Source organism: Prionailurus viverrinus, chromosome B3 (assembly GCF_022837055.1).
Source record: "Prionailurus viverrinus isolate Anna chromosome B3, UM_Priviv_1.0, whole genome shotgun sequence".
Lineage (NCBI taxonomy): Eukaryota > Metazoa > Chordata > Mammalia > Carnivora > Felidae > Prionailurus > Prionailurus viverrinus.
Genome location: NC_062566.1, coordinates 117,632,178 through 117,735,020, shown reverse-complemented (window position 1 = coordinate 117,735,020; position 102,843 = coordinate 117,632,178). Strand labels below are relative to the sequence as shown.

At 50.2% G+C, this 102,843-nt stretch overlaps 1 protein-coding gene across 8 annotated transcripts; it reads right to left on the bottom strand.

Annotated features, from left to right (window-relative positions):
• Window positions 1-3,038: 3,038 nt before the first annotated feature.
• TMEM63C (transmembrane protein 63C) lies at window positions 3,039-74,075 on the bottom strand. Of its 8 annotated transcripts, none has more exons than XM_047860954.1 (26): window positions 73,949-74,075; window positions 53,706-53,849; window positions 40,961-41,023; window positions 36,693-36,854; window positions 36,076-36,155; window positions 35,578-35,659; window positions 30,813-30,850; window positions 26,446-26,588; window positions 25,012-25,060; window positions 22,930-23,038; window positions 20,329-20,402; window positions 19,626-19,706; window positions 19,390-19,513; window positions 18,515-18,648; window positions 16,960-17,082; window positions 16,424-16,577; window positions 15,120-15,226; window positions 14,064-14,150; window positions 13,433-13,498; window positions 11,339-11,501; window positions 10,991-11,096; window positions 10,418-10,585; window positions 8,293-8,402; window positions 7,297-7,404; window positions 6,822-6,890; window positions 3,039-3,996 (listed from the first exon to the last, which is right to left on the bottom strand). In XM_047860954.1, the coding sequence occupies exons 4-26, from the start codon at window positions 36,840-36,842 to the stop codon at window positions 3,796-3,798; spliced, it is 2,526 nt and encodes an 841-aa protein (XP_047716910.1). In that variant the 5' UTR covers window positions 36,843-36,854; window positions 40,961-41,023; window positions 53,706-53,849; window positions 73,949-74,075; the 3' UTR covers window positions 3,039-3,795. The 8 variants fall into 8 exon arrangements, with proteins under 8 accessions (XP_047716910.1, XP_047716911.1, XP_047716914.1 ...); XM_047860955.1 differs by lacking the exon at window positions 73,949-74,075 and adding an exon at window positions 68,693-68,756; XM_047860957.1 differs by lacking the exon at window positions 3,039-3,996 and adding an exon at window positions 6,414-6,649.
• Between the last annotated feature and the right edge of the window lie 28,768 nt (window positions 74,076-102,843).

The following is a 102,843-nucleotide window of genomic DNA, read 5'->3' as shown; positions in this document are numbered from 1 at the left end:
GCTCTCATCTGACTTGATTTGGAAAAGAATTGCTTTGGGGTGAGAGGGGTCAAGGGGGTGGACCCTGGCCCTATGCCCAGGCTCATGCCAGTGGGGCACTTCGAACCCATGCCCGTCAATGGACTACGAAAGCTTGAGGAGAGGGTCTAGCGATGGGGGCTGGGGAGCAGCCTGAGATTGTCCTGCGTATTCACAGGGAGCAGTGAGGGAGGAAGCCTCCCCTGCAGCCCCACTCGGTCTGCTGAGTCTGCTCTACTCACTAGTAAGGCAGAGTAGTGTCCCCTACCCCTATTTTCTGGTGATGTGACCAGCCTAGGGTCACGGCTGGAGGAAAGGCCAGAACTTTGGTCTCCCGGGCCAGGACACACTCCCCAGAGCAGGGACATTTTCCCCAACTTACTGCGGGTCCAACATAGCAAGCATAACTAGCCTTTGCTACAGGGTGTTTCTTATCCTGTTCGGGCCTGACCTGGCAGCCGCACATACCTCCCCGAGGCCAGCCTCTCCTCCACTTCCCCCTGCCCTTGTGCTGCGGGCTGAGACCAGCACGGGCCTGAGCCTTGTCTGCCACTTTTTCTGGTGGCCTCCTCCTGAAATCTTCATCTTTTCAAGCCCAGCAGCAAGTCCGGCCAGTGACCCACTGAGGGGCCCAGCACTCACCCTGGGGCTTCTGCTGCCCAGGAGAAGCCTGTTCCAACAGCCGCATGGTAGCTTGAGGACCAGGAAGTTCTCTGCTACTGCCCGGGGGGCTCTGAGAGCACTCACAGCAGAATGAGTGAGGCAGAGCCACTTCCTGTCTCTCCAGCAGACCAGGAGGCACTTGCCAGGCCTTCCCTGTGAGGACAGGGGCCTGGGAAGGCTTCAGGGGCTAAAGCCATGAAGGTACGGTGCTCCAGCCTGGCAGCCATAAGGAGGTTCATCCCTTAGCATCTCCGGCTCTTTCAGGACGGGGGACACCCTGCTGGGCCAGTCCAATGCAGAGGTACAGGCCAGCAGAGGTTGGGAGAACTTGTTTATTCAAGGCACAATCATAGCATTAATAACGAGAAGTTTCGGCATTCTGGCACATTCCTTTAGTGGTGGTGGCCAAGGGAAGTCCACACCGCGCACCGGGGTCCCCAGAGGATGCAATGCTGCTGATAGGCACTTTGCTTCCAGAAGCATCTGAGGAAGAGGCAGGCAGGCATGGAGCTACTCTAGGCCCAGTGGGGCATTTCTTAGAGGCTCTAGGCAATCCTGGGTTCCCTCGGAGGCAGCCCCCTCTAGAAAGAATCAAGTCTGAGAGGTGGTGCTTGGGTGGAAGGATGGAGAAGGGCAGCTGGGAAGTGGGCTGTGGGGTGGGGTGAGATAGTGATGGGTGGAGGCCAAGGGTGGGCCGAGAGGGCAGGCCAGAGGGGAGGTGCCTGGAGAGGGCCTGGATGTGATGCGTAGGCCCTAAGGAGCCAGAGCACGCCCATCCCACCCTCACAGTGACTGTGGAGGCTGAGCGGCTGTGTGTGTGTCAGGGTGGGGCCGAGGGTGCTGGCCAGTTGCCCTGGGTCTCCAGGAAGTGTCGAGAAGTGAATGGATTCTGGAACTTCCCCAACATTTGCACCACCTTCTCTCAGAACCAGCTGCACTTGGCCCAAATGCAGAGGGGGGAACCCCCAGTCATGCTGCCATATAATTTGCTGGGACCCTTCCATATGCAGCATCCATACACTGCCAGGTGGGCAGGGGGAAGACAGAAGAGGGACAGTGGCAGAAGCGGCAGGAATAACCCAGCAGGGGCTGCAGGGTTGGGGGGCAGGCGCCCAGCAAGCAGTGCCCGGTGAACGTGAGCCTGCAGGCCAGCTTCTGGCAGGAAAGCCACACGCACACCAAATACACCTTCTGGGGACCAGAGGGCCTGGAGCTGGCCACCTCCCATGGCATGGGCAGATCTCCCTGTTGGGAAAGGCCCCTTCTCCTTGTTGGCTGGTGAAATGCTAGGAGGGGACCCTGAGGGGCCTGGGTTCAGGAGGGACTGGCTGGGTATAATTTCTTCCTTATTCCTAGCCGGACAAGGAGTGGGAGAGACTGCCGACTCCCCGGCTGACCCAAGCTCTCTGGAAAGATCCTTCATGCCAAGTCTGGGCCAAGCCCCGGGGGTATGGCAATGTTTGTCTCTTGAGCGCTATTTCTTCTCTGGTGAAGCCTGGAGCTTCTACAGCTGAGATGTGGGCACAGGCGGAAGAGGGACAAGACCGAGGTGGTCTGAGTTCAGGGCCGCCCGTGTGCCTGGGAGGTGGTGGGAAATGCCCGGGGGAGGCGAGCTTGGGGCCTCCTTTTGGCAGGTTGGCCACATGGACCCAGATCTTTGCAGGAGGGAACTCAGGGGAGTTCCAGACCACGTAGACCCCGCTCAGCTTAGCTCCTTTTGGTCCCTGAGGCCTCAGCTGGCCCCTGTCTGTATCCTAACATGCTGCACTGCCTGGTGGTCCTGATGGGGGCCTGTCCCCAGAGGCAGAGGTCTGTACCCCCGACTGTGGCAAAGGGGACGGGTGTCACCAGCATTGTTCCTACTCAGGATTTGGTTCCTCCAGGTCTCGGGTGGTGGCAGCTCTGGGAAGGAGGCCTCCACCAGATAAGGGCTTCTCTATGGAGGACACAGCCCCACTCCCACGCCATCCCCAGCAGGGTATGGGCAGTGTCTGGGCCAGGACCATATCGGAGGCCATTTGAGTGGTCTTCAGTCCAGCATGCAGGTGGCCCCAAGAGAGGAAGGGTCCTACTCAGAGGCCAGGGAATGGCCGTCGCCTTCCGTTTGAAGCATGGACTTCTCACCCCAAGCTGCTGCCCACCTTGGTTATGCTGGGGGCTCAGGCACTCAGTTTGGTATGAGGCAGGAGCAGCTCTCAGTGGCCACATCCTTGACCTTGAGGGTCCTCTCATTAGGCCTGGGGCTTGGGGAAGCTGTATCTGGTTTCCCATAACCCAGTATTTTGGGACAGCACCCCTCTCCATGAATTCTGCCTCTGCCCCTCCCACCTTATAGTAACCAGCCAAGGTTGCCTTCATCAAAATGCACACAGGTCCCGTTTAATGAGCCCCGAGTGATCGTGTCCCAGCTGCCCTTGGGAGAATAGAAAGGATAAGGGTCTCCACCCTGCTGCTCCTGGGGATGTCTGCTGAGGGGCAGAGGAATAGGACAGGTCTCCACTGCCTCCCCTCAGGTCTATGGTCTCAGCTGCCACATGCCCCAGGTGCGTGCAGAAACTTCTCTTTACAGATCCCCACGCTGGGGATGTCGTTGATGAGGCTTAGCACAAATACCTGGGCTTCCTCAGACCACAGGGGAGGGACTGGAGTAGGGGTGGGGGATGGCGTAGGAGCAGCGGTGGAAGCTCCTTGGCAGGGCAGCTGGTGAAAGCGTGGAGAGGACCCTGAAGAGTCTTCGGTGGGTTTTCTTCTGCCTCCTCCCTTATGCACACCTTCTCCATTTCGACCTCAGCAAGGTCCCTTAGCCTGTAGTCTCTGTGCCCAGGGCTTTGGCGGCTGTTCCCAAGACGTGGCGCTGCCTGTATCCTCCATCCCATCCCGGGGGCCCTCGGCACTGCCCTCTGCACTGCCCGGCACCTTCCATTCTAGCTGGTCAGCAGGTTTGGGTCTCCATGTGGCCAACACCCAGGGCGCGGGTGTCTGTTGGGGCCTTCCCAGAGTCTGCGGGAGGTAGTGGGGAGGTCCGGGTGGCCCTCCTGCCTCCCCACTACTCGCCGGGCCCTCCCCTGGCCGCTGCTCCCTCTGGAGTCGCCAGGTGGAGGCCTCCGGTCCTGGTCAGTGGTACTGGCTCTGGCCCTCTAGTTCCAGCCCGTCCTGGAACTGAGCGGAACCCAGCTCCCTCGCAAAGCCCCTCACACTGCTCTCCTCTTCTCCCTCCTCAGGCTGTCTGTTCATGGTGCCGTAGGTATGCCGAGCAGGGGAGGAGGCAGGGGACAGGTTCATCTCCGGCTCCTGCAGCACAGTAGCCACGTACAGCTGCTTGGGACAGAGAGGGGAGAAAGAGCTAAGGTCACATCTGGGGCCATGCCCTGGGCACGCCATTGCCCTCAAGCCCTACCCCCAGAGCTTCTGCCTCTCTGGACCCACGAGCCAGAGCCACGAGCCACGGATCCTTTCTTCTACCCCAGCAGCCCGGGGCCTGGCCATCCCCACCTGCTGAGGGGCCCTTAACCATTTAATGAGCAATTATAACTCGGAGGGTGAGTTAGTGCAGGCCTCCTAGCTCCCAGTCTACTGCTCCTCCAGTGCAGCCCCATTCATTGTTGGTTCCAGGTCAGGCTGACCCTGGAGAGAGAGGATGTGAGGCTCCCCTCTGCTGGGGTCTGGAGAGACCCCACGCCTGGGCTAGCGCACTTTCCAATACAGCTTACGAGGCATGTCCATACCCGCCGTGGCACGGATCACCGGCTGGCCCGGGAATCAGGATTTGGAACAGATTGCTACCTGAGGTCTTACAAACTGTGTCTGTGACACCCAGGAATGGACCCAGAAATGCACAGGAGGGCAGCAGAATAGAAAAACAGGAAGTACTAGGGACAGAGCTGTTTGTCATCCTTCGAAGTGGCTTTTAAACCAACTCCTTATTTTGAAAACAGGTAATTATGGGACAGAATTAAACCTTTCCTGTGTATTCATTTCAGTGAAACCAAAGTGCCCTGATGGATTGTTCCGTAGGAAGAATCTAGATACTTGTATAATGCCAAAGCAAACCCCCTGTAAACCTTTTGGTCATAAGGGGTAAGATGGTAACTGAACAATGGAAGAGGCCAGCTGTGATCCTCCTAACCTGGGAGTAACCAGTGTCATAAGTGGGAATAAATGGGATGTTACACGTCTCCCGGTGTGGTGCACGGCACCACCTAGAATGTGTTTTAGCCCCTAAGGCTGAATTTGAACCTGTCCAGCCTTTGGATCTAACTAGTTTTCAGGAAATACAGGAGACCGTAAAACCCGTTATAAGACATCAGGAAGAAATACCCAGAAATATCCAGAAGGTGGGATATTCTGCAGGATAACCGGCTTGGAGTCTCTGACAAGTCACAAGAAAGAGCCTGGGCTAAAATACGAGAGACATGCACAGGCACCAGATTAATCTAGCACAGAGATCGGATTGGATCTTGATTTGGACATGTTGTAAAAGATATTTCTGGAACACGGGACAACTTGAATATGGACTGGGTCTTGGAAGACACAGAAATGTATATATATGGAAAGATGGAGCTTGTTAACTAAAAATGCAGATTATAAAAGAGTATGTACAGTATTATTTCAGTTTAGCAAAATTTATACATATACTCGGAAGAATATTTGCTAAATTATCAGCAGTCATCTCTGGGTGGTGGGAATATGAACTTTTTATTTTCTTATTTTTGCTTATCTGTTTTTTGCCCATAATTACCTGCAATGTTCATATGCTACTTGCTTATCATGAAAGATTAAAAATCAATTCCAGTAATGTTTTTTAAAGCCCAGGCTTTAGAGTGCGACTGACCTGGTTCAAACTTTGTTCTGTGACTTCCTTGCTCAGGAATTCCCTGGCGTCTAAATTAAATGATCTTTTGAGCCTCAGTCTCCCCATTTATAAAATGAGGATGAAAACACCTACTATGTGGGTGTATCATAAAGATTAGGAGCGTTAACAGCGAAGTGTCAGGTTCCTAAGAAGACTTCAATAACCGATTGCTAACAATATTCCAGAGGGCTCATCTTGGGAGGACCCCCGAGGGGAGATGCTATGCGAAGCAACTTCCCGTCGCCTCCCAGAGGAAATGTGCCCCTCTGTGCAGGAGTTTTTCCCAGTGTGAGACAGACCTGCAGTTCTGTGCACGGGGGGGTGGGCACGTCCACCACTGTTGTGTCTGTGCACTTTTCCCCAACTCTGCCACGACTAAAGAGTCTCCTCTCCCACTGGGCCCTGACACCCACTCTACACTTCCACCAGGCCCAAAACTCTTCAGGTGCTCAAACGCTCCAGATTCTCTCTTCTGGGCCTTTGCACAGGCTGCTCCTCTTCCTCAAATGCCCTTCCCCCACAACCTATTCCACCTAGCAACCCCTTCTCCCATTCCCGGAGTTGGATTAGATGTTCCCTCCTCCGGGAAGCCTTCCCTGAGTGCCCAGGCTCAGGCTGGCTGGTGCCCTTCTTCAGTGCTCCTCCAAGGCACCCCGGCATCGGGGCATGGGACAACCCGGTACCCAGCTCAGTGCGTGCATCGGTGGCCCCACATCTACACCTGTGGCAGGGACATGGGTGAGTGCTCAGGCCCCTCCAGGCTGAGCCACGACGTGGGAGCCAAGGCCCAGCCAGCCAGAGCCCTGCATTCTGAGTCGGCCTTATCTCTTCACAGGCTGATGGGCTCACTCATGTGGCGCCACCCCTGCCTTACCATTCAGCGCGGGCCTCCAATAGCTCCCTGCAGCTCTGCGCAGCTCTGCCTGGCATCTGTGCCCTTGGAGGCAGCCTTCGGTCCTGAGGCCGAGCCCCAGCACGTCCCTGCGTCTACACGACTGAGCTCGCTGTGGCTGGGTTCGCCCTGACCTTTCTCTTCCTCTCTGAGATCCTTTCAGGGTTTGTCTTGCTTCTTCTATCTTCCCAGCTCTTCAGCCAGGGCCATGGCAGCAGTTTGACCTGGGCCAAGTCCTGCTGTGTCAGGGGAGGGCGCCCAGGGGCCCCCCGTCTCCTCCCCAACATCCGGGGAGGGCACTAAATGCCAGTGGCCCCCGCCCCTGCTGCTGGAGTAGCCCACTCCTACAGGTACCCTCCTCCTGACCTGTCCCCCGGGGTGAAGGCACTGACTCACAAGGGAGGTGGGTGTGGAGGTGCTGCTGCTTGGCTCCATGTCAAACACGGTCTCCATCTCCTCCTCGGGCTGCAGCAGTGGGGAGAGATGTGGAGGGTCACACAGTGGGGGTGTCTGTCCTCTGCCCGCTCCCTCCCCGAATCTGCGCCTGGGCCTCTTGCTCCCCCGGAATGCAACTTATCTTCTGTTTTCCATGACCTATGGCCCAGCTGGTAGGGCTGAAGCCCAGGGGGACAGAAAGAGGACCGGGATGCTGGGTGACCCTTCCAGAATATTCCATTCCCAAGGAACATAATGGGTGGGGGGGAGTAAGGAGAGTTGGCATTGGGGTTCAAAGATGAGCCTGCTTTGACTCTAGTAAAAGCCTTGGCTTCAACGGTCTCTTCTTTCCTCCTGGGGTTTCCCCCTCGATCTTGCGACCAGTCTGAGATCACGGTCTAGGTCCTCTGCCACCTTCCTTCCCTAGAGTGGACACCTGGGCAACCAGATCACATGGCATCGTTGTATCGGGAAGACAGGGCCAGAGGCATCGTCCACTCTGGTTCCTCACTGGCATGGCACTGGAGCCGGGGGTTGGAGGAGGCTGGGTAGAGAGGGTGGTGGGGGTCTGAGTTCAGGGCCCCCAGGTATAAGGTCACTATAGGCAAAAGGATCCTCTTCCAAGAGGCTTGTTCCTCTAACTCAGCAGGATACCAGAACTTTAAATCAGCTTACTTTCTTCTCTTTATATAACTTCATTTTAAAAGGACACAATTTACTATTATGAACAGAAAACCTGAGTTAGTTGAAAATAAGCATAAATATAAGTAAATGTGAGCCAATAGAAAAACGGGTAACCATGAAAAATAACAAATGTTTTGGTCCCTGGAAATCATTCTAGCACACTGTACTGACACGCCGCTCTGGGCACAGACCCTTGTTGGCAGGGTGCTCAGCGGGCAGGGATTGGCTCCCATCTCTAATGATGAGGCTGACCCCACTGGCAATGAGCCAAAGGAGTCACGGGCTCCCAGAGAGCCAGGCCTCAACTTCAACAGCCTGGGGCTCCTCAAAGTGTGCTGACTATTCCCCTTCCCTCTCCATCGTCCTTCTCCATGCCCCACGCTCTTGTCCTTCCCCCCCATCCTCTCTCTCTCAAGCCTCCATCCTTGGAGTGGCACTCACAGCTCAGTGGCTTGACAGGCTCACATTGTAGGCGGGATGTGCCAGCAGCCCGCTGTTTGGAGGGGGCGGCAGAAGGGAGAGGAGGAGAGGACGGTTGTCTTTTAAAACTCCGCAGAGTTTGGGGGGGGCCCGGCACCGGGGCTGGCTCACAGGCACACACCCATGCACGCTGAGCTTGCACACCCCATCATCGGAAAGGCAAGGACCTTTGTCTCCGTGGTGCTGTGGGTGCCCAGGTCAGGAGTAGCCCAGAGCCGTGTCTCCAGAGGCCGGGGAGAATGAAGAGAGGAAAGCGAGGGCAACTCACCTCATAGTAAGATACCGTCCGGAGCTTCCCCAGAAGAGTGCTAAGGCAGGCAACTACCATGGAAATAATGAGCGTGGAAAGGGAGAAGAAGGTGATGTTGTGGAGCGAACCTGCCAAGGAGAAGACAAGGCCATGGGGCTCCGTGCTTGAGGACGGGAGCTGTGGGCAGGAGTCTGCCAGCCGAGGTCCTGGGTCACTAGGGGCCACCCCAGCGCCTCTATGGGGGCAGAGAGGCCCCTGCCCCAATTTTCCTCCTAGCAACTGGAGTCAATGAGCCTGACCCATGAGACCATCTCTCGGTGCCATCTGACCAGTTTAGAATTTGGCATCTTATGGATTCCATGAAAAAAATTTAATTGCCTTAAGTATCTACTCAAGTGTCCATTAAACACGTCCTTCTCGACCCATCAGCTCACCTCCCACATCACAGTCCCTGGGCAGTATCTCTGCGTTACTCGCTCATGCCACTGCCCACAAATACAACCTCTGACCCACGCCTGTCTTTGTGAGCTCCTGGCGTGCTCAGTTATCTCTGCTAACGGCACAGAAGAGCAATCCAGAATTTAAGTCGCTGACATTTTGCTTAGGGATATTTGGTAACTTTTTTTTTTTTTTTTTTTTAACCAGTTTTCTACAGAAGTGAAGATTAAAAATCAGTCTTTACAGTCAGAGGCTAACACGTAGTGATGCTTATCATCGTGTTTCTATAACAGCAAAAGTGGCAAAGAGCTTCGGTATCCAACAATGGAGAGCTGACTGAAACGGGTAGAATTTAATGCAGCTGCTCAAAGTCACGTGCTCCAACAGTATTGCAGTAACGCAGGAAATTGTTCAGAACAGTATGCTGAGCGATGAAAGAACGTTATAAAACAGAAATCACAATTTTGCAAAGTAAGACTAAACCAGGAAACTCCCTCCTGTTCTGCCCTCTCCCCCAAAATATGCCCAGAGAATGAGGTCTGAGAGCAGCAGACGTCAGGCCCTGGATGAGATTATGGGTCATTCCAATTTTGATAATGTAATCTTTTACAGTTAGGGGAAAAATTATTTAAAAACTGAAGTCCGCTGGGCGGTGGGGAAAGGCTGGGGGATAAGACACTGGGAATGGACAACAAATGGATAATTCACACAAATTTAATTGCCATAAGTATCCGCTCAAGTGCCCATTAAACATGTCCTTCTCGACCCGTCAGCTCAAAATCAGGAACCTGTGATTTCCATTTTATAACGTTCGGGTCCTGTATCCTGAGAGCTGTTTCCAGCTGCCACCTCGACAGGAAGTAAGAAAATACGGACTTTGCCTTCTCTGCTCCACTGAGAGGATTAAGGTCCGGTGTCTCTGAGGACAGGCCAGTGTAGGGAGAAGGCAGGAAATGGTCTGGTGGTGGAGAGGATGGGGATGTCAGTGTGAGCTTCCCGTCTCAGGGGACAGGACAGCAGCTTTGTGGAGCCAAGAGCAGGGGAAAAGCTGGTCATTGGGGCACACCCCAAATCCTCCTCCAGCTTTTCGGCAATCTGTAAGACCACGCATCTTCCAGGATCCCAGTGGGGATGCCACAGGAATTGAGCCTGAGAGCTAATATTTTATCCTGCCAGCCTTGAGTTAGAATGAACGAATCTGAGTGGTGCCTGGGTGGCTCAATCAGTTAAGCATCTGATTTCAGCTCAGGTCATGATCTCGTGGTTTGTGAGTTCAAGCCCCGCGTCGGGCTCTGTGCTGACAGCTCGAAGCCTGGAGCCTGCCTCGGATTCTGTGTCTCCCTCTCTCTCTGCCCCTCCCCTGCTCACGCTCTCTCTCTCTCTCTTTCTCAAAAATAAATAAACATTAAAAAAAAAAAAAGAATAATGAAGGAATGTGAAGTTTCTTGCTCTGGTGGTCATAAACCCAAACGCATACTATTTGGTCCGTGTCAGTCCCAGCCCTCCTCTTAGCCTCAAAGGTCTGCTGGGACTCTGGTACAAGCCCCTTAAGCCTAGAGAAGCCACCTGGGTGGCTGTAACCCGTGAGCAAGCCTTGCTCCTCCCGGGCCTTTTCTGCTTTAACAGAGCAGAGGTGTTGTTGAGGGCTTTCTGCAGCAGTGGGGAGCAGGAGGCGGCGGGACTGCCCGGCAGGCCTGGTACCTACCTAATCTCAGAATGGAGAAGAACAGCATCCAGAACAGACCCAGGAGTGGCGCGAAAATGGCCTGGTAGACAGCAGCCATGTGGATCTGCTCGTTGAGTTTGGTGGGCGCGTAGGAGTAGTACATGTTATAGCGGTCCGTGATGTGCTTCATGCACAGGTACAGCAGGCCTGCGGGGCAGGAAGACCGAGGCACATTCAGTGGTGATTCCTCAGCCGGGGCCCTGTGCTGTCCCAAGGCTCCCCAGCCCTGGGAAGCCAGATTCAGGTCTGGCAGGGCAGTGAGGGCCAAGGACGGGGCATCGGAGTTCTGTGGTGCCAACCCCTGGGACCATCGGCTTCCCTTGGGCCCCCAGAGCCTATTCTGCCAGTCTGGCGAAGGGTCATTCACTCGAGAAACATCCCACATTTGCAGCTACCCAACCTCCCCTGATCTGGCCCAGGCCCCTCCTCGTTCTGCTGACAGTCTGTCCCAGGTCTCCTCATGCTCCAGAAGGTGGCCTGACCTTTCGGGGCTCAGCTCCTCCGCCCAATACGAGAGTGGGCAGCCCTGGAGGTGTCCGAGGGAAGACTCACCAAAAGGGACAATGATGGGGCAGGTGATGCTGTATGCTACGACCACGCTGAAGACGTTCATCATCCACGCGTACTCTCGCCCGTACTGGAAGTCCATGGCGTGGCTCTAGGGCAGAAGGCAGGGGTCACCTGAGGTGGCTCGGTCCCCTCGGCTCGGCTGCTTCTGTGGCTTCTTGTCTATCCCGTGGGAGCCGGAAGGCAGCTCGGGCCTGGAGGCAGGCTCCCTTGCAGCCCCAGGACACCTCGCCTCTCACCTCGAGTCCCTCATGCTTCCAGCAGGCCCCCTTTCCTGACACCCTCCCAAAGGAAACTCTGAAGGCTGTGCTCAGGGAAGGGCCCGGCCCCCACCTTTCTGATGTGGACTCTCTCTGGCTCCGACCTGGAGAAGAAGAGGCGGGTGCTGTACAGGAAGAGTGACCCCAGGCGCAACAGCTCCATGCCTGTGCCAAGCAAAGCTGCCGTGATCACATAGTTGACGAAGAAGGCGCCATTGTCTGGCAGGAACACACACCTGGGAGAGTGGGGGACAGCACAGAAGCCAGAGGGAGAGGGAAAGGGCAGGGATGTCGGAAGAGAGGTAGAGGGTAGGGGTGGGGATGGGGATTATAAGCTTCATGTACACATGTGCCCCGGGCCCAATTTAAGTGAATGCGGGGCCTTCTGAGCAGGGATGAGGTTGGTGTACAAGTATGGATGTGTTGGGAAATACATGCAACTGGGAAATACATGCAAAACAAAATCAAAATCTAAAGCAGGGGTGCTTGACCGAGGTCCACAGACCCCAGAGAGTCCATGAGTAGAAATTTAGAGGTCTGTGACCTTGAAGAGTGAAAAGAATTACGTCTTTATTGTCACTAACCTCTAACTGCAGTGTAGCATTTCTTCCCATTAAGAGAACGTGGGCAACAAATCACAGCAACGTCAGCTATGGCTGTGACTCTGTCAGTAGTTGACATCAGATATTTTCATATCACGTTGCCGTTGCTAGTGATATATGACAATACTATTTGCACTCACCATCACTTCAAAATAAGGGTAGTTATTAAACAGGCTGCTGAATGACACATGCTAACTTTACGGGATCGACATTTTCCTGTCTGCAGCTGCGTACTTGGCATGGCTGGCCAGCTTCAGCTGGGAGTCATTCAGCCACCTGAATGAATGGTCGCATTGCCTGTTCTCACGTTGGTGACTCAGGCATCTCTGTGGCTGTCCAGTCGCCCCATCTACACAATTCTGTCCACTTGTTTGAAAAGAGAAATCTGTGAGCTCCCTGGGTATATTTCAGAACTCCTTCAAAAACTATTCTTTCTTGATGGCCTCAAAGTTGAGCCATAGAGCTACTCTCTCACACATAAACTGTATTGAAGATATTGACCTCACCAAAGATGAATATTCATCTCAGGAAAAAAAAAAAGTCCAACTTATCACAATTATAGTTTAACTGTAGAAACCTTACAGAATTCTGGTCCTTGCCCTATAAAGCAGGCTGTGAAAGCTTGCGTGTCATTTGCAACATGACATCTTTGAAAATTGGGATTTTCAATATTTTTAACCTGAAAACAACACAAAACAAAATCGAAATTGGCCGGATGTCCAACCTGACCCACATGTTGCTTTGTCAAAGATCCCATCACCTCACCCCAACCTAATGTTCTTCTGCTAGCTAACGGTGTCACACTAATGCCTTTAAAATAATAAAATATGGGGGCGCCTGGGTGGCTCAGTCGGTTAAGCATCCGACTCTTGATTTTGGCTCAGGTCATGGTCTCTCACACTCCGTGAGATCGAGCCCTGCGTCGGGCTCTGTGCTGACAGTGCAGAGTCTGCTTGGGATTCTCTCTCTCCCCATCTCTCAAAATAAATAAGTTAAATTAACAAAAACTAAAACAATAAAATGTAATTTCAGCTTGCTTGTGTTTAAAATCCACTGTCCTGTTAGGAAATGTGTGCATAAAGATTTTATGACAAATTTGACTTTTAAAATATTTTGATAACACCATTTCAGTATAATTGGTTTTCTTTGTGATCCAGGTATTCTGTGCATCTACAGGCATCTATTCAGAGACTATGTAAAACTGGAAAAATCTGAATAAGCTCCGTGGATTGTATCAATGTCAGTTTCCTGGCTGTGATACCGTATTATGGTTATGCAAAGTGTTACCAGAGGGGGAAACTGGATAAAGGGTACACAGGACATTGTGGGGGCCATTTCCTGTAAATCTACAATTATTTCCAAAACTTCATTCAGAGAAGGGATCCCAGGGCTTTACCAGATTGCCAAATAGGTCCATGGCCCGGGCTCTCTTAATGACAGCCTGTGTATGCATTCATCTCTACCCATGTGAGCAAATAAAGGACACACATATCTCCCTAGTATGGACCCATGGAAGCCCCAGCATACACTGGGAGTACACCTGTAGCATGCACTCTAGTACTCACTGGAACCGGATGGATGCCTGCTCCAGATAGTAGATGTCAAAGAGCCAGCGGAAAAAGACATTCAAACTAGAAACAAGAACAAGGTAGGTCCTTTAGTCAATGAATCTACGTGCTGAGGCTTGGGGTTCAGTTCCTCTTGGCCTGGCTTCCCTCCTGCTGTCCTCCCTTTCTCAATCCCTAGAGAGACTCTTGCATTCTAATATTCCAGCTGGACAGCCCATACTGCCTCTCTGCCTTTTTCGTGCTGGGCCACCCCTACCCCTAACCCTTTGGCCTCTCATCTCAAGGCCACTTCTAGCAAACTTTCACCAGGTATTTCTCCCACAGTGCTCTCTCCCTCTTCCAAATTTCTACTGCAGGTTGGCTGTGTTTTTTCCACTTTGGGCTCTCAGCTGACAGCCATGGCTCGTCTCCCCAGCTGGATGATAAGCTCTTTGAAGGCAGAGTTGACAGCTGACACCTTAGAGTTCACATGATACCTGGCTCATGCTAGGCTCATGACAGGCACCAGACTGTCCTTTGAGGAATGGATTTGCCGCAAGCACAGGTAGGCCTACAGTATCTGAAACAGGAGGTTCCAACTCTAGGGTGAGCCTGTCTGAGAGAGGAGGGATAATTGGAGGTGAGGTACCTGGTCAGTCCCATAGAGGGCAGAATAACCACCATGAACACCAGAAAGATGTAGCACTTGTTCACTATGATCAGATTCTGACTTGATCTGAAGGGAACAAAGAAATACGAGATAAGAACCAGGGACCTAAGTACAGAATGACGGGAAAGACAGAGGCAGCTGCCTGGGCTAGAAAATTGGTTGAACAGTGCATCCAATACCATCCCCACAGAGCGCTGAGAGCTATGCTGCAGCAGGGAAGAGTAGCATAATCAACTAGTGATGTCTGCCTTGGGCACGGGACGGGGAGGAGGGGCACACATGTGCTGTGTGCTCGACACCTTTGTTAGAGGGACATTACCAATGATAATCAGGATCCCTGCAGTTTTAATAATCAACATAAGCCACGTTCTTGGCCAGATAAAAGACCAGTAAGGGTTTCTGTCAGGACAAACCCCCTGGCTTACTGCCTGGTAGGATGGTAGGAGCTTCTGGTGCAGGAAATAACTTTTGAGACCCACACAGCCTTCTGGCAAAAGCCCAGGATGTGGTACATACTTTCTACCCCACCAGCTACCACCACAGAACTATTAGGGCCAAATAGCTCCTATTGTTTAAAATGCTGGTGCTGCACGGCCTGGGCCACAGGTGTCTACAGTCAGATTGAGTTCATGGGCTTCTCTGCAACTGCCTTCCTGACCTTCTTCAGATGAGTCCTGCTCTTTCCTCCTCCCCCGGTGCCTTCTGTCTGGGGTTCCTAGCACTGTATCTCTGCCTACAGCTCCATCGCCTCAGTGCATGGCTGGAGGCTGTGGGAGCAGCCCAAGAAGGGCTTGGTTTGGGCCTCACATGCTTGATATGGTGGTCCTATCTCAGGGTCCTTGAGCCCAGAGGCCCAGAGACAACTCAGACCCCTCTTTCAAAAAAAAGTTAGTCTTTTGGGATGGTTCTGGGTATCAAATCCACCCCTATGTCAATTCCACTCCTTAGGCCAGATGGCTGGTGGGGGAGTGGGCAGGGGAAGGGGCCGGGGCTGAGCAAACAGCAGGGCTGGGAGAGGAGGCCCCCCCATCTCACCTGGTCCAGTGGGCCTCTAGGAAGGCAGAGAAGTAGACCATCAGAGGCATTATCACTGTAAATGCCCAGAGCAACAGGGAGGGGAAGAACTGGGTTATGACTGGGCTCTGTAGGGTAGAGCGGAGGAGGGCAGAGACACATCAGTGCAAGAAGCGCCCCTTCCCCTTCTGGGCCACCCCTGCTTCTCCCACACCTCTGGCCTCGTCTTCCCCAGCTTAGTCCCAGAGCAGGCTTGGTTTCCCTGAGGCTGCGCAGCGGACCTGGCCTTCTTCGTCAGCCTTCCTGGCCAGGGGTCTGCCTGGCTGGTGGCGGGCAGAGGCTGACACCCCAAGGTCAAGTTCTGTCTTCAAGGGGCACAGGTGTTCTAGGCTGAGGTCCCTAGAGGGATGGCCTGGGGTTTTCCTGGTGACTCCGCCCGAGGGCCAGAGCCAGCTGCTGTCACTGATATGGCAGAGCTCACAGAGAAGACACTACTTTCCCTGTGATGTCGTGTGAAAGGAGGTATAGAAGTGGGTAAGGTGTGAAGGAAGAATCCCTAGGGTGGTGCTTTGTGGGCCTTCTGTGAGCTTGACAACAGAGAGCAGGAGCAAGCAGCAGCAGGCGTGTGGCCTGTGTGTGCACGTGTTGCTGGAGTAGGGATGGGGATTACATGCAAGTGGAGGCCTTCTAGGCCTGTTATAATGGCCTTGAGGCTATAGGATTTGGAGACAGGCCAGTCCAGTTTCTCTGATGTCCCATGTCAGTATGAAGCATCCTCTAACTTCAGGGGTGGCCCCTCCAGGGCCTACCGCCCCCAGCCTGGAGTGGGTGTGCCTGGCATGAGGGAAATGGAAGTCCTGCTTCTCTTGGATGGCTGCATGGGAGCTGACCTCACACTTCCCCACCCTCAACCCTACCCTTCAAACCAGGGACCCCAGCTCGAGAGAAAGTGGGGAGTGCAGAGCAGTCACACTTGCCACACCCTTGCACCTGTTGTGCCTCCAGCTAGTCTTGGGTGGCCCAATCTAAAGACTGGACCGCCCATCCCCTGCCCAACTCCCCACCCCAGAACCTGCCTGCAGCACCCCCCCCCCCTTTCCTTCCTTGCCAGCTCCAGTCCCCAAGATAGGCAACGACCTGTGCATTCGTCCCCTTTAGAACAAAGGAAACTCTACACCACCATCTACACAGCCATGGCCACCTCCACAATGGTGGTGGTGCAAGGGCTCTGGAGCCGCGTTCCAGGGGCCCCCCATCCCGTCCTCGCCTGGGTTCTTCCCTCATCTCCCTGGGGCCCCCATGCCTGGCCTGGGCAGAGGTGGCACCTGCAGGTTCTCAATGGGGCGGGTGACGTTGTACATGTCGATGGTGTTGATGATGATGGCAGGCGTGGTGAGGAAGAAGAAGAGGAAGAAGAGGAGGGTGTTGATTACGATAAAGCGGGCCCACCAATGGAAGCGGCGGACGGACAGGTGTTTCCTGGGGAGGGATGGAGGAGGGAGATGCACTTAGGACCTCGGGTCCCAGACATTAGACAGGCCCCACGTGCGGTTTCTTGCACACCAGCTGTAGACCCAGACTGCCCTGGTCTAATTCAGCCCCCTGGGCCCAGACCTGCTTGCAACAGGCCTGGATCCTCCCCTCAGTCACACCTTTTGTAAAGGCACCTGTGGTGGGCTGGGTTTGGGTGGGGGCAGAGGCCGTGGTGCTCAGGAGAGGACAGGGCCCTGCCAGCCCAGTGGGAGCCATACGTGGGTAACAGAGTAGGAGAACGGGTCCCGATTCCCTTCCCACCCCTTCTTCAATCTCAGCGAAGCTCAAAGGAACGGGGGAGAGGAGAGCAGTGGAGGGGGGCGCTTACCAAATAATGTCTTTAGGGTGTGGGGCAAGGGCAACCCTCCAGCGGTAGGATTTGACGGTGGTGGACACCGAGGACTGCTGGGGGGACACGCCACACTGGATGTACTTGTAATCTTCCTGGATGCTGCAGAGACGGTGGGGGGCAGGGATGGGCAGGAGAGAGAAGTCTGGGTGTGAGGACAACAGACTTAGGAGAGGTCTCATGCCAGGGTCCTAGAGAGATGGACCCCACTTCCTAGGGACTCTTGAAGCCTCAGATATGCCTCTCAGGACATTAGAGGTGGGCAGTTCCTAAAGCCTAGTCCCTGGAGAAAAGGGGCACAGAGGGAGGGACCACCCCGGAAGGGAGGGGACCACATGGTTCTCAGTTAATGTCCTTCCCCCTTAATAGCAGTGACAGCACAAAGACACGCTCTTTGAGGTTGGTGCCAGAGGTACTAATTTCAGCCTCATCTTAGTATTAATAGCTACCACGTGAGTTCTTTCTGTATGCCTGACACTGAGCTAATGGTTGATGAATATAGCCCCAATTGCACGGCTTGCTAAATTGAGGTGCCTGAGACACAACCAAAGAGGGGCAGATGCTGGCCCTGGGTCTTTGGTTTTCTAATTCACATCTCTGCTGTAATTAAACCTCAGATCCTCTCTAACGAATGACAGTGTGTCGGAAAAGAAACAGTGTTGTCTCACGTTGGTATATTGTTTGATATACCATATATACTAAATAGAACACATATCCCTTCGTATCCCTCTGGGAGGTGGACAGGGAAGATATAAGGAACCAAATTTGACAGATAAGAAATTGGAGAGTATAAGCGACTTGCAAAATTGCACACAATTGTATCTGACTAAATTCTAGGCTGTTCCACGGCTCCTTTGTAGGGTATGGGTGAGTGAAGACCAAGTGTTATGTACAACCAGGCTCCCTAAGAGAAAGGAGGGCCCCCACAATCCTCAAGGCACTGATTCTGGGGTTCCCATCTATTTGACCCTGTCCTTAGGATCCTTCCAGAACATTCCAGAGTGCATCTAACCCACTCCCTATCAAGGTAGAGCTGCCAGAGGCTGGGGCAGAGGAGGGAGGAGGCTGTAAGGCTATGAATTAGGGGAGACCTGCAGCAGGAGAGGAGAAAGAGCAAGCAGAGAGTCTCTACTCTGACTCTTTCACCTGTGGTGAGGACAGGGGTAATATGTAATGGGGGAAAAATGGATTCACTCTTGTCAAGGCCTGGAAGAGGAACCAAGATGTCTACTCTTAACACCTCCATGCTGAAGCAAAGACCTAGGGAATGGGGAGCCCAGGGCCTGGGTATCTCTGGAGACAAGCTGAGCCTGGCAGCTGTGGGGAAATGGATGCAGACATGCTCTGGAAAGCAAGATGGCGGCTGCCTGCGGAGAACACAGCGGGCTGGAGGGGCGGTCAGAACATGGCAAACTAGAGGGAGGTTCTCTCTCTTTCCCCCCTTGGCTGGAATGAGGTGAAAGAGGATGGTTTCACAGAAGCAGAAGCCCACTTGCAGGGCTGGGCACAGCAAGCTGCTGGCCCTGGCACTCACTGCTTTGTCATCCTGGAGTCCTGGAAGGTGACAAAGATCAGGTCCAGACGCTTCAGCCGAACGCGGTTGAACTCAGCGTTGAACTCATCAGTCAGCTGCTCCTCCAGCTCACTGTAATATTGTTCTGCATCTACCTGGGGTGAGATTTGGCCCTCAGAGCTGGGGAAGTCAGAGCTCCAGGAAGACCTCACCTGGGCATTGGCCCCTTTCCACTTGAGTGGTGGGCCTGAGGCCTTAGTACTGTTCCCAACCCCCTTCAAAGCCTGGCAAAGAGCTCAGGATCCCATTGGGCTCCAAGATCCCAACTTAAGAACAGGGAGAGGCTGTGACTCTGAAATTAGCTCCTTGCTCTTAGATCTGGGGAAGGTAAGGCACACCTGGGGGTTAGGGGGTGCTTTTGGACTTGGGCTGGACTCTAAAGGAGCGTTAGAATGTGTCTGCGGCATTTTTGGAGAAGAGGGATGATTCTTTTTCTGGACTGGCTAGAGTTCGGTCCTACCCTGTGGCCTCCTCCTAGCCACGGTGGTTGGGTAAGAAGATGGAGCCCAGTGCCTTCAAATGTTTCAGTCCTAGCCCTTTGAGAGCCTAAGGCCTGGAACCCTACAGCAGTCTACTGTGTTCTCTCTGGTCCTCCCATCCAAGACTAGAAGTGGGCATGAGCAAGCCTCCCTGGATCACCCAAGAAAGGCTTCAGCTCCTCTACATTCTCAACAGGGAGGCAGGAGGGAGGAGGAGGGAAAAGAAGGGAGGAGCTGGGTGCCACAGCACCAGAGCAGATCTGAATGGGGCCCAAGGGTCCAGAGCCCTGGACAGAGCTGGAGACCCAGTGCCCCAGCCCCTCCTCTGCTGTGTCCCCTGATGCCCGGGCCAGGTACCTCTTTGAAGCAGGTCCAGCACTTGCAGAAGCACAGGTGGGAGCAGGGGTGGATCTTGATCATCACCTTCCCATTCTTCTTGGCCTTGGCAGTGTAGTAGAGCCGCCCCCGCATCGCATGGCGCCTGTTGGCCGGTGGGCAGTGGGAGGAGGGATCTTGTGGCTGGGGACCAGCAGAGCCACATCCTCCCCTTGTACCCCCACCCCAGATCCAGACAGACCCCGCTGCAGACTCACCTCTGATCATCCAAATCGATCAGGGTCCTGACGTCATAGCAGAAGTGGACTCTGGTCACCACGCATCCTGGATAGGCCTCACTGTAGCCACAGACATGGATGCTGAACTAGCCTGTGGTGCTGGGGATATGCCATCCTCCCCACACTTCCGCCCCCCAGAACTATAGCCCACAGGGCTGAGTGGCTCAGCTGTCTGTGGTCCCTGGTTCTTGGATGGGAGACCCCATTACTCGTTCCTAAGGTCAAATTTCAGAGTTGATCCCTTGTCATCTAAGATTTGCCACATCCTTCCCATATGGTCCAGAATAGAGCCAGGTGGGCGCAGACCTAGAAATTGCTGCCCACGAGAAATAATTATCTCCTGGGGCTAGGACCTTGGGTCACGAAAGATGCTCCAAGATGACCTACTCTAGATAACTGGTCCAGGAGCTTGCCAGGCATTTGGTTGGAGCAGCAAGGGAAGGGAAATTTACACCCACCACGCACATGCCATGCGGGAAATCCCTTGACTTCAGAAAGCCTGCTCTGGCCACAGGGCCTCCCCCTTTCTGGAAAGCTAATCCTGAGCCAAGCCCAGGATGAGCTATCACCTGGGGTGTCTCTCTCGCTCCACCATCCTGTGCCAGCTTACTACCCACGTGAAGAATCAGGCAAGGTTACCAGGAAGAGGCAATCCACGCTTCAGTCCATTTGACCGACTTACTGAAAATGCTTAATGATGATTTCTGGGTCTTGGATGTCCGTGGGGACATAGGTGATCATTAGTGTCCTGGTGACCTAAGTGGGGAAGGCAAATGGAGAGAGAAGAGTGTGTTTACACAGGACTCCTGGATGTCTGGGTCTTTGGTGGCCCAGAACTGTCTGGAACAGGCTTGCTACTCAACCAGGCTGTCCTCTTGCTGGGGAAGCTCAGTGCCAGCTTCCCTGGCCTGTGTCCCTGAGGTCAGCAGGCTGTGGGCTGCGGGAAGCTGCAGGCAGGCAGGCCACGCCTCTGTTATTCTCTGTGATCCTGATCCAGAATAACTGCCAACGAAAGCTGAGGTCAAGGGAGAAAGAGGCAGAAGCTGTCAACAGGGAGGGCCGGGGAGGGAGCCTGGAGCTCTGGGACTGGCAGGGGCTGCTCCCGCTCCGGCTGATGGCACAGCCTCACCCTGCCATCACTCTGGCCTCCCTGCACCTCTGCTGTGCCACGGGATGTCACGAGAAGTCAGTGGGGCCGTCTCCAACATTACACTGGGCAGGGGGTCAGGAGGTGAGCTAGACTCTGGGGAGGTGATGGGGAAGCCCTTCAAATGTCTTCCTGACCCATCCCCTCAGGGTGACAGTGAGCTGCAAGAGACAGGAGTCTCAGCAGATGCTTCTGGTGACGAAAAGGAAAGCTGATGTAGCTGAGTCCACACTGCTCAGGGGTGCCCAAGCCACTAGGCCTGCAGGCCAAAGCATTCAGAGTAACCTTTCAGGGGTATGTGGATTTGCGATCTGGGGTGGGGTAGAGCACATCAGTCCTTCAAGATGGATGGCGTCAAGGGAACTGGTCCTACTCTACCAGAGCCAAGGGTGTTAGTCTTCATGGTTCCCCTTCCCTGCCACAGTCTGGATGGCCCGCACACCCTTTCCCTTGCTGGGCTGGTGCAGGTGCAGGTGCGGGTGCGGGTGAGGGTGAGGGTGAGGGTGCTGGTGCAGGCGAGGGTGGGGGTGTGGGTGAGGGTGGAGGTGAGGATGCGCGTGAGGGTTGTGGTGCGGGTGCAGGCGAGGGTGGGTGTGCTGGTGTGGGTGAGGGTGCGGGTGAGGGTGAGGGTGCGGGTGAGGGTTGTGGTGTGGGTGTGGGTGCGGGTGAGGGTGAGGGTGTGGTTGAGGGTGTGAGTGCAGGTGAGGGTTGTGGTGTGGGTGCGGGTGCGGGTGCGGGTGTGGGTGAGGGTGAGGGTGTGGGCGAGGGTGGAGGTGAGGGTGTGCGTGAGGGTTGTGGTGCGGGTGCAGGTGAGGGTGGGTGTGCTGGTGTGGGTGAGGGTCGGGGTGTGGGTGAGGGTGGGGGTGCTGGTACAGGCGAGGGTGGGGGTGTGGGCGAGGATGGGGGTGAGGGTTGAGGCGAGGGTGGGGGTGGGACTGCGGGTGAGGGTGTGGGTGAGGGTTGGGGTACAGGTGGCGGTGGGGTGCGGGTGAGGGAAAGGGTGCGGGTGAGGGGTAGTATGCAGGTGGGGGTGCGGGTGGGGGTGTGGGCGAGGATGGGGGTGAGGGTTGGGGCGAGGGTGGAGGTGAGGGTGAGGGTTGGGTGTGGGTGAGGGCGAGGGTGGGGGTGGGGCTGCGGGTAAGGGTGTGGGTGAGGGTTGGGGTGCGGGTGGCGGTGGGGGTGTGGGTGAGGGTGAGTGTGCAGGTGGGGGTGCCGGTGAGGGTGAGGGTGAGGGTGCGGGTTGGGTGCGGCTCAGGCGGGCAGCACTGAGGGCCCACCTGCCGCCCTTGGGCCTCATGTCTACACCCTCAGGGCAGCTGTGCACTTCAAGCGCCTGGACTGCCAGTAGCAGGAGCAGGTGTGAAGCGTCAGGGCCCCAGTGCAGGCTCCACTGCTGATGGATGGGGAGTTGGCGGGAAGGTGCCCGACGGCCCCCACCCCACTCAGGCTGGGAAAACTCGGGGGGGGGGCATGTTCTGCCTGATCCCCAGGCTGCCCAAAGTGCCCGTTCCTCAACGGCTGCCTCTTATCTGCATCTTCTTCTCCCTCTGACTCCCCCCCACCCAGCCCAGTGGTTTTTCCTAGAATCACCTTCAAAACAGGCGAGTGCTGTGCTATTCCTTATCGCAGTGCCTGCTTGGGAGGTGGGGTGGGGTGACCCAAACCAGGACAGGGAGGAGACTGGGCCAGGACCTGGGGTCTCTGACCTCAGAGGCTGTGGAAGGGCAAGGAACTTGGGCATTCCCCAGCAGGGGGCACTGAACACTGAGGATGGGAGCCCCCCTGCTGGCCCCGGGGTTCGTTAATCCTTTAGTCTGTGGATGGTGGGGGTCCAGGGGTCTTTGGAGAGGGGCCAGGCAGCGGGGTGTAGCGGGAGGAGGCACCTGGGACAGCTGTTTGCCAACTGGCTTGGGAGAGTTTCAGTGGTTTACCACCCAGGACAGCTGTGCTAGGGGCCAGGTGCTGATTCACCGGGCTAAGAGCAGGAGGCTTGTGCCGCTCAGGTGAGACTGCCCCCTACAGGTGTGCAGAACGTGCCCGTGTGGGGTGCCTCTGCAGGCTGGCAGTGGGACGGTCCAGCTGGGGAGGGCTCTGGCTGGCAGGGAGTAGTTCCGGGAGTCCATTTCGCTTACTCACCTTATGGCTCTTCTTGGGCACAAACCCTAAACAGTGATGGGTCATGAAGACGAAGTTAATGACGAAATAGAGGAAGGAGAAGCAGCTATGCAGCCACAGGACCTTACTCCTGCCAAGAACAAGACACAGGAGGGGTGAGACCATCCTCTCCCACCCCATCCGGTTCTCCCCTGGGCCACCCTCTGGTGCATCCAGACACTGGGGCACCTTGGAAGGGGACGGCCATGGTAAGAAGCAGGTGCCCCATGTGGGCTGCTAAAGGCTAACGTTTGTTGAGTGCTTCCTATATGGCAGACCCAGGCTGGGACTAGATGCTTTATGTACATTTCTCACTAGACCCTAACACCATACGAGGGTGGTACTGTGACTATCTTCATTTGATCAGAGTGGCGGGTGGCCTGCCCGAGGTCACTCCTAGCCGGGGCAGCCCTGGCAGTTGAGCCTGGGCAGAGGAAGCGCTTCGACTCCTCACCGCTGTGCTGTGCTGCTGGCGGCCGCAGCTCAGGCTCCCATGGCTGCCCAGCAGCCCACGCGGAGGGGTCATCTGACCTCTGTGGCGAGGGACAGGGGGTCACACTCGCGTCCAGAGGGAGGAGGGCCCGGCGGGTTTGCTCTGCCTCTATGGGGTAGGAAGGGCGGTGGCACACGGGCTTTGGGCTCAGATGATGCTGTCCCGGGGCATCTGGCCAAGCTGACTGTTCAGAAATAGGGCCCACCTTATTTGGTGCGGTCTGAGGAGAGAAAAGCTGTGTCGCTTCAAAATATCTCCTCGCCACTCATCCCAGTGCCTGACATTTCACATAACATCCCCCTCCAGCTAGGTGCTTCAATCTTCCTTTCCTGAGAGCCGGCAAGTTTATACGGTCTCTAAAGAACATTCCTGCTTTCTGCCAATACGGATTTATGGATTTTGAAGGGTCTTTCCTGCCCTATTAAAATTAACATCCTGGGGGCGCCTGGGTGGCTCAGTCCGCTAAGCTTCCGACTTCGGCTCAGGTCATGATCTCGTGCCCTGAGAGTTCGAGCTCCGTGTTGGGCCCTGTGCTGACAGCTCAGAGCCTGGAGCCCGCTTCGGATTCTGTGTCTCCCTGTCTCTCTGCCCCTCCCACTCATGCTCTGTCTGTCTCAAAAATAAACCAACATTAAAAAAATTTTTTTAATAAAAATAAAAATTGACATCTTGTTGGGAAGGTGTAGGCACCGCACCCCCACCGTGGCTGGCCGGGGAGAAGGCGGTGAATTCTGCTCTGGTGTCGGCAGCACCGGGGGAGGAGATGGCTGGAAGGGGTGCTAAGAGGATGCCACAGCCCCATTCTGCTGATTTGGGAGTTTGATGGATTGCAGGGTGCGGGGGCAGAGGGGCCGGGGTGGGGCAGGAGCGTGTGAACCCCCTCCCACACCTGCTGCTTCAGCTTTGTCAGGAAGTCAGCCACACCTGGCCGAGACACCCTGGGGGCCTGTTTTCTCAGCAAGGACCGGCAGGGCCACATCTGGCTCAGTACAAGTTGATCTGATCAGGTTGGCTGCTGTTGAAATCCACAAATCACGTCCAACAGTTCTTTCTCCACCACAGACTAGACTAGTAATAAAGCTCAGGGTGGCGGTGCAGTGCCCCAGACCCAGGGTCAGCTAATGGCACAGGTGGGGCATAAACTCAGGTCATGTGGTTCCTCAGTCCCCCTGCTGTGGGAATCAGGTCTACACTTTATTCGGTTGTATGAGGGTTAACTTGCTCTATTTTGTGAGCAGGAAATAATACCTCACGCCTCTGCTTGCTGCAGGGTCTTTGCCACTTGGGGGCTGGACACATTAAACAAACAGGACCATCTTTCCAAGTCTTCAGGAGTGGCCAGTTTGGGTAGTTCTACCTACTACAGATGTGGGGACACTGAGGCAGCAGGAGTCCTGCCCCCCTAAGAGAATGCAACTTCTGGCATCCTACTCAGTGCATGGGTCCCAAGGAAACCAGGCCTTTCTTAGCAGCAGAGCAGTGCCCGTGTTTTTGACCCACAAGTTGGACCTTCTCTCCCCACCAATAACCCTGAGCCAGTAGAATGGGAGGTAAGACGATCAGGTACCTACTCTATGGAGACATTGACAATGGTGGTCCGACCGAAGTGACTATTCCAATCTGAAAGAGAAGAAAGTGACTGATCTCAAAGCTGGTTCCCTGATTGAGTGAGTGTGGGAGCTGCTTGCGTTCGAGGTTCCCAAATGAATGCCTGGGGTCTAGAGATGCTTGCCCACATCCTCCCCTCCCCTCTTGTTCCCCAGAACTTGCCCCCACCTCCCCACAAAACCAGAAGAGGCCTCTTCTTCTTCCCGAGACTGCTGGTTGGGGCTCTACAGCCCGGTCTTGACGAGGCATCCCCAGTGCCCAACTGGATCAAGCAGACACCAGTAAATGCTTATTGAAGGAGCCCAGGGCCCCAGCACGAGTGGAGGGAAGAAATCAGTAACACTGTTACCCCTGGCAACAATCACAAGAATGTCACATTGCCTCCTTTCGACAGAGTAAAGCCTTCTGGCAAAATGTATTAGTTTGTCAGTTTGGACATCTCTGGGTATTATGAAATGTGTCCAGAAATCTTGCGTTGATATACTAGACATATCTATGTTACATGTAATATAACGTATCATTGCCAACACACAAGCTCTTAGGAAGGGAATCTGGAAAGACAGAAGTTACTGTGGCAGTGGTATCTCATGGCACATTGTGTGCTAGCTTGAATTAACTGAGGTCTGCCTCTGGCTGAGGAGAAACAGACGCCTGAGGAATCAGGGTACCACTGGCTGCCACATGGGCACTTAAGGTGCTAAGCTACACCACTTAGTTGTACAGCCTTCGGCTCCGTCCATCTTCACATTTCTAAGTGAAATACTGGCTGTTATTCACCGGACACTCACTACGTGCCAGGCTCTGGCATCGTCTCCCGATCCCCATGACAGCTGAGGATCTGAGGCCTGGGGGGATTGATGTGCTTAATATAATAAGTCATTTGCTAGATCGAGCAAAGGTATTTTCTGGGAAGCAGACGCGGGTCAAGTCTACACCCACAATGTCATTCTGTCAAAAGGACCCTCTTATAACGAGTGTGGCTAGACTTCCTATCAGACCAATTTTACACTTCCAGTGCTATGTCTGTCACAGAGCGGATGGGGAGAGATCAAGTTCAGGGATCTTTGCAGTAGGTCACATGCCATAAAAAGGCCTCTGCAAAGACCTGGCAAGATGTAGGGTGGGGCTGCAGGTAAACATTCAGCTCCAGACTGAATTACTACTGTGTGTCTGCCATGGGCCAGGTCCTGAGCCACACTTGTGATGAAGGACGCCCCAGGTCCAGTCTCCACATGGGAGGACAGAAGTTTGGGTTGTCCTAAGGTCACATAACTAGTTTCGAGATGTGGACTTAAATTTTAGATTTCTAGACTACCAAGACCCAAGCTCTGCCACGCCTACCAGGCCGCCCGTTAGGTCGAGTGGCCCAGGCGCAGGGCGCGCTGAGCTCCGCCTACCCAGAACGGTTCCAGTGTAGTTGATGGGCAAGATGATGCCCAAGGAGGGGATGCAGAGGATAAGCACAAAGATGATGAGATGATACTGGAACATGATGTAGATGCGGGCATCGTCTCCACACTTGCTAATTAGATCCTCGTTCCTGGAAGAGACACACAGACAAGGACACGCCTCAGGAGCCAGCGTGGCCACAGCTTAAGTCGGAGGGAGGTAGAGAAAAGGAAGAGAAGATTATCAACCTACCCCCAAGTTTTCTTTTCTTTTCTTTCTTTTCTTTTTTTTTTTTTTTTTTAGAAATATCACCCTTCATCTCAAAGCCTGTTATGCCTCAAATGTATTTCACTGAATTTCACAGGCGTATCGAAGGCAGAAGTTATGTTACAGACACTCGGGAATCCAGAAGCACTTTTGAAATCAAGCATTCATTCTATCTTTTATTGCTTCTTCATACATTTTGAGTGCTTGCCATGGTGCGTGCACCAGACAAACCACCAGCGAGATCAAGATGCATCCTATTTTTTAAAAAGTTGTTTCTTTTAATGTGTCAGTTAAAAAGGAATTCTTAAAACCACAAAGAGATATCACTCCATACTGCCAGATTGACCAAAGCTAGAAAGTCAGACAATACCAAGTCTTGGCAAGGGTATGGGGGCACTGGGAGCTCTCCCACACTCATGGGTACGACTCCGGCAGAGCCACTTTGGAAAGCAGTTGGTATTATCTAAGGAAATTGAATGTATGCACAGCCTATGACCTAGTAACTCCAGGTCTAGTATTAACACATGCACATATCAAGAGACATGTATAAGAATCTCATAGATGCCTTGTTTATAACAGCCTCAAACAACCTAAATGTCTACCGAAGGTGGAAATGGACACAAGAATTGTGAGATAATGTATGTATATACATGATATATATATATATGTACATATATATATGTATATATATAATGATATATATATATATATATATAAAACACTGTATGTATAACGAAATACTATACAGAGATAAAAATGAATGACCATAGCTGAACCTCACAAACACAATGTTGAGTGAAAGATCCAGAGACAAACAGTACATATTGTATGTTTTGTATACAAAGTTCAAAAATAGGCAATATAGAACTATGGAGTTAGAAGTCAGGATACTCTCCCTTTGGAGAGGAGGAAGTGATGGAGTGTTGGCAATGTTCCAGTTCTTGATCTGCTTTGCTGTAATTGAGCTGGACATTTATTTTTTGTGGACTTTTCCATGTGTGTGTTATACTTCAATAAAAAATTTAAAAGTATGGGGTGCCTGGATGGCTTAGTCGGTTAAGTGTCTGACTCTTGATTTCAGTTCAAGTCATGATTCCAAGGTTGTGGGATTTAGCCACACATGGGACCCTGCACTGAACATAGAGCTTGCTTAAGATTCTGTCTCCTTCTCCCTCTGCCCCTCTCTCCTGCTCATGCTCTCTCTCTCTCAAGAAAAAGAAAGAAAGAAAGAAAGAAAGAAAGAAAGAAAGAAAGAAAAGAAAAGAAAAGAAAAAAAGAAATAAAGAAAGAAAGAAAAGTGAAATTTTATTATAGAAATTTTTGGGGGTGCCTTGGGTGGCTCAGTTGGTTGGGCTTGCAACTTTGGCTCAGGTCAAGATCTCACAGTTTGTGAGTTCGAGCCCCACATCAGGCTGTTCTGACAGCTCAGAGCCTGGAGACTTCTTCAAATTCTGGGTCTCCCTCTCTCTCTCTGCTCCTCCCCCACTTGCACTCTGTATCTCTCTCAAAAATAAATAAACATTAAAATAATTAAAAAAAAAAAAGAAATCTTGGGAAATACAAAGGAGAAGAAAATCATTCATGCAGAATCTCATCCAACCCAAGATAATGACTATTAAGCATCTTGGTTAATCTCCTTTAGTTTTTTGTTGTGCTTGTTTAACTTAGTGACTATAGCATAAACAGCATTTGATGTATTGCCCAGAATTCTAAGCATGGCAGTCAAGATCCCAGCTGATCATTCCAGCCCAACCATTTAGCCTCTCTCTTGCCATGTATCCTTGCTTCTAGCCACACTAGACGGACCATTGCTGGATGCTCCCTGCCCATCTCTGCCCCAAACCTTCACTCATGTAGTCCTTTATTTGTGATGGGTCCTGCACTTGGCATAGAGTGGAAATTCTCCCCATCCTTCAAGGCCTAGCTCAAAGCTTGCTTCTCCTGAACGCCCTGGCTGGAATTAATTTCTTGTCCCCCAAATACCCCCTGCACAGCAATGATAACTTTCCCATTATGAATTATATACAGTGAGTCGTTAACCTTTGCCTCTCCAACTAGATTCTGTGGGCTTTGTACACTGGGACTCTGGCTTCCTTGTCCCTGATCAGTAAATGTATTAAGCTGCCGTCTAGACACTGTTCTCAAAGGGTACGGGATGCATAATACAATGCCCAGCCTTCCTCCTTCCTTGGATGATGAGTTCCCCATGGAGGAACCTTTGGGTGGAGTAGGGTGGGGGGGGTGGGGAGGATTCTCACCCGGAAACACACACTACTGTGCACACTGACCTCCCACTGACCCGCAGGTCTGGGTATGCACACATGAATAGCTGTATACACGGATTTGCACCAACATAGTGATGTGCCTCTTTTATTTCATATTCACATGTGCACCACAGAGATGCGTAGTGCATGAAGTTTTAAGTTTTACACGTACGCTACTCTCTTGCAACACTTCCCCCTGCCCCCATATATACCCGCTGATGGGTCAGCAGACAACAGAAAACCCAGAAAGTCAGCTGCCCAAGTCCGAGGGTGTGGTCAGCTCAGGCCGGCCTATGTACCCCAGGTTTCCCTCCCTCTTCCCCATGTAAAGAGCTGGCTAATGTGCCATTCTGCCCCGGCCCATCCTTCACCAACTTGCTAAGCCCAGGAACCCACAGCCAGCTCGTATGGCTTCCCAGGGTAACCAGCTCCAAGTGTTCAGACACGTTATTGATTATTTAAACATGTTTTAAATCGGCAAATGCTTGCGGAAAGGAAAAAAGTAAATTCCCTTGAAACTGTGGACAAGGGTTGCCTCTCTGCAGGAGGCCTGGAGGTGGCTTCCAGGTCTCTCTTAATGAAAATATATTTAATGTGAGCTTGTGCATGTTCTAAAACTTACCCAAGCAAAACCAGAGAAGGTGCCAAGAAATAAAATGTTTCCCCTCCACTCCCCCTACATGTGGCTAAGATCCCTGAACCACACACACAAACTAGCTGTATCACTTCTGGATACTAGGAACTCTGATGGATGATGAAGACAGCCTGGGAGGCAAGGCCACGGGGACTCCCCCATCAGTGGGGTTGGAGCTCAAACACCAGAGGCCAGTGGTCCTAAGTCCAGCTCAGGATTCCCAAGGCCCAGTCAGGGTGCCTCGTGCCCCCTTCAGCAGGTCTGGAGGAAGAGGGGTGCCCTGAGGTGGCCCAAGGGGGTGGGATGGGGTCTTGGAAAAATGTGTGAATGCTCCCAGCCAGGGCCTGACTGGTGGGCGTGGAGGCACACGCAAGAGGAAGTTCTATGAACCTTTGCCAAAAAAGCAAATTAGCAGGCCCATTCAGGCCCCTTGCTGCAGGTGGCCTTTGAGGGGCAGTGAGACTGTACCCTAAGGCAGGCATCACCAGGCAAGAAAGGACCCTGGAGGAGGGTTTTGAAAGGTGGACAGGGCAGGACAGATGGGGGATATTTAGGGAGCACCCAGGAATGTACAGGGCTCTGAGGTGGAGGCAGAGCCGTGTGCACAGGCATGAGTGTGTGTGCACACACATACACACAGTGGGGACAGAGAGTTCTGGTAAGCGCTCAGCTGAAGCCGGGCAGAGTCAGGAGGGTGCAGTCAAAATCATGAGGCATGGGGTAATTAGGAGAAAACAGGTGACTTGGGGTCTTTCTCCTTGCCAAGTGGGGTCTGGCCCTAAAGAGATCCAGAAGGCAAGCAGACAAGGGGCTGTCCCTCTGTAATCAGTGCTGAGGCAAGAGGAAGTATGCCCTTCTGCCTGGTATTTTCTTTTCCATTTCAATACGATGAATGGTGTTCACAGAAAGAAAGCAAATAGCTATGCAAGAAGAATTTCTTTTTCCTAGTGTGGGATCCATAAAAGCATTTTTATAAGCATGAGAAAATGGTCCTTTCCTGAGGGCTGTGGGCTGTGCCCAGGTCCCATTTCACCCACTGTGACCCAGAAATCGTCCCCTGCCTGGGCAGGGCTGAGGCAGTCAGTGGGGAGTGGGGAAGAGGGTCCAGAACGCAGGCCGGGGCCCAGACCTGCAGGGCAGCACGCCCCACCCCCATCACCACCCAAATATAGCAGCTGCTATCACAAGCTCGGAAAGTTCAGGCACTTACTTCATGGTGATGGTGTTGAAGAACCAGGAATAGAAGCCCTGGGGAAAAAGGAGAGAACATGTGAGAAAATCCAGGCCCAGGCCTGCCCTCCTCAGCTGTGGGAACCTGGGAAACATGAGGCAGCGTCAGCAAGGGGCCTCCTTCCAGGCAAGAGATGGCAGCGAGAAGGGCATGGGTCCTGGAAGGAAGTGGGCTCCATCTGGAATCAGTGGTGACTGTCCAGGGAGAGGTCTCCCCAGAAGTGAGCTATGAGTTCACATTCCTGCCATGTGGCATCCTGTTACAGGAAATGGGGGCTTAGTGGGTCTTGGACCGGAGGGAGAGAAGGGACCGTTTGTAGAGTGGACGTTGGCTGGTTTCTGTCTGTCCCTCATCGCTTCTGCCTGGGAAATGCCCCCCCGCCCCCATTGCATGTGGCCCGGCGGGCTGTCCGTCAAGCAGGGGTCCGCCACCAGTGGTCAGCTGATCAACAGGAACATGATGCAAGTGGGGCCGATCAAAATTCTCTTAAAAGGATTGAGAGGGGCGTTGGGAGAGAGGGTCTCTCTCCGTCTGAGCTCCTGCACCTTGGTGAACACCATGGAGCCTGCAGTGGCTTGGTGTCATCTTCGATGCTACAGGCAGGAGCTTGTCTGAGGAAAAAAAAAAAAAAAAAAGCCTGGAGAGAGGATCCTGGTAGCATCACAGGACTTGGATCAAGTTGTACCCAAAGAAGCCACTTCTCTCTGGATTTCCCCACACTCTAGCCACGTGTTACCTTTTTTTTTTTTTTTTTAAACACTAGTTTAAGATGGGTTTCTTCTCCTACATCTGAGAGTCCTACTGGGGCGCCTGGGTGGCTCAGTCGGTTAAGCGTCCGACTTCGGCTCAGGTCATGATCTCACGGTTTGTGGGTTCGAGCCCCGCGTCAGGCTCTGTGCTGACTGCTCAGAGCCTGGAGCCTGCTTTGGATTCTGTGTCTCCGTCTCTTTGCCCCTCCCCGACTTGTTCTCTCTCTCTCAAAAATAAATAAACAAACTTGAAGAGTCCTGTTGATTATGCCTTTCTCTCAAGGTCTTGCTCTCTGGGGTTTCTGGGTGGTGGGGAAAGGCAGCCTCAGCCGTGGAGGTGATGAGGGGCCTAGAAAGGAAGTCTGCTTGGGGAGAGTGTGCATGATGATGGGCTGGGGCCCATGGCCCTAAAAGTGGCCAGATCTGATAGCTGGTTAAGTTGCCCTGGTGCGTGATTCCTTCCAGGATACTCTAGGGTTTAGGAAAATGTTGGAAAAGGTTTAACTCTTGATTGACCCCATTTGATCACAAGTACATGAGTGAAACAGGCAGCCTGCCTGGCTGACATTCCCCTGCGCCGCGCTGGTTGGGGAAGGGTATTTCCCAAAAGGAAGTGATAGGAAAACAGAAGGAAGTTCCTTGCTCCATTCAGTATAAGACCCACCAAGTACCCTTCTCTGTATGGTGTTGCCTGATGGTCAGACATCCACCTTAGGGGGGACCGTGTCCTCAGTTATGTCTTGAGGAACTAAAATACAGATGCCCAGTATGGGTCACAGCAATGAAGGGGACTAGCATGCTGGTGGCATTGATTGTGAAAGTCCCCAGGGAAGTCGTGAGTTGCTAAACAGGAGTTGGGCTGAGAGTCTGAACTCCACTCTCCGCATCGGAGAGTTTTTCGCACCACCACCTATGGGCAAACAGGGGTGTGTTTTATTTAGTGGGTGAGGAGGTTTGTTGTGCACAGCGAGGGACACACCTTTCTGGGAGTCACTTCCACCCCTTCCATGGCAGGTGCAAAGGTGTATACCCCACATGGCACGTACAAGTCCTGGAATTCACACAGGACAGGACTGTCCTTGAGAGGGCAGAGGTCGTGAGAAGAAGTGTGGCCTATGTGCCTGTAGAAACTGCACAGACGTAGATGCGTGAGCGAGCATGTGTGCAGTATCTCTCTTCTCTCACGGACGACAGGCCCACGCATGCGGATGTGCTCCCCTGGGTTTACACCGCAGCTAGGGAAGGCACAAACCATTCACAAGACAGAGCACCTGAACAGCAGGCCTGAGAAGCAGATGCCGCCTCTCCTCCTGTCCCATCCCTGCAGGAAATGGCCACAAGGTCCTAGGAACCAGCTCAGCTGACAAGACTGAGTGACAGTGGTCAGTTCATCGCACCTCGCTTGGTGGCCCCAAGCTCCTCACTCCCACCACATGGGGTAATGACCCGTTTGCTTTACCCTCGCCACTCGGCCTGGCTGAGGCCCCAGCCTCCTGGCCGGGGCATCCACGGGCCACCTCACCAGACTCTCTCCCTGCCCATCTCATTTCTACCTCTGCAGTTTGACCACCTCACTGCTGCTGTAATGATTCCTCAGATATTTTTAAATAAATGATCTTTTTGCCATTGTACAACAACAACAAAAAACCCCAACCAAAGCAATGCTTCCGAAAATAAACCTGAGAGTCAACCTTGTAAGGTAGGCGTGACTGTCCCTGTTCTATAGAGGAATTCTAATGGACAAATTTGTCTGAGGCTCTCCACACAGCTTGGGGCAGATCCTGGCAGATAAGGGGACCAGGTCTCTTGGAGGGATGATAATGGAAGGAATATGGTTTTACTCACTCACTGCCTCCAACAAACACAAATCAGATGCCAATTACATGGCAGGTTGGCCTGGCTGGGGGTGGGAACAGTGGTGGGCAAGCCCAGGTCAGCACCTGCTCTTGCTGGGGGAGCAGAGACCCTGGACCGATCTGGTAGATGAGGGACTGTTACGGACTGAGTTAAGAGCTCTGAAGAAAAGCAATGCGTGTAAAACCAAAGATCTGGACCCACAAGGCAGGGATGGGGCTCCTGGGGAAGTGGCGTTTGGGCTGAAATCTGAACAAAGGGTGAGTGTGTTAACCTGAGGGGGGGGGGCACCGGGGAGGGGGGAGGGGGAAGGACAGGCCAAAGGCCCTGTGGAGGGAAGGAGGTGGCACTTTTAAGGATCTAAAAGGTGGCCACTGTGGCCAGGGATGGGGGAGTTGGGAGGCAAGGACAGATGAAGTGGAAAATGGGTGGGGCAGGACACAGGCGTGGACATATTGGTTAGAGGCCACCCTGCCTCATCCAACAAGAGGCTGATGGGGGCCTGGCCTGGGGGGTGGTGGGAGAGGTGGAGAGAAACAAGACTGGGAGGGTGACAGCAATACAACTTGGTAATGAACTGGCTGTACCTGGGGGCCTGGGCCAGACCCAGGGAGTGCACCTGGGTGGGTGGTGGGCAGAGTCTGAAACCAGGGATCTAGGAACAGGTGGGTGGAGGGATGTCGTGGCATGTTTTGGACATGCTGAACTCCAAACGCCTTTACAATCTCCACGTGGAGATATTTTGAAAATCATTGGATAAATGTGTCTGGAGCCCAGAGAGAGGGTTAGCTGGAGACAGAAATTTAGGAGGGTTCTGTGCAGAGGTGGCAGGCGAGGCTGGGAGTGTGGGTGACGTCGCCCAGCAGAGAGAGGAGGAGGTCTGGGACCAGCTGAGGGAAACCCCTGGGGTGGAGGAGCCTGCAGAGGGGATGGGGAGGAACAGAGGAGTGGCAGAAGAGAAACCCAGAGAGTGTGATGGCACAGAAGCTACTGGAAGTGCTTGTTCAAGAAGGGAAGGTGGTCTACAGGGCTGGATGTCTCTGAGAGACCAGATGAGATGAGAACTCAGCAAAGCCCTTGGGATTTCATGGCCTGGGACAACCGATGGCTCGTCTGGGTGGAACGGAGGGGTGGGAGCCACTCTGGAGGGGTGGAGGAGTAAGTGGGAGTGAGAAAGTGGGCAGCACAGGTGCAGAGGGAGACAGGCAGTGTGGGCTGTGGCAGGGAGGGCCCAAGATTGTCCCTGACACCACCTGGAACTTTCCAGCTCTGTGCCATGACTGTGTAGTGCCTTCCTTGCCGCTTTTTGAGTTCATGCACTTACCACCAATACGTGCATCTGTCTGGGTGTCTCTCACCCAGACAGAAAGTCCCATGAAGCAGGACTTGGTCCATTGAGTTCACTGCCCAGGTCCCAGACCAGCGGTGGCCCACAGCAGGTGTGCCACGGCAGCCAGCTAAGTGAATGAAGAGGCTCGAGTGGAGCCCTGGCATCCGACAGGCACGAGAAGGAAGACTGGGCTCCATCGAGCAGAGTTGGGAAGCGGGAGGTTGAGGGAGTCCCTGCCTGATGTCTGGACTCTCCTCTATGAAGTGGGAGGTGAGTCCTTGGCTGGGGCAGGACCAGGACTGTGACAAGGGTTGGAGATTTGAGAAAAGCAGGAAATTTAGTTTTAGAAATTCCTTTAAAGGGGCATCTGGGTGGCTCAGTCGGTTAAGGGTCGGACTCTTGATTTCAGTTCAGGTCATGATTTCACGGTCGTGAGATCAAGCCCCAAGTCAGGATCTGTGCTGAGTGTGGAGCCTGCTTAAGATTCTCTCTCCCTCTCTCTCTCCCTCTCCCTCTCTCTCTCTCTCCCCCTCCCCCGCTTGCACACTGTCTCTCATCCTCTAAAATAAATAAATCCCTTTAAAATACTGGAATTAACTAACTCTTATTTGGCATCCTAGGAGTTAGGAATGGTTAATATACCCGTCTTTCTGATGGGGAAACTGAGGCTTGGCAAGGCTGAGGAGTGTGTCCCAGGTCACACTGCTAGGTTGGATGCAGCTGGTTGCAAAGCCCCTGATCATGAGCGGGCTCCTTCCTGCACGTGGCAGAGCCAGGAACCCACTGGGCCCAGGCCCACCCCAGCGCTCACCTTGTCCTTGTGTTCCATCTCCAGGGAAATATCCGAGGGAGATGTCTTCTCGCTCTGCTCCCCATAGATCAGTGAAGTCAAGCTGCCGGCCAGGAAGATCAGTGAGCAGGGAGGCGGAGAAGGAGAGAAAAGGCCTCGGCCACCCGCCTTGCTGTGTCTCCAGCTCCCAAGCCAAGAGCCGCCACCCCCTCTTATACAGTACCAGACACATCTCAGCTCATGTGCTGAGCACACAGCTCTGGGTACAGACGGTAATCACCCCTGTTGCCAGGTGCCCAACGTATCTGGGGAGTCACGCGATCCAGAAAGTCTGAGATCTGAGAAAAAAGTGGGCTCGTGCCCAGAGATGACTGCCCCCACTAAGTTCCCTTCTTTTGAGGAGGGCCAGAGCTGGGCAGGAGTGGGTGACGGCATGACACCTGTTGTATCCTGGTTGTGGCCTTACCTCCCCCAAGGGAGCAAGCAGCTGGCTCACCCTGACCCCCGGCCTCTCCTCACCTGTCATTGTGAATGAGCAGAGCCAGGCGCCCGTAGTCCCACGCAGCTTTCCGGAGGAAGGAATAAACCAAAATGATGACCTGTAGGCCGGGAAAGGGAATGTAGGAATATGTCTCCTGCTCGGCTGGTCTCTGAAACTCCGTGGGGGAGATCCTGTCCCTCAGGTTCCCAGGGGCTTCCCGGGCTCTCCAACAAGTGGCCAGCTTTGTTAGGGTAGAGGCTATGCCTGTCTAAACTCTGGATCCCCAGTGCCCAGCAGCTTCCCAGCAGAGTGGATTCTCAGAGTTTGCAGAGTGAAGGCATCGGTGTCATGTTTAGAACGATGCAACAAGAACATTCCTTGAAGAAATCAGCAAGACAAAAGAGAAGGGAGGCCCGAGGGCACTGGCCGGGTAGGTCCCTGGACAGTGGCGCATGGAAGGGAATCTTAGGAATTCTGCCTGTTCCTGCAGTTCCCTCTTCCCCGGGCTGCCCTGGGCATGACTGACATTCAGGGAGTCCCCACCACTGTGGCTGATGTCTGTCTGGAGAGCTGAAGCCCCTGCTGTATCACCTGTGACAGTGTGACGGTCCGTCCCTCTGAGGCCTCACTGCCTACCGTGGGGCACAGGACTTACCACCCACAAGATGACGTTGAGGAACAGCACAGTGGGGATTCCCCCAAAGGGCTGCCCCTGCAGGACGGTGCTCTGAGAATTGAAGCAGTTGTGTGCTGTCATGTTCTGTGTCTCTTTCACCATATTCAGGTTGCCCTGCACGGCAGCCATCCTGGGACCTTCCTGGTGACAGAGGGGTGCTCAGGTCAGACACAAGGAATCCCTCTCACTCTGCAAATGCAGAAGGCTGATGGGGAGTTGGGGGGAGGTAGGTGCACTGAGTACCCATCAGACCCAGTGTCCATTGCCAGCCTATAGCAGGTCAAGGCAGGGAGGCTCAACCCTGAAAGGGCATAGAGCCCTACCCGGGAGGAGCACAGCTGCCTTAAACCCAGGGCCGTGATGGCAGAAGAGCCCAGGTCCCAGACCCCCTGGAAGAGATTTTATTTTGTACCACTCGCTCCCTTTACCAAGAGTTGTGAGATGCACATCCAAATGGACCTTCCTATTTCTACCTTTGTGAAACTTTTCTTGTATATAAATGAACAAACTTCACAGAGGTGGGTAGGACCCCAGAGTGGAAATATTCGGTTTGGAGAACAGAACTGCATTCATGGGAAGCCTGTGCAGATAGGGTCTAACATCTTATGATTCTCCGATCCAGTTTCCAGGAAAGGAAGTTTCCTAAAACTAAATGAGGTAAAGCTATAGAGTGCCCTGCACATAGCAGTGACTCAGTAAACGTCACTGTCTTCAGGTCGAACTTGAACCAGGGAGATCAGCACCTGCCCAGAGCCTGAGGATTTTGGTGAGACTCAAATGTAGGGCTCATAGTCATGGGCATCAATAGGTCTCCAGACTCAGAAAAGAGCGGGAAACACAGATGAAAACTGGAAGTGACTGGTAGCTGCTTAAATTTATCTGCAAAGTGTTCTGGTTTTAAAAGATCATTCAGGGGCACCTGGCTGGTTCAGTAGCTAGAGCATGTGACTCTTAATCTCAGGGTTGTGAGTTCAAGCCCCATGTTGGGCATGGAGCCTATTAAAAAAAAAAGAATAGCTAAGATTTCAGGGCGCCTGGGTGGCTCAGTTGGTTGGGCGTCCAACTCTTTTTGTTTTTAATTTTTTCTTAATGTTTATTTATTTTTGAAAGAGAGAGAGAACATGTGCAAGCTGGAAGGGCAGAAAGAGGAGGGGACAGAGGATCTGAAATGGGCTCCGTGTTGACCACAGAGAGCCTGATGTGGGCTCGAACCTTGAGATCATGACCTGAGTCGAGGTCAGATGCTCAACTGACTGAGCCACCAAGGCACCCTGGGCATCCAACCCTTGATTTCAGCTCAGATCATAATCTCACGGTTCATGAGATAGGGTTCTGCGTTAGCCTCTATGCTGACAGCATGGAGCCTGCTTGGGATTCTCTCTCTTTCCCTCTCTCTCTACCCCTCCCCCATTCGAGCTCTCTCTCTCTCAAAATAACTAAACATTACAAAAAAAAAATCATTCATTTTGTCTCCAGACCTTGTCTCATCCTAGAAACTCTTCACTCCCATTCAAGAAAAGTAGCTCATTCATTATTCATTCATTCATTCATTCATTCAACAAGTATTTAGTGAACAACTGCCTTGTGCCAGACTAATGCTGGTGATGCAATAGTGAATAGGCAAAACAAAACAAAACAAGAACCCGTGCAGCAGCACGGAATGCTGGTGGGAACGGGCCGGTGGGAACCTAAAGGCTGGCGATATGGGGGAGACAGGGCATTGCCGACGCAATGCGAGGATGTGGGAAGGGCCGGCAACCGGTGCACAAGTGCAGATGTTGGTCTTGGCCGAGAGCTGGGTACTGACCCACGGCAGCAAGAGGGAGGCAGGCGCACAGGTGGAGCTCGCGGGTGCGCCCACCCAAGGCTTCTATTTTCTCAGATGCAGGGGGAACAAGTCTCAAGGTTGCTGAGCGACGCAGGTGGTGGGCAGATGTGGGATGTTCGAGGACAGGACGCAAGGCAGAAATAGAAGTCTAGAGAAGTGGTGGAGTGAATGCATTATGAGAACATGGTGGGACTGTCATGCAGCACTAAGGGGCCACTGAGGTTCATGGTCTTGAATCTGCAGCAAGAGTAGCCAGACTCACTGGGCCTCTCCCCCAGCTGTGCTCATCGGTGTGGATGTAGGTGAGCCGCTGTGGAAGAGGCAGACAGCTCGACCTAACCATGGCAGACGTTTTCCCAAGAAGTAGGAGAATGAGAGGGCTGGAGTTGTACATGAGGGAGTCGTTTTAATGACTGGCCAGGTAAGGACAGAAAGGACACGCGAGATGGGCAAGGGATGGTAACAGGTGCTGGGGGTCCACGGAGGTAGAACTGTCGGGTACCACAGTCTGTGAGCCGACACGTAGGACGTGGCTGGTTGAAAATGAGCTGTGCGGCACTGAGATTAAGAAGGGATCGGTTATGGGTAGAGAGAAGGTCTAGGGCATGAAAATAGAGTCAGCGACTGAGTGGTGTCAAGGAACTGGGAGGCTGGAATGTCCTTTATGGACAGATGGATCTTGAAATCGGTAAGAGTGAAGACGGGAAGAGCACTGACGTGACGGTGAGGCAAGAACTGAACTCTTCTGGGAAGGAGGGGAGTGATCTGGTGGCGGGGGGAAGTCAGCACCTGTACCAAAGACGGGGAGCGAGATGTCTAGGCTGACACCTTGGGTCCAAGATGGGGGCTTCAGCAGGAAGGAAGGAAGAAGAGTCTGGAAGATGCACAGAGGAGCAAGGAATACATCTCTCTCGTCCCCAGGCCTGAGAGGGTGGTAACGGAGGCCCCGTCCTGGGGAGTCTCTGGTTTCAGTTCCCAGTGGGCAGGCGAAGTGCTGCAGGAGCTGGGGGTGTTTCCGGGCATCTTGGGCTCTGTGGCACTGAATGCCAGTTCCAACACTTACTAGTCACCTCGAGCAAGCTACTTAAGGTCTCCCTGCCTCATTTATTCATCTACAAAAGGGGAGTGGTGTTAGTAACTAGTACTCACTTTGCAGTGCTATTAAGAGGGCTAAGTGGGGGGGCCCCTGGGTGGCTCAGTCGGTTAAGTGGCCGACTTCGGCTCAGGTCATGATCTCGCGGTCCGTGAGTTCGAGCCCCACGTCGGGCTCTGTGCTGACAGCTCAGAGCCTGGAGCCTGTTTCAGATTCTGTGTCTCCCTCTCTCTGACCCTCCCTCGTTCATGCTCTGTCTCTCTCTGTCTCAAAAATAAATAAACATTAAAAAAAGTTTAAAAAAAAAAGAGGGGTAAGTGGGGGCATCTGGGTGGCTCAGTCGGTTAAGTGTCTGACTCTTGATTTCAGCTCAGGTCATGATCTCATGCTTTGTGAGGTGGAGCCCCGTGTCGGGCTCTGAACTGACAGCATGGGGCTTGCTTGGGGTTCTCCCTCTCATTCTTTCTGCCCCTTCCCCCTCAATAAACAAATAAACATTTTTTTTTTAAAAGATGGATAACTGGGTTAAGATTTGTCAGTCATGGAGAGCAATGCCTGGGACACAGAAGTATCACACAGACACTTGTCAAGTGAAAAGTGGGCACAGAGCTCCAAGGGGCACAGCGGAATGCTGTCTGGAGTTGGGGAGGCTTTGGAGATGGGGACAGAGAAGGGAATAAAGAAGAGGGTGGTGTGCAGGACGGGTCCGGGGCTCCCTGTGCTAACTCACAAAAATAGGGAAACACACGAACTCATCCTTCTACCTGCCAGATCAGCATCCTTCTGTTCCCCTCTCTTTCTGCAGGGGCTGCCCACGGTTTTACTACCCAGGTCACTGCTTAACTCATTGACACAAGCATGTTTAGCTAAATATAAACTTACAAGGATTTACACTGAACATGGTACCTTTTTCTTATAGTTTTTAAAAAACGTTTACTTATTTATTTTGAAAGAGAGACAGCGCATGGGGTAAGAAGCAGAGAGAGAGAGAGGAAGAGAAAGAATCCCAAGTAGGCTCCACACTGTCAGTGCACAGCCCTGACACGAAGCGTGAGATCATGACCTGAGCCAAAACCAAGAGTCGGAGGCTTAACCCACTGAGCTCCTGGGCGCCCCTGAACGCGCCACCGTTTAACAGCAAGCCTTCTGCCGAAAAAGCCAGAGTAGCCCGAGGAGCGTTTCTCTTGGCATCTCTGGCAGCTGCGGCACCAAGGTACAGTTCTGCTGGTGGCCACCTGGGGGAGCCCGCGCTGAGGAAGCCGCGGGGGAAGGCGGGGCGCGGGAGGCGCCGGCGCGATCTGAAGGCCTTGGAGGGCCGTTCCCTACCTGCGTCAGTTCTCCAGAGAGGGTCTAAGTCAGGCCTGGGGGCTTCGCTCAGCTACCCGGAAGCTGCAAAAGAACAAATGCAATCTAAAGACCACAAGGCCTAGGGGCCCAGGCCGTCTTCTAGGGCGGCATCATCTCTCAGGGTTCCTGAAGATTTACGTTCAGGATATACGTCCTTTATCACATGTATTTTGCAAATACTTTTTCCCAGTCTGTTGCTCGTCTATTTGTTTTCTTCATGGTATCTTTGAAGCACCACCGTTTTGGATTTTGACAAAGTCCAGTTTATCAAACGTTCTTTTATGGAGCGTGCTTTGGGGATGGTGATAGTGTCTAGGAAATCTTTGCCTACTCCTATGTTTTCTCCTAAAAATCTTATAGTTTTAGCTCTGACACTGAAGTCTATGGTCCATTTTGAGTTAAAGTTTGCAGAGGCTGTGACGTAAGCGTCTAAGTTCATCTTTTGGCGAGTGGCTATGCACTTGCCCAGCACCCTTTGCTGGATCTCATCTTTAAAACGAGGGGAACAGCTGGGAAGCCCCTGTCAGGGCTGTCTGGGGGACTGGAACCAGGGCAGGGATGTGCAAGTGCTTGGTGACCAGCAGCACAGCCAGAAGGACGTGTGACTTTTATTTGGTTAATACCGTACATGATGAGGGAAGGGGGTGGGCCCGGGCTGGGAAGAGCTCTGCCTTCCATCTGGCTCTAAGGAGGTTTGAGTCCTGGATGCTGCTCTTTTCCACTTAACTCCTACACACTCATTTTCTCTCCTTCCAAAAGCACCCCCCTTCCTCCCTCCCTCCTCCTCCCTTCCTTCCTTCCACAAAGAAGGGCTGAGTACCTACCATGCACCAGCCATCATGCGAGGCCCTGGGGGCCTGGCAGTTCCGTTTCCCACCAATATGAGTCTCCCAGACTCACTGGGGAGACCTGTAAGCATGCCAGGCACGAGCCACCACACACTCTGGCACACTTTGGTAACCCAGGTAAAGGGGGTCATGGGGAGGGCCCACCTTGAGCGGTCAGAGAAGCCTTCTGCAAGGAAGTCACCTCTGAGCTGAGATGCGAGGGATTTGACTCAGCAGTGTGGTGGGGAGCATGGACAGAGGGAACCATGTTGTCCAAGAGCCAGAGGGGGGACAGAGCATGGTGTTTTGGGAATGTGAAAATGAGTACTCATGGCTCGAGTGCAGGATGGATCACTGGTTTATGCTTTCATTTGTTCATTTGTTCGTTCAACAACAATTCGTGGCAAATCTACTCTTCCCAGGAAGTACAAACACAAGTTCCTCTTCAGGGGGTTCCCAGTCTTTGGGGTTTGGGGAGACGACTGCTGTTGGGAGAGGCATGGCCCAGCTGCCATTCTGCCTAGGAGGGCCTCCAGACACAAGGTCCGAGCCTCTAACCTGGAGTGGGATGCAGTCCATCGGCAGGGTTGGGCAGGTGCAGCCTGCAGGAAGGTGAGGCAGGTGAAGGAAGGAGGTGAGGAAACAGAAGAGAGAAGAGAGCCTCGCCCCCATCTCAGCACCTTCCTCAGCTTCCTCAGCAGCAAGCAGAGGCAGTGTCATGGAAACCCAGAGCATCGTCCTGCCTTTTGTCCTCACCCCTAAACCACGACTGGACCTCCTTTCTGGAGAGGTTTCCTTCTTCCTTCTTTCTAGCTCTTGGGTGTGAAGAAGAGGGGTAGAGAGCTTTCTAGAGACCAAAGTAGCAGCAGTGGAAAGAATGCAACTTGAAATCTGAGGGTTATAAGGGAACACAGAACAGGGGTACCCACTTGCCCGGTGCAGGGGCATCAGGGAATTTCTCTTCGGGCATGGATTTTAGGGAGGCATGAACACAGGGAGGTTATTCAGGGCGGTGGGAAGAAGTGGACTGTCTGCAGCCAGACTGTCTGGGCTTAAATCCCAGGTCCACCCCTGTTCGCTGTGTGACCATGGACAGTGACCTCAGCTCTCTGGGTCTTAGTTTCCACCTCTGGAAAGCGGGGATAATAGCACTGCCTCACAAGGTTGTTGTGAACACGGAATGAGTTAACTCACACAAGCCCCTTTGCAAATGCTTGAGAAGCAGTGCCATTAGCCAGTACTACCGTCACTGGCACCAGGTCATCTGCGACGTGCTGGTGAAGGGCCCAGACTGGACCATTCCTGGTCTCCTCCCCTCTCCTCTGTTCCGGAACAGACCAGGGGAGGACTGTCCAAGACCCCACAAACTGCAGCCTGGAGGCTGCTGCCTCTGTTCTTCTTATGCATGAAAAAGGAATGTCAGCCTGGCTTTTTGGGCCAAGGAGGGGCAGTGAGTGACGGTGGGGATGCCGGCTGGGGGGTCAGGATCCTCAGTCCCCTCCTCAGCTGCACATCTTATCTGATGGGGAAGTGTGTGGCCTTCCTCCCCTCCCATTTCTCCCCGTCCTGGCCTCTAGTGGCAGAAGCTGGAGGCTGGGCAGTCCCAGGCCGCAGGCGAGGTTTGCTTGGGGAAGTGGGCAAAAGCGTCAAAAAGAATGAGCTCTGTCTTTATTAGTCAGTCCCCTGGTCTGGCGCTCACCTCCTTCCTTCCAGACCTGGCCTGGCTTCAGCTACTGCTGTCCTAACCAGCCAGGCCAGCAGGCCAGGCCCTCCTCATCTCAAGGCCAAGTCTTCTGTGTGAGGAGCCCAGATCCCACAGCTAGGGCAGCCCAGGAAGCCCTCGGTGTGTGTGGGAGGGGCACGATCTTATTAATAGCTAACATTTATGGAGCACTTACTATAGGAGAAATACTTCCCATTTAAGTATGTAGCTCTCACAAGTACCTAAGGGTACTAAAATCATCCCCTGATGAGAGGACAATTAAGGCCCAGACAGGTGAAATCACTTGCCTAAGGTCATGGTGCTAGTAAGTGGCATGCCACCTTCTCTCTTGCCACCACAGGTCCTTTGCACATGCTAGACCTTCCACCTGGAATATTCCTCCCTCCCACTAGTTAACTCATTTTCCCCTGGTTAATTGCAGCTCGGTTTTTGCCTCCGTAGGGAAGAACCCCAGACCAGGTGAAGCCCCCACATTCCATGCCTCAGAGCATCTTGGGTCACAGACACAGTATGACATTTAAGAGTGGGTCCCAAATCCTGTCTCTGCTATTTATAAGCTCCATGTCCTTGGGCAAATATCTCAGCTTCCCTGTGCCTCGGTTTCCTTATCTGTAACATGGAGATGTTAATAGCATCTACCTTATTGGCTGGGTGTTAGGTATGAACCAATTCACATAAAACACTTAGAACAGTACTGCTATACAGCAATGGCTCAATACAGTTAAGTATTATTTTCCTTGTTTGAACCTAGTACATTTGACGTTCATTTACAAGATGACGTACTAAATGACTGGCTCCACCAGTGGATGCAAAGCTCCTTAATGGCTACGTTGCTTAGTATTTTCTCTGCTGTGCTGGTTAGAGCTTGGTGCTTTACAAATATTTGTGGAAAAGGGGCCCCTGGGTGGCTCAGTCGGTTAAGCGTCCGACTTTGGCTCGGGTCATGATCTTGCGGTTCATGGGTTTGTGGGTTTGAGCCCGGTGTCGGGCTCTGTGCTGACAGCTCGGAGCCTGGAGCCTGCTGCGGATTCTGTGTCTCCCTCTCTCTCCGCCCCTCCCCACTCGTGCTCTGTCTCTCTGCAAATATTTGTGGAAGAAAGGAATGACTGGCAGCAGGCTGGGGTGGGTCTCACTTGGCCCCCCAATCCCCAACCCAGAGTGTCTGGCTGGAGGGGCTCCTACAAATTCTCGAATCTAAGCCCTTCCTCCCACAGATGAGCAGAGGTTTGCTGCAGTCGAGTGTGTCCTTGGCCTCCAGTCTCACAGGGCTGGGTGGCCCCTGGCCACCCCATCCCCCCTGGAGCTCAGCTCAATCAGTAGATTGAGGGCACGGTGAGATCTCAGGCTGAGCAGCCACACACACACACACACACACACACACACACACACCTGGCACATCTCTTATCTGAGTGTTGTGGAGCGAACACATTCCCTCCACAAGCTGCAGGCTTCACTTCGACCCTGATTTACTGCCGTAATTCCTGTCTCTGTGGTAACAAGCGGGACTGAGCCTTCGGCTAGCAAAGACTGGGGAAAGGGCTCATCGTCGTCAGGCCAGCACTGTTGTTCTCTCCCCAGCCTCCTGCCCGCTGGATTTCTCTGAGGGAGTCCTGAGTGGGCTGGGAGGGGAAGGCTCCGGAGGGGAGGCACAGCCCCAGTTCGAGCAGGATGAAGGTGCCTGGCAGCAGGAGCTAACAGGCAGGAGGCACTGTTGGGTGCCATCCCCCTCAGCTCCTGCTGCTGCTAGGACGGCCTCTGGTGGACCGTGCCACATGCTGGGGAGACAGAGGGGCTGAGCCCCAGCCCATGCACACCCAACCCACTGTCGATGACTGGTCAATGTGTAACTAGAACCAGCCTTGACTGGACACCTGCTCTGTGCCCCCACTGGGCTAGGAAGTGGGGAGGAAAGCTAAACTACAATAGACCTGGCGTCAGTGAGCATTCCATGGTCCTGGCCTCAGTGAGCGTTCCATGGACCTGGCCTAGTGAGCGGTCCATGGTCCTGGCCTCAGTAGGCGGTCCGTGGTCCTGGCCTCAGTAAGCGGTCCGTGGTCCTGGCCTCAGTGAGCATTCTGTGGTCCTGGGCTCAGTGAGCGTGCCATAGACCTGGCCTAGTGAGCAGTCCGTGGTCCTGGCCTCAGTGAGTGTTCCATGGACCTGGCCTAGTGAGCAGTCCATGGTCCTGGCCTCAGTGAGCGTTCCATGGACCTGGCCTAGTGAGCGTTCCATGGTCCTGGCCTCAGTGAGCGTTCCGTGGTCCTGGCCTCAGTGAGCATTCCGTGGTCCTGGCCTAGTGAGCAGTCCGTGGTCCTGGCCTCAGAGTTCCATGGTCCTGGCCTCTGTGACAGTTCCATGGTCCTGGCCTCAGTGAGAGTTCTGTGGTCCTGGCCTCAGTGAGCATTCCATGGTCCTGGCCTCAGTGACCGTTCCGTGGTCCTGGCCTCAGTGAGCGTTCTGTGGTCCTGGCCTCAGTGAGCATTCCGTGGTCCTGGCCTAGTGAGCAGTCCGTGGTCCTGGCCTCAGTGAGTGTTCCATGGACCTGGCCTAGTGAGCGTTTAATGATCTTGGCCTCAGTGAGCATTCCGTGGTCCTGGCCTCAGTGAGTATTCCATGGTCCTGGCCTCTGTGACAGTTCCATGGACCTGGCCTCAGTGAGCGTTCTGTGGTCCTGGCCACAGTGAGCGTTCTGTGGTCCTGGCCTCAGTAAGCATTCCGTGGTCCTGGCCTCAGTGAGCGTTCCATGGTCCTGGCCTAGTGAGCAGTCTGTGGTCATGGCCTAGTGAGAGTTCCATGGTCCTGGCCTCAGTGAGTGTTCCGTGGTCCCAGCCTAGTGAGCAGTCCGTGGTCCTGGCCTCAGAGTTCCATGGTCCTGGCCTCTGTGACAGTTCCATGGACCTGGCCTCAGTGAGAGTTCCGTGGTCCTGGCCTCAGTGAGCGTTCCATGGTCCTGGCCTCAGTGAGCGTTCCATGGTCCTGGCCACAGTGAGCGTTCCGTGGTCCTGGCCTCAGTGAGCGTTCCGTGGTCCTGGCCTCAGTGAGCATTCCGTGGTCCTGGCCTCAGTGAGTGTTCCATGGACCTGGCCTCAGTGACCGTTCCGTGGTCCTGGCCTCAGTGAGTGTTCCGTGGTCCTGGCCTAGTGAGAGTTCCATGGACCTGGCCACAGTGAGTGTTCGTTCCATCAGGTGGGAGAGGCCCCAAAACATGAAAGCAGGTAATCGGAATAAAGAGTAACAGATGCTCTATTGAGCGAAGAAAACAAGACACAGACGATGGCGCAGGGAAAACGCCACCCCCTGCACCTCTGCCTAGTCTCTGGAAGGAGCCCAGGACACACTTAAGTGGTTGCCTTCTGGGAAGGAAACTAGGTGGGGGCTGAAGCCTCCTGAGGAAGACTTACTTTCATTATATTCTCTTTTTCGTTTTTGAATGTTGTACTGGGCACACCTAACCAAGCAAAACGAACAAACAAAAACCAAACCAAGATGAAAAGCCGTGCCAGGATAAGTGCCATAGCAGGGTGTGACCCGCATTGTGCTGGCTCCAGAGGCGGGGACTCTAACATCGAGGACTCTTCTCCCCTCAGGATCCGAGGGTTCTCATCTGCCAGGGCTCTGTGTGTGTGTGTGTGTGTGTGTGTGCGTGCGTGCGTGTGTGTGTCTCCATACCTGTGCATTTGGGAATGTGTGAATGCACTGGATTGAATTCCTGTCCACTTGGAGCCACAGAATATGACCTTATTTGGAAATAGGGTCTCTGTGGATAGAACTAGTTAAAGTGAAGTCGTACTAGATTAGGGTGGGCCATAAGGCCACCTCCTGGTGTCCCCATACGAAGTCTTCATGGAGACACAGACAAGACAGCCACGAGAACACAGGCCAAGACAGAGACATGAAACCATACAAGTCAAGGTGCAGGGGTGCTGGCCACTCCCACAAGCAGAAGCGGCCAGGGAGGCTTCCCCCCAAGAGCCTGCAGGAGGGCACAGCCCCTGCCAGCACACTGGATGTCACCCTTCCGGCCTCCAGAACTCTGAGAAAATGAACGTCTGTGGTTTGTGGCCGCAGGGTCTGGGGTAATTTGCTACAGCTGCCCTCGGAATGGATCCAGTGGACCTACGCATTTATGTTTGTGTATTTTGAGGTGTATCGGCGTATTGTGTGTGTGCATCTGCGTAGGGGGAGTGGCATTTGGGTGTGCTTGGGAATGTGTTTATGACTATTTGGGTTTTGTGTGTTTGTGTGTGCTTTGGGGAGCATGCATGTTTATGTATTTGTATGTGGGCATGCTGAGTTGTGTATGTGTGTGTGCATGTGTGTTGGGGGAGGGGGAGAGAACTCATGGATGTAGCCAATGCTCTCTAGGGTCTTTCTTAGCCCTAATATTCCAGAAGTCTGCCCTGAATTTTGCTACAGGGGCTGGCCTCGAAGGGCTGCTGGTCAATGGCAGTGGGGAGGGCCTAGCACCAAGACCCGGTTGGACCCATTCTGGTCTAGTGCCGCTTGGGAAAGGAGAGGTCCGTGGGGACAGTGTTCTCCCCCGTACCTGCCCTGTCAGCAAAAGGGTCTCAAGCTCAGGAGCGTGGGATCAGCAGGAGCTATGTCCTGGGGACCTAGCCGGCAGCTTTCTTGGAAGCCTTCAGCAGAGCAGAGACCCCCGAGACCCTACCTCCTATGGACCTGAGTTACTCTGAAACATGAGAGTGGTTCTCACACTCTGGTGCCTCAGCATCACCTGGAGGGCTTGTTTCCCGCAGATGCTGCCTCCCTGCCCGAGTTTCTGATGTGGCAGGTCTGGGGTGGAGTCTAGAAGTTCCTGGGTTCCTGGGTGATGCTGACATTGCTGAATGGGGCTTCGAGGATCACTGCACTGGGCCATGGGACACGGGGCAGGGTGGTCTTCAGCCTCCTCACCCTACCCCCAGGCCTCGGTGTGGGCATCCTGGTCTTTCAGGACAGGCCCTGTAAAAGTCAGGCCTGGAAGGCACAATCCTATTCTCTCAGTCCGTCTCTCCCAGCTGTCTGTCACTCATGAAACCATTCATTCAGCAAAATAATGGGCCAGACTGTTCCTTGCATTCAAGGTGCTTATAGTCAAAGCACAAGATTCTAGTGGGTACAAAGACCCCAAAGAAACTGTGACAGGTCTGCATAAGTGCACTCCAGAGGCCTGGTGAAGGGGTGCCGGGAGCACAGAGGAGGAGCCCTGGACAATCCAGAAAGGCTGCCTGGAGGTGGTGCTGGCCAAGGCGGCTCTTCAAAGTCGGACAGCAGTAGTCACGTGAATTGAGGGCTTACTGCCAGATGTTGTGCTCAGAGGCTGTAAGTGTGGGCTCTTTTAATCCTCACAACTCCAGGGTGGGAACTACTGTCACTAAAGAGAGATTTGAGTCCAGCAGCCACATTCCTAACCTTGGGTGCACATGGGGCTTCTGCCCCAGAGTTGGAGCTGGGGTTACAGCCACGGGAATGCCTTCCTGAGGGCACACGACATTCCTGGAGGAGACCAGGAATACACAAAAGTGGAGAGAAAGGTGGGCTCGGATTACGTTAGGACTGTCCCCTGAGGGAGTTCAGGTCCCCATATAGAAACGCACCACCCCTTGGGGCGGCAGAGATGGGAGGGACACCCAGCTCTGTTCCCATCTGTCTAAATAGGGCAGGAGCCAAGCTGGCTGCTGGCAGGGGTGGTGGTAGGGGGGGCGGGGGGAGGCGGTGGTGGCAGGGGGAGGGGGTTGGAGAGAGGTAGAGGGAGAGCCCAGAGCGCAGCTGCTCCAGCCACGGCGGGGAGCCAGATGGCAGAGGCTGCGGGGCTGGCTCACGTGGCTTCACGGGACCTGTGGGACAGAGAGGGCCCAGGGCACAAGTGGCCTGAGGATGACGGTGCTGCTGTAGTGGGGGCTCTCTGGTTACAGATTTGACCATGATGAGGGCCAGCCCTGGAGAGTGGCTGAGGAGTGACGGGCTGGAGCAGCCTCCGTGACATAGGGTGGTCCCCGTACTCCGGCCCCCAAGCAATCTCTGAGAGGGGTCCTGGCCTCCTCAACTAGAGCATAAACTCCCAGGCCACGGGCCAGCCTCATCGTGACCTGGCTCCTGCCTCTTGGACAGGGCAGTCAAGAAAGTCACTCTGATCCTCACTGAATGAGGACTCAAAGAGCTCCTTGAATTCAGAGGATAGAACCAGAGGAAATGAGCCCCAGCCGTGGTAAGACGTATTCTAGTTAGACACCAGGAAACACTGGTGTGGGATGCTGAAGGGGGTAGTAGCTATTTCTGGGGAAGAAAAAACCCACCCTCTGTCTCTTGACAACCTGCCTCAACTAGAAGAAACATGGCGGGGAACCTCTGTCGCGTTTCTTCACTAGCACCTCCATCCTGTCTCACCTACATTTCGGTTCCCTCTTTCCTTTCCTGCTCGTCTCCCTCTTCTGCCTTCTTCGTGTGAGTGGGACAACCCCCGACCCCCACGACCACTTGTCCCAGTATTTCTGGGGACCTTTGAGCTTGGCCATACTCAATTCAGCCAATGTTTGCTGAGCCCCACACCTGCCTCATGGAAAGATCACATAGTTAAACCAATGCCTATACCAAAGGCAGAGAGTAACGGCCATGAGAAAGGTAAAGCCAAGGTAATGGGGCTCAGAGACCACAGCTCCCCAGGGTCAGGGAAGTCTTCAGAGAGGCGGCAGGCTAACAGGAACCATTGAGACAGGGGCATTTGGGGCAGAGAGAACAGATGAGTGATGGAGAGAAGCAGAGAGTGGAATATTCCAGAAACGGCAGGTAGACTAGGCTGCAGAGGTGGGGTGAGCAGGGTCTGGTGAGATAAAAGGAAGGTCGTGAATTTCAGAATGAATGATTTGTACTTAATTGCGTAGGCAATAGGAAACTATTGAAGGTTTCAGAGGAAGGGCATGACATTATCTGGGCTGGGACTAGAAGGGTTTCTAGATTTAGCTCCTATCCTGGGATCTCGTGAAGGGCACTTGGCCCCGATTCTGAGCTCACAGGCTTCTCAGAGGTTCCCGAGGGGAGCAGACAATCGGCGTCTCCAATGTCACCTTTTTGGTGAGGCCTGTCCTGATGACCGTATTTAATAATCAAACTCCCCAGGCCCTCCCATCCCCTCTCCTCCCCTGTTTTTTCCACTGGATTTATCTCCTACCACCCTTTGCCCATAGTTTATGCTGTTTATTGTCTGTCCTCGCCCTCATTAGAATGAAGGCCCCATGAGGGCAGGGTCTATGTCTATCTGTCTTGCTGCTGAATATTCCAGTGTTTAGCATACCGCTTGGAATCCCAACAAATTCATTCACTTGTTGAATGAATAAAGCCAAACACGCCTCCGTGCAGGAACCAGCATGGTCTACTGTGTTCCCTCTCTGTCACTTCACTCCTGGCTTCCTGAGCGTGGAAGCACCGGCGTGGAAAATCTCTGCGAAAGCCAGACAGAGCTCTGCTTCTTCTCCACTGGGCCTCGCGCCCTTGCCAGGATTCGGAGATTTGGACTGTTCTCTCTCCCCTCCCTTGCCAAAGACACCACCGCTTTTCTTCATCTTAGAGTGGAGGCCAAGCGAGGAGATTTTCAACTAAGGAAAGTGAGAGGCTTGCAGGACGGAGGCAGCTGCACCTGGCAGCTTGGAAGAACACCTCTGACGGACGGAGCAAAATGACCACAAGTTACAGGGTGCCCCGCCCCATGTAGGCACTGTACAGGTGCCTCCTGGGCACTTTGATCCATTTTGGCCTCCCATCAATCCAATGGAACGGGTACTGTTCTCCCGTTTTATAGGTGGAAAAATAGAGGCTCAGAGAAGCTAACTGACATGGCCAAGGTCTCCCCACCCAGTGAGGGGCCCGGTTTTGGACATGAGTCTGTCCTACTTCAACCCGGTGCCCGCTCCTCTGTGGCACGAGCCTCTCTTCTGCCAGGGAAGCAGTGAGGTGCAGGATGGGGGGCTTGCCAGGTTTCCTGACCAAGGTGCCATGTCGCGGGTGGTTTCTGCTGGCCTTGGGCTTCCCACCTGAGCTATGGGAGCTGAGGTTCTGGCCACTTCCCAGGGATGGATGAGGACAAAGATGTCGCGTCTGCCACCTGGCTGGAACTCATCCGAGTGTGAGTTGTAACTGCGGTCACTGCCTGCTCTGGCCTGTGGCCGGGCATCCCCTCCTCACTCTGACATTTACCAGGAGGGCTGGAGCCCGAATGGCGCCCCCTGCACGTGAGGCCCCCGCAGCTCCGGGGGAAACCAAATCTGCCCCCTGGGCAGATGCAGCAACAGGCAACCAGGGCTGCTCCTGCCGGGGCACGACGGGGGAGGCAGAAGAGCCTGGATCAAGCCCCCAGCTGTGGGGCTGCCAGGGGCTGTGCTTCCATTCCTTAGGGACTCAGTTCACCCACCTTGAGGGTGGAAACCCTCTCTCTCAGCAAACACTACTGATTCCTTATTATGTGCAAGGAAAACAGTAAAGCTTCTGCTTTTGAGGCCCTTAAAGGACAGGTTAGACACAGTCACTGAATGGGCAATGGGGAGCCATGGTGGTTTTGGAGCAGGGCAGAGAGATGACTACTTTGCTTTAGGGAGGTTAATCAGGAAGCAGAGTGTGGCTTTTGTAATGACCAGGGCTAACATGGGTCAGCACTCACTGAGTGCTGGAGGTTGTTCCAAGCACTTTACAGATATTAATTTTAATCTCTACTTCACCCTAGGGGACTGCTGGTATCCCCATTTCACAGATGAAAAGACTGGCGTACACAGAGATCACAAAGCTAGTAGGTGGTGGCATTGGGACCTGTGCCCTCCTTGCTGCCGAGCCTGTGCTCTCCACCACAATTCGATGCTGCCTCTCGGGGCAATCTAGACCAGGCGGACCAGGGTCCAGTGCGGGCTGGGGGTGCGCATGGCCAGAAAGATGGACGTGAACTACTCACCTGTGGCTAAGACTCCTTGACTTGGAGAGCTCTCACAGGCCGGGCCAGGAAATTATAAGGGAGATGTGAACATCAAGCACTTTGATCGGCACAGAAAAGAACTCTATGATCACTTTTATTGATAATGGCAACAATCACAGTGTTCTTGGCCAATAGCTTACACAGCGGTTAACTTCTTTGGTAGAAAAGAGATTTTAGAGACTCTCAGAGAGATCTTATCACTGTGAGAGCCTGTCTTGACTACCCAATCCCTTCTTGATTTGATTGATTGATTGATTGATGTTTATTTATTTTTGAGAGAGAGCTAGAGCACACACAGGGGAGGGGCAGAGAGGGAGACACAGAATCTAAAGTAGGCTCCAGGCTCTGAGCTGTCAGCACAGAGTCTGACATGGGGCTTGAACCCACAGACCGTGAGATCATGACCCGAGTCACCCAGGCACCCCCCTTCTTGATTTTATTAACTTACTTAAACTAGGGAGAAAGCCTCACTGCGATGCTAACTTGGCTTTAATGCCCTCTGCTTGGGATGTCTGATCACTGCCAGTGTCCCTGTCACAAAGGGGGATGAGTTGCTACGAGTCACTGGGTAGGTGGAAGGAGGGGAAAGGACCGGGGGTCCTCCTGGCTGAGGCTGGGCAGGGAGGAAGGGGCTGAACCACGAAGGGCTGCCTGAGACCCAAGGGCTTTCGGTGCTGTTTTGACGAGATTACAGCTGGTTCCGTAGACATGTTCAACTACAACATTGTCAACAACACTATTGATATTATGCTTGAGAAGTTAAAAAGAGACTGAGGTTGGATTATATCACTAAGATCCCTTCCAGTTCTAAGAGTCTATGGAGATACCATCTGTCCCAATCCCTGTGTCTGGCTGCGTTCTAGGCCTGTCCCAAACCAGGCTCAGCTGGGCAGGAGCCAGTCGAGACCCAGCTAAGGGTTCAGAGTGGGTGTTTCTTCAGGCAGGGGACATCCTACCAGAGCCAGAGTAGCCTTTGGCCCCCTTCCCAGGCTTTGGGAGTCGAGTTACCTGGGGCAGTGTCCTTTGGAGAGCGGACTGGGCTTTCCTGTACCTCTTTCAGGTTGTGGGTTTAGGAGGGTTTAGGGAGAACCTTCACCCAAGCACTGACTGGAAAGCCACAGGCCATGGGCAGTGGGGTGGTCACATTTCTTGAGCCTGAGAGAGAGTTGGCACGAGGGTCTTAGCACTGCTGGGTGGGATGGCTGCAAGGGCACCTACCTGGACCAGCAGGTGAGGTTTGTGGCTCAGGCAGATGGGTGGTTCACTGGCCCTCCCTCCTCTTGATCGGTCCTCAGGTGCTTCTGAGCGGCCCAGCCTTGTCCCTGCTCAGCTCCTGACAACGAAGGTGGTTCCTCCAAGGCTCTGTGACATAGGGACAACAAAGCACTCTCAGGTCTCCCCAGCCTCCCCAAGCCAAGCACCCTCACCCAACATGCTCGTCAGCATCTTCTCATGAGGCCTGCCTCAGGGGAGTTCTCCTGGAGCGAGGGGCACCACAGATGAAGCCATGACCCCCCAGTCTGCCCTATCTCCACATCCAGCTGCCCATCCCTGAGGTGGGTGAGCCAGGAGCCACCCTTCATCCCAGGTGAGCATGAGCCTGGGGATGCACTGTTCTAGGAGTCCAAGCACCGAGGTCCCCTCTGCCACTTCCCTCCTGGTGACTTGGAGCACCCCCACTTTCCCACACGGGGGCCTTCAGCCTAGATACCCAGACACCGCCAGCAGCGCTGAGCTGGGGAGCTCAGGGGGGCCCATAAGCAGCAGGGGATTTCAAGTAGCATCGTAGGAGTCCCAGCTCTGCCCCCAGCCAGGGGCCCTGGGCAGCTGCTGAAACCTCACTAGGCCTCATTTCCTTTGGCGACATCTCTTCAGCCCTTCCAGATTTAAAATTACAGATGTAACAAGAGGGGACCCACCGAGAAACAAATTTAAAGAGATAGTTCAGGGTGAGGCATTTAAATGGTATTCTCCCTTTCTAATTGCTTTCTTTTCCTTTTTAAATTCTGAAAATAACACGGTTGTAGGGGGAAAAAAAAAATCAAATGCACCATGAAACCTCCCCCTGCGACCCCAAACCCCTGCTCCACTTCCAAACAGAGCCACACTTCCTGCTGTGCATTTCTGCAAAAATGTTCCCATAAATAATGGCAAATACATATGTATGCCTGCCTCTTTATTTTAAACTCAGCCAGGAACATATTTCCAGTACTCTGCTTTGTTAACATACACCACACGTCCCCACATACCAGCACAGACAGAGCCTTCATTTTTGCGGCAGCTCATGCCTTCCGCTGAAAAATGCACTTATAATTTATGTGAATCCATCCTCGTCGATGGATGCTTAGGTTGTTTCTACCTTTCTGCCGCGCAAAGCTGCAAAAAACGTCTTTGGTTATGATCGTCGTGCACGTGTGTGAGGTTAGCTGGAGGATAAATCCCCAGGGGTAAGGAGCCGAAGGTTTAGGTGGGCCTGAAATTCTGAGAGGTGTTTCCAAATTGTCTTGCAAAGAGGATGAGCCAGTTTGAACTGCCCAGCCACGCACGAGAGTGCCTGTTGCCTCCAACCTCGACAACAGTGTGCGTTACCAAGGTTTTAAAGTTTGCCAGGGTGAGTGTTGAAAAATGGTTATCGTTTCGGTGTGTAATTCTTTAATTATCAGAAAGGGCAGACATTATCTTCATGTTTATTGATTAACTCGCCTTTGCATTTTTCTGTGAACTGCCTATGTCCTTTCCAATTTATCTTACTGATTTTTAAAAGGTTTTTCTAAACTAAGGCAATGAATTAACTTTTTGTCATGTGTATTGCAAACTGTCATATTCTTTTTCCTTTATTTATGCCATCTTTTGCACAAAATTTCAGATTTTTCTGTGGTGAAAAGTATTTCTCACTAGAGCATCCTAAGAATCATTTGCCCCTGTTTACCACTAGTACTGTTAGGGTTTTCTTTCTTTTTAATCTTTCCTTCTTTCTAATCTTTTTTTTTTTTCTAGAATATATTTTGGTATAAGGAGTATAGCTTACTCCTTATAGGAGTAAGGCCTATAGGAGTATGGCCCAGCTTTATTTCTTTCCCCCAAGGGGCTAGATAGTTGTCCCAAAGTCACATATGAATAATCTCTTCCCTCCCTCCACCCAGTCACCCTCTTTCTAAATTTAAAATCTCAATTTAACTATGTAGTAGGATGGATACAAAGAGCATGACCTCTGAGTCAAGTGCTGGTTCAAATTCTAGCTTCACTGGATCTAAGAGAAGTTACCTAACCTTCCCGTGCCTTGGTTTCCTCATCTGAAAATGGTAATAACAATAGCACCATCTATTGTGAAGATTAAGTGAGTTATTTCAGGTAAAAGGTGCAGAAAAATGTGAGTATGCACTGTCTATAAGAGACTCACCTCAGCTAGCTGTAAGGACACACATGGGCCACAAGCAAAAGGATGGGGAATGACCCTGTATGCAAATGGTAACTGAAAAAGAGGAGGGGTGGCCATACTTCCATCAGACAAAGTAGACTAAGAGTCCAACACTGCAGCAAGACACAAAGAAGGATATTACATATTGATGTAAGGGTCCATTCTCCAGGAAGTTATAATAATTATAAATATATATGCATCTAACAGCAGAGCACCCAAATAGGTGAAGCAGACAGACAGAATGGAAGGGAGAAAGAGTAACTCAGTAACAGTAGGAGATTTTAATAAACCACTTTCAATACTGGGCAGAGCAACCAGACAGAAGATCAATAAGGAAACAGAGGACTTGAATATACACAACACTACAGACCAACTGGTCCCAGCACACAGGTGCAGGACACCCCACCCAACGGCTGCAGAACACACACTCTTCTTGAGTGCACAGACTGTGTCCCAGGACTGGTCACGTGCTAGGCTACAGGTGAAGGTCGTCCTACTGTGCCTGGCACATGGGAACCACTTCGTGTCAGCGATTACTGTCATCCCTGCTGTCTATCAGACGTGCGTGGGTCTTTGTCTGGATAAACTTCTGTTCCATGGATCTGGGAGCCATGCCACCACTTGACAAATATTTATTACCATTGCCAGGCCCTATTCTAAGTGCTGGGGCACCAGGAGTGAACGGCAGTAGTAAGAATCTGCTCTTGCCACCTCTGCTTAGACTGACTTCTAATTATGTTTAGCACTTTTACTGATATTATAAATGCTTCTTTCCATCACATAAGACGCTAAAGTCTATATGTAATAGAGCTATACATTGTTGTCTTTAATATTTATTAGCCGTCATCTTACTATATTCTTTTATTATCTCTCCTAGTTTTTCAGTGGATGATCTTGTTCTTTTTTCCTTCAGGTGGTCAATCTCATCATCTACAGCTTTAATTGATAAATTGGCCTCCTTTTATAACTTTTATTTTCAAAATTTGTATTGGATTGTTTAATACTTCTAGAGAAGTATTAAAGAATGCTCAAGGTAATAGTGGTCCTTTTTCCCTTGTATGTGTGTATATCTGTACACACACACACACACACACACACACACGTACACATGCATAAAATTATGTTAAGGAATATCCATCTACTCCTATTAAATAAGAGTTAAAATTGAGACCTGGAGTAGCCCAAGCAATCTTGAAAAAAGAAAAACAAAACTGAAGTTATCACAATTGCACATTTCAAGTTATATTATAAAGCTAAAGTAATCAAAACAGTATGGGACTGGCACAAAAATAAACACATCCATCAATGGAATAGAACAGAAACCCCTAAAATAAACCCAAAATTATAAGGCCACTTAGACTTTGGCAAAGGAAAAGCGAATATCCAATGGTAAATGGTAGTCTCTTCAACAAATGGTGTTGGAAAAACCGGACAGCCACATGCAAAAGATTGAAACTGGACCACTTTCTTACACCATACACAAAAATAAATTCAAAATGGATTAGAGACCTGAAACCATAAAAATCCTTGAAGAGAGCACAGGCAGTAATTTCTCTGATATCAGCCGTAGCAACATTTTTCAAGATACATCTTTTGAGGCAAGGGAAATAAAAGCAAAAATAAACTGCTGGGACTACATCAAAGATAAAAAGGTTTTGCACAGTAAAGGAAACAACCAACAAAACTAAAAGGCAACCTACGGAAGATATTTGCAAATGACATATCCACTAAAGGGTTAGTATCCAAAATATATGAAGAACTCAATACCCCAAAAACAAATAATCAAATTTAAAAAATAGGTTAGAAGTCATGAACAGACATTTCTCCAAAGAAGACATACAGATGGCCAACAGACACATGAAAAGATGCTCAACATCACTCATCATCAGGGAAATGCAAATCAAAACTACACTAAGCTATTACCTCACACCTGTCAGAATGGCTAAAATCAACAATAGAGTGTTGGTGAGGATGTGGAGAAAAAGGAACCCTCTTGCATTGTTGGTGGGAATGCAATCTGGTGCAGCTACTGTGGAAAACAGTATGGAGGCTCCTCAAAAAATTAAAAATAGAACTACCCTATTATTCAGTAATTGCATTACTTGGTATTTACCAAAACAAACAAACAAAAAACCCAAAAACACTAATTCAAAGGGATACATGTACCCCTATGTTTATTGCAGCGTTATTTGCAATAGCCAAACTATGCAAGCAGTCCAAGTGTCATCCATAGATAAATGGATAAAGAAGATGTGGTATATTTATATGTATACATATATCTGTGTTATATATATACCATTGCAATATATACCATTATATACAGTGTGTGTGTGTGTGTGTGTATATATGTATTCCATTATATATATTACATTGTGTATTTGTGTGTGTATATATACATATATAATAATATATATATAATACTATGTGTGTGTATACACACACACACACAATGGAATATTATTCAGCCATAAAAAGCATGAAATCTTGCCATTTGCAATGATGTGGATGGAGAGTATTATGCTAAGCTAAATAAATCAGTCAGCAAAAGACAAAATACTGTATGATCTCACTCATATGTGGAATTTAAGAAACAAAACAAATGAGCAAAAGGAAAAGGGAGACAAACCAAGAAACAGACTTTTAACTATAGAGAACAAACTGATGGTTATCAAAGGGGAGGTAGGTGGGGGGTGGGTGAAATAGAGAATGCAGATTAAAGAGCACACTTATATGATGAAATAAACTAAAATGAAAAAAAATAACGTGATAAAAACACTTAAAAAGAAGAGTTACTATCAGGGACATATTTTGAATTTGTCATAAAATGCCTTTAAGGCCTTTTTAGCATTTATGGAGCTGTTTATGTAATTTTTCACCTCTTTTGACCTATTACTTTGTTTAAGATATTTGTTTGTGGTGTATTTGTTTTTTAAACATAACACTGTATGATCCTATTTGTTAATATTAATTTATGAATTTTGCACCAATATTCATAAATTCAATTTTTTCCAGTAATTTTTATCTTTTTCTGTGTTCTTTGTCAGTGTCACACTGGCTTCATAGAATAACTTGGAACCTCTTCTTCTCATGGTCTGGTATGGTTGGTCACCCTTAAATAATGTAGAATCATCCCTTTCTTAAAGGTTTGATAAACCTCAGGTTTTTGGGGGTGGGATTTTATGAAAACTCAGTTTTCTTCATGATTATTGGTCTGTTGAGGCTTTCTAGTTAGTTCTTCTGCTGGGGTCAAACTGGTGATTTATATTTTCTCAGAAAACTATCAGTTTCAGCTTGTTTTCAGCTGAATTTACATGTAGTCTAGGACAGTATCCCCCAAGAATTCTTTCTCTGTTCCCTGGCTTAGTGGGGTATTTCCCCATTTTAATGTTCAATTTTATAGATTTGGCTCATTCCTCCCCAACCCCCATTAGATTACTTAGACTTAAAAAAAAATCACCAAATTGACACATGCTGTTCAAGCAGTAGCCTACTGACTATGCACACAGCCCAGAAATACAGGAGCTGGAATCAGGGACGAGAATGAGGAAGGGAGGGGCAGTTTGACAAACACAAGTTATTCAACAAACATTTAAAACGTGCAGAGTGATTCCTATCAAAATAACACCAGCGTTCTTCACAGAGCTAGAACAAATAATCCTAAAATTTGTATGGAACCAGAAAAGACCCCGAATAGCCAAAGCAATCTTGAAAAAGAAAACCAAAGCTGGAGGCATCACAATCCCGGACTTCAAGCTGTAATCATCAAGACAGTATGGTACTGACACAAGAACAGAGACTCAGATCAATGGAGTAGAATAGAGAACCCAGAAATGGACCCACAAAACATATGGCCAACTAATCTTTGACAAAGCAGGAAAGAATATCCAATGGAATAAAGACAGTCTCTTCAGCAAATGGTGCTGGGAAAACTGGACAGCGACATGCAGAAAAATGGATCTGGACCACTTTCTTACACCATACACAAAAAGAAACTCAAAATGGATGAAATCCCTAAATGTAAGACAGGAAATGATCAAAATCCTCCAGGAGAAAGCAGGCAAAAACCTCTTTGACCTTGGCCACAGCAATATCTTACTCAACACGTGTCCAGAGGCAAGGGAAACAAAAGCAAAAATGAACTACAGGGACCTCATCAAGATAAAAATCTTCTGCACAACAAAGGAAACAATCAGCAAAACTAAAAGGCAACCAGGGAATGGGAGAAGATATTTGCAAATGACATATCAGATAAAGGGTTAGTATCCAAAATCTATAGAGAACTTATCATAGTCAACACCCAAAAAACAATCTAGTGAAGAAATGGGCAAAAGACATGAATAGACACTTCTCCAAAGAAGACATCCAGATGGCCAACTGACACTTGAAAAAATGCTCCACATCACTCATCGTCAGGGAAACACAAATCAAAACCACAATGAGATACCACCTCACGCCTGTCAGAATGGCTAACATTAACAACTCAGACAACAACAGGTGTTAGCGAGGATGCAGAGAAAGAAGAACTCTTTTGCACTGCTGGTGGGAATGCAAGCTGGTGTAGCCACTCTGGAAAACAGTATGGAGGTTCCACAAAAAATTAAATATAGCACTACCCTATGCCCAGCAATTATACTATTAGGTATTTATCCAAGGGATACAGGCGTGCTGTTTTGAAGGGGCACATGCACCCCAATGTTTATAGCAGTACTATTGACAATAGCCAAAGTATGGAAGGAGCCCAAATGTCCATCAATGGATGAATGGATAAAGAAGATGTGATATATATATACAATGGAGTATTACTCAACAATCAAAAAGAATGAAATCTTGCCATTTGCAACTACGTGGATGGAACTAGAGGGTATTATGCTAAGCATAATTAGTTAGAGAAAGACAGAGAAAGACAGAGAAATTAGTCAGAGAAAGACAAACATCGTATGACTTCACTCATATGAGGAATTTAAGATACAAAACAGATGAACATAAAGGAAGGGAAGCAAAAATAATATAAAAACAGAGAGGGGGACAAAACATAAGAGACTCTTAAATATACAGAACAAACTGAGGATTGCTGGAGGGGTTGTGGGAGGGGGGATGGCCTAAATGGGTAAGGAGCATTAAGGAATCTACTCCTGAAATCATTGCTGCACTATATGCTAACCAACTTGGATGTAAATTAAAAAATAAGTAAAATTTTTAAAAAATTACAGAGAGTGGCTCAGTTGGTTAAGCACCCGACTTTGACTCAGGTCATGATCTCCCAGTTCATGAGTTCGAGCCCCACATCGGGCTCTCTGCTGTCAGCATGGAGCCCATTTCACATCATCTGCCCCCCTCTCCTGCTTGTGCTATCTCTCTCTGTCTCTCTCAAAAATAAATAAATAAACTTAAAAAAAAAAGTATTAAAAAGTGCAGAGAGGGGCGCCTGGGTGGCTCAGTCAGTTGAGCATCCGACTCTTGATTTTGGCTCAGGTCATGAACTGCCCTGACAGCAAGGATTCTGCTTGGGATTCTCTCTTTCTCTTTCTCTCTCTGCCCCTCCCCCGTGCTCTCTCTCTCTCTCCTTAAATAAATAAACATTTAAAAAGTACAGACAGCCCATGCACACATACCCTGTCCTTGAACACTCTGCATCTCCTTGTCACAAGTCCCCATACCTGGTAGAACCTGACAACCCCCACCCTACCTTCAATGCCCAGCTGTCACCTCCTCTTGGAACCTTTCCTGGCTTCCCTGGGAAAAGCTGACGCCTTTCCTCTGACATTCAAGATTACTTTTTTTTTTTTTTTTAATTTTTGACATTTTTTTAAAAGACTTTATTTTTTTAAATTAATCTCTGCATCCAAGGTGGGGCTCAGACTCACAACCCGGAGATCAAGAGTCACACTTTTCTCCTGCTAAGCCAGCCAGGCATCCCTAATTTTGAAAAATTTTAAACACAGAAAGTTAAAAGAATAAAACCAATGGAATTAACCAATGGTAACATTCTATCATTTTTGCTTCAGATCTTGTTTGTTCAAAGCAGCATTACTGACGAATTAAAAGTCCTTCCTTCTACCCGCCAGCACCAGTTCCTTCTTTCCCTTGCCAAAGACCACAAGTGTGAATACTGCAACATGTTTGTATCCATAAATCGTAAATAGTGTTATTTCCATTAAAATTAAATGTTCATGAACGGCATTATTCTGCAATTTCTTATTTATTGCAATATTGTTTCAGATGTACTTGTGTTAACACAGATAGTTGTGTGTATTTATTGTGGTATAAGTTACAAAACATAAAAGTCCCCAATTACATATATTTTAACTGCTGCCTAACATCACAGTTGTAGTTGTCTACTGCATTATTGAAGATACTGAGGTAGAGACCTCTTTTGTGTTTCCAACATCGCTGCCCTAGATGTCCTTGGGACTGTCTCCTCACGCACACATGTGAATTTCTCTAGGTAATAATACACCTAGATGCAACACTGTTGGCCATCAAGTGTGTACATTTTCAGCTTTAAATGCCATTGCCAAAATGTCCCCTGGTGCCTTGTCCTGCCATTATTACAGCATTTCTGCAGCTGTCGTCATTATCGGTTGACTTGCCTACCTGCCCCCTCCCCACGAGTTACCGGAGGGCATGTGTGTGCCTGGCTGGCACTCAATGAATGCTTGACAAATGAAAGGGTGAGCTCACTGTCTAGCACAAGAGACGGACTCTAATGGGACAAGTGCATTAAAGGCCATGAGACTGGCCCTGGCTGGGATCCAGTGAAGGCTTCATGGAGGCAGTGGCATTCGAGCTGGACTTTGAAGGGCAGGGGGGGCCTGACCAGATAAGGATGGGGATGAGGCCAAGGACTGGGCTGGGAGGAGGGGGTGGGTGGAAGCTTTGATTTGCCAGGGTGGGTGGTTCTTAGCTGAGCTGGGTGAGCGGGAGTGGGGAGGAGGGGTACAAAGCCAAGTGTGTGTATTTGGTAATCTTCAAGGTGATCGGAGCCATCCTCTACCCTGCACAGGAAGAGAGTCTGAGCCAGAGCAGAGTGTGTGGGAAGGGGGAAGGAAGCAGTAGGGCAGGCAGAGAAAGGTGATTTGGGTTTAATCCAAGCTCAATCTTCAATGGCAGGCTCCTGGGAGCCAGTAAGAAGTGACTAGGTCAGGGGAGCTTGGGTTCAATCGGTCAAGTGTCTGACTCTCAATTTCATCCTAGGTCATGATCTCACAGTTTGTGAGTTCGAGCCGGCATCCACTCCGCGCTGAGCCTGCTTGTGATTCTCTTTCTCCCTCCCTCTCTGCTCCTTCAGCACACACACACTCTCTCTCTCTCTCTCTCAAAATAAATAAATGTAAAAAAAAAAAAAAGTGACTAGGTCAGAGCTGGGCTCAAAGATGATTCCCCTGATAAGCAGGCATATAGCTGTGATACCCAGGCCCTGGAACAGGCTTGCTCCACCCAACCTCTCTCCCTCCTCTGTCTCTGGGGACAGATCAGGCCACCAGACCTGGACTTCCTCCCCAGACCCACAGGACAGCACTGGGACTTGGGCCCCTCCGCCTCCTCCACTCTGCAGCTCTGGGAGCCCAGGCCATGGCTTCCTGTCCCCTCTATCCGGGCTGGTCCATGCCGGTTCCCCAGGCCAGGGGGCTGGGGAGAGCCTCCAGGAAGACAGGAAACTGAATCTGCTCTCCCTGCCTCACTCAGCCCCTCTGACCAAGCCCACTGTGTGTCCCGGGGCATGAGGGGAGGGTGGAGAGGGCCTCCCGTTCTTCCATTTCCCCTGCTGTCCTTCAGCAGAGCCCAGCTCTGGGCACCCTGCCCGGAGTGGAGGGGAAGGGGAGAAACGCACGACCTTCACTTCCAAGTCCTTTTGTCTTAAGCTACTTCAGCAAAACCATGAGCAGCAGCAAATAGCAGGTGACCGGAGGACGTGCCGGCTGTGCTCTGGGGAGAAGAGACACTCCGCTGGAGTCAGACTGGCCTGGAGCCACTTTGGGTTCGGCGCTTTTGTGCCTACGTGTGGGTGTGTGCAGTTGTGGCCATTAAAACCTCTCTGAGCCTCAGTGTTCTCATCTGTCAAGTGGGCTCCTCACACCTGCTCTGCCCCTCCCCCGGGGCATGCAGAGGATTAAAAGGAGTAACGAGGAATGTGAAGTCACTGAGTGGCACCAGGACCTCAGAGCGGGGACGTGGTTCAGGCTGTTGCTCCGTTGCCTGAGAAGCTCTCCGCAAAGCCTGGCCCAGTTTGCAGGCCTGCGCACACGAGGTCCCAGCTCAGAAGGGATCCTGGGCCCAACAACAGCTTGTCTGCGGTACCGAAGGACAGACATTCCCCACGCCTGCCCCCCACACCCCACACACACCTCTGCTTCTGAGAAGACCTCCCCGTCTGCCAGCTCTTTTGGAGGGGACATCTCAGTTCAAACAGTGCCAGAGGCAGTCAACACTGTTGATCAGCACTGTCACCAAAGCTTGGCCAGCCAGCCCAGAGTCCCTGGGCAACCCACCACTGAGCAGGTAAAGGGGGAGCACACGGGAAGAAGGGGGCTCCCGGTCACTAGGCACGTGCAGGCACGTGCACCTTTCTCCTTATGGCCATTCATCCTCCAGCTGGCCCTTTGCAGTAGGGACTATTTCACTTCGCTGTGAACACAGAGGTGAAGCGAGCAGATAATGAAGCAGGTGGAAACTCAGCTCCCAAGTGCCCCCTGGACAAGATGTCTCTGTGTGCCTCGTTCTCGTGCTCCCATGCCCCCCGACAAAGCAGCCGGTTTCCCCATGGGGCTCAGCTGACCTCTGAAGCATTTCCAGCCTATTGTCAAATCATTGCCATTCAGATGCCTGAGGTGATGAGACCTCCACATCAAAAAGCAACCAAGAGCCATACCCCTGCCAACCGGCCATCTTGCTCATCTGTATCTCCAAAGACCTCAGGACGCCTTCCTCTTTTGACAGGATCTCATGGCCTGAGGCCAGCATCCCTCTGGCGGGCACAATCTGAGGAGACTCAGCCAGAGTGCAGAGCGGCCTCCTGTCTCCAGGGCCGCCTTCCTTGCCGAGGCCATTCGGTGAAGGGAGCACTCGTCTGGCTTCCCACTGGAGGCTGGCCTGGCCCCTCCGCCCCTGGTCCTCTGGATGCCAGAGCCCTGGCTTGGCATGAACAGGGGTCTGCAGGCACAGGGCCGTGCCCTACCTCAGCCACCCCCAGCCCAGCTCTTCTGACCCCGTCTTGAGGGTGTTCATGCAAGACAGCAGAGTGAAAGGGTGGGAAAAACAGACAGTGGGAGCCCAGGACACTTGGATCCTGGTTCTGCAAGCGGGTCCAGGCTTCAGTTCCCTTTCAGAACATGACGAATCACCAGGAGCAGGCAGGAGGTGAAAGCGGGCATCCCCTCCACCCCCACCCAACCCTGCCTCTGCATGCTTCAGTACCAGCCACAGGGTGCTGGGAAGGAACATGGAGGCTCGGTTGCATTCCGTTCCCTAGAAACACGGGACACAGAGCTCTGGCTAACGGGTGCTCTTCTGAAGGGCCACCCTTGGTTTGCCCATGGCCGTCTAGACAAATCTAGAACAAGGACACACACGGTACCTCATGAGCTGCCCAGGTTCTCATCTCAGCTCCCCCTGGGACCCTATTTTGCACCAGTTCCACCCGCCAACTCATGGCAAGAACAAGGAGTCCGGTCCACACCACCCGTGCTGGCGTGAGTAAGCCAGGAAAACCAGTCTCTCCCAGGAGAGAGAGGAGGAGAGGACACGGGCCCCCGTCACAGGCAACACAGTGCACTAAAAGCTGCTGATCTCACTTCCTCAGAGTGCTTTCATTACGGCGGGTCCCAGAGCGAGCCTACCCAAGGCCCTGAAGGCCCCCCGTGGACTCTCACACCCTGGACGCTGTGTGCAAAGAGCTCTTATGCCTATTATCTCCACAGTTCTTCCACCAGCTGCTTCCCAGGAGGAAGCAGAGCTGAGAGTCTCTGGGATGTGAGAGTCAGTGGGGAAGATACCGGCCGGCAGCAAGGTCCACTGTGCCACCAGTCACCAGCATTTTAGTGCATGGGAATCCTGTTAAATAGCACAGGCAGTCGAGGAAGGGGAATGGAGCCTTCAAGGGCCAAAACACAACTTGAGGTACGTTGGGGAGGAATGGCCTGCCTTCCAGGCCTTAGAAGGGTGGCTTCGACTGGCCACGGGGGAGAGGGCGCCCTCCACAGAGGAAACAGCCACGTTTTCCCCATAGGGGCTGGAAACAGATAGCTCCAATCTATACCACAGACTCCAGGAATAACACCACCCATCCGTAATAAATGCTTGACATGTTTCCAGAGCCCTCCCACCCAACTGGGGAAAGTGTTTTCATGCCCAGTTGTCAGGTAGGAAAACCAAGGGCAGAGCGCCAGCCAACAGGGACTCTGGTCCAGAACCAGGTGCCATGCTCCTCTGCTAGTGGTTCTTCTGCCACGAGCCAGGAACCTCTCTGCAGCCTGCCCCTGCCTCTGCTAACCAGGAAGGACACACCACCAGCTTCCCAGGACTATGGATCAGTGGCCTTCCTCCTGGTGAAGGGCTGGAAAGGACCCTCCGAGCATCCAATGCATGGCGGGTCCTCTTCTCTCTCTGGTATTGTACCATCACCCCATGGACAGCTAGTTCTGATCCGGTTTACTGGGAACATCATCCCTTCCCACAGGTCGTCCCAGTGATTGCTGGCGATTGATCATCAGGTAGCCCAAGGCAGAATCACCAGGGGCCAGCTTCAGGGGTCCTGTGCTCAGATAGTGTATTCAAAGAGCAGCAACTCATGAGCCAGGCACAAGGTAACTCCCTTTCACGCAGAATAAGGCTGGGTTGGGCAGAAACTCCCTTCCTGTGATGAGAAGTAACTGAAGGCACTGGCCCCGCGGGTCATCTCCCAGGGGTGACCACAGCTGCTGGTACCAGGGCAGGCGGGATAGCTGCACTTGGCTCCAGAGGCCCAGAGAAATGGTGTCTTTCCTGTGGGGGCACGATGGGAAGGCAACCAAGTGACTTTGGCTCTTCTAGCTGCTTCTTTTCCAAGTAACTTGAAAACATCTCGTAAAGGAAAAAGTGCTGAAGCTGTCCCCTCTCCCTGACACCCCCCCTTCACCCCTTAGGAGGTACTCACAGCCTCACCCTACCAGGGCTAGGGGCTGGGGGACCAGAGGAGAGAGCAAGGGGCCTCATCCACAGCCCTGTGGTGGGCCAGGGAGTAAGAGACCTGCGTGTAGGTGAGAGACCTGAAGCAACTCGCTGCACCCTCTGTGCCTCGGTTTCCTCACCTGCACCATGGTGCTGGCTGGCTCCAGCTCTGAAATAAAACACAGCTCTCCCCCTACCTCAGTTTTCCCCCAGAGAAAGTCATCTGCCTCAGGCAGAAGGAAGACAAGATGAATTTGGGAAAAGCTCACTTCCAAGAGCCACAGATCCAACAGCAGCCCATCCATTTCTCCCGGGGACAGGAGCTGGGGAGAGGCCAAGGGTGGGATGCTACACCACAGAGGGTGGCGTAGGGAGAAGGCCATCTTACCAACATGGTTCCCCGGCCTCTTCTCCAGTGAGACACAGGCCATCAAAGGAGAAAAAGTCCATCTCTTCATCCCCTGTCCTTCCCACTGCGGCCTGGGAACGTGCAGGTTTTCATCAAGGCCGGTACAGAGACTAAAGCCGGAACCGGGTTGCCCCCTCGGGCCTTCCTCTCCCACAAGCCAACTCTCCTCTCCCTGAACCCACGAGGATAGTAGAGGCCCACAGTTCGGTCTGCTCAGATGAACGTTTTTTGGGAGTAATTTTCTCCTGTCCCCGGACAATTCTTATCCCTGCGCTGTTCACACCCAGAACACCCCAAGCCCCATACAGAAGTTGCAACCTCCTCCATTCTCAGGGATGGGGCAAGGGGGGCGCTGGGGTGGGGCGGTGCTCCCCAAATTGGACCAGAGATCTAGAGAGCAAGACTGGCCCCTGCCCCTCCAGAGGACATCAGATCAAGGCAGTGCCTGGGAGGCCAGCTGTAGGACCTGCTAAGTGACCTTGGTGAAGCCACAGCACCCCAGGCCTCAGTTTCCCCAGGTCCATCGTCCAAATCCGAAGCTCCTCTCTCCAGGCCAAGATAAGGATGGAGGCAAGAACCTTTCTTTGGAAGAATATAAGGTGGCACCCTCTACTCCCGGGCCCAGGAGCCCAGCCCACCAGCACAGAATGAGACCTCCACCCGGCCGCGCAGCAGTGACGCTGTCATAACTCATAACGGTGAAGTAGACTGCGGGGGAAGCGCACACCGCTCCCAGCCCAGCCAGTGGGCGGCACAGCCCCGGGGAATCCCTGGGTGGGGGTGATCCAGAGAGGCAGCCCCACCTGGCTGTAATGCAGGCGGCGGCGGCGGCGGCGGCGGCAGCGGGGGCGGGGGAGGGGGGTACCTCCTGCCCCACCCTCCCCCCAACCCAGTGAAGATGGTCGACCAAGCCACGGCCCTCCCGGATACGCGGCTCATTCCACCTTTCCCTGGGTCCAGGCCGGCAGACAGCCTGCATGGCAAGGGAGTGTGGCGCAGTCTCCCCCACCCCCACCCCTCCCAGTCCGAGGTCCCGGAAAGCTGAGGGCAAGCAGTCCCTCCCCACCCCCTCCCCTGTCCAGGACCCGGATTCTGCGCCCCTTCTCCCGGCCGGAGCACTCCTGGCTCGTACCACCAGCGTGCTCACCACATCTGCGCCCTGAGCGTCACGACCCAGCCCCAGGCAGGGTGCACGGGCCGCCGGGACACGGTGACAGGCAACACGCTCCTTACCTGGGAGGAGACAGCCAGCCGGTCCTCGTCGCGGGCCTGGTGAAGCCAGCCCCACCTGGCAAGGGACTGTCAGCAAATTCCCCTCTGCATCACCGCGGGAGCGGCATCCCGGCTCCTCCCCGGCAGGAGCCAACCTTGGCTCCGCCCCAAGACTGCTCTGACCCACGGGGGAACCCAGGCTGGATTATTTTATACGAAGCCCCAGGCTCCGCCTCAGAGACCCTGTAGCTACCAGGAACCATCTGCAAATTACCATTGCAAACGCACAAGGCTGCCGGTCCCTTGCTGCAATGGCTCCAGCACCCTCTGTTGCCCTGGGCCTCGGCAGCCAGCCGTCTCGCTGCTCTCGGCCCACCCTACCACCTCACCGCCACTCCAGGCTCTCCTCCGAGGCTTGTTCCCCTCCCCACGGATGCCAGCCAAAGCCAGAAAAGATGCACAGCCACACAAAGGTAGCAGGGTTCTGCCCCGCCCAGGGACCAGCTCCTGGTGCCCAGTGCCTGGTACCCAGTTCTGCCTCCTTCCCCAGCAAAGGAGAGGTCTACAGATTGGCCACAGCCCTGCCTAGAGACCCAAAAGGAATGGGCTGGGTCATTTCCAGTGTGCTCGACCTTGGTGGTGGTCGACACCAGTGGTGGGTGGTGGGCTCGACATTTCCAGTGTGGCTCCACATGCCACAGTCCTGCATGTCTCCAGTTTCATCCAAGTCCTGGCTACTCTGCTGGAGACAACTGCTTAGGGGGCCTGGAGGCAGATACCAGTGTTTGAATCCCTAAAGATCGGTATACAGAGGGAGGGGTAACAGTGAACGTGGCCCTCACTTGCCCAGGCAGGGGCTCAGGCACATTAACTTAATAGACATTATCCGTTATGGGTGCTTTCAGAGCAATAGCTAATGGGTGAGGAGGGCTGCGGACCAGTCTCTGAAAGGGACTCTCCCCAGTTTTATGACACTAAGATATTGCTTGGTAGGACTTGCTGGCAACAGGCAGAGAAGGCCATAGAGGAAGCAGTTGAATACAAGGGTGGAGGGATGCTGGAGGGAGGGTAGCTGTGCTTCCATGGACTGGTTACCCCTAACACGCTGCACAATGGCCCCCTCCCAGACTGGCGCACCTTGGCTATGTCCTTCCCAGCCACGCACCTACTCCCCACCTCACAACTTGCTTCTTCTTACCCAGCCACCCTGTGAAAATCCAAAGTGAGCCACTAGACAGATTCTCTCAACATCTATCCATTTCTTCACTCACTCATTCATCCGTTTTTCATTTATGGGACAGGAAGGCTTTGGGACGTCTACTGTGCAGTGTCAACAGGGCATCAGGGGCTGGGGTCCAGGCCCAGGCTCAGGTGTTAGTGTGCTGTGTGACCTTGGGTAGCTCACTCAGTCCCTCTGACTTTGTTTTCCCCTCTCAACTGTAATCCTGAGAGGGCTGGACTAGCGGGAGTCTAAGGCCTCTCTGGCCCTAACACTTCTGGTACCGCTTCTAGGATAAGGGCTGGTGGGAACAAAGATTAACCCCGATAAATCCAAGAGCAGTGTTGAAGAGGCCTAGCTTCCTGGATTCGAATCTAAATATGGGGCTTAACCTCTCTGAGCATCACTCTCTACACATATAAAATGAGGGAAATAATAATAACCTTAAAGGCTGGTTGTGTGGACGACATGAGATACTGTGTACAGAACAGGTGCTCAGTGAAGAGTAATAGTTGTTGCCATTGTTATGATGCTGGTGCAGAAAGAAAAGCCTGCCCTCTCTTTTCTCTGCTTCCTCATCACAGATCTAGTGTCTTGACCCCAGGGTGGAAGGACTAAGCGTCTTGCGTAATGAGGCTAATAGCTGTTCCTTTAGAAAGGTCCTGTGTTAAGTGGGAAAAAACATGGTTTTCAGACCCAGTTGAACCTTAGTTCAGAGCTGAGCTTTGTCTCTTACTCTCTCTGTGACCTTGTGCAAGTTACTTAACCACGCTGAGATTAACTTCCCCATCTGTCAGAGAGGTGCCCGGACACAAATCAAAGGAGCCCCATAATAGTACCTACTCCCATAGAGCGGCTAGGAGTATAAAGTGCCTGGAAGGTGCTTAACTCAGTTTTTCACATACAGAAGACTTGAGTCAGTGTCAGAAAGACCCAGATGAAAAGAAAGGAAGAGCCTACACTGAAATTCCCAGGCATCCTGGACCAAGTGTCCTGTGAGGAAACAGAGTTGTGGGTATTCTAGCCCAGACCAAGAGCTGTTTCAGCTCTCCAACCCCTTCACCAAGGTGCCACCCAAACAGAATCGGTGCAACCGGCCTCCCTAGATGAGCCTGACCCTGGACATGCCCTCTGGTGGGAGCTGAGGCCAGAATGGAAGGCTGGAAGCAGGTCTTCAAAGACCTCCAAGACAAGGCACAGAAGTTTGGACTTTACTTAGGCCAAAGGGAGCTATGGAAAGTTTTTGAGCAGAAGCAAGGGATAAGACTAATAAGACCCAAGACCTGGAAGGCGTTACGGATATACCCGCAAAGAGGAGGAAGGAGGACCCAGGAAAATGCCACATGGCCTGTGTGTGATACAATCAAAGAGATGACCCCAATGTCCTAACCAATTGAACACCAACCTCCTAGATGAGTGTCAAGCCAGTAGAAGGTACTCAGTAAAGGTGGATAAGAATGAATAGCTGAGACTTTGTGGATTTGGGAGGCGTTTGAAGGAGAGGTGTTTCCAAACCGTGGATGCTGAGAACATTTTTCATGCCGTCATGTGGATTGAGGTAGGTGCTCCCTGAAAGACAATAACTGTTATCCTATTGTCTTTATGATTGCTTTGTTAACGTCCAGCAGCTTGTCTGGAGACATAATCCAGAACAATAGCAAAGAAACCAAGGGCCTCTGAGCAACCCAAACAGTTGGGGTTGGAACCATCAAACTGTCAACATTGGGTGCTCTCTGTGCAGAAAAGCACCTTGTATCTTCAATGAGAGCCCACCTACATTTACTCTACACACAATTTTAACAGACCCAGTGTAGCAGAGACTGCCAAGGACCCCCTTATAATCTCTCCTTCCCATTTCCTTTTAGCACTAGAGCTTTCAAGATTAAAACTTGCATTCATGGCTCCCCTGCCAGAGACTACATATCCCAGCCTCCCTTGCAGCCAGGAGCAGCAATGGGACTAAGTTCTAGCCAATGAGATATGAGTGAATGTGCTTTGTTTCACTTCTGGACATTCTTAAAAGGAAGCTGCCTGCTCCCAGCTTCCTCTTTCCCCTTGCATAGACTGGGCCATGGGCGTGGGGATGGAGGTGGGGGGGGGGCAGCTTTGATGAAGCTGACAAGAGCAACATCCTAGGGTTGGTCAGTCAATCAGACACTAAGAACCTGTTTCATGATGACCCGGAAGAGAAGAGCCCTGGACTGCTGACCACAGAGACTGTTGTCTCTGTGACAACAGCTGAACCAATAGCTTAACTGATAAACCTAGTCTCCTGATTTTCAAGCCCACAGCGGAGGGGCAGGAAGAAGAAAGGACTCATAAAAAAGCAAGCACAGTGAAAGCAAGAGTAAGAGGACATAGAACAACTGTGAAACAAAGTCATTTAGTTCAGGGTTGCTCCAAGAGGCCTGGGGACATCCTTGTATTATAGGGTAGTGTTGGAAATGTGCTGAATCATTAGGGAAGATTAGTTCTGAGCAAATGTTTTATTTTAAAATGGAAGCAATGGTCTATTTAGAAAGTATTTCTTTTTATTTTTAATGTGTATGTATTTTTGAGAGAGAAAGCAGGGGAGGGGCAGAGAGAGGGGGACAGAGGATCTTAAGTGGGCCCCACACCGACAGCAAAGAGCCTGATGTGGGCTCAAACTCATGAACCATGAGATCACAATCTGAGCCGAAGTCAGATGCTTAACCAGCTGAGCCATCCAGGTGCCCCTAGAAAGTATTTCTAATAAAAAATGGTTAACATAAAATAAAATATATGCTTAATGGTTGGAACCTTCAGCATCCAGAAAATTCAGCCATCTAAAATGATAATTTTCTTTAAGAGTCAGAAAGCAGGAATTTTGATTTTTGATACTTACATTCTCTCCCACTAGATTATAGGTCAGATTATATCTTTTTTATCTTTTTATTCCTAGTATCTAGCACAGTGCCCTGACTCAATAAATACTTCTTAATGGCAATGGGGGTGAAGTCTGTGTTATCTTATCTTATATCCCTGAGTTTAGCAAGGTCTTACTGATTTGGATTATTAATCAGTGACATTTCCTGAGGTCCTTCACCATTCTCATGAAGGGGTGCAAGCACATAGCCCTCACCAGAGTGTTATGGACTCATGGTGACTCTGGGACCTCCCCACTGTTGTCTAGAGATCATTGCATCCGAAACATTCCCCTGATAAAGGCCTACATGCACAAGGATTTCAATGGCAGAATCGAATGTAATTGCTAAAAACAAACGCAACTACACAATCTACACAACTGTTCATGGCCTTTCTGCACTGACCTGATGAGATGTTCAGGAAAACTCGAAATGACAGGAAAAAGGTGGGAGACCCAGGAAAGAGTCATCTAGGTGTGCTCACTGCCTGTTTTTAATTAGTTTGACTCTACTGGTTTTAGGCTTCAAGGCAGGAAAGCTATACTAGAGTCCCCATCACCCCAGGCCTGGTGTGAGTTTAAGACTGCTGGGTGCTAGATAAGACTATGAGGGAGTAAGCAGGGGAGGGGGGCAGTGGGTCCAGAGGTGATGGGCACGAGACTCCACAGATTTTGCTATAAGACCCAGAATGTAAACTCATTTTAAGGCAGAACCACATCACTATTCACACTGTAAGTGACAATCAAGATACTCTAGGGTATCCCCTGTCCCCAAGGACCAAATCAAAGCTCTCTGAGAATGTGAGTCCATTTTTGGAACTTGGGTTTCTGTCACACACTCTAATCTGCTTTTCTGAAGAGAAAGGAATTTGCTTTCCTGTGCAGAAGGCAGAGGAGCACTGGGGAAAACTATTTTCCCAGTGTCTTCCATCTAACCAGACATAAGGTTGTAGATTTCAAGATAGAATAAGGTCTCAGACTTCAGTCCAGAAACATAGCAAAAACCCCTCATTGGAAGCTGGCATTCCCTAGGTTGGTGGGGCCAGAGTAGAGAAGCCAGGTCCCAATAACAATTTGGCCCTCCATAGCAGAGAATCTAGGCCTCCCCTGTGCTGGCACAGCCTGGCCTCCCTGCCCTCCCCTCCCCTTAGCCTCAGGCTGGAGCCCCACTCACCAACGCCCCACCAGGTAGATGCTCTTAGCTAGTAGCAGCCTCTTTTACTAGTACTTCTCTCCCAGAAGAGGGGAAATTCATGACGGGAAATTCATGACGGGTGGGAGGTCACTTTCATCCACCACCAACAGCCCTACCAATTACCAATATTAGAAACTTCTGGCGGCCCGGTCAGAGGCAGATGTTGATGATGTCACAAAGGAAGCACCTCTGTTGTGCTGGAACTCTGGAGGCATTTGAGAGGGAGGGGTCTCTAGAACTGAAATAAGCTTGAGCATGACCAGTCAGATCTGAGTGTTGGAAGCCTGTGCAGATTCACCTCAATTCTGTCTTGAGTCTGGCTGAGGCCCTGCAAGATTAGGTCGATAAGAATACTTGAGTCATCATGTTGATATTAAGGCTAAAGACCATCCAGGTGGATCCTCGCAGGATGGAAATATGGCTTTCCTATTTTTTCTGGGCTACAGAGAGAGGATCCCCTCTTCATTTCGAGGTTCTTGAAATCAACTCTGTTATATCCATTCCACTGGGAGCTGGCATCTGTTTCAGCATACGAGCCCTTTTTTGTTGTTGTTTTATAGCCTTTATTAACTTCATGAAATATAATACACATACAAAAACGTATATATATAATATACAAATGAGCACTATAATGATCAATCGTAAAGCAAAATTGTGTAACCACTACCCAAGTCAAGAAATACAACATTATCACAAGACATTTCTCTGTGTTGCTTCCCAATCACACTCCTTCTGCCTCCATCAGACCTCCATCCAGAGATAACCAACCCTATCCTGACCTTAATGGCAATCCTGTTTTCTCTTTCTTTCACTTTTGCCATCTCCAATCCATATAGTTTGGTTTGGTCTTTTTTTTTTTTTTTAAGTTTATTTATTTTGAGAGAAACAGAGTGCAAGCGGGGGAGGGGCAGAGAGCAAAGGAGGATCCCAAAACGGGCTGGAAGTGCTGTCAGCTGTCAGTGCAAAGCCCCGACACAGGGCTCCAACCCACAAAACCGTGAGATCATGACCTGAGCCCAAATCAAGGGTCCAAAGCTTAGCCAACTGAGCCACTCAGGTGCCCTGGTTTGGTCTGTTTCTTAAGTGAACATTAATGGAATCAGAGTCTCTATATACTTTACATTGGGCTTCTCTTAACATATCTCCATGTTTTAGCATGAAGTTATAGTTTGTTCATTATTACTGTATAGTATGCACTGAACTCTCACCGTTGGCTGCCCTTCTGTCTCTGTGCAAGCAGAAAGTAAAAGGTAAAACAGAGTTGTAAACTGCCTGGCTGAGTTTGGAAGGATTGCCCCAACACAAACATAGAGTCCATCTCCAAAGACTGGGAGATGTTTTTTCTTGTTGTTGTTGTTATTCCAGATGTTTAAATAAACCTCCATCAAATCACTAGCTTACCACAAAGCTACTGGAATAGAGACTTCAGTGGCCACGGAAAACAAAAAATATAGATTTTGCAAAATTAGTTCAGAAAAGACATTAGGCAAACAACTTCTACATCAACCAGCAACAACACAACCCTGGAGAGAGAAAGCCTCTAATTCCCAGATGTGCCACATTATAATATTCAAAATGTCTAGTTTTCAACAAAAAAATTATGAGGCATGAAAAGAAACAAAAAGGTATGGGGCACCTGGGTGGCTCAGTTGGTTAAGCACCAGAGCCAAAGCTCAGGTCATGATCTGAACACACAGTTTTGTGGGTTGGAGCCCTGTGTTGGGCTTTGTGTGGGTAACTCAGAACCTCGAGCCTGCTTCAGATTCTGTGTCTCCCTCTCTCTCTACCCCTCCCCCACTCATGTTCTGTCTCAAAAATAAATAAACATTTAAAAAATTTAAAAAAAAAGAAACAAAAAGGTATGGCCCACATACAAGAAAAGAAATGGTTGGTAGAAATTGTTGCTGAGGAAGCCCAGACATGGAACTTCCTTCAAAAGATTTTAAGCTGACCAATTAAAATATGCTCAAAGAGTAAAGGAAGCCATGAGAATGATGTGTCACCAAAAAAAGAGATAGAAATTATAAAAAAGAGAAAAAAAATTTTTTAAAGTCTAAATAGAAATTCTGCAGTTGAAAAGTACAATAACTGAAATGAAAAATTTACTAGACAGGCTCAACAAGAGATATGAGCAGATAAAAGAAAGAATCAGCAAATCTAAAGATAGGTCAACTGAGATTATCCAGTCTGGGTAGAATAAAGAAAAATGAATAGGGGCACCTGGGTGGCTCAGTTGGTTGAGCATTTGACTCTTGATTTTGGCTCAGGTCATGATCAGGTTTATGGGATCAAGCCCCACATCGGGCTCTGTGCTGAGCATGGAGCCTGCTTTAGATTCTCTCCCCCTCTCCCCGCTCTCCCCTGCTCATGCTCTCTCTCTCCCTCAAATAAAAAAGAAAAAGAAAAATGAATAGACACTAAAAGGCCTGTAGTACACAATCAAGAATACTAAAGTGTGCATTATGGGAGAGCCAGAAGAAAAGGGTCGGGGGGAGGGTGCATAGAAAGAAAATTTGGAGAGATAATGGCCCCATACTTCTCAAATCTGATGAAAAACAATCTACACATCCAAGAAATTCAATGAAGTACAGACAGGATGAACTCAAAGAGATCCACACCAAGGCATGTTATAATTAAACTGTTGAAAGACAAAAGAATTTTGAAAACAACAAGAGAGAAGCAGCACATCATGTACAAGGAAGGCTTGAGAAGATTAATAGCTGATTTACTGTTGGAAACCATAGAGGCCAGAAGGCAGTGGGATCACACATTCACAGTGCTGAAAGAAAAGAACTGTCAATCAATAGATTCTCTATCCAGAAAAATTATCCTTTGAGAATGAAGGAGAAATAAGACATTTCCAGATAAACAAAAACTGATATAGCTCACCATTAGTACACTTGCCCTTTAATGAATGGTAAAGGAAATCCTTCAGGATGAAATGGAAGGATTCAATTTCACATGAAGAAATAAAAAACACTGGTAAATGTAACTACACAGGTAAATATAAAAGTCAGTATTAATGTGTTATTGGTTTATGTAGCTCCTTTCTTTATTTGATTTAAAAGACAACTACATAAAACAAAAATTGGAAATCTATGTCAACAGGTATAATATATAAAGATGTAATTTGTGACAATAGCAACATAAAAGTGAGTACAGAGCTATATGGGGCAAAGCTTTTTGCATACTATTGAAACTAATCTGAGCTAGATTATTCTAAATTAAGATGCTAATTTTAATCCTCAGAGCAACCACTAAGAAAATAACTCAAAAATATATAATAATAAAAATGACTGGGGTGCCTAGGTGGCTCAGTCGGTTGGGCGGCCGACTTCGGCTCAGGTCACGATCTCGCGGTCCGTGAGTTCGAGCCCCGCGTCAGGCTCTGGGCTGATGGCTCAGAGCCTGGAGCCTGCTTCCAATTCTGTGTCTCCCTCTCTCTCTGCCCCTCCCCCGTTCATGCTCTGTCTCTCTCTGTCTGAAAAATACATAAAATGTTAAAAAAAAATTTTTTTTTAAATGACAAAGAAATTAAAATGAAAATAAATGTCTAACACAGAAATGGTAATGGAGAAAATAAAAAGAGCATAAGGCATACAGAAAACAAATAGCAAATTAATGGAAGTATGTCCTACCTTATCAGTAATTACTTCAAATGTAAGTGGATTAAACTCTCCAACCAAAAGGCAGAGACTGGGAGAATGAATTAAAAAGAAATATCTGGGGGACCTGGGTGGCTCAATCAGTTAAACATCCGACTTCAGCTCAGGTCCTGATCTCCTGGTTCATGAGTTTGAGTCCTGCATCAGGCTCTCTGCTGTCAGCACAAGCCGACTTCAGATCCTCTGTCTCCCTCTCTCTCTCTCTCTGCCCCTCCCCTGCTTGTGCACGCACATGCTCTCCCTCTCTCAGAAAATAAGTAAATGTTTAAAAACATAAAAAGAAATAAAAAGAAATATCCAAGTATATGCTCACAAGAGACTCACTTTAGATTCAAAAACACAAAGAGGTTGAAATTAAAAGGATGAAAAAAGATATTCCATGCAAACAGTAACCAAAGAGAGCTGGAGTGGCTATACTAATATCAGAAAAAATAGACTTTAAGACAAAATTGTTAGAAGAGATGAAAAATGACATTATATAATAATGAAAATAAAAATTATATATATAAATATATAATAATAATATATAAAAAGGTCACTCTCTCAAGAAGATATAAAAATTGTAAACATATATGCACCTAGCAACAGAATCCCCAAAATATATGAAGAAAAAACTGACAAGATTGGGGGAAGTAAACAGTTTGACAATAATGCCAATTTTGATAATGGCTACAGCAACTAGATGCAGATCAGCGAGGATACAGTAGACTTGAACAATGCTATAAGCAAGCTAGACCTAAGAGACAACTATGGAACACTCCACCCAACAACAGCAGAATGCACATACTTCTCAAGTGCACATGCAACATTCTCCAGTATAGACCATACGTTAGGCCACAAAACAAGTCTCAATATTTAAAAAGAATGAAATTATGCAAAATATGTTCTCTGATTACAGTGGAATAAAATCACACAAATCAATAACAAAGAAATCTGGAAAACTCAGAAACATGGAAATTAAACAATACACCCTTAAATAAACAATGGGTCAAATAAGAAATCTCAAAGGAAATTTAAAAAATGATTGGAGATGAATAAAAATGAAAATACAACTACTACATCTTACAAGATGTGGTGAAAGCAATGCTCAAAGGGAAATTTATACCTGTACGTGCCTCCATTAAAAAAGAACAAAGATCTCTAACCAATAGCCTATACTTCCAACTTAAAAGACTAGAAATAGAAGAGTAAATGAACTCAAAGAAAGTAGAAAGAAGGGAACAATAAAGGTTGGAGTAAAGATAAATGAAATAGACAGTAGAAAAACAACAGAGAATCAACAAAACCAAAAAATAGTGCTAGAAAATGATCAACAAAGTTGACAAACCTTTAGCTAGCCTGAACAGAAAGAAAAGATCCAAATTACTAAAATTTAAAAAAAAGTTGTAGGGACATTACTACTGACCCTACAGAGATAAAGAAGGATTATAAGAGAATATTGTGAACAAATATATGCCAACAAACTAGGTAGTTTAGATGAAATGGATAAATTCCTAGACACGCAATCTACCAAAACTGACTCAAGTAGAAAATATGAATTGGCCAATAACAAGTAAAGAGATTGAATCAGTAATCAAAAAACTTCCAACAGAAAAGGGAATCCTTGTGCATTGTTAGTGGGATTGTAAACTAGTACAGCTGCTATGGGAAACAGTATGAAGGATCCTCAAAAATTAAAAATAGAACTACCATATGATCCAGCAATTTCACTTCTGGGAATATATCCAAAGGAAATGAAAACACTTGAAAAGATATCTGCACCCCCATGTTCATAGCATCATTATTTACAGTAGCCAAAACATGAAAACAACCTAAGTGTGTGTCCATTGACAGATGAATGGATAAAGAAAATATATATACATATATATATGTATATACATATATATACACACATTTGTATATATATACACATATATGTGTATATGTGTATACACACAATGGAATACACACACATACACACACACAATAGAATATTATTTAGATGTAAAAATGAGGAAACCCTGCCATTTGCAACAATGTGGTTGAAACTTGAGGCATTATGCTGAGGAAAAGAAGTCAGACAGGGAAAGACAAATACTATATGATTTCACTTTATATGTGTGGAATCTAAAAAATAAAACATGCATAAACAAACAAACAAACAAACAAACATCAGAAACAGACCCATAAATAGAAAAAACTGATGATTGCCAGAGGGGAGGGAGGTGGGGAGATGGGCAGAATGGGTGAAAGGGAGTGGGAGGTCCAAGCTTCCAGTTACGGAATGAATAAGTCATAGGGATAAAAGGTACAGCACTGGGAATGTAGTCAGTGGTATTGTGATAGTGTTGTGTGGTGACAGACAGTTGCTACACTAGTGAGCACAGCATAACCAGTAGGTGTTGTATGCCTGAAATGAATGTGACATTACATATCAATTATACTTCAATTTTTAAAAAGTGTACAATTCAATGGTTTTTAGTATCTTCACAGAATTGTGCAATCATCACCACAATCTGATCGTAGAACATTTCTGTTATGCCAAAAAGAAATCTCATGTCAGTTAGCAGTCATTTCCATTCCCCTCACCATCCCTCCCTCAGCCCTAGGAAACTACAAAATACTTTCTGTATTCATAGATATGCCTATTCTTTGCCTTTCATATAAATGGGATCATCCAATAAGTGGTCTTTCAAGACTGGCTTCTTCTACTTAGCGTAATATTTTCAAAGTTCATCCATGGATTCCATTTACTTTTAATATCATTGTTTATGTGGTGGGGTTTAAGTCTACCATCTGGCTATTTCTTTCTATTCGTACCATGAGTTCTTTGGGTTTTTTCCTCCTTTCCTGCCTTCCTTTGGATTGAATATTGTTTAAGAGTCCATTTATTTTTAATTAAAAAATTTTTTTAATGTTTATTTTTGAGGGAGAGAGAGACAGAGCGTGAGCAGCGGAAGGGCAAAGAGAGAAGGAGACACAGAATCCGAAGCAGGCTCCAGGCCCTGAGTTGTCAGCACAGGGCCTGATGTGGGGCTTGAACCCACAAACTGTGAGATGAAGACCTGAGCTGAAGTCAGAGGCTTAGCCAGCTGAGCCACCCAGGCGCCCCCAAGAGTCCATTTTATTTTTGTTGGCTTAATGATTATTCCTCTCTCTTTTTTTAGTGTTTGCTCTAAAGTTTGCAATATGCATCTTTAATTTCTCACAGTCTACCTTCAAATAATATTATACCACTTCACAGATTACAGAAGAAAATTACAACACTATAGCTCCTTCTCTTCTCTCGTCCTTTGTGTTTTTTGTCATACATTTTACTTCTACATATGTTATAAACTCTATAGTACACTGCTACTTTTTTTGCTTTACATAAACTCTTATTTTTCTTTTACATAAATTTTTTAATGAGGGGGAAACATCTCTTACTTTTACCATGTCTGGTATTTATTTCTTTCCATTTATTTCTTTGTGGGGATCTGAGTTTCTCTACCTGGTATCATTTCCCTCAAGCCTTCAACATGCCTGCCATCAATGAATTCCCTCAGCGTTATCACTGGCTACAGAATTCTGGGTTGACAGTTTTTTGTTCCATTCAATTAAATCTTAAAGATTTAGGGGCGTCAGGGTGGGTCCGTCAGTTAAGTGTCCAACTCTTGATTTTGGCTCAGGTCATGATCTCACAGTTCATGAGTTCCAGTAGGGCATCAGACTCCATGCTGGCAGTGTGGAGCCTGCTTGGGATTCTCTCTCTCCCTTGCTCTCTGCCCCTCCCCTACTTGTGCTCTCTCTCTCTCTCCCTCTCTCCAAATAAATAAATAAATACACTTTAGGGGTGCTTGGGTGGCTCAGTCGGTTAAGTGTCCGACTTCGGTTCAGGTCATGATCTCACAGTTTGTGGGTTTGAGCCTCTCGTAGGGCTCTGTGCTGCCAGCTCAGAGCCTGGATCCTGCTTTGGATTCTGTGTCTCCCTCTCTCTCTCTGCCCCTCCCCCATTCACACTCTGTCTCTCTTTCTCTCAAAAATAAATAAACATTAAAAGAATTTTTTTTAAAAACTTTAATTGGTGTCCATCAACTGATGAATGGATAAAGAAATTGTGGTTTATATACACAATGGAATATTACGTGGCAATGAGAAAAAATGAAATATGGCCTTTCGTAGCAACGTGGATGGAACTGGAGAGTGTGATGCTAAGTGAAATAAGCCATACAGAGAAAGACAGATACCATATGGTTTCACTCTTATGTGGATCCTGAGAAACTTCACAGGAACCCATGGGGGAGGGGAAGGAAAAAAAAAAAAAAAAAGAGGTTAGAATGGGAGAGAGCCAAAGCATAAGAGACTTAAAAACTGAACAAACTGAGGGTTGATGGGGGGTGGGAGGGAGGAGAGGGTGGGTGATGGGTATTGAGGAGGGCACCTTTTGGGATGAGCACTGGGTGTTGTATGGAAACCAATCTGTCAATAAATTTCATAAAAAAAAAAAAATATAAAAGAAAAAAAAAATAAAAATAAAAAAAAAAATAAAAACTTTAATTGGTTAATTAATTAAAAAATGAATAAGTCTTAAAGATTTAATTCCATAGTCTGCTGACTTGTGTTATTTCTAATGAAAAGTCAGAGATTATTTTTATATTTTCCTTTGTGTATAATGTCCCTCCCCCCTCCCCTGGCTCCTTAAAAAATATTTTTCAAGGGTGCTTGAATGACTCAGTCTGTTGAGTATCTCACTCTTGATTTTGGCTCAGGTCATGATCCCAAGGTTTTGGGATCAAGCCCCTGTGTCAGGCTCTGTACTGAGCATGGAAACTGATTAAGACTCTCTGCCTCTCTCTCTCTCTTCCTCTACCCCTCTACCCGCCCCCCCCCCCTCCGCTCTCTCTCTCTGAAATAAAAAAAATTTTTAAATCTTTTTTATCATTGATTTTCAGCAACTTAAAGATACTGTGCCTTGGTGTGATTCTCTTCGTGCTTGGCATTGATTCAGCTTTTCAGATCTATGGGCTTAGATTTTTTCATCAAATTTGGGAAATTTTCAGCCATTATGTTTTCAAATGTGTTTCTGCCCAGCTCCCAGAGTCTAATTACATATCTATTATTCCAGTTGGTATTGTCACAGGTTACTGACATTCTGTTCCTTTTTTTTTCAGACTTTTTTTTTTCTCTCTCTGCTTCTCCTGCAGCCTCTCCAGAAGCCATCCAAACCTGTAGGCCTTTAACTGGAACTCAAATCTTTATAAAGCAACTTATCCTTTCCTTTGGATTTATTTGTGTATTTGAAAAAGTAAAAAGACTGCAAGGACATAACAGAATAGTGGTCCCCCCCCACCCCCCACCCCACCCCCCCACCCCCCCCACCCCCCCGCCACGAGAAGAAGGTGGGGAAAGGAGACGGGGAAGAACACACCAGGGCAAGTTTAACTGTATTGGCATGTTTTGTCTCTTAAACTGGTGACAGGAACATGGGGTTTTTGTTGTGCTAGTCTTTATATCGGTTTGTTTTAAATATTACCGAATTTTAAAAGAGCCCAAGGACATGAATCTGTAGGTGTTAAAATCTCTGAAAGCGTTGAAATAAGATATTGGGGCACAGAAAACATTGGGGTCTAGATTTTGGCTCCCTGGCACTGTTTCTCCTGTCCCTCCGAGATGCATTTGGTTCTCTGCCTCAGCTCTCTCTTTCCTGAAGCAGCCGAAGGGGGTCCCATGATGGAGCGAGCAGGGATACAGGCGGTGGACACCCGTGGGTCATTTGTTGACTCTGGTGCCTCGAGGCTGGCACTACTCGCTTTCCAGCATATTATTAGAATGCAGAAAATATGGCTAACACATGAGTGCTTTTATGCTGTGGCAAGGCAACTCTTTCCCCCAGATTTCATTTCCTCTTTGGCTGAGCAATGCTTCATACTCTTTCTTAGCTCTGTTCACTGCAGCCTTTCAGATGCTTCTAGTCCTTGCAGAATCCTCCCTTTCTTCTGTGCCTCTCGGTCTGATGGGCTGGGGACCCAGCTCCCTCCCTGCCCCAGCAATTCCCTCACTAGCCTACCTAGCAGCTAACCTTTGGTAGACTTCTTAATCTTCATGCTGACCCTACGTGGCAGATCCCATTCTTCACAGTTCTCGTTTGATCCTCAAAATATCTCAGGTAAGGGGGGCGCCTGGGTGGCGCAGTCGGTTAGGCGTCCGACTTCAGCCAGGTCACGATCTCGCGGTCCCGCAGTGCAGTTCGAGCCCCGCGTCAGGCTCAGGGCTGATGGCTCAGAGCCTGGAACCTGCTTCCGATTCTGTGTCTCCCTCTCTCTCTGCCCCTCCCCCGTTCATGCTCTGTCTCTCTCTGTCCCAAAAATAAATAAACGTTGAAAAAAAAATTAAAAAAAAAATATCTCAGGTAAGGGAGACATCACGGTTCTCATCTAGAACACTTTATGGATGAGGAACCTGAAGTTCAGTAACTTGGTCAAGGTCACACAAGCAGGAAGTGGCTCAACTAACTCTGGACCAGAGTTTTTCTCTCTCTAGACTCTGTGTTTCTCGTGGATGGTCGGGAGGACCTGGGCAACCTGTAGGATAATGAGAAACAATAAACCGTGGTTGATTTGAGCCACTGGGTTTTTGGTGGTTTGTTGCACAGCAATATTTAACTAAAACAGATGCTGAAGATTAGATGGTAGATGAAAATTTTCTCCGTATTTACAGTGTGTTGTTCAGTGAAAAAAAAGCAGGCTATAAAACAATATATGCAACATGATTTCACTGTTGTGAAAAAAAAAAAGGCACTTAATCTGAATCTATTCAATTCCTGATTTGGGTAGTGTGTGATGTGGAAGGATGCTTGTATCCCTAACAGGATGTTGATTAGTTCAGATCCTATTTTCCTGGGAGATGATGACTGGACACCGAATGGGGGGTGGGATGGGGGGTGGGGAATGGGGCTGGCACGGACAGGCTCCCTCCCTCCCAGGAGAGGGGGAAAGCAGTGAGGCATGTGGCACTCCCCAGACATTTACAGGCTCCAGAACCAGCCCTGTTACTCCAACCAGAGCCTCCGTTCCTCCCTCTTTCTGCCAACAGATGAGGATGGTCCGAGCCCTCAGTCCCAAGTGGGACCAGCTCCCTAATTCTTGACGAAAATGAGTGGCTCCTTGTTTGAAAGTTACTAAGAATTTCAAGACAGCAGAGCATTAGACCAAGCATGGGGGGCACTGATGGTCCTGGGACTCTGTATGACTGCATAAGTCACATGACCCAGACTGGGGCAAGGGGTTCCCCTTCTACTTTCTGGGAGTGCAGGGGGTCTGCTAGAGATTACTCCCCGAGTAGGGTACCTGTGACAGGAGGACTGGCACCCCATGCCTCAGCTGGGTACCCACCCATAGCCTCCTGGGAAGAAGAATGGACAGAGAAGCAGAGCAGAGCTGGGGGCAGTGCAGGGCACCCCACCCCCCACCCCACATGCCTCCATCTGGCCAGGCAAAGGTGCAGGAGTTTCCTGTGGGAGGTGTAGCTGGGGAGGAATTCTAGTGGTGAGCCTCCAGGGGTTAGAGATGACAGGGTGTGTTGGAAAAAGTCCAGGCAGAGGGGCCTCTCCCCAGACAACTCAGCTGCACCCCACTTGGAAGCCTGTCCCCAGGAAGCACTGGTCATCAGGGAGTGTTGGCCAAGAAAACAAGACCTGTGACTGTGCCCCTCTCCAGCTCTCATGCCCCCACCCCCCCACCATCACATCCCAACCTCAGACCCTGGAGGTAAAAGCCTTCTGATGGGGGCAGGGGAGGAGAATCACCCTAGATTTGCATATGGTGTTTAATTTTTAATTTTTTAATGTTTATTTATTTTTGAGAGAGAGAGAAAAAGCACAAGTGGGGGAGGGAGAGAGAGAGAGAGAGAGAGAGAAGATCGGAAGCAGGCTCCCTGCTGACAGCAGACAGCCTGATGTGGGACTCAAACTCACAAACCATGAATGAGATCATGACCTGAGCCAAAGTCAGATGGTTAACCAACTGAGTTACCCAGGTGCCCTGATGCTTAATTTTTAAATTGGGCTGGATTAGCCTGGGCTTTTAATAATTAAACAAACAAACAAACAGGAAGTCTGATCAGAAAACTAGGAATCTGCCTGGAATATTGTTCAGGGCCAGAAAAGATTTAGCAAATCAGGTTGAAGGCTGTGGTTAGAGAGACAAAGCAGACACATTTCCTGTTTGGATCCTGTCAGCCTCAGGCTTTTCCATAAACCGCGTGCACATGAATAGAAATATGTCTGGAAGGGTATAGAGCTAGGTGTTAGACCACAGTTGGGTTTGGGGATTTCGTACTAAGACAGTCACTTTCAATGGAAGGAAGCATTAGGTCCTCCAACCAGCCCACCCTCCGAGCCAGACCCTGCTTCTCACAGGCTGCCCCACCCCCCAGGGCCCAGCCGGTGCTGGCTCTGGGGGCAGGACTCCAACCTTAGCCTCCTCACCCTCGCAGTGTGAGTCCCTCTGGACCCAGGGCCCCAGCCTCATTCACTTCTGTCCCCCACAGTGTGGGACAAGTCTCATAAAGGCCTGTTACATCAGAACACCACCTCAGAGGCAGGAAGGCTTCTCTCCTCTGTGAGGTGCGATTTACAGGTAACCCTGGGGCCAGGGGACAGGTGCAAGATGAGGAGGGGAAATGAGATGGACAAGTCCAGGGATCAACTTGTCCCTCATCCTGGGCCATCCAGGATGGCTAGTCACCCTAGGGGCAGGGGTGGGTTGGATGGAGGAGAAAGCTGGTAGAAATGGGGGTGAGGACAGAGAGAGGGGTGGAGAAATGGCTGCTGAGGGACAGGGGCCCTGGGAGCTGCCTTTCCTTTGTCTCCTTGGCTTTTACATCTTGTGAGGAACAAAGCCTCTCTCTGCTGGGAGGGGTTCCTTTTTCTAAGCCGGGAGGGGTGTATGTGCGTGTGTGTGTGCGTGTGTGTGTGTGTGTGTGTGCGCGCCTGAGAGCTCTCACCACGATAGAGCTCTCTCTCTCTCTCTCTCTCTCTCTCACTCTCTCTGGAAGCAGGCCTGCCCCCTCCTCCAAAGCTCCAGTGGGAATGACTCAGCAGGAAAGCCAGGTCTGCCCCTCTCACTCTGGCTCCAAGGCAGTAGCTGGGCCCCCAGCCACTCATGGCTTCCTGCCCCCTACTTTTCCCTGTGGCACCCTAGGTATGAATCTCCCTGACCATCCCCACCCCATCATCAGGGCAGGGGACTTCCCAGGCTGAGGCCCGCTGCCATCTAACTTGGTGGCCTTGAGGAGAGGCACTGGGCAGCCTCCTGGGGGGCAGCTGGCCCCTACTCACCCCATTCCTACCCTCTCCTCTCCCCTCCTCAGGAGCTAACACATCTGGGTCCCTGAGCCAGATGCTGTGCTAGGCATTCAGCATGCTGATTTCATTTGGTCTTCACGTGGTGAGGTCAGTGTTCTAACTATTGTCACCTATGGATTCAGAAAGTGAAGTACAAGAGGCTGGGTCCCTCCTTCCTACCCAGTTCTGAAGGATACACACACCCACGCGGGCTGAATTGTACAGGCAGGCACTCACTAAAGAACTGTACCCTGTAGGTAACAGAGACACCTGACTGGCTCAAGTGAAAGAGCGTGAGACTCTTGATCTTGGGGTTGTGAGTTTGAGCGCCACATTGGGTGTAGAGAGTACTTAAATAAACAAATATGTAGAAAAAAGAGGGGCGCCCGGGTGGCTCAGTCGGTTAAGCGTCCAAATCTCGGTTTTGGCTCAGGTCATGATCTCGCCGTTTGTGAGTTGGAGCCCCACATCAGGCTCCCTGCTGACAGCATGGAGCCTGCTTGGGATTCTCTCTTTCTCCCTCTCTCTGCTCCTCTTCTGCTCGTTCTCTCTCTCTCTCTCTCAAAATAAAGAAACTTTAAAAAAACAACTGTGGGTAACAGCTGGAAACAATTCATGCTCACCTAGTAGGGCGCATCAAATAAATCATGGTATATCTGCATGATGGGACACCATGCCCCCATTAAAAAGGCTGAGGTGCTCTGTGTGTCCTTAAATGTGAGCAATCACCAGGTACAGCAATCGGGCTGGGAAAGGGTGCTGGGCAACTGGCAACTTAGCAGCTTGGAGGGCTGGTAGACAGATGCACCCGGCGTGGCCCAAGTGGTGCATTTGCATAAACAAAATAAAGCAGAGTGCAGAGCAGTGCGCCCGTGGGCTACCCTGTGTGTGTGTGTGTGTGCGTGCGTGCCCGTGTGTGAGTGAGCAGCCTTATAGACTCTCATCTGCAAACGAGCTCTGGAAGGCGACACAAAGAAGCGGTGACAATGGCTGTCCCTGGGGAGGGGAGCAAGAGACTGGGAACAGTGAGGGGGAGGAAGACCCTTCCTTATTACACCTATGTGTGATTCCAATTTCGTATATTGCCCTCTGAAAATGAGAAGTCATTGTTTAAAAACCACAATGCAGTATATAAAAGCAAACTTCGTATGTGACTTCAGAGCTCAGACTCTGACACCCAAGAGTGTACTGTCTTAGAAGAATTTAAACTAAGGGTCCCGTGCACGTGTGTGTGTGCAGGTCTGTTTGTGAATGTTGGAGTACAAGCATGCTTGTGTGCACGAGTAAGAGTGTATTTGTGGGAGCGGGGCTATGCAGATAAACTAGCAGGACATCCAGCTCTTGGGGGGCCTGGCTGGCTCAATCAGTGGAGCATGTGACTCTTGATTTGGGGATTGTGAGTTTCAGCCCCACATTGGGTCTAGAGATTACTTAAAAATAAAATTTTAAAATAAAACAAACAAACAAGAACATCCAACTCCCAAACAAGAACATCCAACTCCTGGTCCCAAGTGGGTTTTCCAGGATGTGGGCTGAGATGGCCTCCACCCCTAACAGCCTCACCCCCTGCCCCCTCCAGGAGGGAGTGCTGCACAAACTGTGCCGGTAGAGAAGCGGGCCACGAGGACAGGCCTCCATGTGCAGACTGCAGAGTTGGCTCTGGGGGAGGCGAGAGGGCGCCCTCCCCTCTACGGCCTTCTGGAAAGTTCCAGGCACTTCCCTGATCCAGGAGCCCTGGGACTGAGATGCAGGGAGGGAGGATGACCAGCCTATGGGGAGGAACAGGGAGCTGAATGCAAGGGTATGTGGATGTGGCCTCCTTTGCTGAGCGGAGGGGTGATTTTTCTGGGCCTGGAGGGGTTGAAGAGGGGGCAGAGCCAGTGTCCCTGGACATCAGGGATCAGGGTGTGGGCAAGATGCCCGGGGAGCGTGGGGCAGACAGGCAAGGGGAGTGGGCAGGGGTGCCCACAGCAACCTGTGTCCCGTGACCGCTCAAACCATAGGCTGGGCCCGTGGCTTTTTGCCAACATTCCCAGCCGGGTCATATTTTCTCCCCTTGCTTCAGACGTTGCCCTGAAGAGCTGGAGGGGACAGTCAGTACAGCAAACACATCTGACAGTCTGCTTAAAATTCCGCCATCAGAACCCTACCTGGGACGCATAACTCACGAAGATGCAGTGGCTTGGGAGTCACAGAGCTGGTTCCAGTCTCAGTGCTTCCACCGTGAGTGGGCTGACCGGGGCCACTGCCTTGCGGCCCTCGGGCCCAGAGGTTGGATCTCTCAAATGGGGATGAGGCTCCTAAGGCACAGGGCTGGCATGAGGGTGCAGGGAAAACTGTTACTGTCCCCTTCCTCATTCCTCGCCCTGGGGCGTCTGAGGGCTTGAGAGCCCCTTCTTAAGGGAAGAGGTAGTCAACGGGCAAATGAATATTTCAAAAGGGTGGCAGGGGGAGATAACAAGGTGGGACCAGGGGGCCTCAGCTCCCAAGAAGTTCTCCTAAGCCAGAAAGAGTAGGCGGTGGCGGGTCAGGAAAACACATTTAGCAGCATTCTAGAAACCTCTGCCCAGCTCACCAAGGCAACCGCCACCGCTCCTGTGCTGTCACAGGGCCTCCCCGTCACTGCGCCCCACACCTTCTCTTCAGCCAAACTCCACTCTAGGAAGGGAGGAGGGGGAGTGTCGGGTGCATGGGAGGGTTTGTCTCAGGGGTGGGGGAAGGGATGCTAAAGCTGAACCTGCAGGAACAGGACTGGGCAGCTGAGAGCTGGGGGTTTGCAGTGCTGAATGTTGGCAACAGGGATATGTAAATGGTATTTACACACAGAGAGGAAGTTACGTCGTTACTGTCTTTCCATTATTCTTGTTCTGTGAGCTTATGGTTGTTGAGTTATTGTCCTGGTTAATCTATGCCAGGGACCTCCTGTAGGCAGGAATTGGTACTTCACAGGTAAGATGTGCTAGAGAATTCTTAGGGTTCCTCAATAACCATGTTCTTGTTCTCCCTTAGGAATTGAACACATCTGAAATAAGGACTATTTCCTAGCCTTCTTTGCATTTAGATCCGATCATGTGACTCAGTTCTAACTAATCGGAAATAAATGGAAGTATCATGAATAAGTTCCAGGGAGTGTCCTTAGGCAGAGAGGGCATGTCCTTGCTCAGTTGTCTTTCCTAATTCCTGCTGGTGGAATGTTGACTTGATGGCTGGAGTTCAAGCAGCCATTTTAGACCATGAAGTGGGAGCTGCATGCTACAAATGGTAGGGAAATGTTATAGAAGGGGCCTGAGTCCTGATATCATAAGGGAAGGGCTTTGCCAGCCCTGAAATGCTACCTCCACCGTGAGGACTACCCCTGACAGATGACAGAACAGGGTACTGGAAAGAGCTTGAGTCCTTCCTGACACTGTACAATGGCCATGTTAGCTCTGGACTGCCCGCCTCTAGACTTCATTTACACGTGAGAGCAATGAGTGTCTATCTCGTCTAGGCCACAACTACTTTGGGTGTCCTGTCTCTTCACAGCCAGACCAAACTGAGGTGAAACCCATGGTGAGTTTGTTTGCTGCTTCCCAAACCTTGCCCCAGTATGAGAAGGGCACGGAAAACCCCAGCTGAGCCTCTCTTGGTCTGGACCTCGGAGGAGACTTGTGGTGGTTGGGGCCAAAATGGCATTTACAGAACCCAGTCATTACGTGGCCTAAGAACTAAACAGGGTGAGACTGGGCAAGAATTCTTTCTTCTTAGAGTCCCAGAGGAATGGGATGGGGTCTGATGACTCAGGAACAAGATGGCAACTATACTAATTTTATTGCCCGTCATGCGCCCGTAAGGGAGTAGAGGGTAGAGACTGGCACAGAGCCTGGCCCATAGTAGGTGCTCAATAAATATTTGTTCACTGGCCTACTGGCTGTGACTCTACGAAGGAGTTTGGAGCGGAGACTGCAGTGGTGGCCAAAGCCCCTGAAGGGTGATGGATTGGTGCTGGAGGCTGGGAAAGGGATTCCCTAGGAGAAGACGACCCTGTGGGGGGAGAGCGACAAGACGGGAGTCACGTGGCTTGTGACACACCCCCGCCCCAATATATCCTCCCAGGGTAGTGTGAAGAGTCCAGCGTTTTATCAATGCAGGATACTCCTGGGCAGAGGTGCGTTACCGGTGGTGAAGTGCGGGCACCTTCAGGGTAGCGTTTGTTCTTCACAGCCTCAGGGGCAGGGATGTTACTGCATTCTGTGCCGAAGAGAAAGCTAGGTCCCAGAACCGCAAGGTCACTTGCCCCAGATCACTCACTAGGAAATACAGCAGCTGGGACCTGAGCCCAAGGTGACGAACATTACCTTCTCTGGAGCAACGGCTGCAGGTGGGATTTCTGACTCTAATGTCAGAAGTTCTGCTGAAGTTCTCAGGCCAACACTCAGGTCCTGGGTGTGGTTTTGTAAAACCTTGAAGCGAAGAGGAGGAGGGACAAGGCTGGGAAAGGGTGTCAGGCAATTTCTCAGCAGGTTGGGAGGGCCGGGAGACAGCTGCACCCAGCACCACAGATAGCCCAAACAGTGCATTTGCACAAACAGCAAAAAGCACCCTTAATTTAAGATACTTTACTGCCATCTGCTGGAAAATTGTTGCAATAACCACACAGATCTATGAAATGTGAAAAATGTGCCCCTGGAATTGTAAAGTACAGAACCTGAACAACTGGACAGAGTGAACTTAGATGTATCTTCCTTTGCTGGAGAGAATAAAATACAGGGTCACTGCTACCATGATAGTTCAAGTCCTGGCCTCTTCTTTCCTGTTTGGGAGGCCCTGGTTCAGAGAGTCTATAGTGGTCTGTCTCCCACAGGTACTCCATCCAGACCCGTGTAAGCATCCATTCATCCTCCCTTCAATTCTGCTATTCTGTGCACATGTCCTGAACATCTACCCTGAGCATCTATCCACTGGGCACTGTGGGTACAACATAGGCAGAAGCTAGTCCCTGCCCTTCCTGAGCTCACGGTCCAATGGAAGACAATCAACCAGGCCATTAAAACTTGGTATGATATGGTGGTAGGACATGTGTCAGCTGGACTTGGAGGCTTGGGAGAGGTTTCCTGGAGAAGCATGAAGCTATGTGAAGCATAAAGTGTGAGCACAATAAGGCAGACACAGGGGCAGGAAGTGTGTTCCAGGTGGGGCCACAGCACATGCTGTGGTTAGTCTGAAGGTTAGAGTGAGTGTGAAGTCTACAACTTTGGATAGGATCTGGACCCACCCACCCAGGTGGGTCCTCGGAGCTCCAGGGGTCCCAGGACGCTGCCCAGGACAGGCTCCTTGCATAGGTGGGGACTAGAGAAAGTCGGGGGCTGGCTTCTGACTGAGGCAGCAATGGGGTGGGAGCCTTTGCTCACTCAGTCTTATAGCCACTGATGAGGAACGATGACTCTGCCCACATTCTGTGATTTAAATTGAGCCTCAGAGAGCAAGTAACTTTCTCAGGGTCACATAACTGGAGAGTGACTGAATCAGATCAGACCCAGATCCGTTTGACTCTGGGGTCTGGCTGCCCACAGGTGCTGTGTGTGTCTCTGCTGAAGGATGCCAGTGAGGACAGCGGGCTGGCTCCTTCCTCACCCCCTCTAGGCTTTCAGGTCTCAGTTCCCGGGTTCCAGAAGTGGAAAAGGGAAGGAAGGAGGAGGCAGGTCCTCACGTGCGAGGACAACACTCCTCTGCCACCACCCACGCAGCCCAGGCAGTTCTGCTTCAGGCTAGAAGGTCTCTTGCAGCACCTGCCCAAGGCTGTCTACCCTCGTGCGTCCCCCTCAGCTCGGGGACAGTACATTCTTCCTCCGCAAGGCCTCGGAACAACAGCCTTCCTGCTGCTGGGGGATTCTGAAGGCTCCTTGTTTCTTTCTCAAGGCTTCAGGCTCTTACAAGGGTTATAGAAATGTATCGAAGTATGTTTTCCTGTCTGGATCAGAGAAAGTATGTGCATCTATCCTGGATTATTTGGGTCCTTTGCCATTTATTAGCTGTGAGCTCTGGAACATTTCCTAAGCTTCTGGTTCCACCTGTGTAAGATGTGGATCCTATCTCACCAGGCAGTTTGAGACCTACATGAGATAATGTATAGCAAGTCCCTGGCACATGGTCACTCTTTTTACCCCGTCCCCCCAAGTGGTCAGCTGCCAACCTGTTGTGGTAGAGGACTCAGTGGCCAATAATCTTGACCTGCTCCTGGTGCTGTTAGTCTGTTACCACACACACACACACACACACACACACACGCACACCAGGCAGGCGGGCAGCTCACTTGGGGAGGGCAGACACTCAGATGCAGTTTCCTTCAGCAACAACCAAGAAGCCCTGGACGTGAATCCAGGTAAAGTGCCTAGCACACAACCAAGCCCGGAGCAGAGGCAGGGTTCAGTAAGTACTGGCTTTCACCTTTCTTCCACATTCAAACCCTGGCCGGAAATGGATACAGCTAGGAGGACTTGGGGACTGCTCGAGTTCCCCTGGGGTTGAATAGCTGGGGTCATGGGGATCGGACCTTCTAGTCTTCATTTACCTACAAGAGAAGGCTTTCAGACTATTGCTTCGTCAGGCTTCTGGAAACTTCCATCAGGGTTAGGAGCAGGGCCACCCAACCCTTGAGATTCGGTTTCCTTATCTATAAATTTAAGCCAGCAACATTTACTTTTCGTGATCGTTGTGACCCGAAAAGTCCAAAAAGCACCCAAGGAGTCCACCATAATGCCAGAGAGAAGATAAACACAAAATGAATTATAGCTGTAATCACAATGATGGGGTCCAGAAGAGTTTGGAGCCGTCTGAAGGATGCTACTCTCAACCACCCAACTGCCAACCGCAGCGGGGGGTTGAAAATGCAGGTGCCGTAGCTGGTGAGGAGCCAGGATACGATCTCTCCCTACTCCCCTCCTCTTGTGGGAGGCAAGTTGGTGCAAACTTTCTGGAAGGTAGTTTGGCAATAGGGATCCTTTTGACCCAGCCACTCTACTACTAGGAACCCAGCCAAAGAAATAATCATAGAGCCCCATGGAGTTGTTTGTGCTAGGACACTCATTGCAATGTTGCTAATAATAGTGAGAAACCGGAAGTAATCTGAAGTTAGAGATGCGCTCAACACACTTTGGCTGGATGCCAGGTGGCCGAGTGTTAAGATCAGTATTCACCCAAAGTCTAGGCCAATGCCTACGATCGCCTTCATGGGGCAAATATTTTTGATAAAGGAGTACGTCTAAAATTTTATCGGAGACTGTTCCTGATGATAACTTCGTTATTCATGAATTGCACTGTCAACGCTGTGCAGTTTAACACGACAGGGCAGGCACAATTGTCTCCTTGTACCTGTAGTTGCTGGCTTGCTCCTATGCTGTATCTTATAGACATGTTTGTGTTCATAAATCAAAGCTTCCTTTTGACTGATGATGGTGAAGGAGTGGGATCCTCACTTTTTCCAATAATTTCTTCTTCTCTTCAAAGTCTTTATATTCCTCTCCACATTGGGTCAAATACGATTCACCATGGATATTGTTACATGTGATAGAGGCTTTCTTCCTTATGAAATTGGGAGGTTGATTGACATCCTGTTTTTATCTTTACAGATATCTTTTAGTTTACCTGTACAAGACGAATTGTAAAGATATCCACAACTGGGCTTTTTGACTAAAGCCTTATGGCCTAACTAGAATACAGTAACTAAAAAATTGACGTTTGTAAAGATTATTTTGTTCAGTGTTACAAATGCTAGCATCCCAAGCAATTCTACAAAGATTAGAACTATTATATAATCTAATTTCCATTATCTGCTTCATATTATTACTTTAATGTTTTATTGTTGTTGCCCCAAAAAAGTATCTTCTGAAAGCATCTTCTGAAAGCATGCATCTCAATATTTGTATCAGTTTTCAATGTTTCCTTCTATATTTAACACTGGAAAAATTTTAACATAAAAGGGACAGTGTTTATAACTGTCATAAGCAATACAGCATTTCACCCTTGTAATAATAAATATACATTTAAGCTTTAGCTGGCTGATAGGATTTCAACAAATAAAGCATAAAAGAAGATATTCATTACAAGCCACATGTGGAAGGTTATCTACATTTGAAACTAATTATTAACAGTAAATCCAAATGACATGCCATGTGTGTATAACAGAGGTTATTATGTTTCTTGGATACAAAGATTATGTAATATGGTCACAGGATCATGGATCGTACACAAGTCTAGGGAACTCAGAAATGACACTGAAGTCTGAACTTGAGCTATTCAGCCTTTCAAAGACCAAGACTGAAGCTGAAGCTGAAGAGTATATTTTGACGAGACACTAAGTTCAAAGCCAAATTTTGGTGTATCCCTACTAAACTGTGTCCCTTCTGTAAGAGAAGCAATCAAGCTGTCTGTTAAAAATGATGTGGGAGAGAAGTGTGTTTATCAACATGGGAAGATTGTCTCACTACTGTGGAATTTTATTTATTTTTAAAGTTTATTTATTTATTCTGAGACAGACAGTGACAGCATGAGCAGATGAGGGACAGAGATCGAGGAAGAGAGAGAGAATCCCAAGCAGGCTCCATGCCGTTAGCACAGAGCCTGACGTGGGGCTCAAACTCGAAACCTGAGATCATGACTGAGCTGAAACCAAGAGTCAGACGCCTAACCAACTGAGCCACCCAGGTGCCCCACTATGGTGGAATTTTAAATGCTGGTTATAAAAGAGGATGAAGATGTGAGCCCAAATTTATAATTAAAAGGAAAAAAATCTGAATAAATAGAAGATTGAAAGGCACATACAGAATATTAATGATCATTATCTTTAGGTTTAGGATCAAAGGATTTCTGACTTAGTTTTAATTAAAACTTCAAATTTTCATGCAAAAAATGTTACTCATAGGTTTTTTGTTTAAGTCTACTTATTTATTTTGAGAGAGAGGGAGAGCGTGTGTGCCTGTGGGTGGGGGAAGGTCAGAGAGAGAAGGAGAGAGAGAAAATCCCAAGCAGAATCAGTTCTGTCAGCACAGAGCCTGATATGGGGCTTGATCCCACGCATGTGAGATCATGACCTGAGCCCAAACCAAGAGTCAGACGCTTAACCCCAGGCACCCCACTCATATGGTTTTTTTAAATAAAAAAATATTTAAAGTACATCCTTTGTGTCTCTCTCTGTATCATCAGGGTCAGATGTCCTGCTTGCTGAGCTGGCCAGATGGCCTAGGATGCTGACCATAGCTGCCTGTAGCGCCCATTGTCTGCGTTCATTTGAGGTCAAGCCTTTGCCAGGCTGGAGCTGCTTTTCCTGGGCTTGTTTCTATGAGGAGAAATGCCCAGAGGAAGGCAAGGGTCAGTGGGAGGGTGGGAAAAGGCAGAGGTCGTAGCCCCATTTGACCAATGAGAAACCGGAATCTTTTTAAAAATGTATTTATTATTTTTGAAAGAGAGAGAGAGAGGGGCGCCTGGGTGGCGCAGTCGGTTAAGCGTCCGACTTCAGCCAGGTCACGATCTCGCGGTCCGTGAGTTCGAGCCCCGCGTCGGGCTCTGGGCTGATGGCTCAGAGCCTGGAGCCTGTTTCCGATTCTGTGTCTCCCTCTCTCTCTGCCCCTCCCCCGTTCATGCTCTATCTCTCTCTGTCCTAAAAATAAATAAACGTTGAAAAAAAAAAAAAAAAGAAAGAGAGAGAGAGTGAGCAGGGAGGGGAAAGGGGGGGGGGGGGACAGAAGATCCAAAGCGGATTCCATGCTGACAGTAGTGAGCCCGATGGGGGGCTCAAACCTACAAACCGAACCCATGAACCATGAGCTCAGGACCTGAGCTGAAGTAAGACACTCAACCGACTGAGTCACCCAGGGGCCCCGGGAAACAGGAATCTTTAAGTGACCAAAAGTGCCAGGAAACTCTTGCTTCTGTCCTGGGACTTGGGGGACAACTTGATGTGTCTAAACTTTTCCATAGTAGAAGACGAAATCTGGCTTTGAGCTTAGTGTTTGGTCAAAATATGCTCTTCAGCTTAACCCTCAGAACTTTTCAAAAGTTGGCCCCAAAATTAATTTTCCTTTTCCTCTTCATCAATACAACTCAGAAGTGTTAGCTGGTTACATAGGTACCTGTAGCTAGGTGTGACCACGTGACTAAGTCCTGGCTGGTGAGAGGTAAGTGGATGTATTCTAACTTCCAGGAAATGTCCTTGAGGAGAAGGGTATGTCCTTTCTCTTTGTCTCCTTCTTGCTGGCTGGAATATGGACATGATGGCTGGCCCATTCTGGGCCATGAGGCAGGAAGGGACATCAGGATGACAGGGCAACACAAGAGAAAGAATCTGGGTCCCACATGATCATGAAATGTCCATAGCAGCCTTGGACTGGCTCCTTTAAACTTCATTTATGTGAGACTGACGTGAACTTCCATCCTGGCTTACACCAGTGTTTAATTAATTAAGATTAGGTACAACGGCTATCACTTGTTTAATACTTACTACGCCAGCCACTATCGTAAGTGCTTTGCAGATGTTATCTTGTTTAATCTGCATGGCAACCCTGTGAGGTGGGAATTACAATTAACCCTGTTTTACAGATCAGGAACCTGAGACACTGAAAGGTCAACTGACTTGCTCAAGGTTGCACAGGTGACTAGTGGAACTGAAATCTGAACCCAGATCATCAGACCCCGGAGACTGTCTTCTCACCGCTCTTCTGGACACCCTCTCCTTTGGTTCCCTTTTATCTTCTGGTCCCATCAGACCCTCCCACGCCCTCCTGCAGGCCTGTTTGTATTAACTCTATGCCACATCCCACCCCAATCCCGATCTCCAGACAAAAGCCCATTCTCTCTACGCCCTGTTGCACTAAGAAAAGATTTTGACTGGCTAATTCATGCGAAAGAGTAAGAGATGAACATCGTAAACATCAGCATAATATGTGACTCTGCCATAAGGAAAACAGCCTCTGTATTTCTGTCAGTGTGAGGGTTTAGGGGTGAGAGACAGAAGAAACCCCATTGGGTGAGACTTGGGCATTGGAGTCATGTGACCTGGATTTCATTTCTGCTGCCAGCGAGCTTTGCAATCTTGGCAAATCTTGTAACCACTCTGAGTCCCATTTCCCCTCTTCAAAATGCGTAGAGTCAGACTTCCGTGAGGCAGAGTTGTTGCAAGGATTTAATGAGTTAACCAATGCAAAGGCACTTGGCCCCCTCTCAGCCTGACACATAATGAGTGTCAGTAAAAATGAGTCTTTATTAGTGGAATTCTGTTGATCCATTGCTCCCTATAGTTTATTTTTTAAAGTCAGAGGGCACATGGGTGGCCCAGCCAGGTGAATGTCCGACTCTTGATTTTGGCTCAGGCCACGATCCCAGGGTTGTGGGACAGAGTTCCGCATCAGGCTCTGTGCTGAGTATGGAGCCTGCTTGGCATTCTCTCTCTCTCTCTTTCTCTCTCTGTCCCTCTCACTGCCCACCCCCCCCACACACTCTCTCTAAGATAAAAATAAATAAATGAAAATAAAGATCAGATATTAAGGGTATAATTACATATAGTAACATCCACCCTTTTGACAGGTACAGTTCTGTAAGTTTTGGTAAACATATAGTCATGTAACTATCACCACAATCAAGGTATTTTTTACACCCCACGTCAGTCCCTCATGCTTTTTGTTCCCCAGACTGTCTCTTATTTATTCCAATATTTACTGAGTACCTACTGTGTGCCAGGCTCTGTGCTGGGTCCTAGCTACAGAGGCAAAGCTAATGGGTAAGTCCCTGTTCTAAGGGGTTTATAGTCTATCAGATGAAAAGAAACAGTAAACAAGTAAAGAAACACACAAACAAGATCATCGCAGAGGCAGTAGTGTTAGGAAGCATGCAAGATGATTCGGTAGTTGGGGGATTATTTAAGTAGAAAGCCCAGGGCCTATTGAGTTGGCATCTTTGTCATGTAAAATTGATGACAAAATGCAAGTTAACAGACAGAGAATTTGAGGCTCAGAGAGGCTAAGGAAGGTGCTCAAGGTCACATAGCAAGTAAATAGGAACACAGGGATTTAGGCCAAGGCCAGCGGACACGGAAAGCTCACACCAAATGGTCATGGTTGTTTGCTTTTTTTTTGTTTTTGTTTTTGTTTTTCCAATCAGACCACACTGCCTCTCTCCTGGGCCCTGGGCCCTGGGCCATCTCTGCTGGAGCACTGGGGGAGACAGAGGCAGAGGGGTTCAGGGGTGTGAGGTCTGGGCTGCCCGCTTCTCTACGACCATTACAACATATCGAGAGTCTTACAAGCAGCCAAGGGCACTGCAGTGCCTCTCCTGGTCTCACCTCCCTCCTCCTCTGATTGAGATGTCAACCTTCAGCCTCATTCCCTCCCATCCTGGACACCTGGCCTCGCAGCGCTCTCCATGGAGACAGCGGATCTCCCCCCCGCGCCCCTGAGCATCGTCCATCATGAAGACATACTGAGGTTGTGTCAGACAGATGAGTCTGCTCTCTCTCAGCCCCTCTCCTTTCCTCTCTTTTTCTTCTCCCCTCTGCTCTCTGCCCACCTCCTCTTTTCCCTTCCTATGCCCCCACTTACTCCCCCTCCACTCCGCTCCCCGCCCCCCACCTCCTGCACACTTTGAGACCAAAGCGCCAATTAATCCTGCTGCCACCACCTTGGCTAAGCTGCACACTGGCCCACAGGCACAGGCCTCCCTACCAGGACCCGGAAACCATGCCTAATTGGTAAAAGATCACATTTGTTTTTCCACAGCCTGAACACTCTAAAGGAGGCGCTGTCAAGCCAAGCCAAGAATTCCACTCTTATGCATCAATCACCAGGGAGACTGCCGGGGCTACCCGTCACCCCAAGGGTGACATTCAGACCTGCTGTTCCCACCTTGACACGTAGGCTTTGCCGAAGAGCATCACGGCTCCTAATTCCATACACGCTCTCCAGCACCACAAACAGCAGAATGCTTGAGAACATTTGATTAATGTGCTGCGGGCTTACTTTGCCTTATTTTATTTATGTAGCTTTATATAAATATCTCACGTAAAGGAAGATCATTCAGGTCTTTTATTCTGAAGGACTGTGTCATATACCTGCTTCCTTTATGCACTTGAGATGTTCCAAAAAAGTTGAGTATTAGTGAGATTCTTGCATGTTGAGTCACATTTTAAATCAAACATAGGCAAGGCTTGCAAATTAACACAGGGCAAGTCTCTGAACTCAGTTTCCTCCTAAGAAAAATGGGCTTAATAATTTTTGTCCCAGCTAGCTTACAGGGCTGTTGAGAGACTCATAGAATAAAATTTTAATTTTGTGGATGTACTTTGCAACCTGCAAAGCACTTTATTACATCAAAGTAACGTGTTATTGCTAAAATGAAGACATCGTCGGCCAAGTACCTTACCCCCTCCAAATAGAAATTCTGTGATAATCCAAATTCCATGTATTGGGTTTGATAAGACAAAGATGGCCCTTATATGCTTTTTGGATCCAGGCAGGCAGGGATGGTGTCTCACTAAGCCTTCTGAGACTCGGGGAGCACTTTGTGGTTGCCCCTGGCTATGACTTGCTATCTGCAGCAAAAAAACATCCTGTCTGAGGATGTCTATTAAAATCTTAATTTCAGGGTACCAGTTAACCTTAAGACCCCAGTTTATCTTCACCCTAATCAATATGATATAAGGGTATGAGAATGAAGGAAAATCCCCACGGCCTCCTTGTTTGTGGCCCCTTGCATCTTGGAATGTTTTCCATCCCAAACAGCTGGGAGTTATAGGGCCAGATACACATGTGTGTGGGGTTCCCCACCCAGGGGAGATGCCGCTTGCTGCACAGAGTTCCTCTCTGGGTACACAACATTTTGAGGCAAAATGGAAGATAGCCACTTGGGAGGGAATTCATTTTATTCAAATAATAGCACCAAATAGCAAGATTTATGGCACGTATTTCTGGGAAAGCGCTCGGCAGCTATCAGATGCCTGTCTTGTTCCCGCTCCCTTGGGCCCGCCCGCAGATATAGTCATAGCTTAACTCTAAGAATATATGACAAGGGCAATGGAGAGTGTAGTTTATAAATTATTTTCTGATGCTGTTTATGGACGATGAGACCATAGTTGGGGGGGGGGGGCGTGGGTAGTGGCAGGACGCAAGATCAATGGCGTCTGTGTCCTTAGCAGATATTCCAAAGACCTTGGAACACAGCTTTTCCTCTCAGAGAGAGACCAGTATCAACTCATCAGTCAGTACACTTTTACTCAGTGTCTCTGCGGGGCAAATAATCATTTTAGGAGACATGGAAGAGACCCCCAAACATTTCCAACATAGAGAGCTCTCATTTTAGCTGGAAAGGCAAGATATTCTTGTGGGTAGAGATAAGGGCCCAGAAGAGAGATAGGAAGAGAAGAAGCTAACACTGTCCAATCTCCTGCCAGGACAGAAGTGCTTAAATTACATTATCCCATTTGATCATCACCACGAGGTAACATCTTCATCCCATTTTATGGGTGAGAAGACTGAGAACAGAGAGGGGTTAAGTGACCTGCTCAAGGTCCCACAGCTGGGAAGTAGCAGTAAAGTTGTTCATTCTTGGTCTGCTTAATTCCGATGGGTCCAGAATCGAGGTGAGGTTTTCAAATTGACTTCCCTATTGATTTTGTCAGGGATAAGCACCAATTTTAGAAAAACAAAATAACATTTGGCTGGACTTCCTCTTACTCAATTCACTAAGGTGGGGGGCACTGAGGAGATGCTAGCTGGAGATCTGAAGCTTTAATGTCTTCTCCTGTTGATAAACTATATTTCTACACAAGTAATTGTTCCTGCCCATCTGCGTTTCCACAGCCAGACTCTTTCCTGGCTGAGTGCTCCCTTCCCCCACTGACATCTTCTCTCTCTCCCTTCCTCCCCACACACACACACACACACACATACACACACACACACACACGCAAATCCAGACGCACACCTTCCCACCACACACCCATATGCAAAATAAAATTAGAAATACTGCGCGACTCTCAAGGTATTTAAGGAATGGAGATCTTCAATCAATATAACCCAAACCCAGCACTCCGGCCTCCCTCCCTCCCCAGCCCGTGGCGGGGGCCAGCACAGCTTACAAAGAGGGCCCAGACAGCCATGATCTCTACACAAAGCAGCTCTAAAGGGAAAAAGGCTATTTGTGCTTCTCTGTGTCTGCCCTGTAGCCCCCCAAGTCACAGGGCTACCAGATTCTCAGAGACCAGCCCTTAGCAAGCTAGGCTTTTGCTTACATGTAAGACCACTTCAGAATATAAAAAGGTTTCCTGGCCCCCTTTTTATTTTGATGTATACTGATAAAACACAGAGAAAACGGTGTCTGTTGATTCAAAACTATAGGCCGAGCTGATAAACATATGGTCCTCGTTTTGAGGGATTGCCCTTGTTTTAATCAACCAGATGAGAAAGCAATAAACATTTATTTATTAATTTAGCCTTCACCCAGAGGAGAGGAATAGGCCAGATGAGTGAGCTATGACAGCCCAGGAAATTGGGGTAGTGGTGACACCATTATGCCTGCAGTGTATCTAAAGCTTTCTCTGCTTCCTCCTCATCCCCACTGAAATGCACGGGGCCAGGTGTCCCCACCCTCTTGGTGCCTCTCAGTACCCACCTCAGAATAGTGGAGTCAGGAAGAGGAAGGACATAGGAACAGGGGGCAAGGGGTGGGGCTCTAGGCATGAGCTTCTGGTCCGGATAAAACCTTCTGCTGTCCTCCCTTCTCCCAAATGAGAGCTCCCCCTGGGTCTCAGGGTGATTCCGGGTGTCTAGAGGCTGAAGGCATATGCATTAGTTCGAACCCAGGCTCTGTCACTTCTCCGCTGTATGACCTTGGGTGTGTGACTTAGCTTCTCTGTGCCTCAACCTCCTCATCCGCACAATGGGGAT

Bases quoted from the DNA above. Each gene is read 5' to 3' on its own strand.
- TMEM63C (XM_047860954.1), bottom strand. From the start codon at position 36,842: ATGGCTGCCGTGCAGGGCAACCTGAATATGGTGAAAGAGACACAGAAC. The intron at 19,707-20,328 runs GTAAGTCGGTCA...CTGTGGCTACAG, and splicing joins ATCATCATTAAGCATTTTCA to TGAGGCCTATCCAGGATGCG. The intron at 6,891-7,296 runs GTGTCCACTCTA...CCACTGCTGCAG, and splicing joins CATGTGATCTGGTTGCCCAG to CCCGAGGAGGAGATGGAGAC.